General features: G+C 42.1%; 3 protein-coding genes across 3 annotated transcripts in view; all 3 read right to left on the reverse strand.

Moving 5' to 3' along the window:
• Positions 1 to 15155, reverse strand: part of hgfb (hepatocyte growth factor b) — a 15806-nt gene extending 651 nt beyond the window's left edge. Inside the window, exons 1-18 of the mRNA XM_030096929.1 lie at positions 15011 to 15155; positions 13601 to 13760; positions 13199 to 13311; positions 12545 to 12659; positions 10918 to 11066; positions 9519 to 9639; positions 8476 to 8594; positions 6672 to 6837; positions 6439 to 6572; positions 5596 to 5689; positions 4285 to 4415; positions 3389 to 3418; positions 2744 to 2849; positions 2530 to 2604; positions 2162 to 2311; positions 1947 to 2053; positions 1621 to 1763; positions 1 to 1133 (exon numbers count right to left, since the gene is read on the reverse strand). The exon at positions 1 to 1133 is cut by the window's left edge and continues 651 nt beyond it. Of these exons, the coding sequence (XP_029952789.1) occupies positions 957 to 1133; positions 1621 to 1763; positions 1947 to 2053; positions 2162 to 2311; positions 2530 to 2604; positions 2744 to 2849; positions 3389 to 3418; positions 4285 to 4415; positions 5596 to 5689; positions 6439 to 6572; positions 6672 to 6837; positions 8476 to 8594; positions 9519 to 9639; positions 10918 to 11066; positions 12545 to 12659; positions 13199 to 13311; positions 13601 to 13760; positions 15011 to 15059 (2139 nt within the window). The 5' untranslated portion in view covers positions 15060 to 15155 and the 3' untranslated portion in view covers positions 1 to 956. The remainder of the gene's footprint in view (positions 1134 to 1620; positions 1764 to 1946; positions 2054 to 2161; positions 2312 to 2529; positions 2605 to 2743; positions 2850 to 3388; positions 3419 to 4284; positions 4416 to 5595; positions 5690 to 6438; positions 6573 to 6671; positions 6838 to 8475; positions 8595 to 9518; positions 9640 to 10917; positions 11067 to 12544; positions 12660 to 13198; positions 13312 to 13600; positions 13761 to 15010) is intronic.
• Positions 15156 to 26641: 11486 nt separating this feature from the next.
• LOC115392614 (voltage-dependent calcium channel subunit alpha-2/delta-1) lies at positions 26642 to 91802 on the reverse strand. The gene is made up of 40 exons (XM_030097335.1): positions 91714 to 91802; positions 85384 to 85465; positions 85115 to 85231; positions 66154 to 66213; positions 65410 to 65445; positions 64330 to 64459; positions 57574 to 57705; positions 56695 to 56764; positions 56050 to 56100; positions 55734 to 55833; positions 51344 to 51502; positions 50792 to 50896; positions 50203 to 50281; positions 49809 to 49858; positions 49614 to 49703; positions 49442 to 49516; positions 49281 to 49361; positions 48841 to 48915; positions 42995 to 43066; positions 42638 to 42709; positions 42185 to 42246; positions 41876 to 41952; positions 41099 to 41110; positions 39666 to 39674; positions 39349 to 39409; positions 39161 to 39252; positions 38190 to 38271; positions 37590 to 37652; positions 36915 to 37018; positions 36235 to 36324; positions 36080 to 36147; positions 35936 to 35974; positions 35031 to 35102; positions 32462 to 32614; positions 32160 to 32212; positions 31742 to 31797; positions 31478 to 31607; positions 29920 to 30032; positions 28872 to 28954; positions 26642 to 26884 (listed from the first exon to the last, which is right to left on the reverse strand). The coding sequence occupies exons 1-40, from the start codon at positions 91800 to 91802 to the stop codon at positions 26774 to 26776; spliced, it is 3255 nt and encodes a 1084-aa protein (XP_029953195.1). The 3' UTR covers positions 26642 to 26773.
• Positions 91803 to 98075: 6273 nt separating this feature from the next.
• Positions 98076 to 144179, reverse strand: part of pclob (piccolo presynaptic cytomatrix protein b) — a 53315-nt gene continuing 7211 nt past the window's right edge. Inside the window, exons 6-37 of the mRNA XM_030095858.1 lie at positions 143628 to 144179; positions 142453 to 143394; positions 141388 to 142221; positions 139467 to 140726; positions 138534 to 139337; positions 138147 to 138380; positions 136026 to 137087; positions 126796 to 127647; positions 119341 to 123037; positions 116632 to 118199; positions 116176 to 116441; positions 115004 to 115832; positions 113020 to 114058; positions 110666 to 110692; positions 109256 to 109344; positions 109080 to 109155; positions 108874 to 108999; positions 107704 to 107812; positions 107428 to 107495; positions 107083 to 107321; positions 106105 to 106149; positions 105872 to 106002; positions 104940 to 104966; positions 104384 to 104477; positions 103661 to 103732; positions 103172 to 103472; positions 102602 to 102796; positions 100736 to 100874; positions 100558 to 100619; positions 98707 to 98844; positions 98466 to 98611; positions 98076 to 98297 (exon numbers count right to left, since the gene is read on the reverse strand). The exon at positions 143628 to 144179 is cut by the window's right edge and continues 408 nt beyond it. Coding sequence (XP_029951718.1) covers positions 98154 to 98297; positions 98466 to 98611; positions 98707 to 98844; positions 100558 to 100619; positions 100736 to 100874; positions 102602 to 102796; positions 103172 to 103472; positions 103661 to 103732; positions 104384 to 104477; positions 104940 to 104966; positions 105872 to 106002; positions 106105 to 106149; positions 107083 to 107321; positions 107428 to 107495; positions 107704 to 107812; positions 108874 to 108999; positions 109080 to 109155; positions 109256 to 109344; positions 110666 to 110692; positions 113020 to 114058; positions 115004 to 115832; positions 116176 to 116441; positions 116632 to 118199; positions 119341 to 123037; positions 126796 to 127647; positions 136026 to 137087; positions 138147 to 138380; positions 138534 to 139337; positions 139467 to 140726; positions 141388 to 142221; positions 142453 to 143394; positions 143628 to 144179 — 16167 coding nt within the window. The 3' untranslated portion in view covers positions 98076 to 98153. The remainder of the gene's footprint in view (positions 98298 to 98465; positions 98612 to 98706; positions 98845 to 100557; positions 100620 to 100735; positions 100875 to 102601; positions 102797 to 103171; positions 103473 to 103660; positions 103733 to 104383; positions 104478 to 104939; positions 104967 to 105871; positions 106003 to 106104; positions 106150 to 107082; positions 107322 to 107427; positions 107496 to 107703; positions 107813 to 108873; positions 109000 to 109079; positions 109156 to 109255; positions 109345 to 110665; positions 110693 to 113019; positions 114059 to 115003; positions 115833 to 116175; positions 116442 to 116631; positions 118200 to 119340; positions 123038 to 126795; positions 127648 to 136025; positions 137088 to 138146; positions 138381 to 138533; positions 139338 to 139466; positions 140727 to 141387; positions 142222 to 142452; positions 143395 to 143627) is intronic.

A 144179-nucleotide genomic window follows, 5' to 3' on the forward strand; every position in this document is an offset into this window, starting at 1 on the left:
TGAACACAAGAATATTACATCTACATTTTAAAATGCTTCCGAGGCGGGGTAACAGTACATTCATCTCATCAGCCCAGAAAACAGAGAGCATCTTTACACATACAGTCAGTGGTATTATCATAGCTTGGCGATACTGAATAAGGTGAATAATCCGGTCTTTTCATACGTCTGACATTGATCTGAGACAGACACTTCGTTGAAATCAAAAACACACTGATAGCACATTTGAAATCAATTATTCATCCTTCCAAAACACTTATGTTCTCTTGTCATAGATCTATAAGACCTAAATTACATTAAGAGTGTGATAAATACACTCATTAAAATACTATGTACAGTAAGGACCACTTTACCTCCGCCCCTGGAGATGCATGGAGCGCGGTGAGAGTGCCCTCAGCTTTGCCCTACCGCTGGATAGTTCTGTAAGTGGCCCATTGATGTACTCTACGAAAGGAGCTGCAGAACCACTGCATTGGTGTTCAAAACATTCAAGTAATGCCAGGAATTAAGAGTATTCACATAGACACATATGACTGTTGATTTGCTACCAAAAAAACAAAAAAGAATTACAATGGATAAAAACCAAATGCTTGTTTGCCTGGTCTGCTCTCATGTGGGCGTCTTTGTGTTACATTCAGCTTGCATTTTGTTGCCCTTTTTCCACATGTTACAGATGCAAGCAGGTGATTTCCTATTGAATTTCTAAATTATAAACTGCTTCTACGTCTTCTACTTTAGTCTTCTTAATCACCATCGATTCTAAAAAACGATCTGAAACCTGTTCATGATACGATTAAGTCTTTGATTCTCGAGATCCTCTTCATCTTCATCGCATTGATTTGACAGCCATGCAGAACAGAGAAGCCAGGCGTCCTGAGTGTACTGCTGGAGTTACAGAAGTGGGTATGGTGGGTTTCGCATCGTCCCCTGATTGTCATTTGTGTACTGCTGAGTCTCTAGATGTCGGGGTTGGGGTAGTGTTTGAAGACCTTGTACATCCACTGCGTGTAGAAGGGCACGTTGATGAAGATGCTGGGCTGGTTGGCCCGAGCGCAGCCCCTGCCGTGGACGCTCACTCCAACAATGACTCTAATATCCCCGTCCTGGCACACCAGAGGGCCGCCATAATCCCTCTGCCAGAGAAGAAGCAGTTAGCACATATTTTGTCCTCCGCGTTTCAGAAACGGCTATAATCAGTATTTACAGTTCTGGCATATTTAAGCCTCTCAAAGACAGACAGAACCACCAGTGTGAGTGAGCACGGGCAGCTATCATCCTGGCCTCAAAACCGCGAAACCAAGTCTTTAATAGCTGATGAAATTTAGCGAAACAGTCTCCAGCTGCACAGTTTGCAGCAGACTGAATACTAAGCCGAAGGATTCAAGTAACATTTGTTTGAGATTTAGATCAAACTGGGCTTTGAATGCAATGTGTTGAACCAATGTGCGAATGTCCTCAATGGGCACATTTGCTCGGTCTATAGGTCTGAAAGCCTGTTCTTGCTTATAAATGGGACAAAAGTGGCATCTAAATTCTGGTGTGCTGGTTATTTTACCTTGTGGTACGATGGCAAACTTCCTCTCTTACACAAATGAAAACAAATTAATATGATCGAGTTACCTCGCACACTCCCTCATTCCGCTTTCCTCCCGCACAGATCTTAGTGTTGGTGATGTGGATGTTTCCTCTGTGCATCTCTCTACATCTGGTGTTGCTAACAAGGGGCATGTCCACTGCTTTCAGTACGTCATCGTGGCCAGTACCTGCAGAAGTTAAAAAATTAAAAATTCTGTCGGATCATATACATAAATTCCTTCACCAGTCTGCTGAACATGCTTCAGGATGCTTCATATAAAAAACTGCTGCAGGAGAAAAGCAATGCAATGCAAACCAAGGAATTCTAGGTTGAATGTATGCATTAAATAAACAGCATAGGGTAGTAGTACCTTTTGTTTCTCCCCATCCGTACATTTTACAGATTGTTCCTTCCCGGATGGAGCAGCCATCCACGGGCAGCTGAATGGTGTGGACGTTGTCTGCAGGGAGCGCAGGCCTGCACACGTTTAAAGAACACACAACATGCAAACTGTGGTCAGAATCACGCACTGAGAGTCATGTAGTTTATAAATAAATCATCAGGAATATTCTTCCAGGTACTCACTTAGACAGCTTCAGAAGGGCTAAACTGGAGCCCTCGGGGCCGCATATGACATGAGCGATGCTAACTTCCTGTCTCTTGGACCAATCCGCAGTTCCCTCTCGGATATCAGAGACTCCCAGCCACACCCGATACTCACTGAGGTCTGGAACACTTAAAAAAAAAAGTAGAGGACAGAGTTAATACTCTTAAAAACAACATTTAGCCTTTATTGCTTTCTATCAAGTTTCTGGCTGAATCTGATGTGAAGCATCGGTAGCGACTGGAGTCGGTCAGCTGGGGCATCAATCAAAGGAATATCTGTGAATTTCTTTATTGCTCAAACTATAAATGAAAAATAACTGGCCATAAGGGGAGAGCATTAAAGTTACCATGAGGAGAAGCACTCTCTGTCAGTAAGAACCCATTCCTCTCGTATTAGCGAGCCACCGCACCAATGTACTGATCTGGAAGGAGCGCAGAACAGAAACAGTACATGAAGGACTAAAAATATGTAGGCAGCTGAGATGTAATACTTCACTGAAAACCGAGAATTCCGAGTTTTAAGTGTGACAGAACAAATGTTCACAATATTGAATGCTGTACCCTTTTTGTATGCTGACCATCCAGCTGCCTTCTGATATGTCCACCGGGCCTCCTCCGACAATCCTGGTCCTCTTATGGACGAAACACCCAACAGAGGACAGCTCACCTAGACAAACAGCCACACATGCACTCTGAATTAAGTTATGGACGTCACATCATAAAGAAAACATTCCATTTAAGCCTTAATGAACATGCAAGCTGCAGTTAATGTTGAGTTATTATTTACAGAGTCACAATACAAGAGGCAATGGAGTTTCCTAATGACCTGCCATCATCATCATTATATATAAAGCACAGCCAGTTATGCTGCTGAGACCATTAATTGAGGTTATTATTGAATGTGTTCAGAGAACACATGGTGGTAATTTCAAGTGTACATGCAACAACAGTGGGAGGGTTCAATATGCTTTCATGAGTAATGGGAAAAACAGGAGACAGAGACCACACCGACAGGCACGGGTGAAAACAGATGCTGCCACGAAACCATTATGCCCCGCATCATGTACCATAATAGCTGGACATAAAAAAAAAGACTCCATCGTGTACTGAAAAAAACAGTATGAGCCTTGGAAGCTATCAAATACAGATCAGCAGCTTAGCCACTCACAAAAGCAAGAGGACAGAGGAGCTGATGGAGACACTCACCCAGTGGAATAGTGTTCTGTGAAGCATCACCTGCACAGACACCAGAATGCAAACGAGTGATTAGGAAGAATTAAGCGACACAAGGTGAGACGCGACCTCACACAGGTGTGCAAATTTCACAGTGGCTGTACAGCAGGAGGAGCCCAGGGACCGCGTGTTTGTCGGCTGCGGCGGAATCACCCCTCTTTAGAACGAACATGCTGCACTGAATGTCACAGGCCTCAGAGGAGAGAGCCGCGCTGCTGTGCGACCGAGATGAAGCAGGCGACAGGTTTCCTGCAGTACTTCCACAAAATTGATGAGCTTTGACCAGATACCAGATGGTGGATGTATTAAAATATTTTCTGTGGTGGCTGATAAACACCACAGTTATTTAGTTATTTAAAAAATAACTAAAAGATTTAAGATTTTTTTTAGTTCATTTAAACTTGAATACCAGAGTTTGACTGCATGATCAATCAGGGATGAGTACAAAAATTACATGTTTTGATTCATGAAAATACTGTTGTCTTGTATTTCATGCAGGTATGGAGCTCTAATCTGAAGTTAAATCATTGTTCTTGTAGCATTCATCTGCAAATAAGCGCCAAGTATTGAGGTAGATTGGAAAAGTATCTCAGGCTCTTTTCAGAATATGTTTGTTTTCTGTCTTCTGTGGTTTTGTAACACACTTTTTATTAGGTCGAACTTGTGTGTGTGTGTGAGGCTGACAACCAGACAGTGAAAACAAATCTGCACTTTCTCTGACTTTGATCGCTAACAATGATTAATATTGAACTTTACAGGCTCTCAAATGTTGTTTTCAGAGTTGTTTTTCTCAAAATGTGTCTCGGTGTGACTGTGTGCATCTCTGAGAGCATCACACGTACAACAATCCATTCACTTCATGCACTCACAAGGCTTCACGCTGCAGTAGTCCCAGGGTATGGCGGAATTGTTGGTGTAGCACCAGGGCCCGTGCTTGTCTTTATCTGGGTTCCTGCAGTAGTTCCCCTCCAGGCCAGTCATCAGCATGCCCCTCTCGCCACTGGACACACACAGAAACACAAAAGATCCCGTAACTAATCTTCCATCGACGTTCAGTCAGCTCTAAAGGCAATCTCCAACAAATCAAAGGTTGTTTTTTTCACTTTAGGCACATATTCTGGCTCTGGTTAGAAAAAAGGTCTTCCCAGTGATTTACGTATAACTATTACTATAAGCTGAATGAATTTAGCCAGATAGGATCTGGATAATCAAACCACACAGCTGTGTAGGCTCTCCCTCGAGACAAGATAAGGAGATGATCTGTATGAGGAATTACTCACTGAGACAGTGTGCCCCCACCTACATTCACATATCTAATACATACCCCACTCATGATTCTCTTAGGGTGTTTAAAAACACAAACAAAAATCCTTTCTCACACCATTTTTCTCAGCTAATAAGGTTGGGAATTGTGTTAGACGGCAGAGCCATGAGGAAGGGAAATCTCGGTACTAAATTGCACCAATTCAGAGTGCAAAATCTGTTTATGTATGTTTGCAAAGCCAACTCCCAGTGTGGCTCCCTAACCCTGACTTTTGACCCGTGAGCAGAAGCTGAACAGCAGAACTGTGCAGCTTTGAAGTGTTCCTACAAAAGAGGGGTTTGGGGTCAGAGGTGAGGAGTGAAGTGTATATCCCCCAGCCGAGTTATCACTGGGAGTCATTCCTGCTGAGTTAGGTCATCTTCAGGGAAACACTTCTTTAGTCATTACGAGACGCTGCGGAGGCTATTCATGGTACCCGTAGGAACCATTTTCTCCTCTGCAAACCGAAAGATTTAACTTGATCTGCTCACGACAATAAGACGAAACCAGAGGTCAATAACGCGCTGCCTCTCGGTATTACCATCGGATATCAGGTTTGCACACATGGTTGGCAGAAGCAGACATTTTCCTGCAGTGTTGAGCTGTCATTCAAAACTCTTACCTATTAGAGAAGGAATTTGTCCAAGATTAGTTTTTTTCTTGTTGAACTCTATAGAAAAGTGATGTTTTCTGGTCATTATTACCATTTTTGAAACGTATATGTTACATGTTGCTGGATTACACTGTGATAGATTTTCATCTCTATTTAAGGCAGAGTTGTCTCCAACTTCTAAATGGTGCGAGTCTGTTTTTGACATCAAGGTGGGCTTTGGGAAAGTTATTAGGTTAGGAAGCAACCTGGAGACAAGGGGCTGACCTGTTGCTGTGTTCTCTCCAGGGAGAACAGGGCAGGTTTGATCTGGTCCTTGACTGCTGTCCTTGGTAATTCTCTCCGAAGCTTTCATAGCAGTCTGGATTCAAACAAAAAAAAAAAACAAAGAAAGTGAGACTGACATTCTTAATATACAAACCGACAAGAACAAGTCAATTGAAAGTATTGCATTTGTGTGTCGTGATGAAGAAAAAACTCTGAGAAATGACAACTAATATAATAATGCCGGGAAAAGCTATTCCTAGTTGAGCTATTATAGACGTTGCTGGACCTACAGCTTGCAAAGCTGAGACAGGGGTCATAAATAAGTTTTTGAAACTGCCACCCTGCATCTCATTTTTACATGGGAATGTATTCAACCCTCAGGGGTAAGCCACAGCACAACCTCAGAGTGGCTTTGTAAGGCCACACAATCTCGGAAGAAATACCCCTACAGTCCCGCGGGAGAACGGAATTTGTGTACTCAGCCATAGATCTACATCTTTTACATCCAAATCTCTTTGCAAGCCCCAGAAATAAACCTTAACTAGCACAAACCCGTTCACTCCGTCTCATGCTGTCCAGGGAGGCCTGACCATCCTGAGCAACTGTCAGGTTTCATTTATGTTAGCCGTGGTAGTCAGTCCTTCCCACAGCCCAGTAGGGATATAGTTTTCCAAGGGGACGGGGAAAAACGTGATTATAAACCAGAATGTGTGGTTACAGGATCTGATAAAAATGCTCCAACACAAAGACAATAGAAGAAAATACTTTTTTGCTTCAAGCAAAGAGAAAACCAGCTTTCGCCTTGTTGCTTTTAGCTTTGAATGAAGCCGTGAAGTTTCTCACCGCTGGCAGGCTTGTTTTGGGCGCCGCACTGAGGGATGTTGGTGCAGAACATCGTGCGGACTCTTGGGTCTGTAGTGAAGCACCATGGGAATTCTTGGCCATCTGGGTTCCGACAGTAGTTCTCTCTTAGGTCCCTGGAAAACACGGAGAGACGTTTGCTAATCTGCCGGGATTTCAGCGCTCGCTGGCGGGTGAGCGAGCAGCTGGACGCCTCAGATGGCTTTCTGACTCACTTGCAGGGGTAGGCTTGAGGCAGGAATGTGTGGTTGTGGGGATACTGAGAGTCCCAGCGTTGGCAGGTATGTCCAGTGGGCGTCACGTCGAGTGAGCCCCTGTAACCCTCTCCTCGGCCCTGATAACACTCGGTGGTTTCCACCAAATGACTTTTATGGGGAGTTTCTGTGTGAGAGAGAGAAGGAAAAAATGTATTCCTGTAAGTCAAGACAGCCTGTTTGACAACCGTGTTTGAGTTCACCTCCACTATCTGTTCTGTGAATAGTAAATTTAAGCATTACAGCTTGAGGCATGGGGTTTGCGAGATATCACGGTGGTCAGCGCTCTTATCTCAGAGGGGAGATATCCTTCGTTAAATTGTGGGTTTGAGGGGGTTTTCTGGAGTTTGCAGTCCGTGGGTTTCCTCTGGGTACAGTGGATTATTCTTACAGCCCAAAATCGACCCAATGGCAAATGGATTTGGCTCAAGCCCAATTAGTTTAATATTTTTTTTCTGATAGTTAGGCTTTGTGTTGACAACAGTTTTGCCAATTGATTAATGAAGGATTCTGCACTAAACAGTTTCAGTGTCTCGTCTGTTTTTATTTGAAAAAATTGTGTTCTCCATAGGATTTGAAAACAACCATTTTAACTGTGGCTGACAGTTAAATTTGAAAAACAAAGCTGGAAATCTTATCCGTGGTCTTCTTTGAGTAAAAGGCTGTTCATTAAGTTACTGAGTTCATTGGCCTGAACGTTGCACATGCCTGTACAAAAAACACAGCGCTGCAGATGTTCAACTCTCTAAAAACAGACGTTTTTTGCCTACAAAATAAATCTAAAAATAGCACCAGCTTCAGAATAAACAAAAAAACCAGGTCTCGTCTCCTTTCTTCTGTCCTTTCTGCCTTGTTTTAATGAAAGTGAACTGGGTCACAAACTTGGTCTGCTCCCAAAAAAACTGCCAGATCAGACAGAAAGCAAGGGGACGGTGGAGTGCACGGGGTGGGAGACAATTTCTGAAGGGGAGAAAACAGGGAGTCGGGGGGGAGACAGTGAATCACTGAGTCCACATGGAGGAGTGCCATCGAGTAAACACAGTGCCAGAACTGCTGATGATTTTAGCAGCTATGCAGAGCAGTCGCAGGCTCGGGAGTGAGAAGCCGAACCCAATAATAACACCATCTTTCTCTCTCTTTCTGTTTTATGTTCTCAAAAACCACATAGGCTGTCTCGGCGACTCGTCATTGATTGCAGGGTCGGCTACCAGCGCGCAGTATCTGCTGGTCCAAAGACACACCGAGTACGCAGCCAGACTCAGACGAGGAGGCTCTCGCGCATCAATCACAGCACTTGCGCTAAGCGTATGAGGTGTAATGAAAGCGATCTGCTTGTAGTGTGTGTGACCCTGGTGTTTTGTCTGCATGTGTTACACGAGGTTAATGTGGAGCAGAAACTGAGCCGTGTGCAGTTAGAATACCACACGTCGGAGCTGGCAGAGAACAATAAACAGCAGACTAGTGCCACGAGGGAAAAATAAACATGCTGGCTATTAGAGAAGACATAACAGAGGGGCAAACCTAAAAGCGCCACTCTGCATGAGTGTGTATGCGTGTGTGTGTATGCCATAGGCTCAGCCAATGAGAGGGAGAGGAGTGTTGAAAGGAAAGGTACAGGAAGTTGTAAATACTGATGCAGGCAGTCTGACTTCACGGGCTTGAACCAAACACACCCACTCATACCCATGCATAGGTTTCCTCTTAACGTGCACGACAAATCCTAATGCATTCATCCGCACACAAACAAACAAGCATAAACGCCCACCGCAGGCTTTGATGTGGCAGTATTCCCAGGGTGTGTTTGGGTCTGTGGTGAAGCACCAGGGTCTGTGGCGTCCATCTGGGTTCCTGCAGTAGTTGTCATCCAGGCCCTTGTCAGGATACCTAATGAAAACCATGCAGGACAATTACCTTGGTGAAAGGACAAAAGCTTCAAAAGGTGAACAGGAGACCAAAAAAAAAACAAGTAGAACTTTCCACAGCTCAGACAAGAACCTCCTGACTTGAACTTAACCAATATTGACATAAAAGCCGAACCGTCAAATTGTTCCTAAAGCCCAGATGGACCTCCAAAAAAACAACAAAAAAAAAGAAAATCATGTTTCCACTCTCCGCCTTAATCCCTCAGAACAAAATAGTTGAGAGACAATGCATCCTTGCATGCAACTGACACATTAATAACGGGAATGGTGCAAGGACTCCATCTGTGAAACTGTTCAGCGCTCAGGGGAGAAAGGAGGATAAGAAGTTTCGCCGTTACAGGTGTTTCTCCTGTAAGTCATCTCCAAAGTCTCTCCCTTCAGGCCCGCAGCCTCTGGGCATGCAGTATCAGACCCTCTCATTACATTAGTGCTACGAGCAGCCTGGGACCACGATTACACAAACAGCGGGATGATTAAGGATGTGTTAACGAGTCTCCGCTAATCTGGACCACCTGCCATCTCACTCGCTGGAACAGTCTCGAAATCAACACACACGGCCGACGCACACGCACACACAAACAAAGATCATGTTCAGAATAATAATAGTGATTGAAATATATGAGCATGGAATGGGTTTAAGCTTATTTAACAACTACTGCAATCAACTGAAAGCTTTAGGGAAGTCTGGCCAATTAAGTTTGGTCAAAATACAATAGTTTGACATACACATTTACACGTTGGATTCCTGTCATTTTCACTTTAGGAATGTTTTTTTTTCCATGCACTTTTTTTTTTTGCTATTATGTGTATCAGTGTGTGTGGGCGTAAGTGTTGTTTAGCATACAGAGTTTGGTGTGACGGAGACGTGTGTGTAGAAGGGTGTCACCTGTTGGGGTGGTACGGGTGTTTGTGGGGTTCTTCCAGGTCCCAGCGCTGGCATTCCTTTCCACTTTCGGTGTGGTCCATAGGTCCTCTGTAATCTTCCCCGTTGCAGTTCATACACTCAACTACGCAGCACGCAGGGAATGACACACACAAACACACAAACACACACACACACGATGAGACTGAGCAAACGGCTTAGAGAGACACAGATCAAACTCATAAATAGAAAATCAATATACAGGAAAGCAATGATATCTATAACACCCCCGTAGCAGTGAAGACATGGATTGGGGTTGACAGAGCAATACACTTGTGCACTTATTTTGTTTCTGATTTATTGTTCATAAAGTCCTCTAAATAACATTACGTATAATGTTAGGTCTATAAGAGACATTTTACTCCGCTACACGCAAATAATGAAAGCAAAGATTTGTTGCACGGTGAGTATTGTATACTGTCCAGTGCAAGCAACGGGATGCAGATGAGAAACAGATGTTTATGAGTCCACTCCTGTTATGACAATGCACGTTTAATAACTCTGGCTTCATGCTTATTTGTGATTTTTCATGCAATGCCTTTGTGTCTGTGTGTATGTTTCTTATTAGGATCCAGTTAATTCCCAGTGAAGCCCTTCCAGCCTCTCTGTTCTGAAAGAGCGCTGGCTCTCTATAAAAATAAAAAGTCATTATCTTGGTTGTACAACTCGCGATAACCCAGTGGGACACCATACGTGAGTCGGGAGAGCAAGACGTCTCCCCATTTTGTCCGATCGAACCGCAACCTAGTCGTTCATTTAGATGATGCAGTGCCATGCGGAGGAAACAGGCCCTCTGACAGCATGAATCCCAAAAGATTAGATAACGGAGGTCATTATCACCCCCAGCTTCAGAATGCCTGACAGTAACATTGTGTGACATGGAGGCGCGCACAGAGCCGAAAACCCACTGAGGAAGTACTTTTCCTTCATCGCAACCACATGTTTGCCACAGGGATTGAAAAATAGCGAACAATTTAAGTAAAAGGAGGCAATGGAGGGATTAATACGCTCCAACGAGCCAGTGTTTGCTTCTTTAGGTGTAAACCATTCACAAAATTTGAACCTGATGGAATGAGAGCGGACAACATGAGCTTAACCACACACCTGGAAACAGCTGCAGCAGGCCTCTGCAAATCAAAAAAAAAAAAAAAAAAACCTATCCATGCACAGATGTAAAGCGGTGTGCAGTTAGAGCAAGAATTTCTTCCTCTAAGTGTTTGATTGCCACATTTACTGCAGCTCATTTCCAACTATCGAGCCTCAATTGTTAAGACAATCTACAGTGTGGAATGGGTATCATTTCAAGATGCAATGTAGAATAAGATACATGCAGTTGTTGTTTGTACGCGTGTGTCTGGCCTACCCTGTGAACACTGCGGTATGCCACACTCCTGGTGCCTGTAGCGTGGCCGGGGGTCAGTGGTGAAGCACCACGGGCCGACGGTGGAGTTGTCTGGATTGCGACAGTAGTTTTCTCTGAGGTCCTTCTTCCTGAACCTCTCGGACATGAATCTGTCAGGAGGCAGAGCTTCGGTTACACGCACAAACACATGTACCAGAGCAGCTGCCAGATACTTCAGCTCGCATGCAGAGCAACCTTTTGAAAAACACCCAAGGCCACGGGGCTGTTGTCTTTTTTTGAAATCGCCGACTGAATGACGACTCCTTTCGCTTTTATGAGAAAGCTGCTGCTTGACTAAAAATCTGCTTGTAATCACGAACAGTCAAAATAAAAAAAAGTGTAAAAGTAAATAACGGCAGCGCCGAAGGATTGAATCAACAGTGACATGACATGGTTAATTAGAGATGTATGCATCAATACGTAAAAGCGGGATGAATTTTTCTATGACGTCAGTTCTGAATATAGCATAAACAGATTGACACATGACGCATATCTCTTACATCAGGCATGGCTGCGGTCACCAGTGATGACGATGATGGACATTATGAGTCAAACTGTGTTTTTCCATACGATGATCAAATGATAAAGTTATTAAAGGTTAGTCCTTCGGTGGAGTGAGTAATGACAGACGCGGACATGAGAGGGCCTTCGCTGGGCAATCAAAGGAAGGGAAACCTTCCACTGATAAAAATGTGATTCGTTCATGTGTCTGTGTCTGTGCCTGTGCCTGTGTGTGTGTGTGTACCAGAGTTTCCCATACCTTCAAGCCAACTGATAAAACATACAAAGTGCCTGGGTTTAATTACCTGCTTTACAGAGATGTTATTAGCAGTCAGATAAAACAGGTTCACTTGAGGTACAAACGTACACGGCTGACTTTGAGTCCGTTAAATGCTTTTGATGGGGGGGAGAGTGGTCTTTTTCCCCCACCTAATTAATTTCAGTATTTATTATTTTTGTCAGTCTTGATGGATGGGTTTTATTTACAGGAGAAATTAATGGAAAACTTAAAGAAAGTAAAGAAACGGCCATTTAGAAATGGAAAAAGAAGTGAAAGATGAGACATCTTTTATACTAAGATCTTTTGGGAAGAAAAACTTTTAGCTGTAATTTTATGTTTTACATTCTTCTCTTTTGGTTTTTACCACAGTGACTTACTTTGACACATTTGGTTCCATAAACATTGATGGCTAACAAGCTTACCAAATCAAAGAGCATTGAAAAATGTGGTCTTTTTACTTAGGAAGGGAATGTACTGAGAGTTTAACCAGAATCATCATATTAGATCTCATCCTAATTCCAGTAAAACACACACACACACACACATACACCTAGATAAACAGTGGGACCATGGCAGGAAATGATCTGTGACTGTGTAAAGTGTTAGAATAAGGTCACTTCTGATGAATGACTTCCCCCTGGAGCCTAATCAAGCCCCAATATATCATACTCTAATGCACATACGCACAAACTAGCCTCTAGCTACTTACTAATTGCATCACTTAATAGTCAAACACTAACAGTTAAAAGCAGCTTCTAACATTGTTGTTTGACAATTTGGTGAAAAGAAAGTCTGTCACGTTCTTACTTGTGCTCGTGTGGAATAGGAGAGGCCCAGGCCTGGCACAGGATCCCACTCACTGTCACCGACCTCCGGCCCCTGTAGCTCTGGCCTGTGCCCACGATGCATTCTCTAACGTAATCTGAAAGAGAGAGGCAGACATGGAGAGGGTGCCAGTGAAAATGATTGCAGTGTTTTTGTTCACAAGGCCAGTGCAGATGATGATGAAGAAAACAGAAAGTGTTCATTTATGACGCTCAGCTTAACAAGGACACAACAATGCCAAAAGTCAAATCTGTTTTCCTAATCTTCCCGAAAATTTGGATTCAGTAAAATGAGATCGACGGCCTGCATGCTCACTGCCGCGGTCTGTCAGACTGAAATTGGTCGGGGATTTCCATTGTTTACACAAACACCGCTTAATGACAGAAAATGAAACATAATGCGCTGTGGCACAATAAACACGACAATGGTCCTTGCCCTTCCTCGTCTTTCCCCCGAGGATTGCCGGCGTTACGAAGTTAAATCTGAAAGTTCCCATCTCCATGGGCAGCCATGTTCCCCTGCATGCTGTGAAGCAGCAAAGCCCCACTGGAGGTGAAACAGGAATTTCACTTTCTGCAAGTGGACACGCAGGTCTGATCAGCTGGAAGACAGAAGAGATGGGGCTGGATACGGTACCTTTCTTCTGGTAGAGTTGGTAGTTGAAGTTCTGGTGGCTCTGGACTCCCGGGGAGTTCTTGTCAAAAGACAGCCACTGGCATTTCCTGTTTTTATGATCATAAAGGAACGCTCTGGAGAAGATGGACGTGTGAAGAAAAGAAGGCAGAGAGATGAGTGAGGATCATGGCGGTCATTTCAGTTCTTCTCAAAGCCAAACACGACCCAGAGCCAATAGCACAGCTGAGCATGAGAAGAATGAGGCTTGTGAAAAACAGATGCACTTCAATCATTTCTGCTGTAAACCCACCAACACCTTTACACTCGGTGAATTTACTGTCCTTCTGGGAGTTCATGATACCATTTTCCAGCAAGAAACAATAAAAGCTGGAGCTGAAGGAGTAATAATTATTGCAGACAAACCTGCAGGTGAAAGGGAGTCTTTTGTTTCGGCTGCAGGCTTTGGCACATTTGGCCACGCTCAGCTTCCTGCTTTTGGTCAGGTGGGAGGCATCAGGAGACGTGACCACGAGTTGGATGGAATCGGTTTTCTGGTAATCCTGTAGCGCATTTCTCCTGCCCTCTGATGAAGGTACAAAACAGATTTTGGTTTTTCAGCAACATACAATTAATTTTATTTTTGCTTTTCAGAACTTTTACAAATAGAGCTGTGAAATATATTTCAAAACATCACAGACACAGAAAGAGCTCTGTTCATTGGAAGTATAAGATCATATATTTTTTTAAGTCATACCAAGACCCCGTCAGTCATTATCTCATACTGCATATCTAACTGGTATTGTACAGACTGCAACTGGAAACACTCACTGTTGATTTTACCACCAATAAATATTCTCTAAAACACATTGGCACACTCTTCTGGTCTGCAGGGTGGATGAACTCTGGACACCAGCATGACAATGTGTAAGTTCATCGCATTTCATTATGCATCCAATCATTAATCACTAGCTACAGATTAAACTAAGTCTGACACACACGCACGAGGTGAGATGCCTGCTGTGTCCATACACCCTTTATTCTCTGGCAGGTTCTGTGCTCTGTTCTGTAAGATGAGTCTTTCACACATTAACATTTAGAGAGAAGCCTCGTGTTGCCTCCTCCTTTCTCCTCCACCTACCTATTTCAGCTGACTGCCTGCTGCCTATATGCACTTCAGATGATTTAAGTGCTGTGGCGCGCGCGCGCGCACACACACACACACACACACACACACACACACACACACACACACACACACACACACACACACACACACACATACGCGCGCTCGCACGCTCACACAGGCACGGGCACTTGGTGTTTCTCCGTTGGAAAGCTGCCTGAGAATGGACCGTTCTTCCATTTAACACGCAAACAGCAGAAGGACGCTGTGCGTTCCCGTGCTGAGTTTGGATGCGGAGCGCGCGCGGAGGGAGGGTCTCATCCCCGGCTCGGGTCCACTGAGCGCTGTCCGCAAGTGAAGCAAGAAAGTGGCACGAGCGCGAACTGCTAAACAAGTGACTTCTGGTGGGACAGTGGACACTTGATTGGGTCCCGTTATCCGGGCAGGTAACGCGCCCTGACGCACCGCAGCGCGCGCGCGCGCGGCTCAGGGGAGACGTGACACAACAGCAAGAGTTGAGACTGAAATCCCCTCGCGATCAATATTTCTCAGAAGAAGCGATGCCAACATGTGTTAGAATAGGCTGTCGGACCGTCACGCGCGCAGTAAAGTAGGATGGATAGAAGTCATCTTGTTGCGCACAGCGGTGCGCGTGCGGACACTCACAGCTGCGGGGAGTTGAAAATAGTTTTTTTTTGCGTCTAACTTACCGGAGCAAGAAACGACGAAGAGTCCGAAAATGAGCCCGTAAATCCACATCGCGCCGTCACACGCACGCCGACAGTTCTCTGCTCTGCTGTCAAGAAGACCGCGACCAGGAGATGTTGCTTCTTTCACCACTGCACGGATGATGAGTCTCTCCTCTCTAAGTACTTACTCCCTCGCCTCCCTCCTTCCCCTCCTCTCCTCCCTCTCTCTCTCTCTCTCTCTCTCTCTCTCTCTCTCTCTCTCTCTCTCTCTCTCTCTCTCTCTCTCTCTCTCTCTCTGTCACACACACGCAACAATCTCTGGATTTATTGGCCTGGCAGTGCTGCACAAACAGTTTTGCCAATAGTTGAATGACATCACAGAATCACTGAAGGACAAAATGATACCAATATCAATCTCACTCTGTGTTCCAAGTCCTCTCTGTGTGGACAGACCCCAGTCCAAACAATTCATTAAGCAAAGTGGCTCCTACAGCCTATTTAATTTGGGTTTTTAGATATCATTTAACCTCTCCACCTTTTGTGGTTCACAAAGGCTAAAACATGCAACCTCAAGGAAAGCTGCTTCTAAAATTGTAGTTTTGATATAAGAGATATATTATTTTAGACATAATAGAGCACGTTTAAATTACATTGAATTGATGTAATTTTGTATAAATTAACTTATTCAGCTGTGTTTTGGAACTTACTGTTTACCTCATTCACCAATGCTTTATTTGGGAGCTGATTTTCTCCAGATACCAAACAGTCTAGATAACCCAGCATGGTTGCATTGAAAGCAAATAAGTCTGGCCATGTTGGATGAAACTCTATTTTACTCCTTAACCGGGTTTTATTTAGACTTGTGATGGTAATGAAATGCTGGAGGAAGCCAGCAGACATGACCTGTAGCTAAAGGCAGTGGTGCAATGAAATAAAGGGATGCAACAGATGTTTTAGTTGACAAACTATGAAATTGTTATTTTAAATTGTTATTTTGCTTAATTAGGCTGAGGGTTAGTCAGGTTGAATCACTTTGAACTGAAAAAAAAAAGAGTTCATTTTAAAATTGACAATGCCACAACAGCAAAAAAAAATCATTAAAAATATAAAAAAATGGGGGACTTATTGAAGACCTCTGCATCAGGGTATCATTCATCCTCTTAACCTGCTTTCTGTCTGGAATATGTAGTGGAGCCGATCCAAGCCAACACTGGATGAGAGGAAAAGTTTACTGTGACAGGTTGCCAGTCCATCGCAGTGCCTACACAGAGAAAATCCCACACAAACACAAACTAGACCGTGAAAGAACGCAGAAGTCCTCCACACGAACCTATCCCGCACAGAACAGCAGTTGAATTGAAACACTATATATATGATTTTGTGCACTATTTAAAAAGACTCACTTTAAATCCTTGAGAAAATGTGAAAAGTGGACATTCATCATGTATTCAGCAGAATGCGCCTGTCTCTATCTGTCACACAGCAGCTTTCCACCCAAACCAAGCAGCACTGAGCAGAGTGAAGCAGATATTGGCAGGCGCTTGTCAGCAGGGGTAAAGTGAGTAGGGACGTAAAGGAGGGGGGGGGTGCTGTTTATGTTACTTTACGTCTGTCAGGTAAGGAGAGAGGTTGCTGGTAAGTGGGGGACAGGACGGCCTAATCCATCTCTGGAGTGTCATCTCTATTTCCAGCGATGACAGACTGAGATAGCCGCCACGGCGCTGAGCCGGACTCGGTGTTTTTCCTCTCAGCGTCTCTGATTATGAAGCCTCAGAGTCTCGCTCCTGTCCTCCGACGGTAAATAGGAATCATATTTGGTGTCAGACTGGAGGCTGAGATTTTACCGCCTTGGGAATTTCCTATATTTTGAAATCATGCCGTGTATGCAAAACAAAGCAGAGGGCAAGATGGATAAATATGTGGTGAAGTATAGTCCATCTTTACCTCCTCTCTGATTCAGTGAGTAATGCTCCTGCGGCTTCCTCAGAGGACTATAGAGCCATTTGCCATAAAAAACAATCAGCGATGAGTCACATACTTTCACCCGAGCAAAACATAAGTCTGCCTCTTACTTCTCTGTTCTGCCTTTGCTTTCTCTTACCTTACTTCTGGAACATTCACTTGTTGAGAGCTGATTCATCTTTTCATTTAAATTTGCATTCAGAGAGACTGTTTTCCTTTTGACTTTAACTTAAACACACACACACACACACACACACACACACACACACACACACACACACACACACACACACACACACACATACACACACTTTCTCCAACTTGCATGTTCCTACATAACAAGCAGCAGATGACTGGATAACCTTCACCAGTTTGAGCTCTCAACAAAAAGCCCTCATCACCACAATCTCATTTCTGACTCTCCGAGCAGGAATCCAGTGGGTGTTTTTTTTTTTTTTCTTTTCTTTTTTTTTCACTTGGTCCAGGAGCCTTTCTGCTGGAGGATGGAAATTAGAGCCTCGGTAGCCCACACTGCCTCGCTCGTATGGGCGCCGTCACCGTCGAGGGCTCCTCACATCTGTGGCTGGTTATTCCCAGAAACTTCATATCTTCTTGCAGCTGGTAATAAAGAGAGGAAGTTAAAACGGGAGATGGAGACGATACAGAGAGAGGAGAAGCTGATACATATAGGGTGTGGATGAAGATGTGAGGCGCAATATTAATAGATTTCCTGCAGGTTTGATTGGACGATCTGTTATGTGCTGGAGTTCTGATTTCTCTGCAGCATCTGTCTGTGTGTATTTTCATATATATAAAATTAGTTAGGCCTCAGTGTGACCTCTGGTAGTTAGAGATTTCAACCATATGACCTGTTGTATAAGACGGAATGGAAAAGTTACAAAAAAAAAAAAAGATATTTTGAGAGAGTTTGACGAAGATAAGCTGGAAAAGAAATCTGATTGGGGAAATTTGAGAAAATAGAGAACAAATTGCTCATTCTTTCCTTTTCAGTTAAAAAGGAACAATGCTTCAAGACAGAGAGGAAAAGAGAGAGAGTGTGTGTGTGTGTGTGCGTGTGTGTGTGTGCGTGTGCACGTGCGTGTGTCGGGATTAGTGATGACAGTGGTGGGCCTACGCACTGTAAACACAGATACTATGTCAAGAGATCCTCCTTTAAACAAACACACGCTTCCTGTTGTCAGTTTATGCGATTGTAGTCACTGCTCGTAATTGAGATCCGCTGACAGTTTCAAGCAGCACAAATAAACTACGCACAAACACAATCTATCTATACAAACAGTCCCAAAACACGCTTCCTTGGAAGTAAATGGGTGTAATATCTGAGTTTTGTTTTTTTTTTTTACAGGCCTGTGTTCTGTTTTCTGAACCAGTCTTCCTCCCCTCTGTGCTGCTCGGTTATAGATCGGAATAAGAAACTCCACATTGGGTCATTATTATGCACATTAGCAGACTGAGTCACCACCACACACACACACTCGGCTCGAAATAGCATTAAAGATGATCAGATGGGATTCACGGATTAAAAAAAAATCATTTCTTATACCATCGATTTGTCTCTCAAATAATTTGCTCTTGATGAACTGCGTTTTGTCTTAATGAGAGTTTATTGATCACTCAAAGCAGGAATTAGATTTTTAGTGTCGAGTCATTGTTTATGTGCTGTATGTTCTTCTCTGTTTGTCTCAGAAAGTTAAGAAGACTTTTTAAACTCATCCAAGCACATCTTTAGAATATACTGAGAATGTTCTTTTGTTACTAATCTCACTGCTTATAAACTCAGATTCTTCAAGCACTTTTTTTTTTATCATTTTGAAAGTCTGGTTGCAATAAACTGTAAAAAATATGATAATTTATGATATTTCTTAGTTTTTTTTTATTAGTCTCAAACATGCATGTAAAATCGAGGTTAGTATGATTTGTATAACCTGCATGTTTGATCCAAATGACTCTTCTCTCTTTTTGATTGAACTCACTCACATGCTGTGTAGTGGTGAACTCTCTCACTTCGTGGCAAGAGTTTGCATGTTCTTCATGTGTGTGTGTTTCCTCCCGCATGCTGGAAGTTTATGTGGTAACTGGATACTCCCCAGGTGTGTGTGTGTGTGTGTGTGTGTGTGTGTGTGTGTGTGTGTGTGTGTGTGTGTGTGTGTGTGTGTGTGTGTGAGTGTGCCTGTTCTTGCGTTTTATTCCCTGTGATGGACTGGACAGGGTGAGCCCGGCCTCCGCCTGCAGTCAGCTGAGTTTGGCTCAATTGAATCAAGCTGTTTGGAAGACGGATTGGGGGGGTTATGTGGACGTATAGGTTGAAAATGTGAGGAATTTCTCACAAAAGATACGGAATATAAAAACTTTTCATATTTTGAACTAAGTTATTGTTAAACTGTATAACTTTGGGTTTCATACCAACCTGAAAATTTTCAAACTTGGAAAAAAAAGAGAGAAAATTCCTGCACTTTATATACATTAAAAACATTTTACGTCCACAGAACATGTTCGGAGAGCACAGTCCTTTTGTCTGTCCCCGCTCCTGTGTTTATGGGTGTTGATGTGAATATTTGAGACCGACCCTCGGAACAATTCCTGAAAAAAATGGCCCGACGGGTTTGTATATCCACGCAAACCATAACTGTTTAAAGGACACATCCTTTTGCATGGTGGAAAAAAAAAAGTGTCACACAAACACATCAACATCCCACACACACTCCATTGTGCCAACCCCTTTGACAGACTATGTCAGCCACTATAAATTGCAACAAACTTGGGAAAAACACACAAATAGGTCATATTTACATACACAAGCTCTCTTGAAAAGAATGACTATTTTGTCTTGGGTTACAAATGTTTATGTGAAACGAGCTTCCTGTACCTGCATTCCTGCTTGGAACTTGTTAATTAGAGAGCAAACTTTTAGAAATGGAAAATAAATACACTGAAATATATTATCAACCAGGCAAACCCTTATCTTAATGCTGGAAAGTGTAGTTTCTGAATAAAGTTATTCATAGGACGTTTAGCTGAAGTCTCAAATTTGGAGTGAAAGGCCAGAAAAGTGAAAGAGTCTGTCACCTCCCCAAAAAAAAGGAAAAAAACAAAAAACAAAAAAAAAAACAAGCACAACATGTTCATATCTACAGCCAAGATAGGAAACCAATCGCTGTCTGAGGACAAGAGGAAATGGGAGAGCAGGTCTTAAAATAGTGCTTAAATCTGTGTTTCCTCATTTCTTTCACATCTGCTAACAGTCAGCTTGTCTTGTCCGCTGTTATTGCTAATTTGCCCCCCCCCCCCCGCCCCCTCACCCCTCCGCCCCCACCCGCCACCCACCCCTGTGTGACTTGTGAAGAAATGGAAACACTCATGGGAGGAGGGGCGCCCAGTCAGCTGAAGAGCAGAGATGAAAAGCGAAGCGCCGCTCCGCTGCAGCAGGTACACTTCATGCGGCCTGCGCCCGCGTCAGACCTCATACGTGTAATTAACATGTTGATGGTGAACACGGCATGAAGCAGGCGGGGCCGCAAACAGCTCCGGTGTTTAGAGCCCAGCTGAGTGATTTGGCAGACACACACACACACACACACACTCACTACCTCTCTGTGAGGTTTCCTAAGCTGCCTAAAGTGATGCAGCTCCTTCATTCTTACCTGGTCTGGGAACTCTTTTCATTTAATTACACACTTTTTAACAAAAAAATCTGGACTTTCAATCAAGTTTTTGTTGTTCCTTTGAGTGGAAATCTCACTTTCTGCTTTTGGCAGTAGAATGGAGCCTATTGGCATGGTGTAAGGTAGGATCATCCAGACGCCTGTGTGGTGAATGAAAAACTGAATATTGAGGGTCTGCACATGTTTGCACATCATTAAACGTGTGAGTGCAGATACAAAACATTTGATTTTTTTCAAAGAATAACAACAGCAACAGAAAACTTACTTTTATAAAGCTAAGATGACTTCATTAATATGAATGATTAATAATTCATAAGTCACTAATAATATAAACAGCCCAATATCCCCTTTGGTTTGTGTCGTTCCTTTTTCCAGTACGCTGATTGATCAAACCTGGAGGCGTTGTGTGGAATCTGCTCACTTGGCTGCACAGATGTGTTGCGACACTGAAGGATAAACTTAATATCTTTACATTGAAATGTCCAACTCAGCATTGTATACGCTATCTGTGTCGTCTGGTGAAGGATTTTCAAATCTGCATCTTGCATTTAGTCATATTCCAACATCATCACAAGTCGATTAGCCTCATGTCATTTGTCGTGATCTGATCAGATTTGATGCATCATGGATCACACAGAAGATGGAGAAATTTGTGATGAAATACAGAACAAGATGTAGATTATGCCTCATTTTCTACAAAAACTGTAATTTGTTCATTAAAATTCATTTTCATATTGATTTTTTTTTTTTTTTTTTTACTCATCTGGTTTACGTACGTTAGTTGGAAGTTTAAAGATTTAAAGTGCAGAAATGCAGCCTTAGTCAGTAAGACTACTGAACATGCCTCTTACAGACCTAACACCTCATGTTACTAGTAGATGTCAGAACACACACACACACACACACACACACACACACACACAGACACACACACACACACACACACACACACACAGCAAAACTGAAAGAAGAGGAGAAAAACAAAGGTAGTGCGAACAGACAAGTGTGTGGTCGTGTTTATGGGTTTGGAAAAAAAAAAACAAAAAAAACTACGGCATTTCCTGATAACCTGTGCCAAGTGTGTGTTTGGTGTTAGTTCAGAACTCCAGTTTGTTTAACGCCATCATTTTCTCTCTCTCTCTCTCTCTCTCAACATTTGGCTGGTGTATTTTAATGCTCTTTCTGGCTTATGTTGTTGCCAGATTGGGTAGATATTTGTTAGAAAAGGTGCCAAAAACTTCACACAATGAGAGGAAAATGCTTAAAGCTTATTTAAATTTTTTTCTGTGATCACAATTTTTTTTTTTTTTGACACTATCTGTATGTTCAATTTTCTGCATCTGAAACCTATTTGGACTTCCATAAAGACTCTGATAGTATGTGATCGTGTGTGTGTGTGTGATGGTTTGTCCTGTAACGTCATGAACTTCCTGCGCAGTTCTGAGGTTTTAATCTGTCGGGGGTTTAGTGTGTATGAATAATATTGTTTTGTGTAATTTTATGTCTGATTCCCCAAAATGATTCCAGGTCTTCTTTTCATTTGATTTTCACTTTTATCTCCTCCCAGCCGAACATCTGTGAGAATCTGGAGTAAAAATAGGATAAACCATGATGAATTTGAACCGTTTTTATGAGATCTTTCCGTTCTCTCCCTGAACCTTTGCGACCCCGACGCTGCTGCGCTGCTACGTTCGATGGTGACCCCTCTGTCACTGCTTGCAGGAAGTGTTATTTTTACATCCAGTTGAAAACAACGGTGCCCATTAAAAATTGAGCCGCTCATGTAAACCGGCGTTATAATGGCCAGATTCAGGAAAGTTTATTCGGACATGGGTTGATTGCCCCGGGAGCGCCGTGACCCAGCAGCTGCTCAGAGTGTTGAAGCCAGCGAGTGTCACTGAGTTGCAATGCTGCTCCAAAAATAGCCTTCCACCGTAAAAAGTCTGCGTAAATGGACTCTATATTGCCGTCACAATAATGTTAATGAACTTTAGTGGGGGGTTCACTAATGACACGCTGATCCAGGCAGAGCCAGTCACGGGTCATGGTGTTGATGCAGCATCAATCCCGTGTGTCACTTCCTGCAATTAGTGGAACAAACCCAAAAAGCCACTCTCAGACTTTAACTTCGCCACAGATGAGTCACGCAGTTCCAGCTTTAACGGCTTCGGACTGGGTGAAACGCTCCCTCTCAGGAAGCCCAGCGCTAATGGTGCTCTTCAGAAACACGTATATTGAATCAGCAAAAAAAGAGAAAAACAAAACAAAAGATATAAAAAAACCAGTGTTTCTATCAGTCAGTAAAGGCCCAACACTCACATTGGAGTTTTCGAGATTTTCGCTTTTAACGTTCAACTTTTTCTTTGACATTTCTGAAAACTTCCCTTGTTGTGAACACTACTTCCCTTTGAGCTGTAAAGTGTGTCATATGAACAGTTTTGCTGAGTTGGTCTGTTAAAACAAATGAGGAATGTTAAACTGACAAGTCAGACTATAATAAATAAACTTTTAAACTTAATTTTCTGTTTTCTAAATTAAAGGCTTTTGGGAACTTGCCTAAAATATGGACTTATTTTAGGTCTTTAGCAAAACCACTCAAGGTTTTGTCTCATGAGAAACCCGAAATTACAAATTGAAAAGAGATGTAAAACTCGCCCCTGTTTTTTCCTGCGTCTGTAACTTCTTAAGCCAGGCATGTTAAAGGGTACGACCTCGTACCTTTTTACAAGAGTATCTCATTACAGCCTCCCTTCCAGATCTACTGCTATGCAGCGCACATACGAAGACCTCCCAGTTTGACACGTCTCCAAGAAAAACAAACATTTTTATACTCGCCACTTCAAGCTGCGGCCGCACTGATTCTTAGATTACCATCAGATAAACACAAATACCAGCGAGGTAAGTGTAGATCGGGCCCGACAGCAGATTTAACTGTGGGGTTGGTTTTCCACAGGAGATACCAGAACTGTCCTTGTCAATAATGTTAGAAACACACAGAGTTACTGGGGCTTTTTGCTCTGCTGTTTATCATTGCTTTCATTCCAAAGCAGCTTCTGTCGTGCTCACTTACTGAGCCATGTGAAAATGCATTTGTGTGTGTGTGTGTGCGCGCGTGTGTGTTTGTGTGTTTATGGCTGCTTATAAATCAGCATAGGAGGGGAGGAAAATAACTAATGCAGTGTTCTTGAACGAAGCCATCATGTGGGTGGCCGGTGCTACTGTGCACAGTAAGTCCTTCAGTTTCAACCTTTCTTTGGTTCAAGTTATAGGTTTAAAATTATTGTGTGTGATTTCAACAAAATGCTACTTGCGTGAAGTCCGCCTGGTGCGAAGTGCAGTGAAATGCCTACGAGACCGAAGCATCTGTCACTTCTCAAGACACATCATTTCTGCAGCCTTCAACATGAACTTTCTCACAATGTCGATCTTCACAGTGTGGCCGCGATGCTGATCAATAGCAACACAGTTGCGATTATTCATTTCAACATCTGTGCAGCAACTTGCATCCAATATATTAACAAAATCAGTGTGATGGCCAGTGAATAATTACAAACAACTGAAAAATGTTTTCTCTGGAATAGTTACACGCTGCACCTTCCAGTTCCTCATCTGATACCCTTGATATGACTGATCTCCAATAAATAGGCATGAATTTAATTGCAACATTTTTTTTTTTTTTTCTGAGCTCTTTCAACTTTCTACACGTTAACATTTTTGCAGGAAGCAGATTATGATCTCCAGATAGTAAATCAACAACCCTTGTAAATATAGCGTTAGCATTCCTGCATTCCTGAAATAATAGGCACGCGCTGTTCAGTTTCCACACAAATCCCACTCATCACGGAGGCCAAACACGGTCATAAATACAGCGAGGAACAAGTGCTCAAGTGGTAAAACCGGGATTTCAGATCAGTGAAAATAAATGTACAATCGGACGAAAACAACAGTCCTCCTCACACCTTTTTCTTCGCACACCAACAGAGACCCAGCGAGGCGCAGATGCTTTTTCCTTTTTCCAGCAGCTGCATCTTTCATCAGGAAGGATGACATTTTCTGGTTCCCGGTGGGGCGAACGCAGCTGGCCGCGCGTCGGTGAATGAAACGACTCCAGGTCATAACAATACAACACTTTTATTGTGAATATATTATATTTTGCACAATAATCAACACCATATTATAAACATTTTTTTCCCCGTTTCTCCTGTTTTCTCTTTTATACAGTAAATAGTATTAGTGTACAAATGTATACAAAAAATTTATTCAGGCTAGTGAAGTTCCACAAAAGAGTATTCCATGTATGGTATTAAAGCACAATCAGATATCGGAGGGACACTCACATGCCTGCAGATGGACACGGGACCCCTCGGAGGATAACACAAGTCAACACACACAACTCTGATAGACGGCATAACCTGATCACTCAACATCAGTATGTCACCATGAAGGCCAGATGGAGAGAACTCAACTTTTAGACTTTAAACTAGAGATAAAACAAAAAAACAAAACAAAAAAAAAAAACTTTACAATATGTGTGATCTTTATGAGATATGATGAAATAAGGCAATGTAAAGTTACCGGTGGCGGCGATGGTGCTGTCGGAGTTCTCTCCAGCAGGCCCTGATGCTGATCATTGGCATAGACAGTGTTCAAACACAGAACAAGCTCATCCCATGACATTGCAGCATTTGGACGCCGAAGCCTTCGGCGTCTGCTTCACAGCACTTATTGAGCAACACAAAGAGGAAACGAGCATAAAGGAAGGAGGAGAACAGCACAGAGAGGGAAACAAAGAAACAGTCATTTTGATATGCTGATCTCATTCACAAGTCATTTTGGCTCCTGAGTCTGGTGAACCAGAAAGGGAACAGAAGCAAGATCAACGGAGAGGGAGGTGCTGGAACGCAAAGCTCCTGTCTGGTTTGGGATTGTTTCGACCAGAAAGTAAAATAATATTCCTCTCCCATGATTAACTCACAGGTTGTTCCTGCTGTTGTCGGAGCCACACAGATCAGGAAAACCGCAGCAGGTTTGGCCCGCGTCTTAACGTAAAACTGCACGAGCTCCACTCTCTGCCAGACTGCAGCAAGCAATAACATAGAAGCACAACACCACTCTGATGCTTTTCGCCTCATTCAGATACCAGACTGTTTGAGCTACTATGTAGGCACTGGGAATTAGGTGCATCAAACCGAAGACAACCACAGCTGTCAAGTCCGAGTACAAACATCGCCGTGATATTTAAATAGATTCGCCACATCGGGTGCGCCCTGACCTCACTCGTTTATCGGCGAGATATTTCGGTTATCTATTTGTCTAGCTAACGTCATCGCTTGAATACAGATGCACACCCACGTCGAAGAGATGTCTGAAAATAAACTCGCCTGAAGAATCTCTGCAGTGGGTCTGTGTGTAACTCCGGCCCTCGGTACTGTGTGAAGCTTTGGTGTCAAAATACCGGTGTTGTCTTTAACTCTGTACTGAGCACATGCTGCTACAATACAACACCTAGTCAGTCACGAAATGCTAGTTGATTCTGAGTACAAAAGATGAAATAGATAGATAGGTAAGGTACATTTAAAAACACTAAAACCAAGGGGATATTCCTAATAGTTGCACTGGTTTCCAAAATAAACAATCATTATAGCATAATGATTCATACCCAATATAATAAGCAACAAACAATATTGACAACTACACAAATCAGTGCGGTCAGTCAACACACACATCCGTCTGATTGGTGTGTCGTTGACATAGTGGGATAACTCATCGGCCTCCACCGGATACGTCAGAAAAAACAGATGAGGCAGAATTAAAGGGTTTGGTTAGCTCTTACTCTTGCACCATAGGAGAGTATTGAGGAGTACATTATAGGAGTGAGTGCAGCTGAGCACAACAAACGTGTCTCCATGTTGGAAAATTGGTGAGGAGGGAATGAATGAGCACCCTTTGGCTTTGGAGGATGGACATGTCGGGACTGGCTGTCACAAAAAAAAAAAAAACCTCTTTTTTATTTTTTTTTTTTTTTGCAGATACACTGCACACATCCTGTACGGCATCACGTTACTCTCTTCTGTGAAATCAAATGAGCATGATGGTTTGTGTGTGAGTGTGTGTGTGTGTGCGCGCGCGTTTGTAGGGGTCATGAGTGTTGCAGAGCTGTGATGAGCCACATCAGCAGCAGTTGGAGACTGAACACTGGCCAAAGACTCGGCCTCAGGAAAGTCCCTGCTCCGCAGTCAGAATCATCCTCCTGTCAAGACAAACAAGCAAAACAAAATAGATAATTAGATACAGTTTTATTTGACATCCAATCGAGCTTTTCAGCAAATACACTGGTGGTACAAACAATGCTCATATCACTGTAATATTTTTTCTATATGCATATGTTCCAAATAATTCACATATTTAAGTTGTGATTTCCGCATTTCTGTGTCTGCATGTGCGCTTGCCTCCTTTCTTTTTTCTTTTTTTTTTTTTTTTTATTTGATGGGAGTATTCAGGATATCCGTGCATGCCACAGGCCTTGAAGAAAGAGGTGGGACTCCTCTGTATTCAAAGGACAGGAAAGCCATGTGAAGCTTCCTCTGTTTACTCTTGTGACAAAATGAACTGGCCAGGACGCACACTGTCCCGCTCCTCGCAGCGGCCCGGCCAAATGTAATGGGACGGCTGGAAAGAGGAAAAGGGATACAACCCATTTTTACTCTGTCCATTGACTTCCTCGGATACTCCTGCTTCCCAGCTTGGCCTCCTCGTTATATAAACATGCAGGCGCATGAATCGGCGGCCTGTTGTGTGTATGATCTACGGCTCCACAACACAATGAAAGGCCGACTTCACCCAGATATGGGAAATATTTCTTCTTTCCAAATATTTAGATGGCTTTTTAATTGTTCAAAGCTGGGTGGTGATGCAGCGTTCTCGCCTGTGATTTAGTCACATTCTTCCTTTGTTTTAGTAATACACCTCAAGGTACAATACAGTGAGTGATCAGTTCAGCTGATCTCTATGATCTGTGCATGCCATTCCGTCAAAATTCAATAAAATTACTTTTATTGTACAAGTAATTAGATATTCAAATAACGCAGGACTATACTAGTGACACAAATGTGTTAATAAAAAAATCGAGACTAGTATTTAAATAGAATTTGTTAATTTTTTTATGTCATGCTTGACTCAAACTTCCTATACTGTATATAAAAAAACTAAAGTGTGAACAGACATTGCTTGAAGATAATTTTGCATGAATCTGTGTAAACAGCAATAAAATCAAGTTTTAAGCTGAGTTTATCTAACTGGGAGAATTTCAAAGGAAATGTAAATAAAAATGATGACATCCAAAAAGCTGTAAAAAATGAGAAACCACTCTACCACTTCTTCTTTGTTTACTCATTTTAACAGGAAATTCAGTCAAGACACGCTGCTTTCGAGTTGCCGCCAGTGCCTGAACTTCCTAACTTAGATTAGCGTCTTTTCATTAGAAAAACTGAGTCGTAGCGTTCCAGGAATCATAACATTGCTCATCGGTATTGACACGTTTATTAAACCTGTTCCTGCGCTCGCTTTTTCTAAAGGCATAAAAATGTTCAAACATGCTTCATCCACAAAAAACTGGAGCTCACTGTAGCAGAGCTGACGGTCGTTGAAATGGATGTAAAACTTCTATGTTCTGTAAAAAGACCAACAGCTAACATATCACACTGCATGCAAGGAAAAATGGGAAAAAAAATCTAAATTCTGACACCCGAATGCAATATGCTTTGCATTTCTGAGGCCCGAGGCAACTGGAAAGCAGCGCAGCATGTCAGCGATCGATCTGCATGAGTCTGTGTGACGACACTGACCCTGACGTCAGAGCCAGAAACAACAAGAGAGGAGTGGAGCTCAGCCCAGAGCCTCTGCTGATTGGGCACAACGGCTCATCCTACCAGACAAGAGCGGCAGCAGCGGGATGCAGGGAAATGAGACAGAACAGAAAGGAAAGAAGTGATGAGGAAAAAAAAAAAAATCAAATGACTGAGCACTTCAAATTCATGGAAATGAAAACACAAAGTATTAAGTGAAGAAAAGTGAACATAAACAGACTGGTGAGGCAGGTGGCTGATGGTGCTTTGAGTAAACGCAGAAAGCAAAAGGCTGATGAGAACCAGACAGAACGGACAGTGGCCAACTGTGAGGACCAGCGAACAGAAATGCTTCCCGCTCTGCACAAAAGCACATGTGTGGCTGCGTCTTACGTTTTCATTGTTGTCAAAACACACGTCGGGCCCTTTGCGGTATCTGGGGTTCTGAGCCAACTCGCATGGATTTGGACCTTCAGCTGAACAGATGCTCAGAAAAACAGCGTGCATTTGAACATTTAACACAACGCTGACATGATTAGATGCCTCTGAATTAGTTTTCTCTGCGGCTCATTTTTGTCTAACCCCTTGACATCCTTTGACCCAGATCGTCATTTGGTTTATGTTAACTTCTAACCTTGTAAAAATTGTTTGACAAAGGGCTTTAACAGTGAAGAAGAAAAAAAATCACATTCAGATTATTAGGAAGAGGAAAACAGGTACTTAAAGGTGGCACGGTTGAAAAACAAAGCAGTAAAATTGAGTTTTGAAGAAGCTTTTTGAAAGAAGGTTCAGACAGATTCATCCCCACAGACGGGTTTTCGTCACATTCATGAGCCTGTTGTTTTGTCTGTTTCCACAGTATTTGTGCTTTACGTGGAAGAGCAGTGTTAAAGCTAGTGATTATGAAAGTTTGATGCTAATAACGTAAAGTCCTCTGAGCAACCATGCGTGGCAGTGTGTGACTGAGTGTGTGTGAATGGGTGAAAAAGACTGACATGTCTATCTTGTAGCTGAATGAGTTTTGGAGTGGCGGTGTGATTATTGGCACCTGGAGACCCCTGTCCTGACCCCCACGGCGACCTCAGATGATGACATCTTTACTGTTACCTCCATTTAAGACACATCTGTCAAGCACGTCCGTACACACACGTGCTAATGTGCCACTGCTCTTAACTTTAATTCGACCTGATGGCGGCCTGCAGCCCAGATGAAGTCAAACAGAGAGACGTCGTCTGGCAGTAACGTGAACCGGGGTTCATATGCTGAGCACCTGGTTTACTGTTCACCCCTGAACATTCAGGATGGGACCTACTGCAGAGCCCTGATGTGTGTGTCCTTGTATTGACAGTTTAAAGATCCTCTGTCGTTCCAGTGATGGATGGAAGAGTCGCAGGGAGTGTAGCTCAGGTTTTTTTTTTCCAGGCGGTGATTGAAAGGATACAGGGTTGTTCAGCCTGTCGCAGCGGCCTGGGGTCACACGACAAACATGTCGCCTTGGCATCAGTGATCAGGAACACCAGGTTGGTGTTTGGCAGCTTCTCAGCACGGTACATCCTGGAAAACACACAGAGCCACACACACACACACACACACAGAGTGTATTCATGCAGGCCGTGAGATACCTGTGGTGTCGGGTTATCACGCAGTAATAAATCCAACACCACAGCCATCTGCATTAACATATAAATAATTCAGTAAATTCTGCATCGGCTTGCAGGTATATGTGGAAATGTGCACATAAATAAGCACTGACAATAGTTCCCTCCTCTTGGGATTGGGTTTTCTGTGGAAGTCATTTGAGCTTGTGTATCAGCAGTTGTTAAATTTGGGAAGTAAAGCTCCAGACACCAGGGACTCATAACGGCCAGTAATTACAGCCATATTTAACCTTTTCAGACGGCCCAAAAACTCAAAATAATAATAAAAAAAAAGCAGGTTCAGGCAAAGTAAATACGCAGTGGCCCGTGAATGTGCGTATTACTGAGTTTGAAGTGCAGCCAATGAGGGAAGGAAGAAAAACACATAAAAGAGCTTTTGTACTTCCCCCTGCAATTCCGGGCACTGACAGATCAAGGTAATCGGTGTCAGATCTAAACTCATCAGAAAGCAGCTGCCTGAAATGAGGCTGTAGGAGGGAGGGAGGCCTGGAAACTAATGCTTTTCTGGACCGATCCCCTCAGAGAGATGACCGGTAAGACGATACGATAACAAGATGCCAAATCTTTAACAAGGTGACAAGTCATACGCCTGGTCAGGGCCGGTGCTCTGAAAACATGCGGTATATTCAGACAAACAGGACTGAGATGTGGTGGGTTCATAAGTTTTTTTTTAATGTTTATTGCATCCCTCATTTATCACAGATGTTTTTATTTGTAAGTATGCAGCATCCACTGCTTTGTCGGTTGTTATTGTGTGTGTTCGTGTGCGGATCATTTTGAATGTGAACAAAGGTCACAATCCAAACATGCAACAAATGAGAAAAAAGTACAAAAACATGGTTATTTTTGAACAGAACAATCAGGAAAGTTAGTTTCTATTCTCTAGTCCTACTTATCACCCTCATGCTTTGACACCATGGGATCAGTTTTAGTGTTACCTGTGCCTGAAACTAACTCAGCTTCTGTTGTGTTTCTAGTTGAGGGTTCTTCTTTTTTATTCTTTCTGTTCCAGTCGCTCCTGTGCTCTCTGCGGTCACCATAGTTTTTGTTGCTCCTTGTTTCGAGTGTGGACTTTTGTTTTTTGGACTTTTAGCCTCGACAGTAAAGTCTCTGCTGGCTGATGCTCCGCCTCCACTTACACGTTGCTTTAAATAAAGCAGTAATATCAACTATAGTGTCGGGCTTTCGGGTATTGTTCTGCGCATATATTGATCCATGATATGTTTCATTTTAGAATTATATTTTGCTGTTATCTATACTCAACATATACTCAGTGTTGTTTATCAACATTTATTGAAGGACAGGTATGGAGCCGGATGTGTTTTCCTGATGTAGGCATACCTGGAACAGTTTCCACAGTCCAGCACACCTGAGTAGGATCTTTCACTGTTGTCGAAGAAATACTGAGTCTGCTCTGTGATACAGCTCTCCTTAAACATGGCATCTGGAATGTCTTCATCGGCCGACTCCGCTGGAAAAAGGGAAAAACAGATTTCACTCTAGAAAATGACTGAAAACTGTATTTGTCTTCGCTTTTAAACTTATTGGTGTGTAAGTCACAAAGTGCTTCATAATCAAAATGCTTTTAGAGAGTTTTGTCCTTACCTGCCTCAAGAAGGTCGGGGAACATGAAACTGAAGAATAGCTGCTGGAGTATCGACCTAGACCAGAAGAAGAAAAAACAAAACAAGATGAGTCACATGTATGAGTCAACGAATCTTCTGAAAATTTTTGCTTCAGTGGGAGCAACACACATCTGTCTGAGGTTACAGACACTGATGCTGTAAATATCAGGGGGAGCATCAGCGATTTTATCGTTTGAAAAGCTGATTGTATTGCAGATGGGCCGGCATAAAGCGCCGCAGAATAATGTTGTGTAACTGCCCTTGTCCTACATCGACCCAGTCGCCTATTCTCATTACTCTACAATATGCCGACTAAACTCCCAATACAAACTCCTACCCTAAAGTATGGGTACACACTCCCACTCTGAATCACACACACACACAGCACCAACGCTCACCAGGCAGCGCTGGAGGCCCACCAGCCAATACTGAGAAAATCTGCAATGGTAGGCTGCGGTAGAGAAGAAATCCATGTAAGAAAACAATCTGAATATAAAACCTGTGAGGCTCAGACAATTTATTTATGAAGAAATAATATTTTTCTGTCTCTATCTTGTTTGGCTATTTTTTCTGTTGCATATTTTAACTCCTAAAACAGAAATCAATCGTAATACACAGTCATGGTATTACTAACAGAGCAAAAAATGGAAATGTGCAAACAGTGAAAAAGCTCAGAGAGAGAGTGAGAGAATAACCTAACCACAAAGACTGAGCGGGGTCCTGCTGCAGCCTTGCTGTCTTTCTCTGGGTCGCAGACTGACTGGTAGTCATAGGTCTTGTTGAAGGAGTACAGGGAGGTGTTGACCAGGTTGATCATCAGCACGGGGTCCACTTCTCCAAAGAACTGGCCTATCTAGATGGGTTTAAAGACACACGAGGCAGGGGCAAAACAGAGAATGAGAATTTCGGCAGATTGCTCCACAGTGTTTGTCACAATAATTTTTGGTTGAAAGCCAGATTTCCCAAAAACGATCTGCTCTCACGAGAAATCACAGCCCATATGTAGACAGCTGCTTACAAACACACCTGTGTGTAGCACGAGACTTCAGGTAATCAAAGCATGTGCACTTTTTGTTGCTGTTATTGCAGCCTGTAAGCTCACTTTAATTGCCAAAATCACTTTTACGATCTTTACTGAAACCCCCCCCCTCATCTCTTGTATATTAAGTAAATTAATCAGAATTTTAATACATCCAAATATAAGCGAGATGAATGACTTCTGTTAACAAACGCAATCGTCGAGGCACTAAGTGCAGAGGGGCGGCTGCTGCCTTCAATTCACTGATGCTCACAGTTTTTCAAGGCACTCGGCAGGTAGGTTGCTCAAAAATCACTGGACATTTTTTTTCACAGAACAGATTTGCTGTGGATTTAGCCAGCCTCAATGTCATCTGTCTCTTCATGTTATCCCAGATAGACTCAGTGATGTTGAGATCAGATCTCTGTAGGAGGCATGCCATCTGTTGGAGGATTCATTATTGTTTGTTTGTTTTTTTCTTTTTCCATTTTCTTGCAGATAAATCCTTTTCTTTATGACTTTGACTGTATGTTAAAGATTGTTATGCAGCCAAATTAACGTGGAAGCAATCAAAGGTTTACCTGATGGTGGAGCACCTATAGATCACAAAACAATACCGGTCTCGAGATGAACTGCCAGCTGCTCATATGAATGAAAAGTTGAATCTTTTTCATCAATGAAAAGCTGCTATCTAAGACTGAATTTGAATATTTTGGAAACATCTTTAAAAGACGATAAAGAAGCCTCCAAATGTAATTATTTACAGAAAATATAGAAAACTCGATGTTTTTCCTATTTCAACATTTAACCGATGATATTTTGTATATTATTTTACAGCTTTATAACTGTTTCATATATTATAAGTCTTTCAGATGGCTGAAAACCTGTAACCAACGAAATGGGTCATTGTTTTGTAAAATGCATAAAGGTAAAGGAATAGGACTTCACATTACGTTTTATCCAGTTCACATTTTTTAAGCTGGCGCACAACAATTTTCAACTTTTTAGGGGTTTTTTTTGCACAAAACAGCATTTCCTCTTTATTCTTTTTTCAGTTACACATAAAATAGCAATATGAAGATTACTATTCTCTAGAGTGAAAGCTTTGCAAATGTTGCATACAAGGGTATATTGGACTATAAATGCAGCCTCAAAGCTCAGTGGATTAGGATAAAGTCACAAAAGAGTTGTGTTTCACTCCTTTATATACCTTCAGGATGAGGCCACTATCACTGCAGGTTTTCTCAAGAAGAGCTGAGAAAATTCAATCAAATTTGAATCAAGCATTCATTGTATTAACAATTTCTAGCGTACCAGCAGGGAACTGAAATATTAGATGTGCGTCTTTTCTACAATAGAACAGAAAAACTTGTGGATATGGCTGCCTGCAACCTTCTGATTCAAAGACAACCAGAGTTTAACCGGAAGCATCCGAACACTAAGTAAAGAGAAGCATCATGATCCCGATGAAGGGCTCCGATTATTATATCAGGGGTCATAATATATCATTTAACAGCACGAGGAGAATAGGATAGCAGGACATCATCTTCCCAGACACCGGCTGTGTCACAGTGCAAAAAAAGAGAGATAGGATTTATTGAAATGCCTGAAGATAAACGGCGTGTCAGACATCATGTCGGTAGAATGGATCAAAGACGGCAGACGTCTCGTCTCGTCTCGTCTGACATGAAATGTTTCCAAACCCAGTGTATATATCCTACCAGTGACAGACGGGGGCCGAAGGCAGCCTGAAATAAGTGGAGTAATTCAGCCGAGCAGACGTCTCACGTACACTGGGGACAAACTTCAGTGCGACTGCCATGACGGGCTAAAGCTCATCGGAGCCCTTCTCTTTGATCCTGCTCCAGTGGCTCGTGCTTCAGTCCAGCAGACACACGGCTGAGCTGCCGTCGGACAGGAGCGCAGCTCACAGCAAACACACCGTCCTCATAACTTAGCTGAGTCATAAGTCCTTTATTTGACCTCTGGACGAAACTGATGAATTACTGTGACAAAGTTAAAAGGAGGACAGAGATGTAAAGAAGTGGGGGGAAAAAAAATGAAAATCTAAAATACGACTGCTGGCAGAGTCTTTGATTTCACCTTTTCTAGTTATAGAGCTGCAGACGTTCATTGAGTAATGATTTATATTTTACTAAAAACTTTGGGAAAGAAAGAAACGGTCAGCCCGAATAGTGATTGACATGAGAACACAATAATGTAATGATTTGATAATTTGCTGTTAACTCACCAGGGCAATATACTCGTCTTGATTGGACATGAGAAGGAATCCTCCATCGTCCAGGATTACACAGTCGACATGCTGCAGGATGAAAAGGCAGAAAATACAACAGTGCAATAATTCCAAACAGTTTAAAAACAAAACCAAACTTCATAAGAAGAGATTCTTAAGATAAGAAAATGCTAAAAGGATTAAAAACATAATGACTTCTACTAATCATCATCTGCATAAATGGCAAATGGCCTTCACTACTTCGGTGCATTTTCACTGAAGTGGTCGTGGGTTCAGTACGGACAGCAAAGAAAACTGAACCCCATAACTTTCATCAGCTCCTCTGGGGGAACCAGGAGCCACTTTTAGACCAACCAGGAGATCAAATGTTTCCTGCAGGTCCTGGGCTGACCTCAGGACTCTCCCCGGTTGGCCGTGCCTCGGACACCTCCAGTGAGATCTTAATCAGACACCCGCACACCTCAGCTGACTCCTCTCATTGTGGAGGACCAGCAGCCCTATGCTGAATCTGTCCCGGACGGTTAGGCTCGTCACTTTATCATGAACAGTGAGGCCCTCCACCCTGTGGAGAAAGCTCATTTCAGCGGCTTGTATCCGCAGCCTCATTCTTTCAGTCTAGACCCAAAGTTCATGACCACAGGTGAGGATGAGGCTGAAGGGGGGGGCGTCTGGAGCAGGGGTCACATTCCTGTGGCGGCTCGCCTGAATCTGTTACCGATGTCACAATCCCTCCCCGATAAGTCATCAATGGGACTACAAGATACTTGTAATACAACTATTAGTAATCATAATTAAGTGATTAACGGACACACATGTCACACACATTCCTGAAACGTTAAATGAAATTAAAGTAGATAAAACAAGATTACATAAACTATGATGTTAGTTTTATATTACAGTACCTTATCGTTCTTTAAACAGCCACATATCTCATCCTTGCACTAAAAAAAAGCAAAAGAAAAAGAGACAAGTTTTACTGTACACAAAATGGTAAGAAGCATTCAAAACTGTAAACATGACACATTAACTTCAACAACACAACTTACGTTCAGTTTTAGTGTCGCGTTTATGAAACTGTTCATCCAGAATGAGACATTGAGTTTCACTCCCACCACTACAAAACAAACCGCAACACAGGGAGAGGTGTTTTCATTTATGTCGCATCACAAAAAGCAACCGGCGCGCTGTCGGAGAGACGGACCTGCTGGTTTGAGTGTGACTTCATTCACGATGACGTCCACCGCTTTGCTCACCAGAATGCCCGACTCAGACACCGGCTCCCTGCCCTCCGCTGCAACTAGGAACAAAAGATGGCTTCAGTTTTAGCGAAGTTTTTCTTTAATTGTCCTCTGGAAAATCTCATATCTGCATTTAATCCATCCCATCCAGAGTCGACGTTATTTACAGAACGCAACAACCTGGCTTTTCAGATAAAACGATGCCATTCCAACTGACAGCGTTACCCTATGTTCAAAAGACGATTGGTTATTTTTCAAAATGTTTTTTAGCTGCTGCGAGGGTGAAAGCAGATTCTGAGAAGTTGTGTTTATCCACTCAAGTGTGCTGCAGCCGTGCGTTTGTCAACATTACAGTGATGTTCGCCACGTCTGTTAAAGAGATCAGTGGAGACGATGGGGGACAGGAGGGACGGATGGTGGGAGGGAAGCAGGATGGGGATGAGCCTTGAAAGACGCAGCGGGAAAAAGAGAGGCATGAGGAGAGGGATATCAGAGGCCTGAGAGTCAGATTTTTTTTTTTTGCCAGCAGGGTTGGGACGGCTTCCAAAAGCAGAGAAGAGAATAGGCGTGGTGCCAGACCACACTGAAGATCGTCACGCACAGAGAAGAGCAGATACAGTCAGATGTCTCCGGAAAAACTTACTGCTGAAAGTCGGAGCTGTGAAAATATAAATTTCATTGTCCAGGGTCCTCTTGTAGAAGCTGGACTCGTACGTTTCAGAGTTCTCACTCCACTCTTCCCCAGCACTGAAAACATAAATACAGTCAGATAATCTGATGTATGAGCCACTGCAGGCTTCTCTAACCAAATAAAAGGGTTTGATCTATTTGAACAATTCATAACACTTATTTGACTCAAATATAAATCTGAAAAACAGATGATCTACAAGGATTGAGTAAAATAATTGCATGTAATGTGTCACTGTGGGGGAAAAAAAGTGAGAAATTTTAGGGGTTTTTTTTTTCAAAGAGGAACCCCTGAATGTATTTTAGGAAACTGAAAGAGAGAAGAGACTGAGGAAATTCTTCTTGGCTGCAGGATTTGTGGATTTGACCCGTGTCCTGTTCTGGCCTGGCACACTCTGGGGGTTCAGCTAAAAGCGTCTAATCCTACATGTTCTGGAAAATAACCCAATGGAGCAGGTGAGGAAGGCAGCCAAAAGTGCTCAACCTAAGAGTATTACAGTCTGTATCCATTTTCATCTCACACGATTATAACAGAAAAAATATTCAGGAAAAAAAAAAAAAAACCTGGCACGGTGTTTCACAAAAGCGGCGTTAACACGAGCAGTGAAACAAGAGAAAGAGGGAAGAGTACCTTCTTGGATAGACTCTTGTAATTCCTCCATCTGTGGCTACAAACCTGGCCACTATCCCGTCCCTGAGAAGATGAAAAACAAAGGCCAATCAGCCATGAAAAGCCAGTCATACCTACGACGGGGGGGAAAAAAACAGCGTTTCTGAATTGTGAAACCAAGCTGCAGATGGGACACAAATTGTTTTGTGCCCAGTCGCTTCTCTCCAAATGGCCTAATGTTAAACAGACACCCTTCAATGTGTGCAAATGTGAGTTGGGATTATTTCAGACAAGTGGGCATACCATAAAAAGAAGCACACACTGATGTAATTATTTTATTTTCCTCTCGAAGCATCACATCTTGGCAGGACTGAGTATGGTTGGGTGTGATGTGCATTTTGCGCTTCACTTTCATCGTGTTTCATAAGTGAGATGTGATCAAATCGTCCATAATAAAAAGACATAAAACTCTGGCTCAGTCAATAAAGCTGAGGTTGACGCAGTCATGGCATTTCAGAGAAAATCATTTAGTTTTTATTGGAACTAAATGTGTTTACGTTAAGACAAAGATGATCAAAGTTTTGATTAAAACCAAGAGGAGCTCAAAGCTTTGGAACTCACACAGTCTGTTCACTCCAGACTTTAACCAGTTCAGCTGTCAGGCCTGCGTCCAAGATCAGCCGACTCACGAGAGACACATTACCTGTGGATCAAAGATGAGAAACATTTTGCTGATGGCAAATTTTAAACCGAACAACAAAAAAATTAGAGGAATTATAATGATTCAAACAATGGCTATTTATCGTTTACAAATCTGGATAGGAAGGCTTCTGGCTTGTAAAAGAATTAATGCAACAGTTCCCAAAGCAGTGAACCCAGCACCCTGGTAGAAAAGTCAATTTCTGAAATGAAGCTGATGTGTTAATCAATTCTTTTACGTGACAAAATGACAAAAACAAAGTTGTCGTTCGCACTGGTCAGAGAAACATACAAGTGGGAATCATGAGTGTCCGTTATCTCCCCAGCCGGACAAAGCGTTTTGGACTGACTGTGAGATTCTGCTGGAGTATTCAGTTTAAACCTGATTGTCTGGAAAAGTAGTTTCAAACTATCCTCATAGTTTGACCACATCATCTTGTGAGTGTTGTTTTTAAATTCTGTCTCGAAACAAACACTCAACAAAGTGCGTAAACAGCACTAATGGCGGGCCATATGACTTGACCTTGGGCTTAAATGAATCAAGGCTATCTTGATCCATTAGCTGGAGGATGGTGGTAAGCCATACGAGAGGTGAGATCCATTAGATGATGACAAATCACACATAATGAGTCAGTGTATAGCGTGACAGCATCGGCATTCTGGGAAACTCCATCCGTCTGATGCCATCTCTGTACTGAGCCGATGACCAAAGTCACGCTGTAACCTTCATACGGTGGTCATCACGATGACTTTACAGTAAAAACACATCATGAAAAACAAGTACTGAATACCGATAGCTTTATACGACCCGTATGAACGCAGACAGAGCAGGAAACTCACACAACGCACAGATGTGTCAAGTGAAATAACGGTGAAGAAGATGCATGACTCACATGCATCTTGGGTGTTGCTATCAATGTACTGGTTGAAGTCAAGGAGAAACTGGGTGTTGTTGAGTGACAACTTCAGCTCTTTGCAGTACTCCCTGAAGAAACAGTTGCAGTCAGTATCGGCGCCTCTGTCTCTTATTTGCTCCTCTGTTTCACACAAGCGGCGTAACGGTAACGTGAAGCCCACTCACCTGGGAGCGACGTACGTGTAACCGAACTCATCAAACCTCTCCTGCTGTATGGTGTCCAGCGCTTTCAGAAACACAAAACACCAAGTTCATGTTTCAGGAATGATCAGGCTATCAGTATTGATGCACCCTCAGATGACATGACGGCCGAATCGATGCGTCAGACAGATAGAAGCTGTGAGTTAACACAACTGCGCAAACCGAACAATCACAGACACGCCACATGTACGGGACAGATATGAGTCGGTGTAATAAAGGCAGAGTGTGGATGGAGCTGTAGTAGAAACACATGGGAGAGGAACTGACTGAGAAGTACTTGCCTTCTTGCCCTGTTGTGGCCCAGGAGAGAAATCGTAAGGGGAGAGGCAAGTGTGGAGAAGACAAAGGGAGATAAAAATGCATTAATCATCTGAAAGAAAAAAAAAAAAAAATGATGTCATACCCTGGAAAATATGCTGAAAATTGTGAATAATTCCCACAGTAGGTAATAAAATACTGTGCTGTCGTAAATCATGTGAGCTCCAACAGCAAGCCTTAAACATATATTAAAAAAAAAAATGATTGAGCGCCCCTGTAGAAGGTAGAACATGAAACGATAAAAAAGGTGCAAGATCATAGAAACGCAAGAACGCAAGACAAAAGATGTAAACACAAGCCGCATTAGAGAACAATTCCTTCAAGTCCTTCACTTGTTCTGATGTTGGATTTTATTTGAAACACTGAATGGTAATTCTTATCTCATAAATGCCATGAAAGACATCAATGGCCATCATTTACTGGTCTCCTAAAACACGGACATTTTGGAAATGGCCTTTAAAATATATTGACTCGTGTGCTGCAGTCTGCAAAAACAATTACCGAGCGCTGAGTTTCCTCGAGGTCAAAGAAATCTGGTGCAGGATGAAACGACGTCCCTCGTATAAATCCTAACAAGCATATTCATTGTGGCTGCGTCTCTACAGGCCGGGCATGGCGTCTCTCTCTTCACAATGGCTTTCTTCCTTTTCCCGCCTTGCTCTTTGCTTATCTGTCACTGTATCCTCAACAGCAGCTTCAGTTCATTTATTCAACACAGCATTCCTGCTACATGAATGAAAAAAAGAAAAATCCATGTTCATCTATCACACCCTTGGCTTGGGATGCTCCCAAATGTATTAGGAGGACAAGTGGCTGCTTAAACCTCCTACTGCTGGATAGCTGATAAGATGGATTGGGGTTTCGGTGGTCTGGCTCCAGCACGAAACTTTATACGGCTGTACGGAGAACTCAGGAGTCCCAAACTCCCTATCGGAGCAGTCTGTGGCGCTAAGGCATGGTGCGCTACTTTTTTTTTCTTTTTTTTTTTTAACGGTCCTGTAAACGTTCTGACAGCCTTTACGGCACAGTCACAGACTCGGAGAAAGGAGTTACACAGAGGCCGAAGCGCTCGGTCCAAACCCTCGTCTGTTGAAATAACGGCACCATTAGCTGTTTATGCTTTGTGGCGTCACATCAAAGTTATAAAAAATTCACAAAAGCCAGATGGTTATGTGCTGAATCCAGTGTTTTCCTGCTAATTATATCCTCTGATCAAAGAGGCCGTCTACCCGCGCTTTTATCAAGTCACCATTAGCATTCAGACTGTGAGGCACGCGCTCTTTAACAACAGCGTGATGTGAAATGTAGCCACGCAATCACGTATGGAGTGAAATAATAAAAGAAACATGCTCATGAGGCAGAGCATCATATGGTATAAAGAATATTGAGTACTTGCCCCAAGAAGAAGCTGTAAAGTTCCAGTGTGAAGCAGGATGAAAGAGAAACATTTGCATTAGAACTAAAACTGCAAAGCACTGCAAAGAAAACACATCACTATACATGTAAGTGTCTATATTTTGTAATTTAGAAGTAACTATTACAGCCGCTATGTTCTACGACAAAGCGGCGAGACAATCTTGAGATATCAACCAAACTGCTGGAAATAAAGTGGTCCAGAATGAATGAGCATGAAATGAGATATTTGTAGGAAGATGGAGAAAAAACAATTGAAAGAGAAAACAGTTCAGGCTGAAATGCTGAAAGCTTGAGAAACTGTATTCCCAAGCTGAATAAAAATCAGTCGAGAATATGGAATTAGCCACAGATGTTATATATTTAAATGGATAAAATGTGCAATAAAGAGAGCCAGTTTGGTAGAAACAGTGATAATGAGGAGATGAAGGAGGTTTCATCTTCTTTTAAGCCAAAAGAAGAGTCAGATAAAGAGCAAATTAAAAAAAAAAAAAAAAAGGAGGAGATAAATTCAGACCAGATCAAAAGGCCCAGTGGTCGGCTGGGGAGGAGAGGAAAGCATGTGGTAGAAGACTTTGTGTGGGAGTGACCAGTGGGTTAGACTACAAAAGAAAAGCACTGTGGGGATTCACTGGTGTGAGCAGCGAGTACAAAGGAGTGGCGGCGGTTCCCGTAACACAACAAGTACTCGAGAGCTCAACTCGAGGGGGGCGTTCCTGCGAGGTGGATGTGAACCTATGGTTGTTCATGTTGTACTCACACACGGCTTGTGTCATGTCGTCCCCCAGTTTAGCCTGAATGAAATGTTCACTGTATTTAGGCAGAACGAGGGCCAGGCTGCAGAGAAAAGACAACTGGAGTTATTGTAGGAGTTGGAGGTTAAAGGTCATTTGAGTTTTTAGTTCAAATATACATCAAGTTACAAAGTTGTGAGGGAAGGATGCTGCTGTGCAATGCTGCCCCTGTTGGGTGAAGCAGCGTCCTGACCTACCTAGCTGGATTGATGTGACACACACACACACACAGATCTTGCAAATTCCGTCTTTTTTGGTGAGAAACGAAGTCTCACCTGTAGTCTGTTCCATTGACCGGTGCCCACGTGTACGTCCTGACTCCTCGATCGATGTACCTCTGTCAAAGATGACACAGAACACTGGAACAATTCCAAACTGCTGCATGTTGCATTCAGCTCAGTTTGCTGAATTATATTTGTCTTTTCTGCCCTTCAATGTCTTCAAATGAATACGGTAACCGTTTGGCATTCCAGTCCAGGAAGCCTCTCTTCTCCAGCAGGAAATAAGACTCACTTGTAGAAAAATTGCTACAATTTGAAAAAGTTTGTGTTCCATTTTTAGTTAATCACATCTAAAACGCTACAGTAAGGCTGTCAAAAAACAAACTTCTATAAACCGATATTTGATTTACAGTGTGACACAGGCAGCAAGGCAGATGTTGAAAGTGAGACATGTCATAAAAAGACTCTCAGATAATAACTGAGGTCGGTTTCAGTGTTTTTTCTCACCTCATCTTGAGTTTTCACCAGAGTTTGAATAGTGCGCTCTCCCGTCTCTCCATCAATCATCATTCTCCTGATCTGTGGTGAGAGATGGGGGGGAAAAAAAAGACGGTGAATGTGATTCACAGGGTTTCGGTTCATTTGAAAGCAGTCCGTCTCATAACCTCACGCTAACAAGTTAGGGTCACCAGATAAATCACTGTGATGGAGTGGTGATGGTGGTTTTATGAGGAGACATGGGATGTCTGGAACCAGGATAGCTGATGTGAATTCAGCTTCTCGCTCAGCTTCATGCGAGTGTGTGTGTGTTTGTGTGTGTGCATGGGCGGTTGGGCCGAATGAGGGTGTATCTGCACTCTCTACCTCCACTTTGATATCATTCTCCAGCTCTGCATCCAGAAAGTCGAGGGTAACCGGTTCCTGGAATTTAGGGTTCTGTAGAAGAAGAAGAAAAAATAAAACTTTTCGGTGCGAGAGAAGAAGTAAGGAAAACTGCAAACAGACCGATTTAAAGATACATTACAGGATCGATGAGAAGTTTTTATTCTCCTCTGGAATCCTGCTGAGCTGATACAGAAACATGTTGTATAATGCAGCGGCCCATTTTACAATAGCTTCTCAGAGATGGGTTCCTGCCACCAGTTTACGACAGAGAGCAGTAATCCTCTGCTCACAAGCACTGCCAATGCAGTTAAAGCCAAAGAGCAAGATCAATTTTTGAAATGAACATTTATTCATCTGGGATTGCTCACAACCTGTGTGTTAATAAAACACACAAAAGACATACTAAAACCAACAGTAGTATTAAAAGTAACCAGAATTTGCCCTGTTATACAATCAGGAAGACTTCTGATAAGAAAAAAACAAAACAAAACAAATCCTACTTCTTGGGGTAAAATAGTTTTTACTTTTGTTCAATCACTCTGCATTTTGCGATCGGATAAAGAAGACAACTGTTAACTACAATCGCACCACATATGAAGTATTTAGCGTTGTCGGCATCAAAGGACTGAACTGTCCATGCACAATGCCTGCATGCTCTGCAAGCTTAAAGTGACAGGATTAAATATGGAAGAAAAGCACAGCGAATCATCACTAATTTACAAAAAATGAATGAGAAAGTAAAAAAAAAAAAAAAAAAAAAAAAAATTAAAACAACTATTGAGCCTACATGACAAAAAAAAACAAAACAAAACAGCATAGTCTGCAAACTGTTTCTATCCTGAACTGCAGCTGCACATGTGGTGAGAGAGAAAAAAAAAAAACACCCAATAACAGCTGCTGTCAATTAGGGGCAAAAGAAAGAGCATGGTTATTTGGAAGAACAAATCTCAAGGAAATTACAAGGCGCAAGGAAATTAGCATCATCCATTTAAATGATTGTATTTATTGCAAATTATATCGTTAATGCAATTCTTGACAGCCCTATCGCGCATCGCATGTTCACCTGATATCGTGCAGCCCTTCTATTAACCATAAACACCTCTGATTTGGAAAGCTGTCCTACTTTGCAGGATTGCTCTCACAACTGCTTAAACGCTTCGCGAGCGTCGTGTGTTTACTTGATGAGTTGATGTTTAATACGTTTGGACTTCACTGCAATCGTCAGGTTTGAAATCTGCAGAGTTTTGTGCACCGAGTAAAGAGACTGAATCTGGACAGTCGAAAGACTTAAACTGTACTTCGACTTTTAGAGAAAGTTTTATTCCTGCTGTGATCAGAGCAAATGAATACCAGTGTTCATGTTTTTTGGAACTTTTTTGCTCGGAACCTGGCTCAGAATTAACTACTTGTATATTAATAGGAGCAGAGAGATTTTGTGAGATCATCTGATAACTTTTATGTCAGACGTTTCATTGTTGTGACTTTAAAATGCAAGGTTGTTTCCATGCTTTGCTCCCAATTATTAGTAATCAGACTCATGAATGCTATTTGAAGTTCTTTTTCTTGATCAAGATTGAGATAAATCTTTCCATTTTCATCATGAATGCACTGTGGTTAAAACAAAAAGAAAAAAAATAAAGATTTATAAGCTTCAACTTAAGCATGCTACCCAGTCATGCTACAGCCACAAACACACATTTTATTACAGTCCCAAGTGCATAACCACACTGGTTGTGCAGGTAAGTGCTAACAGCGCGGAGCATGCTGCTTTGCTTTCTAGATAATTCAGGTACAATGACTTCTATTTTCCACCGCATCTGAATCTCATCAGCGATGGTCAGGGTGCCATGTGGCAGCGTTTTGACAACAGGTCGGACACCAAACGCAGCAGAATCACATTTGATAGAAAGTGACACTGAACTCTATTAATGTCCTCTCTTAAAAACTCTATACGTCTGACTGGCTTTACGGCGGTATAAAATAGTAGCAGTAATCTGGCGCTTCTCTATAAAGCAGCAGTACATGGAATCGGACACCGGTCTGTCCTCCAAAGCCTTCAGCCACAGACGAGCGCTGATATAATGTTTTCTTACATGTTGGCATACGATATTCCAGCAGTAATTTGAGGAATATTGTATTCTGACATTAAAGGATATGTGAGACAAAGAGCTTTCATTGCTCTTGTCATAGCGAAGCTTATGCTTCTTTTTTTTTTTTTAAAAAAAAGAGAAGTGCTAATAGAAATGAGTGTGATCCACACAAGAAAGCACTCATGAAAGACATAAATGGAAGAGTCATTTCCAGTAAAAGTCAAGAGTTGAGCTCCTTACATGTGACGGTTAGTGAAATGGAACGAGGCAGCAAAGGAAGATGATGAAGATGAAGCGTCTCGACATGAAAATGAGAAAAGAAAGAATAAAAGATCAAGACGTACAAGACGGGTACAGAATAAAACATCAAACATACACGGAGACAGGAGAGAATATAAAGGGAGCGGAAATCGGAACGTCGCGTGACGTGAACAGCAAAGACGGGAAAATGAACGGATCAAATGAGGAAACGAGGAATCGGGAAATAAGAGCAACAAGACCAAAAAGCAAGAGCGAGACAGCGAAGGAGTAATGTGTGTCAACAACAGATTTGTTGAGGTGAGCTGGGAAATAAAATTCTACTGTAACAGGGGAGGGAGAGAGAGAGCGAGAGAGAGAGAGAGAGAGACGGAATATGATGTGCGGACCCAAGGTTACCATCAGTATTCACACAGTCTCATTCACTGATTCAATGAACCTTGAAGACATGCTCTGTGAAGAGGATTGATGGAAAATGTCTTCCTTGAATGCTACTTTAAAATGATGAAGTTATGACGATGCCTACAGCGCCTCTGACCAGGGTGCAATTTACAGCGGGATGGAGGATCCACCCCCACACCCCTCTCCTGCTGAATTATTATTCAGAGGCAGATTAAATCCATCTCCCTCTGCAGCGATTAAAGCTTCCACACCAGCAGACCAGACAAAACACGGCTAATAATTGTATTTTAAAATCTAAATCCAAGTGAGGCATGTTTAGAATCACGCTGAGGAGCAAATTTCGGTTGATGTTGAACTCCGAAAAGTAATTTCGCATTGAAAGATGCGGGAATGGCTGTAGGGATTAAATTCATTATTTCATACTCTGAAAGTGTCGGTAAGACTGGTGGATCTTAAATATGTAGATAAGCCTTCAACTGTTGTACCTGTTACACAGATGGGTGTTTACTATAGCTAACTCTTTTATCTACACATTTTAGTTCAGCTCAAGTGAAACAGTGACAAAATAACCTTTAAATTTAAACTTCAAAGTTTTTCTTTGTTGTGGTGCAAAGTATACGTTATAAAAATGTATTTTTTTTCACAAAACCACACAGAAAATGACTACAGGCTCAACATAAAGCCAATTTTATTGACAACTTTTGTGTTTTTTGTGACATTTACAGAGAAATGCCACAAACAATGTCTCCTATAACTGTTGCATTATGCATATTTTGGCATAGTTTACATAGTTTGACAGCAGTGAGGTGTCTGTCTTTCATCGCAAAGTATTGTGCTGTTTCCACTACTTGGAAGAAATTTGTTAAAAAAATAATCGATATTTTCTTTGAAATTTTTGCCATTTGCTTGTTGAAATCACACAAAGGGATGTTTTATAACTATTTCTCTAACCTCACATTTCTTTGCTGATTTGACAACATTTGACAACAAAATATGAAATAAGAAGCTCGTGACTCAAACAGTGGAGACACATTAATAAACTAAAATATCCACCACTTATCACACCAGGAGGCTAAATGCAATTTTTTTTTACTGAATTTTACTGTCCGTTTACAGTCTTCAAAATGAGTTATAATACTTTGTTAGAAATGACAGGGTGTGATGTATTTTTAACTAGTTTTTCAGCATGTTTTTTTTTTCTTTTTTGATCTTTTTCTGGTGTTTTTACCGTGTCTATTTTGGGTTTTATTCCTTTTCTTGTTTACTTCTATATTTCTTTTGCTTTATTTATTCCTTTTAAAAGAAGTTTTGTTTTGTTTTTTATTAGGTGTAGACAATTAATTCATTGAATTTGGGAAGTTCTGTGTTAGGTTTTTTTCCACATTCATTCAAGGCAACACAATTATCAGACACAATATATCATTGAAAATCCCGCCAAAGGTTTCCCAAACAAATGAAGACAAACAAATCCTCTGTGGGGGGAAAAAAAACATTATTAAAGCCACTTCATCTATGAATCTTATTTCTATAGAATTGCAAATTCACTAAATTCTACAAGACTCGACAGTCTTGGAAACTACATCTGCTATCTATTGTACATCTACTTCATCTCACCTCGTGGAAAGTGACAGCATACTTATTACTGAGTCTGAGTTTCCTGTTTCGAATCCTTGTCTAGGAAAGTTATGAAAAAAAAAAATCCACTGTGAATTAATTAGTAATGCACACATTGCTGGAGCTCAGAGAACTTCCAGAAAAAAAAAAAAAAAGTGTTTCTCCAGATGCACAGCTGCACAAACCATTGGTCAGAATAACATCTTCCAGGAATGATGGATGTTTGTAAAGAGACTGAAAGCCAGGAAAAAAATCACACTCACACAAACAAATCAGAAACAAACTGATGTGTAGTAATTCTGACAAACTTTTCAATGCACCAACAAGAAAACACATTTTAGGCATTTATAAAAATCTTATCTTGTCACTACAATCCTTCTTCCTCAGTGACGCTTTTTAGCATCACAGTTCTATGCTAATACTTGATCTCTTCTGAGGGGTGAATTACCTCGCTAATAAAACATTTAACCAAGAATTAGGATAATTGGATCTGTAAGTGCTTGTCTGAATGGATTTGATTGCCGGGAGTGGATTAATAGACAGAAAGTAAGTGCACGTCTCTGAGGATCCACCGTCCAGACTCACTGAGCTGTTCTGAAGTTTCGCGGCGGCACATGGCCCTCATGCTGCCTGTCAGGGAGCGTTTGCCTCAGGCTGAAGCCAGTAAGCTGCGCTGGGATTTGCTGAAAAGAGGGCTGGAGCCTCTTGTGGGGTCAGAGCTAATTTACAAGGGGGCATTTCTTAATACCTGCCAGTGGAGAGAAGTCCTGTTGCATTTATTTGAGGGATAGTGAGACTACACAGGGCGTTTGGCAGGTCAAGGCAGGCAATGCCAGAGTCAGTATTTTAAGTGCTGTTTTACTTGCTTGTATTGGAAGCGTTAGATTCACACATAGTTTATCATAAAGCCTTGCAAAAATATTGAGAATATGAACAAAGATGCAGGTTCAGTGAAAGTAACTAGATTGATCTATTTGATTTGGACTAACCTAGGTTATATAGAGGAGAAAATAAAATAAAAAGAGCTGATGATAAAGGCTAAAGGAAGTTAAATTATAGCCGGGGCTGAAGCTATTTTCACATTAAAACACATCATTGCTACAATATGCCACCCGGTGACTTTTTACCCTTCATTCCTAAACATATATGCCAGTTCACCGCCAAGTCCACATCTCAGTTTAATCCCATAAGGTGTCGGTGACCTTCTAGCCGATATCCGAGGACTGATGATATCAAGCTATACTCTAACAGGGGGACGGGCTCTCTTTTATGAAGATTGATGAGGCGACGACTCGTGGAAAAGTTTGAAAAAGAGCGTGCACCATCTGCTAACCTGCATATCATTCACCGAGTGCAAGCAGTGACTGTAAAACCAGGTGGAATGGCCGGGATTTTCTATAATGCTTGTAGACACGGGCCTGCTGAGTTACACGGAGTGATGCATTGGGCCAGATGCGTTACCTTTGGCTGGAGGTTGGGGTGCAGCAGGACGTATCCATTGGGATCAATGGCAAAGTAATATCCATTAGGACCAATCTGAAGCCAGAGATGAACAAGAAGGGGAATTAATAACTGTCCAGAAAACCCAATATGTGTGGAGTGGCTCATTGTATTTGCTGTTAAAAAAAAAAATTACAATTTAATAAATGTTGATTCCTAGACGGAGGAATAACAAAGAACTGGAAGCAGAAATGAAAAACAGGTTTTTTCTTTTTCTTTCAAAGAATTATTGCTTGTGAGGGATTTTCCGCTGATACTGGGAAGGACCTTCTTCGACACAACTCTCATATTGCTCTCTAATTGCGTCCACATCCATCAGCTTCAGCAGCGACTCCGCAAGGTCACGACTCGGCCACGGACGCATTGTTCTGCATGTAAATACACCCAGACGTTCGACTCACAGTGAAGCGCGGCGTGAGCTTTTTGATGTCATCCAGAGACACGTCAATCCCCATAACGCCCAGAATCAGCTGATTCTGGTACTGGAATGTGAAAGAATGAAGTTAGCGGATTGATCAGCCTGAGTCTGTTCATCATACGCAGAATCAGTCTCTTGCTGTACCTCTCCTTTCCTCTCATCGTACATCTTAGTTCTGTTGAAGACGGGTAATGTTCCAGTGATGACCAGACCCAGTTCCTGAGGGAGAGCCGAGCAAAAGAACTCTGTAATCTACATTTTTTCATTGTATGTTTTTATTTCTGACTTGAAAACATTATAAGTGAGTGATCTCTACCAGGGCATCAAGGTATACGTTCGTCCATTGAACTTGTTTGGCCTGCTTATCTGCCAGAACCATCGGTCTTCCCAACACATCCAGGTACTCCTGTATGGGAGGGATGTTACAATCTGGTCGCTCCGATTCTTCATGTGCAAATCAAATCTGATATGTGTTGCGTGTGGAAGAAGGTGAAAGCCTGGCTATAATCACCTGTGTGTTTATTCTGATGGCTCCGATGGAGGGGATCTCATAGAAGTAACCTGAAAAATGAGGCATAACCAAGCAAAAATTAAAGAGTAGAGTACAAAGTTTCATACATGTTTCAGGGTGTCAACTGAGCTATTCACAGTAAAAACATGAATGGAAGGAGTTTTTTTTTTTTTTTATTATTACTTTTTGCCTCAGAAAATTTTCCTCTCAAGGAGGAATTTTCCTCCACAAGGAAATCTGAGTCCCAGTTTGAGCTGCTAAGATTTTCCAGCATCTGGTCAAGCCAGTGTAAGAATGCAGATGAGTAACTAGCCTGGAGCATGGCTCCTAATTTGGTCCAACCGCTGCAGCGAACTGTAAACAGTGTTCAGGAGTGACATGATGTGTGACGTACCTTTGTTGGAGCAGGCCATCCACTGGATGGGTCCTTTGTCATAATTGTGTTGTCCTACAGAGAAGGTGAAAATCCTCACCTGAAGAATATAAAATGATTGTATTTAACAAAACTTCACCTCTTATCAGAACTCATAAAACAATGTGTGAATTTAGATTAACCAGTGCTAATTTAGATTGATTATTAATTATTTCATTTACCTATTATCTTGTCCAAAATCATGCTGAACAGACTGCATTAGTTTAATTACAAGAATGTGTTTTTGTTGTAATTTTTTTCTCACCTCACATTCATCCTCTTTTGAATACAAATAAAAGTGAGTCTGCAAGTGTGCAACTGTATTATTCATGTTCTGGGTTTGTACTGTATCTCTGTTTGCACAGTCACACTGTGGGAAAGGCTTTCCCTTCTGAGGAACACAACTCATTAAGTCATAAGTGAGCCTCAGATGATTATTGTGACATTTACATTTGGATTATGAGGATGGTCTCGATAGTGCTGGAGTCTGTCTCCAGAATATTTAAATGAAAGTGTGAAAGAGTTGTGCTTCTTGTGGCGTTATGGAACATCGTATTGTGTGTTTTCTTACCTTTTTGTCAGCATTGTACTTCTCCAATATGGCCTGGGCTCTCTCCTCTCCTCCATCAGTAAACAACATGATGATCTTGTTACAGTTTGCTCTGCTCACGTTAGTCTAGTGAAACAAATACGAAAAGCAGAATATGGTTACTGTGCGTCCAGCTGACACCTGCTTCAGTCTACTGCTATTTACAGTCACCTAAAACTTTTGCCTCAGTGCCGAGTACATCACAGTTTTAAAAACCAACAGTTGAAAGAATTCAGGCAGCACAGAAACAGCTGATTGACTATTCAAGGCCTTCTTTTCTGCTCACAACTTACTTTCAATCACACCCTTTTTTTCCTACTATGCCGCACGCCTGCTGCATCACTAATATTCATTACAAATCACCCCTTTACTTTTCTACTTTTAAGTTGTGGCGCTCATTCAACCACCAGATGGCAGTGAAGGACAACTTTCTGAAACTCTGGAAGCAGCACATCCATTCAAAAACTTGTTTTTTGGCCTTGTGCTTTCAGTCACGCTTACAGTAAGTAAGGCAAAGTATCACGTTTTCCTCACCACAGAAAGCTGCTCAAAAGCAAACTCGAAGCCTTTTGTGTAGTTTGTGATTCCCTTGGCCGTGATGTTCTGCACCGCGTCCTTCAGCAGCTTCTTGTTCCTCACGTTGGCTTGAACCAGATGTTCGAAGCACGCCGTCCTCTTCACCCTGGTGTTGAACTGGGAAGCAGAGGCGGGGAATTATGACCCGCGAGTCATTCATTGCAATTACAACATTTGTGCATTTGTAACAAATTATACCAACGCAGCGCTCGCACACATGCACACAAACACTCCCACCTGGCCTTGGCTGTTATCAGGCAGTGGTAAACAGACACATTCATCAAGTCTCACTAATTGCTTCACATCCTTGGAGCTCAATGATTTGGTACCCATGGAAACAAGATCCTGCTATATAAAAAGGAGGTTAGGCAGCAACACCATCTTTTTTTAAAGGTGAGACCTCCTCATTTCCACCCCACAGCACACATATGCACAAATACCCCGCCCAGCAGTGAAGCCCTCTGTTCTACATTCATATTTGATTCAGGCTGAATTGATGGCTCATGTTTTCACTACTGAAACCTGAATGAACCTTTCAGATGGAACTGGAGTGAGGAGAAAGGGCCTTTTCAAAAAAGAAGAAAAAAAAGCTCTCAATGATCTATGGTACAAATGACAGATAATTAATCATAAATAGAAAAGAATGAGTTACAACAAAACGTGAAGGGCACAGGACAGGAGAGCTGCAAACCAGCTCAAGTATTGTCTTGCAGAAACTCTCCTGAAACAATACAGCGTCTCATTGATCTCGGCTAATCAATTTGTCTCTGCGAGATGGCCGATAGTGAGGCAGAAAACACTGATCTACACAGACAAGCGGAGAGCCGACGAGAGCCCTCACCGTGTGCGTGTGCGTGGGTATGCAAGTGCATCCGAGGAGCCTGCAGCCTTGAAGTTTCTCTCAAAATGACAATAACAAGACATGCAGGGAGATGCTGGACTGAGAGGCAACATCACACTGGATGTGGTTTGAAGAAACGAAAATAAAATAAAATAAAAAGGATAAATGCGAGAGGAGCACTGAAACATATGTGGGATGCACGTGCACAGCAACACAAACGTAACCGCACACAAAGAGCAGGCGGGGATCTTTTATCGCCTAATCTATTAAAAGTAGAAGTGAGGAGGGTGAGAACGGAGTGTGGGAGGGTGAGGAGCACACGGCGAGAGGAAGAGGTATGGGGGAGGGTGTGAAGACGGGGTTTAAAAAGCTGGATCATGAAAAGGTGGATCTCATTCTGAAAAAATAATGAGCTCACATACTGTATGAGACGCATCAATCACACTGATTATAAAGGTTTTTTTTTCTTTTTTAAAGGTACATCCATTATGTCAGAAAAAAAGATTAAAACAATGCGTAATTACTGGGGGGGAAAAAGTTCTGTAAAACAAGTTTAGTGGACATGCACACAAAATATAAATGTAAGTCGACTTTAAATTCCACTGTTCTCTAGTGATCCCATTACCAGCTCCTGTGTGTATGTCTGTGTGTGTGTGTGTGTGTGTGTGTGTGTGTGTGTGTGTGTGTGAGGCGGTCCAGGCCTTGGGAATGGATTAGTGATGACACAAGAGAGAAGACTAATCTTCTGGCTCTAATCCCACCGGACTCTGCTATTCTGGTGGAGCGCTCGGGCTTGCCCACTGGACTGACACCGGCTAACATTGGCTGGATAAAAGTGACAGAGGCTCCGTGCGCCGTGAGCTCCGGTGAAAGCGAGAGCATAAGTGTGGGGCGAAAAAAAAAAGTCAGGAGAGGGACAGACAAAAAAAAAAAAAAAAAAAAAAATAGAGGCATTGAGGCAGCCATCAGCAATCATCTGACCTGCTGCAGCTGTTAAGTGAGTGTGAGCATCCTCCATGACCAAATGCCAAGCCAGTCCCTGGGCTGCTGTTAATGAGGAGGGATTTATGGGTAATATCAGAGAGTAATGATTTAGTGACAGGTACCTACACCCTGTGGGCCAGACACAGGGCGCTGTGTGCATGAGCGATTGAGTCTGTGACAGAAAGAAACGGAAGGAGAGGAAGACGGCGACAGGCAGGAAGAATAAACCAGGGACAAACTGACCACTGCTTTACTGTTAGAAACAAGACGTCCTCAACATCCTGCGAGTTTTTATTACTGTTTATCGTTAGAAAAAACCTAATTATGATAATTTGTTCTTAATTATGCTTTTTTTTTCATTGATGAAAGACGAGGTACAAATTATGCAGTAGTGTGTTGAGCTTCTCGAACAATATTAGATCAGGCGGAACTGTAGCCGCCATTGTTATCTTGTTTCCTGTGTAAAGAGGGATCTTTTTAACTAACATCTTGGATGCCTCTCCAGCTTTGAGCTGCTTCACCACACGGAGTTGTTTAGATAATGTGGCTGAAATGTTGACTTGTTGAAAACTTGTCTGTTCGTCCTCCTGCTCATTTTTCCGCACCTCAGTGTGGAAACGCCACAGCATTCCTCGACCTTAGATCTTTACAATAATGAAAGCTAAATTGTAATGAGGATTGGCAGCACTGCAGAGCAGTAGTTAGCACTATTACCTCACAGCAAGAAGACCCAAAATTGCATCCAGGCTGCAGGAGTTTGCTTGCTCTCACTGTGTCACGTGAATTTTTTTCTCTGGATCGTCCCAGCCTTCTGCCCCGGCTTACTTTCAACAATCGCTTCATTGGAGACATTTGTACAATCCAATGTGACCTAGAACAGCGGCTCGTCCATTAACATACAAGAAGTAGAACAGCGCAAACAGCTCTCAACATAATGCAGCCCGGCTCAATACCCCTGAAAACTACACCCTGAAAAATGAAGGTCACGTTTAATTAAAAGCTCCCCTATCAGCCTTGAATAACACTGAACGTTGCTGCCTTTGGAAAAGCAGCATTTAGAGCTGAGCTGCTGTAATGGATCACGGCGTGCCTGAAAGAAAACGTCCTCGCGCAGCCATTATCATGTGTGTGTTCAACAACCCATTTGGTTCTAATGTGAATTATTGATGTACAATACAATAATATTAAAATGCAGTTCCTAACATTGAAGGCAAATAGTCTCACAAATAAATCCCCATTATCGACTGCAAACACATAACATTGGGGATCGGGGAAGCTGAAAGGAACCTCTTTGCACCTGGATTAGCCTTAACTTGTTCTGCTTGTGGATACATATGTTACAGCCTGTTGTTTGATGGGAAAACGCTCCTTTCCCCATGACTCTATCCTGGATGAAGTAATATTCCAAAAATATGCAACAAGATTGACTAAAATGCCTTTTCAACACTTTAACCCAGCCGCTGGGTGCCTGGCTCTACATCCACATCACTGTAGCTTTAAAAGGCTGCAAAAGAAGTTCAAAAATGGCAAGAACTCAATTGAAGTGTACCCATTAAGGAAATCCCTCTAAGTCCAGCTTGCTTTCTCTGACACACATGCACACACACACACACACACACGCACAATTTCAACCTGGTTCAGATAATTGCACATCGTTGAGGAATCACAAGTCCTCCCTGAAACAGAATGCATTGTGTCCAAGACAAAGAGTCCCTGGGGAGAGGAAACAGAGCCTGAACGGCTATCTTTGTGCAAAGAGAATGAGGACCGTTCCAATCTCGATAAAGAGCTATCTCAATAAACACCTCCACAGGCGCCCATCTACGCATCACGCAATCTCCTGATTGGCTCTTCCTGAGTGTAATCAAAAGCAAGGAAGGCCTGGAATAGATGAAGAGAGAGCGGACCGGTGTGGAGGGAGGGCGATCAAAGTGATGGGTGGAGGAGAAAAGTAGAACTGAAGGGAAAAGAAAGTTGAAAAACTATGAAGAAAAGAACATTACAGTATTGTGTATTGAAGTGAACGTGCGCGGTGTACAAAGAGATCGTTCATTGACGCAACAAGATGAATGGAGGTGCACGGCGAAACGCAGAGAAGTACACGGCTCAGTGATGAAAGGTACGAGTGATGGAAAGGTGGAAGAAAGGAGGAGGTGATGAATGGGTGTTTCCGTGGGTCCGCAATAGTCAGGGGGTGCACATTTAATTTTCGTGGGGAGGAGTGGGGATGGTTTCATACACGCACGACTCCACATCTGTGGATATGAAGTTGGGGTGGGAGGGGTGTAACATGGTGTTTTAATCCCGCGTACCAAATAGAGCAGTGGTTATTTCATTAAAGGCGTGTTTCAGGGTGGCCAGACCAGCGAGAAATCCATATTTCATTACCTGTCATCCATCTCCCAGCCTCTATTGTCAGTGCATGTGTGTGTATGGGCATTTGTTGTCTATGTGGAAGCATCTCTGCGTGATTCACACACATGTTTTAAAGCCAAAGTCTTATAAAAACATCAAAAAACTCACATAGACGACATTGACGTAGTCGTCGTCCGACAGAGTTTCAAGCATCTCACTGACTGAAGTCCGGATCAGTTTGAGAGTCAAACCAGAGACGCTCCCGCTCCTAAAAGAAGGACAAACAAAAGGAAATATCTAGGAGCTCCTCACTGCCGTCATCTGCTCCCTTCTCGTCCTGGGAGACTTCACTCAGTGTAATTAGAGCCGCTTCTCAACAGGGAAATACATGACGTTATGTGGCGAACGTGGAAAGGCAAGCATTATAATCAGGGGAAATCATGACTGATGTGAGAAGGTTCAGTGACATTATCAAACAACTCACGCGTCCACGAGGATCAGCATATCTTTAGGTGAGGCGGCTCCTTGGATGTACCTGGATGGGTGAATGGATTAATGAATGAAAGCACATTTCGGGACAGAGACTCAGACTCTGTCAGCACCAGTTAATAACGTGTCGAAATCAAGTAATTTGCATAATAATTAAATCGGGAATAACACTTTTTTTTTTTACATTTGTTCGAAGGATTATATTATTGCTAAGTCAATAAAAACTTTTCAACATAACAGAATAGAAAAAAATACATTTAATATTGTCAGCTGCTTGGAGACTTTTCAGACTTTGCTTTTTTCGACAGCATTAATCTAAATGACACATTTTCTCAAAGAGATATCCATCCATCCATCCATCCATCCATCTTCTTCACTGCTTCGTCCATAAGGGATCAACTATACTACGATTACGTTGAGCACTTGAAGACGTCACTGGATAAAATATTTTTACTCCACTATCAGTTTTACCTGAAAGTCATTATGCTCTCCCATCTTTTTGGATGTAAATAAATAACCTGCTCAACAAACCAAATAGCAGCAACTTACAGAAGTTGGATTTACACATGAAATATAAAGTGCTATTAAGCTTGCTTTTTCATCACATCACTATTGATGCCAGTTTTCACACTTTCCTTACCACGGCCTCCTGCGGACGTCATACAGATCGATTTTACTTGGAGTCTTTCGAGCGTCCATCCAGGGAGAGGCTGGGAAATGAGATTACAAACTGTATGAATAGATAATAATTTTGATCACAGTCCAAGCGAATAACCACATTTCTATTTTGTTGTCATTTCTGAGTCATCAGACTGACAGACTGGGCGTCGACGTGCAAGAATCTGGAGATATGCAGCGTCACATTCGACTCAGCGGTGCAGAGTCGCCGTCAGTCATTGTGAAGACAAGAAAAGACACAATTTATGTCATAATGACAGTCGGCTCGTTGGAACAGGACTCTAAATAAATCCTGTCATTTGCATGATAACATGTTTTATGCATACTAAAGCTGTAATTGAACAGCCAAACACAAGGGCGGTAGCATTGTTTAGCCGCTAATCACATTAGCCTCACTATTAGTGAGCGGGATCGTGAAAACAAGCTCCTACGAGAGGCTGAGATTGCCTGGGATGCTCGCAGGAATAAATTCAGGGATGTAAGTCTATGAATATTAGACACAAACTTTCCCATAAAGCTACATAAAGTCAATGATCACAAGGAATCTCATGAATAGAAATGACTTGGCAGAGAAAACGGTTAAGAGGAGCGTCTGACTGCTGCAGTCACAGAGAGTCTGCTATCTCACTGAAGACATCTGCAAGGTTGACCTTATTTGCTAATTGAATTGCATATTAATTTATCATTTATTTTCTTAACATGCAGCGCCGGGCAACTCAACAGTAATTATCTGACTTCAACCAGCAGAGTTGAGAAGGACGGAAACCGACATAGCTTCAGGTGCTAAAGGATCACATTGATTAACAGAGAGCGCAGTTTGATTTATTTATTTCTTTTCTACCTGGGTAGTAGCGAGCCAAGCCTGTAGCACTACCAAACACCTGCCAGAGAAGTGTTGGGTCGTCTTCTCGATTCTTCTTGAACACGTCCTCCAAAGCCTCCGTCCAGGTCAATTCATTAAGCACAATGTTGGCTGAAAATCCACACAAACAAGCAAAAATATGTCAAAAAAAAAAAAAAAGAAAAAAAAAAGAAAAACAACCAACTTGGAAGACAGACACATTGGCAAAATGGTAAACACTTTTTGTCAGCAGATTTCACATCTGCATGTCTTTGTGTGTGTGTGTGTGTGTGTGTGTGTGTGTGTGTGTGTGTGTGTGTGTGTGTGTGTGTGTGTGTGTGTGTACTCAGACTTGTGGACATCCAAATGAGCACATTCATTGAGATTCACACACAGGCCCACATGGTGTCAGTCCACTTTCACAGCAGGCAACGTGAGCAAATATGAAGTCCGCAAAGCAGACAGTGCCTGCTTCATACAAGTAATTCATAGAATTATCCTTCACACTAGCGACAGATTTGTATACCCATGATTAAACCACGCTAAATGTTGCCAAAAAAACCCGCAATAACCTGCTTGTCCGCGTGTGTGTGTGTATGCGCGCATGCATTTGATTGATAGAGTGTGTTGTGAGAGGCAACAGGCATTATGGATGTAATGACACAGCACCCAGACAGCTCAGAGCCACATAACACTCACTATGATGGATGGAGACACAGTACATGCCGCTCCAACTCTATCTTTTCTCTGTCTGTCTCTCCACTGCTCCTCTTATTTTGTCATCCTTGATTTCTTTTCCCCTCTTTCTTCATATAAAATGCAGCACCATATATATTTTCATATGGAGTTTTTTTTTTTTCTTTTTTTATATATACATGCGTAAGCAGAGGCATATATGTGGGACACACTGGTATCCTGTATTGAGTGTGATGTGACTCATTGATGTGCAAAGCAAACACTGTTCATTTACATGCATGCCTCTAGAGGGGCGAGTTAATGAAGCCGCGGTTGCCAGGAGTGCATGGTTTTTATTATAGAGAGAGAGAGAGAGAGAGAGAGAGAGAGAGAGAGAGAGAGAGAGAGAGAGAGAGAGAGAGAGAGAGAGAGAGAGAGAGAGAGAGAGAGAGAGAGAGAGAGAGAGAGAGAGAGCGAGAGAGAGAGAGAGAGAGAGAGAGAGTGACAGCATGCAGCGCGTGCGTGCACAGTAATGTATTTCTCTCATTAACGGGCAGAATTTTAAAGGAATATGGATTGGAAGTATATTCACACCGCTTGATAGATAATGAGAAAAGTGCATGTGATGCTTTTGAGTGAAGCAGATGAATAGATAAGTACATTTCTACACTCATGATTGCTCATTTACTTATTTAGCCAAATAATGTGAAAAATAGGCACATAAATACATATTTATCCTCTGGGCTGACGAAACATGTCAAAATACATTTATGCACAACTTCTCTGGAGAAAGGAGAATCAATAAAAGCTACTAATGTGTTGTCTTTTAATATTTTTTATGGGTTTTGGCGAGTCCTGAGTCAGTCGTGTTATGTGATAAGCTAAACTGCTCCGTTGCCTCATAAGGGATACACGACCCTCTCATTGCCCATATTGCCACTGACACTAATGAATTCCCCAGCGGCATTCGGAGTGGCTTTGATGGCACACTGAATCTACACCTCGTGACGAGTTTATCTCAGCAGGATAACACGAGAGCCGTAACGTCCGCAAAGAAATGCAACACGAAGTATTAAAGGCTTCTGAAACACAAAAGAGCTTTTGCGCAAAGAAGAGCACAAAGAACCTTTTTTTTTTTTTTTTTTTTTAATGATAATGAATTCTTTTCTCATGGCCTCAATCAATCATACGGTGTTTTTATAACAGAAATAAATGAAAATACAATTGACAGTAATAAAAAAAGACTAATAAAATAATACTGGAAGTGAGCTGTTATGTATCAATAATTCAACAAGCTAAGACATTCAAACTACATTGTTGTTTAACCACTTTTATTCACATTTTTTTAGAGTTATAAGTATGTTGTAACTTGTACAGTTTTTGTGAAAATGGGCTAAAATCCTGTTTCGTCTGAATGGTATTGATCACCTCAACATTTTTCTGTGTGCTTTCTTTTAGTATAACACACCAGTATTTTATTCTCGAGTTTTTATTGAGCTTCATCCATCGTGGCTGATTAGGTTTTTATTCGGTGTGGTCTGTTTTATTGGGTTTGAAGTGATGCTGCTGTGACGCTGCATTTTCTTTTCATCGGTCAATAAACTATCTCAACTTCTGTGCCTGAGACACTGTGTCTAAAAACGAAACAAAGCAAAGCGGCCTGCATTTTCAAAATATCTCTGAAGCGCATGATGAATGCTCCGTCACGTTTCTTTAATTTGTGCAACAACAAGCATGTGAGCTGCCTGTGATGGGAAAGTTGTGATGAGCATTGGCCGATGTGTAAAAATAAATCTTATGTGGCCGATCAGGTTACATTTACAGTTACTGTCAACTGGGTCCTGAATGAAAATTCCTAGAGACATTTTTGCAGTGTTTCTCACTGACCAACAGGCACCGGAGAAGTGACACATAAACAGAATCAATAACTTTCTTAGTTATCTATATAAATTAAAAAATAAATCATTATTTGGTCATAAAATGTTAATAAAATCCAAGTCTTTGAACTTCTCTTGACCCAAGCTTACATTGATTGATTGATTGAATACGTCACGTGTAGCAGTGCTACACATATAGTCTTGTAAAGGAACTTTTTTTTTGTTGCCACAGCAGTAAAAGCAGCATATGAATGTTAATTCTGCATATAAACTAAACGCATCAATAGACTGATCCAGAGCCAGAGGTTAGAGTGGGACTAATGGTGACATATTAAATGTGTTACGGTTGATGTCTTACTTAATAATTAGAGACTATTTGGGGAATATCACCCCTTGCTTCAAAGCTGCCATCCATCTCTTCAGCTCTTTTTATTTCTTTTCTTTTGAAGCAACAAAGCTGCTAGCTAGCTGCTATCCTCAAAATGAGAAACATCACTCTCCTCAGAATACCTTTTTAACTGTGCCTTGCCCCGAGGCATCACATATATTGAATACATAAATTTTCAGCATTTCGATTCGGCTTCTCTTCTTACCGAACGTGGCTGTTTTCTCTTTTGTCTGTCAAACATCGTATATATCTTCGCGCTTTCCTTTGTGCCCTCTTCAACTATAGTCAAATTATTTTGTTTTCATCATTTCATTTGTTGTCGATTTCTGTTGGTGTTTGTTTTGTGTTCAATACTCATCTCACACGCATGAAGCTGATTTCATAAAGTTACCGTCCACTTTACCCGGAAAATCCAATTTTCTCCAGCTGAGCAAAGGGCTATTCCTGGAACATTTATAGGGTGGAGATCAAATTGGAGAGTTGAAACCTCAATAACGTATGAATCTCCTGTCTTTTTTTTTTTTTTTTTTTCTTTTCTGGCATACAAAATAGCCCTGCATGGTGGTCCTCTCGAGCACAATACATGACCATGTAGTCACCCTCAAAAAAGCTGCTCTTTATGTGATATATTCTTTTTTTTTTTTTTTTCATCTTCATCAACACTACGCCCACTTCAACTTTGCTTCTCGCCTAAATCCTGACATCTTGAAATAAGGCTCTTCATTCCTGTAACATAGATTGCTCATTACAATGGACTACTAGCACTTGATTCTCTCTGTCTCTCTCTCTCACACACACACAGACACACACACACACACCTTGAGTTTCTTTCATCTCATTCAGATCAGACATCAGCCTCGGATAGGTCTCAGAAGCCCGGCGTATCTATGCATACTCATTACGGACCACCTATAAACAGCATCACTGAGAGAAAGGGCACATGGAAAGCCGTGGCGCACAGCCAGGATTGTGAGGCGGTCGCGATGTCTGCAAACACACAGAACTAAAACCAGACTCAACGCGGCTCCGGATAGCAGACCCTAAATAACCATCGATTCCCATCGGCGTTCCTCTGTCCGGGGGTCGGCGGAAAGGTGAAGCACGTGACCTTGGCGCCAGACGGTTCCCCAGCAGGTCGAAGTCCACGCTGAGGAAGCGGCTCCGTCCCGCTGCCCCTTCAAGTCGGTGCTGACGCACAACATCCCGCCGCATGCTAATTACTGAAAATCCCAGCGTAAATACGCGCGCGTCTGCTCTGACAGAAACACGGCTGAAGGAACACAAGCTGTCAGGTCAGCTGGCATCCGTGCAGTTGTTAGCTGGAAACATCGTCATGTAGAGAGACCCGTGTAACTGCTTGTGGAGAACCTGTGCTTATCGAGCTTTACTGCTCTCACTGTCGTGCTGTAATCACCCGAAGAGTTTAAAATGTAAAAACAGAAGAAAAGCTACTCAAATATAATACATAATTCAGAACACAGTTAAGATATTCCACCGACCATCCTTAAGTCATTGACATTCAAGTTGAGCTGTGCTAATGTCACAGGGACTCCAGAGAAGCAAATTATTCTAAAACACTAAAGGTAAATGTCACCACGTGACGGTGAAATGATCAGAGCTGTAGGTTTATAACAAACACGGCCAAAAACATCCTCCAACTCCACCGTGCGTGATCAGATCTGAACTTTCCCAGAAGGCCTGTGTTCTCACTGGACCTCTGACCATATCATCTGGCTCCATAAAATTGGTCTTGTAAGACTTTACAGGTTTTTACAGCAGATTTTTTTTTCCTTTTTCTACCTTTAACAATTGAACTGAAAGTACCTAATACAACACAGAGGTTGACATTAGATATTCTTCGACACGAACATTACTGGCTTCAACTTTTAAAGGTCATTATGTTTTGCTCACTTGTTGTCTGGTTCAGTCAGATCTAAATTACTCTGGTATGAATTTGAGTCCCAATAATTTCGAATAATCCTCAGTCTTGTTATAGGTCCAGTGTGTGCTTTATTTACTTCACTGCTGTGTATGGTGTTTTCAGGTTTTCCATCATGGTTTGCTGTCTGTTCATGTCGTGGTTATTTGTTATGTTGTGTCTTTCGCTGTTCACGATCACACCTCCTGCCTCATCCCTACACCCTCAGGAGTCCATTACCTGCAACACTGTGTCACATGGTTATATTAATACCAACAACGTGCCATGGACATCTACATATTCTGCCAATGCCTACAAGGAAAAACAACAAAAACAAAGAAAAAGCAAGAAATGAAGAGTATAATTCTCATGTTCTGTGATGGGGGTCTGCAGTCATTTGGATCATAATGATATTTTCTGCTGCATTTCTATTGGATTTTAGTAGGGTGCTTCAATACAGTGTGCACTCATTTTCTGAAAGTAATTTCAAGTCTTAATTACACTATGGAATTAAACCTGGTAACATCCGGCTAACCAGAGGTCAACAGCACAAAAATCAAGTCAACAAACGGCTCTGCTTCTGAGAGGCTTCTGCTGGGAATCGTGGATGTGATCAATATAACAAAGATAACCAACGACAATGCAGTTGCTTCAGGTCAAAACTGAAGCAAAAAGGTGAAAGAGCACTGTTATTTTGAAGGACAAATCTCATCGTTAAAAAAAATCCCTCAAAATCACATATTTACACCGCAACTACAACACTAACAACATGGAGTAGTCCCAGCTGTCAGCGGCTGTAACTCCTAACAGCAATCACACTGTGCACGATAGTGAGTCGTCGACCTTGGAATTTGTGACACTGTCAGAAAATGCTGTCCTGCTACTGGTCCTTACAACCGTGACAATAACTGTCCAGGAAGCTGCCTGGCTTTCTGAGGCAGAACCACGGATAATAAGCTGTGATCAGAGATATCACTGCAATTACCAATCGTGTTTGAATTGGCCAAAATCACCAAGTCTATGGTGTATAGCTGTCTTTACCCTTGCATCTCATTAAGTCCTCACTCCCTGTGTGTTTATAAAACCCCAGTCATTTTTTGTGGTTAGAAAGCCTTTTTTTAAGGAGATCATTGTCAGTTTCACTGACGCTGTTAAGTCACGTCTCATCAGCTGCTGTCTAGTCCTGTTTAGTTTTTGTTTAACTCCTGCCTTTCGTTTTGCCTGTCCTACTCTATTTCTGGCCCTTTTGCATATCAAAATTTTTTTTGGGGGGGGATTCATCATCTTTAGAGCTCGCTTTTTTGCCAGTCTGCATCTGCGCCTGTGTCCTTTCTTTGAACCCTGACATACCAGGATAATGACACCGGTTCTGTGTTATGCGGCTCACGAACATTGGCTTACGTCACCATCATTATTGCTTCATGAACTTAAATAAGGACATAGTGCAGAGAAAATTTTACACAGCCACCATGTATGCATGAAGCATAGATATTCCTTTAAGTATAATTTGTATATTTACTATACATTAAAAAAGGATCCATTTCTGACATGTGCACTCTGAAAATACAGAAAACCAAATCAAAATTGCACATATCGATAGAAAAACTCAGTAATACTAAGAGGTTTCCAGTGGATAAATGAAGAAAATGAGTTCATTTCAGTGAGAAGACTGTCTGCACTCACATCTCAAGGACATATGGCTTTGTATGGGGCAGCGAGACACAGCAGTAGATCTTATAGTCTCGCGTCACTATTTTTAAGCCGCCATTTAGCTGAGAGCATGTTTGCTACAGGAACAATCCGTAAACAGATGTCAGTCGTATCCATGGTTACCACTTGGGCTGGCGAGCGTACGGATGCATGCAAGTGTCCATATGTGTGCGTGTGCATGTACTCACAGCCATCATAGATGTCAGTGGGGATGTGGACAGCTGTGTGGTTGTGATCGGTCAAGCGCTTAAATAATGGGTCCTCTTTAAAGTCTGGTCGAATCCTGTATTTCCTGCCTTCTGTTTCATTTGCGTCCAGCTGAGGAGGGGGGAATAGAAACAACATGGCATCAGTAATTCTGACCTTATGTTGAGAATTTCACAGAAAGCCCCTTCGAATTATTTTCCAGAAGCTTCCCGGCATATATGGAACAGTTTGTCTGTTTATTTAAAAGCAAGAGGGCCTCAAGGACAGTCTGACTGCACATCCTCATCAACAAATCCCATCTGACGCGACGTCGCTGCTGCACTTTTCACACCCTCCCAGCTTGTTAAAAAAATATAGCATTATCGACTGTTTGCCCGATGATGTCTTGCTTTCTTTTCCTCTCATATCCTCTTCACTTGAAGGGAGAGCGGAGCAGCCAGACTGTCTCACCCCACTGGCTGAGATTTATAACTCCTGCAGCGCAATCACCAATTTACATCAATGAGAACAGCCGAGACAGGGCGACGTATGAAGAAAAGCGTGATGAGATATGGATGAAGGAATGCGGCGTGGAAAGGTAGTGAGGTGGGGAGAGCGAGAGGGGGGAAAAGCAAGGAAGGGATAGTGTGAACACTTGCTTCCTAATAAAGCAACAGCGTAGCCAGCTCATACATCTCATCTGTCAATTAGAGGAGAAACATGGCAGAGACCTCTTCACCTGAGCGAGCGAGCGGGAGGAGGAGGGATGACAGAGAGGAAGCTACATGGGAAGAAAGACCCGAAGAAGAGGCAAAGGAAGGAGGGACTGCAGTGTAAAAAAAGAAAAAAAAAGAAAGCTGAGGCAATGATAGCAAGTGAGCGTGAAAAAAAAAAGCATGAATGCGGTGAATAGGAGACTGAAAATGAGAAGGAAAATAAGAGGCAGTGAAAAGGAGGAGGACGGAGCGCGGTGCTGAGTAGAAAAAACTATATTACTGGATCATGTCTGAGTCTGACCTGTGTGTTTGCAGGGGCTTACAGAGAGGCAGAACAAATAGACAGAAGGAAGAACGCACACTCACATTGTCCTTTGCATTGTAGTAGGCAATTTCATCACCCTGTGAACAACAAAGAGGCGCAAATATCACAAAAATAAAAACCAAACACATTTATGCAATCATGAAATGCTTCATTCACTACCACACATTTCTTTATTTTAATGTTTTAGTGTTGACAGCACCAATTACTTAATGCTCCAATTTTATGTAAATGAAGACCATGGTCTGTGCTTCCAGTTAAATGAAAACTGTGTGAGTTGGGATGAATGTGCAGTGTTCTTTTCTCCAGACATTTGTGCCTGTGTTGTATTCCAATCGCTCTTGGAAAGCATTTTTCTGCCACTGAAAGAGCAGTATGCTAATTCACTGCTCAGACAAATATATAAGAGTTTTCCATGACATGTATTCTTCCCGACCATTGCTTTACTCGCTGCTTTAATTGTCCACCACTGTGATTCTCTGGGGGAAGAAAGTATCTGTCAACTAAAATTAAGTTTATATTATAATGTGTATGAAATGCAATAAACTCCATTGCTAATGGATACATAATCACTTCTAATGACATGCAGACACGAACAGATTGAGGCTGTTCAGACGCTGGAGTAACGTGTGGTCAGGAGAGTCTCATCGTTCTCAGCACTGTTTGTTTTTCTGTGGATGCATGATTCCAGCATCCACAACATTTACAACACAAGCACACACTTTTAATTATCCTGTAAGTCTGTGTGTGTGTGCGCGTGCGTGTGTGTGTTTCTCTTCCTCTGTTACCTCAAACTCATTCTGCCATGCATGATTCGTCTGGAAGTACTCAGCAGCTGTGGCCAGTTTCTGGGGAATGAAATATGACAGGAATTTAGATAGAAATCTACATTAGGTAGACTTACTTCACAACGTCTCCTTAATTACTGCATAACTGAGCCAAAGACTGTTATGGTAAAAAGCACAGTAGAGACTGGGGACATCTTTATGATAACATGAGCAGGACTCAAACTGCAGGGCGAGCTTGGTGTTGGAGGATTCACTGATTACTAAATACGAGAATATCAGAATATCAGAATGAAAACAGAAAACCTTTCATGGTTATTAGACTGCAAGTGTGAAGGGTTACGTGAAATAAAGGAAAACAATTGTCGTCAGTTTATGGTAAATCATGATCAAATATATTAGTGCATGTGGAGGGCTGCATGTCTCTGTCTCAATTTGTATATGCATCGTGATATCTGCATGTACGCAGTAGTTTGTTTGCCTGTAATGAGGTTTGTTGCATAGCTCTTTGTTTTTTTGTGTTTTAAAGGTGCATTAAGGAGTTTTACAACCTTAAAAATACTTATTTTCCACCATAAATATGTCACACATTTTTAATGATGTGTACAATGTGCCCTGACATATTCATTACAAGTACCTCTAACAGCGCTAAATTGTCACTTGAAAGTTGCAGTGCCGGTCTGGCACCAGCATTTTTTTGGGGAGAATTTGAAAGGAATGACATAATGCACGCTCCGGCTGGTTAGGTTTCGCTTTGTCCGCCATTACTCCGCCAGATGCTTAGTGAGCAACAACTGAGCTGGAGCTTCCAGAAAATAAGAAAAGACTGGCTTCTAGCACTGCCACAGCTCCAGCACAGACTCCACCAGGTAAAAGAAACTTACATTTTACTTGAGCGCTACTAAACAAGTGAGAAAGGAGTTCCCCTCTTCCGTGCACGCGAGCCACAGGGACGAGTTTTTCACTAAGCTGCATTACGCCCAAGGCCTGCAGGGGTCGCTGTTTCGCATAAAACGTGCAAACTCCTTAATGCGCCTTTAAATATATGACTAATATTTTTCTGTAATTGCTTTAACTTACTTTGGCCAAGCCTTCCTTGAAAAATACACTTTTCTTGTTAACTTAAGAGTATGGTTCAGTACAAATAATGTGTGCATGCCCGATTTTGTGTCAGCATATGCAAATAAAATGTGTTCAGCCTACGACCATGTTCCAAATTACAGAAACTCGTTGGTTTCAGAAAGGCTTTGTGTTTACACGACAATGGCAGAAACACAGAGAAACAATGTAGTTAGCATGACAGGCCACCAGGTGGCACTGTTGTTCATTTTACTTGCAGAGAACATTACACTATAAACATTAAAACAATGGACAGTAGCCAGCATTCATATGTACAGATACAAATGAGATGCTGGTGAATCCAGGGGTAAATGTAGACTATAAAACTCCTGCTGTCTCCCAAGGGGGCGCTGTGACCATCAGAGGAAAGTACCACCTTGGAACAAGCCACAGTCCTCAAATGCAAAGAAAACCTTTCTGCTTCACTGGTTTTTGCTGTTGTGTAAACGAGGCCTCGGTGTGTGATTAGACTGACTGATTTACTGAGATCTCGTATCAAGCTGCAAAACTACATTGCTGATATTGCACTTTCTATTTGGATGCATTTTGCCAAAAATGACACCATGATTGAAGTTATATATAAACTACAGTTAGCAGTTTCACTGTATACATTATAATCTTTTCACATGAGACTACATCCTGAGGCCTGTACTAAAAAGTGTGATTGAAATACCCGGGACATCTCCCTATTATCTCCGATCGACAACCCAGACATTCACAATCTGTTAATGCGTGACTTAATATTGACATTAGTAAATATAATTTAGAAATGGACAGCACTATGATGTTTTGGGCAGAGTGCTTCGTCAGTGCCCTTCTTTTTCATTTCTATTTTCCATTGAGTTCTTTAGACGCTGTTTCTTCACACTGTCTCTGCTGTATGGATGGAATCATCAGGTTTGCATCTATCCCTAAAAACTCTTCCAAAAATCTCCTGACATAACTTGTTTGAGAGTGGATTAGCCAGTCAGCATCAGTAACCATGGTGATTTACCCCAGTAGGAAGCGAACCAGAATGATAGGGCAGAAAACTCAGGGTTAATCCCTAAAGTCACCTCAATAAGAGAAAACCCAGCTTCGCAGCACAGGCCTCTGGGAAGGAGTCGTTTCCCCGTTAATTTGCTTGCACCAAGGAGCTGATTGGATTAAGCTCCCACGACCACAAAATGAAATGAGATGCCGTCAAATTGGATGTGTCGGTGGCAGCATTTACCAAACATATCAGCATTGCAGCGAATATTCCTGAATTTGGGTACACAAAAGATAAAAGAAAACAAAATAGAAGATGGTCTGTTAAAAAGTCAAAGCTCTGGGAAAACAGAGCAACAGAAGATATGCATAAAAGATTGGCAAAAATATGAAGATTTATGACACAGGAATTTTTAGACTTCATGAAAAAGTTCAAAAATTCAAAAGGTTGGTGATCCTGCTGAGGAACTGTCTCTCATCACAATAACACAACAATAACAGCATCTATTTGCACAACCTTTTCAACCTTTTTGAACCAGACCAGCTCATAAAACACAAACGTTTGAGATGTTGTAAATCATATTGCACATTAGAAATGAATATATTCGCACATAGCCCGCTTAGTATTATGCTAAATTCAATAGACACGTCTGATATTCTCTATTAATGCCATCAAACTCACTAAATCAATAGTGTCTGTTATTTTGCATATTGCGCGTCCCAGTAGATCAGCTTTAACACGCGTGTTCCCAATATCAAGCTTGCACCTGTTTTTATAGACATCTCGACTAGATCTGTCCTTCAGCCAGCTGGATCTTTAAAAGTGGATGTTTGTTACTCTGCTGTGACAGAGATTGGCCCAAAACTCCCAGTTTTCTTTGCTGTCCATGTTGACAGGCAGCTCTGATTTTCATGTGTTTTTCTCTGCCTGGTTTCCACTTCTCTATACAGCTTTCATAATAATAAGCAGCACTGCGCCGGCGGTCTGTGATTTCAAACATAATATCTCAGGAACTGGATGAGACCTGGCTTGACATAAGGTGACCCTGCGATTCTCGACTGTGGGCAAGAAAAGCTCGAAGTTATGTACAAATCCAGCCAAATCCAAGCAACTGAGAGGCGTGCTGGAGGTAAACGTGAGGACAGAAACCTCAGTAAGCACACACTAAACATATGACACATGCACAAACGGTATTTCCAAAGCAAAAGTCGAACCGCTCACCACACAAGCCCAAATCTAATCACACAAACACAGTTTGACTAGAACATTCAAATGTGTGTATGCACAAATCTGAAGATACACAAACACAGAACCCAGGACTCATTCCACACATACAAATGTCAACATGCATACACAGATTGTGATACATACACAGAACTCTCTGAAAAGTCATTTCACTGCTCCAGTGGCTTCATAAACATACTTTGCTTCGAATCCAACAATCAAAGTGGCCACTGCTGAATAAAACAGGAGCAATAACAAACTGCTCGATGCTGCGTCCTGATACACTCACACTGAGCGACGATAGATGCAACGCTGCTTTGAAATAAACGCCGAGCAATAAAGAAAGAAGAGCGTAAACTAAACAAGTCTTACTTCAAACCCTGGAAATGAAACATGTTGTGGAGTTCTTGGTTGAGATGCAAGCAGCCATACAGTTACAGTTAAAAAAAAAATCTTGAGTTTGGAATTTTGCCTGCACGTTCAGACGTTGAAGTCATCACTTTCCAGCTACACAGTAGTTTGCTATATTTTGCAGTTTGCAACAGTTAAATTATTACCTTATCATGTTCAGAGACAGAAAAAGAATTGTGAGCAAGAGTACAATGACCCTGAAACAACAAATACCTGATGTTTACATCTTAACATCCACGCTGCCTCAACTAATTAGATCAGTCGTGCAGACTTTTACAAAGATCTTATTTCACAAACGCATCGAGTGGAAATTGTCAGGAACAAGGATGACAGTGCAATCAGAAAGTAGACTTAACATTCAAAACAAACAAAGACAGGCACTGATGCATACGACCATGGGTGTATCTACCCGAGCAAAACCTTACGTCTTTAAACCTAAACCATGCCTCCCCTGCTAGGCCTCCATTTAAAAAGAGGACCTATTGGAAGAAGGAACTGCTCATTTATCTGTCACTTACAAAATCAAGTTCACAACAGCCTCGGAGAATCTGAGCTTTTGGGTAAATTGCACCAATTATACATTATTGCAATAAACTATTTATAGCTGCTTTGCTCTATGACACCCATCTGCTGGACGACGGAGGGAGGAACACGTCACTCTGTGTTTTTACACAGTTTCAGTGTAAGCGTGGTGTGTGTGTGTGTGTGTGTATTTATGGCCATGTGTCTGCTGTCAGCTATGGTTTTATTCTTGATCAACAGTCCCGTCCCCTTGGCCTCCAGTCCTGGGCTCCATTCCAGACCAGTCTCCACCTCCTCTGCTATGAATGTAAACAGCTAAATACGCAGCCAGCCATAAACAGACACGTTTCGCAGAAAATAGTGATCGTGAAATGATTGCGCACGGTGTACATCATGTACACAGTGCACAAAAATAGCATTTTCTCTCCCTGCATCACGCTCAAATGCTGTTTTTTTTTTCACCTTTTGTATTGCGTCAGTCAACAGTAACACTTGCTGTCACCAGACGCTATTTCAGTGATTTCCATCTGCACATTTACAGCTGAATCCGGAGCTCCCCTTAAAGTTGAGCTAGTTTGATTATACTCTGAAAACAGGCCTGGTTATTTACTTCAATAAGTGACGTTTGGTAAAACTTTTCAACTTCATGTTGAGCTTCTGTGTGGTAATCCTGAACCAAAACAAAAAAGAAACTCTGTTTATCTTAATAAAAACTGTTTATCTTTATAGTTTTATGCCATTGAAACAAAAAAAAGGGGATATAGTCATATCATCAGTTATGCTTTGTGAAATATCAGCTGAAAATACATCCAGTCTTGGGGAACTTTTTTAGCAAACAGGTCCCTCTTTATTTTTTTCTTGTCCCAGAGTGCATCATGGAAAATGGATCAAATTCAAGGCTTAATAATGTGTTCCCTGAGGAGAGCTGGGACCGTGGCTCATTTGTGTGCTGATAAAGCCATATATGGGAAGTGCTGTCATTGGGGAAAAAAAGGAACTGTCAGGACTATTTGTGGGGCTGAATGAGGCCTCTGTGTTACGGGGGTCAACCACAGCACATTGAACTGAAGCCAGAGGGTGTTTCCTGGTCTGACTTTACTAATCACATAACAAATGCCAATGCTGTAATGTAAATACAATTAGTTAAATCTTCTTATTCAGTCACTGGCAAGTGACTGAATAAGTGCCTGGATGCATTCCAGGCACAAGTCAGTGCTCGTCACTTTTATAAGAAATCATAATAAAAAAGCACAGGGTATCCACAGGTGCTGTTTTCTTAGTATTTAGATAGTTTTCACTATTTTTGCTATGAGCACTATGAGGTTTGCAGCTCAGTTCTGGGTCTCGGGTTGTGTTATGACCTCTCTTACTCAAACAGCACAAGCACCAGCGGACCAATAAGCAATAGCAGTATTTTTATTTTGTTTTATTTAGTTTTTCGAGGGGTCTAGGATTTCGGTTATCTTATTTTGGATGTTTACACAAGGAAAGGTCATCATACAGGCCAGACTGAATCCTCTGGAGACTCACGTTCAAAACCAGTAAACGAAAGAATGGTCCATTTAAAAAATTAAGCTGTTATAATTAGAACTATTACTATTACTATTACTATTACTATTACTATTAGACAACCATTTAATGAAGGACGGAAACATACTTTGATCCAACGTTTATACAGTGCCATTCAACTCAGGGCAGCTAAAAAGCTTTTCACCCGCATTAAATCTTTTAATCTATTTGACTGTTTCATTATATTCGGCTACATTTCTATTTGTTGATGAGAGCTGCAGGTGGTCGTCGTACAGTGCAGTGAGTCAGCACTTTTGGAATTTCTGACTATTGCGGGCTGTCTGCAGTCACACAGTGTTGACATGAAACCTGCCTCACTGTACTACAGGAGACCACAGATATGAAGCCACATGCCGATCGTCATCCGCTGTCAGAAATTGCTGAAATAGCATTGTGTAGCCGTCCTAAAGTGCACACTATTGCAGAAAGAATGGTGCATGCCATCACATCTGTCTGGATTTACTAATTACCCAATGCATGAATGTGTAAGGGAACCCAGAAGGAACATGCTTACTCCAGTAAGGAAGGTTCACAAGTTTAACCAGGGAATTCTCATTATGATGCACGAATGCGAACCGCTACACCACCGAGGGGCCGAGGAATGAGTCAGTTCAGTGCTGCTTTTTGAAAATACTATCATCAATTAAATGGGAAAAATAAGAAAAAAAAAATCCTGGGTGAATTTGTTGACCTATGACCAATACGTGCTTCTGTAACGGGTTTTATAACAACTGATAACACAAGCCCAATTAAGCAACAGCACATCAAAAAGCCCAGTGCTTTGCATTATGAAATTAGCATTTTATTTTTTTTTTCTTTTCAAGGGAGACTGACAACTTTGAACACACTTGTAAATTAATTAGAGAAGAGTTTGCCACAGCAGGGTAAATACAAACATTTTGTCATAATATCTTGTGTTTCATATCCCCGATTTCTGCCAGTTGAAAGACGTTTCTCTGTGAACACATCACAGCAGAATATTGCTTTGCTTCAGTGCCTGAACAGTTGTCTGCTTCTCCAAGCTGCTCATCTACTGCAGGGTGTTCACTGACTATTGATAAGTACCTCAGATAACCCCTCTCCAATGCAGTCCAAAGTGTTTTTTTTTTTTTTTTATTGTAGTCTCACATCATGTTAATGATGCACTAATAAATTAAATTAGCATAAATACAGAATGGCTTGTAAAGTTATGTTTAGTTTGCCAAATGCATAGATAAATAAGAGACGTGCGCCAGGGCACTGCACAAACACATGGCTATTGATTACAGCTGGAGGAATTCTCTCTTGGCACTTTGTTGCCTGTGATATGATGTATGAGTGGAAGCTGAAGCTGCTCGATACTGGACACATCGTATGTTATACTTAAGCTACTTGTGTGACATTGATTAATAATATAGCACTACAACACCTTGTCTGCCTTTTACCACACGCTTACTGTCTATGAACATGCTAATATGCACACACACACAGACACACACACATCTCCTAAGAGGAGACCGACAGGGTTGTTAAAAATTCATGACAGGGCTTTGACGAGGCTGCCTTCCCCTCTGGGAGACATGTGGGGGGGGGATGCTGGGTGTGCAAGGAAAGATACCTAATTACCCTTCTTTTCTTCCTCTGTATCTTTCTGTATCTCTCTTTTTGTCAAACACATCCACACACAGAGGTTATCTGGATGAAAGCATTGGAACAATGAAATCGCCTCTAAACTACAGAGTCCACATTTGAGTGACGGCTAACCTTCCTGAACTGGCATAAGAGTTCATTACGGAGCGGCTGCAACTCGCCGTCTCGGCCAATTGATTAGAAGCCAGCGGTGCACTGTTTGAACGCGCAAATTTAGCACCACAGTGGTTTACTTAATGGGAGTGCCTAACACACTGTCTGTAGCATGCCTGATCTAACTGTTCATTAGTCTCCCTTTCGCTTATTGTGAAAGTGCCACACAATAATGAGTCCGCTCCGGACGGCCACTGGAGAACCGGGAGGAGCCACCACTTCCCTCATTACGGGGGAAAAGACCAGCATGGATACAAGGAAACTGGGAATTGTGCACATGATGTTGAGGAATTGGAGTGTTTTATGGAATTAGGTGGTTCAGTGAGAAATGGGGAGCAGGGAAGGGAAGAATAATTGAATCGAAGGCTCAAACGTCCAATAATATCCACAGGCAATATTGCCTAAGCATATTGGTTAGCTCTATCTTAATCCCAGCTGAACACACAAACGACCCGATGATGACTTCAACAACTGTTGTGCCTATCAATATTCCGACGGCCAAATGGGGCACGTACGACGTTCAATGCACCCTTCACTGTTCCTGCACGCTGATGTATGAGATCATTATGGCGCTGCCATCGAGTGCACAGCCTGCAGCGGGCCTGAGCTCCGGATGGCATCGCAGCACCGCTGGCCTCACAGAGAGGTATTTCTGCCCCGCGCTCACCACTCTTCGTTGTCATTCAGGGCAGCCCGGCAGCCCACCATGCATTTAGTGAGAAAGCAGAGCACAGCTTAAAGGATAGACAGGGAAGATGAGACAGGCTCTGCTAAACCTCACAGAGAATCCCAGACTCCCTTTTGTGCGTGCGAGTGTGTATGCGCGCGTGCGCTCGTGAGCCCATGTGTGTGTGCGTGTCTAAAAAGCCCCACACGCCTAAAATCAATGGGCCATTCAGAGCACACTGCCCGACTCCCACATAAACAAAGCAATACTCGCAAGAGTAGTAGCAGCCCGAAAGATCATTAACGCCCACATACAGTCTTGTTTTTCCCTCCATCATGTCTGACATGTCTACGTTCATGAATATCAGCGGTGAATCTGACATAATGAGTCCCAGTTCAAAGGGAGGGAAAGAAAGTTAAAAGTGAGAGGCGCTGTGAGGGGTCAGCGTGACAAAAACATGGAGGAGTCTGTAAATGGGAGCCGTGCAGCGGTAATTAAATAAATTATGAGCAGATGTATTAATAGAAAGCAACGTCCGAAGAGGGGGATTACAATACTCTGACTCAGCTCAATCACAGTCTTTAAAGTTGGCTCATTAAATTCTAGTTTAAAAGAGAGAAGATTGGGACGACTGAAAGTGATTTACAGCGGTGGGGAGGGGAGGAGTCGAGGTTTTTTGGGAGAAAAATCTTTATCTAGTAAGCATGAGCTTGTGCCATGGAAAGAAAAAAAAACCTAACAACAACCATTTCCATGTATAATAAATAAAAATCCTGTCTTTTTTAAGCACAAAAAAAAGAAGAAAGGGAGATTAAAAAGACAACACACGAGAAACAAGAGGATTAACGGGAAGGGGAAGACAAGAAAATGAGCGAAGGAGAATCGGTAGACACAATCAAAGAGAAGAAAAGGAGGGACGTCGGATAGTAATAGCCGGTAAAAGAGCAGAGAAGGGCAAAGATGTGGGTTGCATGAAGAGAGTGTGAAACTGCAGGAGGAGCAAGCAGGGAGCATGGTAAGACAGAGAGGTCAGAAGAGATAAAAGAAAGGTTGATTTCAAATTTCAGTTTGACAGAGAGCTGTGACAAAAGGCCAGGAGCCGGACACGCAACAGACTCAGTGGACTGGAGAAGAAGGGTGACAGAGAGGCTGAGACGAAGGCATTCAAAGAAAAAGAGGTGAAACGAATAAAAGGAGAGAAAGAGAAAACATGGAGCAGAGAGATAGAGCCAAGGTATATGCAGCTGTGAGAACCCATGGGGGAACCTTGCAGCTTCACATGACTTCCCTCGCAGGCCAAACTCTCTGATGGGAACAGTAAATCTACAGCTGCTCCTGCTCTGGTTTCCCCTCTTCGGCCCCTTCTTATTCACGCATTACCACGTTCACCGAGTATTCAGTATCCCTATTCTATTGTACTTTTAGTTTTACAGAAAAATGTTCAATTTGAAATCAAATAACACTTTGATCACACATTCACAGTCAATTACAGACACCACTTCACCAAATGTGCATGTGTTTGGACTGTGGAAGGAAATTGAAGGGCAAACTCCCAACAAAACATTCAAACTTGACACAGAAAGGCTCCAAAGTGAGGATCAACTGGGTGTGCAGAGGTCAACAGTACACACAGAACAGTGCACAGAAAGTTGCATTTTGCCCAATACAAACTGTAGGCTGCAAGGCTGTTGGAGGTTCACAGCAACGCATAGCTCTTCACAGTGTATAGGCTTTGCATATTGTTTGTGTATGGTGTATGAATTACTTGTATCGGTATTCAGTATCAGCAAGTAGCGACAGGTTAGTACCCGGCCTTGCACTCGTCTTTCATGAAGTATTATCAGTGCATCCCTTCTCTTCACCGCTGCACATACAATACTAGCAATCATAAATTCAACAAGTCATTTATATTCACAAGTAATCTCTGTCAGATACGAAGAAACTACATTATTTGGGGTGAACCGTTCAAACTCGGTCACATTTTGAAATCTACAAACACCCTTTAAATTACTTTACAATAAATGCATTCGGCGCTTGTCCCTGACTTGCCATAAGTCTCGTTAGAATTCCCCATCTGCACTGCTTCCTCCCACTCCTACTCCCATAGACACCAGTGCGTGCACACAGACGGCGACACACTCAGACACCTCTTGTCTGCTTAATATGATCAGCACAGAGCGGAGATGGGAGGTTGAGTAACATCTGCTCTGGAGACCGGGATATCTCTGATCGTATCATAGCCTCATGCTCATTACTGCGTCACATTGGCATATACACACACGTGCACGCATACACACACACACACCGAATCACTGTGGTGTCACATCTTGTGCTCATTATTATAACATTGTGACAGAAGGTAACAGATTAATACAAATATGGGCCAACACCTGGAGCACAGACATATGCACCGATAGCATTTGAAACGCCTGTTTATAAAGTGTTCTTTATGACAAATATGTTTAAAATCAGGTGGTATAAGACACTAATATTTTGTTTAAAATATAATAATTAAAAAAAACCCCTGTTGATTGGTCACTAATAACTCAATCTACAAAAACACGAGTATAGATGCTGACAGTGTAGTATAGGGGAGAAAGTCTAGATTTTGTTGTTAATTTAACACACTGAAAACTGAAAACTGACTGACACGGTGATGCTCATCTCTCCTCACTTCTGCCATTCGGTCAATAGCAGCAAACATTTTAACTCACACATGGTCTACACAACAATATTTCCAAGTGAAAATGTAAAAGTTTCATTGCTTTTTCGGGGTCTGTTTACAGGACAAAGGTGCTCCAAGCTACGGACAACACAACTGTTTGTAAACAACTACCAAGGTGGAACTTTTTGAAAACGCCCTGACTCCGTTTTCGTGTAGACGGAGGAAAAGGCAACTTTTCTGAAACACTTCAAGTGCACATGCTCACCACAGCCGTAGGAAATTGTTTTTTCATGATAAAACAACCAACAGTGCCAACTTGTGGCCTAACATGAAATTAAAATAGTTTTCAGTGTTTTTACTGTTTCTGTGTGAACAAACTTTCTTTTCAAAACATTGCTATGTAAACAAAAAACTTTTCGGAAACTAAAATAGAAAAATGATGCCTTTTCACATGAAACGTCATGCAGATTTATTGTTAAGACTCAGAAGAAGAATATATTTCAGTGCGAGTTTCACGTGTCGGCCATATTTAGCTATGTTTTGGGGCTTTGCTACAGGACAATGTTCAACAGGGAACATGGCAGAAACTCATAACAGCTGGATCCAAGATGACATGGGTAATACGGTGACTCACTCCTGCCACCCGTCAAGCTCGCTCCACAGGTGGGGAGCATAATAACTGAATGCTGTCTTGTTTGGTTCTGTGTCCAGGAAACACAGAGTAAACTAGTCTGAGGTCTGGACGCCTTAAAACGAAGACGAAGCTCTGACATCTTTTTAGGCCCGAGGCCACTGCTTTGTAAATGCTCAGTAACATTTTAGACATAAATAATCCTTGATATGCGAAATCTGCTCAAATAAAGTGTTGTATGTGGACCTGTAATACACCCGGACTCCATGTAAGGATTGCACAATTTCTAGCAGCTGGTTCCCCAACATTATGTTCTTCTTTAATGTAGACTTCAAGGTTAGCTCATGGGTATTTATGCTGTTTACTGAAACTTTCTTTTTGGTGTTCAAACACTTCACTGTCCGAGACGCTGAGGCTGTGATGGTGCCTGAATCAATAAAGGATTCTGAAGGGATGAAAGTGCCTAGAGTTTGGAATGAGATGATAATAAGGCCTTTTTTTGTGAATTGGATGTTCAGCTTTCTTTTTTCTTTTAAATATAAATCGTGGGACTGTTAAACTGTTGCAAAAACAATACTGTGCTCAGAAACAGTCTTTTAAGTATTGCATGCTCTCCCCTGGAGGGTGAGAAAGAGCTCATAAAAATGTTGGGAGTTATTTCAGATTTGATATATAATATAGAAAGAATGAGGGGGAAAAAAAGCATCAACAAGAGTCTGCGGTGTTATCCGTTTTTTGTCTCTTGCAGTTGTTACATGTAATATGTATATATATAGAAAAAAAATCCAACAATGGCAGAAGTCATCTCGAGCTTGTAATATTGCAACACTCCTCATATGCAGCTTCAAAGATTTAGAATCTGCAGTACAGATCTATATATCTGATGTGTTTAGAAATCGCATATTTCATTTAGAAGAAATCTGCAAATTCTGCAGAATGCTTGATGGGAACATTTAGATAAACATTTCATTGGCCAAAATTATTACTGAAGTCAGTAGCGATTCATGCAAAACCTTTGTATAAATGTAAAAGGCATCGCATCAGAGTTGATCTAAATTTCTCCCACTGATATGCAAGCGCCCTACACAGCAGCCGTCCCCATCAGTGTGTCAGTGTGTGAATATCTGTGTGAAAGAATAAATGACGCTGATCAATCACGTAAAGCATTTTAAAGTCCCGGAGCAGTTCAATTGTAATAACTAGTCCACTTTTCTTTTAAAGTGACTCCAGTTTGTTTCACACACACACACAAAAAAAAATCCTAGTAACAAATCATTCTTGTGATTACTAGTGACCAAAAAAATCTGACCAGTGAACACAGTCACAAACAACAGCTCACACATACAGAAGTGGGTCACCTGTTTCCTGTTTAGCTCTAAGGCTGGAACTGGTTAGAGTACTGCGGACTGGCTCATTAGTCACCGGATAGAGCCCATCACATCAGGGGAAAACACACACACACACACACACACACACACACACACACACACACACACACACACACACACACACACACACACACACACACACTATGCATTCTAACCTGTACCTCATACCGGTTTAGTGTTCATGAAAAGATCTGACAAAGTTCTAGACCAGGGGTGTCCAAAGTCGGTCCTCGAGGCCCTGCATGTTTTCCATGTCTCCCTGCTTCAACACACCTGAATCTCATGACGATTCATGGCCAAGTCCAGCAGAAAGCCAGATTAACGAGCCTCATTGCAATCAGCTGTGTTGAAGCAGGGACACATGGAAAACATGCAGGGCCTCGAGGACCGACTTTGGACACCCCTGATCTAGACTAAAGTGATTTACAGCTACAGTGATTCCATGAAGTACTTCACTGTTTAGCTGCGTGCCGCTGTTAGCGTCAACAACGGTAAATACAGTTTGTGCATTTGGCAGCATGCAGCTGCATTAGCCATGATCTACTTACTAGGATTTATATTCTTCACATGCGCACTGAATGAAATGAAAATGCACAAAGGAGGGCTTGGTGTCTTTGTTGTTACTGTCATGCTGGAGCCAGTGAAGTGGTTTTTAAATGGAGAATTCTCCAAACAGTTTCATTCTTTTGCTACAGAAGCATCAAGGTCAGATGTTAAAAAGCCTTGCTTGTTCTTACTTTTCATTATGGCATGGTTTGGAGATTTCATTCGAATGCCATCTTTTTTAACACACAATGTAATTGCAGTGGTGTCCTAGAAGTTGAGAGAAATGAACCTTGGACTGCAGGTTCAAATCCTACAGCTGTCAGCAGTGATTAAACTAATTCCTCCATCACGATGAGAGAAATACTAAAGTTTGTGAAAGGCTTCTAAACCTTTCACGAAATGATTAAATAAAAGCAGTTATTCAGTGATGCATGGAATTGGCAGTAATGAGAAAGTATATTATTACTGTTATGACATTTTTAATGAGGTTACAGTGACATTGGTTGCTTTAAGATCATTTCCAGTGAATTCTGTTATTGTTGAAAATGATTGGAGAGCTTCTGTCTCTCAAACCTGCGCTCTGAGGCAGCTGTAAGTTTTAGCATTTGCCAACATTATTCTGCCCCCACAGTGCCAGAAATGCAATGTCAGGCCTGAAATAAACATTAGCATACCTTTTTAAGAGCTGTCTGCTGCTGTTTGTCTGTTTATTTCGGTGTTTTTGCAGCTAATTCTTCTCTTTGTCACCACTTGATGAATCTGCTTCATTCAGGAAACCGGTACTGAGTTATGCATGACTACTGCTAGCAGTGGAGGGTTTCTATCAAAAATACTGGATTCATAACTGATTAATTCAAGCAGACCAAAATAAAGAGCATGTCACGTTGTTTGAGCGAGATTTGGTTATTTTTTTGAAAGTGTAATAAGCGTTTTGTTATCATATTTCTTTGCACAGTAAGTGAGATTGGGGAAGGCAGATTTTCAGATGCATGGTAGCTGTGTCTTTCCTCTGGGTTTTATTAGTTCACATTTTGTATAAACAGTTCCTCGGCATCAATAATTAAGTTTTTAATTACGGCGTACTCAGACAGAGAGACAACGAGAGAAGGGAATAAAGATGGGGGAGGGATGGATGTGCTGAAGTAATTGGTGAGCCTCGAGCACATCATACGAGTCGAGTCGTCAACATTTGACAAATATTACGGAGTCGTGGCTCTTTCACTCTCGCCATCATTTGAAGTGTTGACTGTAATGACCATGGTGATGGCCCATGCTCTTTACAGATAAGTAAACACATCTGCGCAAGTCTGTGAAGACGCAGTTGTCAACCATTCATTTTATATAAGAGATAAGAAGAGTATTATGAGTTTTTTTTTTTTTTTGGTTACATCTTATACATCTTTATAACCCAAAAGAGACTGCAGGAAAATATGCCTTCTACCAGTTATGCGGTAAACAGTGAAGCTCAGAAGGCATGGTTAACATCTCACAACATCCCCAAACAGAAGTGGATGCTGCCATAAAAAGGGAAAATTGGACTCCTGCGCTTCAACGCAAACGCTGTGCAAAGTGATCGTTATTTCAGGGAAATAAACACTGTGTCTGACTTAGCGTTTGCTTTGCATTAGCATAAGCTGAAGATTTTTATTAACAGTATCATTAGTATTCTAGTGATCATTTAGTCCTCGGCAAGATAATGCAAGGCAAACACGAAGTTAGTTACAGTGTTTACTCGCCCGAAATACAAGCTCGCTGCACAGTCTGTAGGAGTCAAGTGGTCCCTTTATGACAGCAACCCCTTCTGTTTGCCTGAGGGTTTTTTTTGGTTTGTTTTGTTTTTGAGTTGGTGTTATTAAAAGTTAAGCATCTCTTTTCTGCTTTATATTTGTTGCCCTAACCCTTCACACGGTAGAGTCTGGGATTATTCATCCATGTTGAAGTGAAATAGGCTCCAGTGCTCATGAATGTCTTGAGAGAATTTCCAGTGTAACCACATGCATTGAGCCTGGGGTTGATGTAAAAGCATGCAAAAGGAAAATCTTGCAAATATCTAACTAAACTCTGTGGATTTAACAGCTCATCTGAGAGCATATAAGGGTTAAAAATAGTGTCTGTTTTGTTTAAATAATTTAAAATATAAACCTGTGGCAAAAACGTGCACTCTCAGAATAAATTAAAAGATAAAGATTAGGGTAATAGGACATCATTGCATGTCAATTAGTAAAATATATATAAATATATATGTGTTGATAAATTCCTGGGTTGAAAATTCTCCGTTTGAAACCACCAGCTTACTGCAAGCAACATTGCGAGATATTTATTTGGTCAAGAAGGCCACTTAAAAGTGAGAAAAGGAAAGGAAAATAGCTCAAGCAGCCACCGCAGTCACAACATGTGTTTTCCCCAGTAGGGGTGTATGTTTTCTGTGTGAGTGCTCCCTGTTGAGCTGGAGCCTCAGTATGTATTGTAAAACCTTTGATAAAGCAATCCCTCTTAACAGTGTGCAGCTGGGTACTCATTAAGAATGCATGCTACATTCTGCCACACACTTATTAATGGAAGCGCGGATGCACACACACACACACACACACACACACATGCACATAGACACACACTGGTTTCAAACACCTGTGGCTCGGTAAACTGTGGCCTTTGGAAGGTCATCCATCATGCAGAGTAAGAGATCAGAGAAAGTGAGATTAAGAGGACAAGAGAGCGTGGCAGACAAAAGGCAAAAGAAAAGATGAAAGTTTAAATGACAGAAAAGTCAAAATTATTTGAGCGCCTTGGGCAGTCTCTACTTAATTGATATTGCCACAGCCTCCCAATCTTAAATAAAAGACTTTCAGCAAGCACCGTAATTATTCAGTTCACTTCATTTCATCTGATAAACTTCACAGCCAGAGGTTCTGCATCGAACTGGAGTGAACTCAGCTCCTAAACACACTGAGACAATTCACTTCTGTCATATTCTGACTGACTGTGAGTGCAGGTGGTTGTCTGTCTCTTTCTCTGTGTTGCACTGTGATGGACTGGAAGCTTGTCCAGGCTGTGCAGCCCGGATGGATGGATGGTTATTCTAATTTGGGTTTTAATTCTGTAAGGCTTGAGGAGCTTCCTCTCAAACAATCAACCTAATGTAAGAACTCAACACCTTCTTTTATTACACAGCTGCTTTTACTCTGAATACCATGCAGCTGTCTTCTTTAGAATTGGCCATCAATCCGCGTATCCATCATGCTCGTGCTCATTTGTGAATTTTTTTTTTTTTTTTTTCCCAGTGCACGTTCATCCATCTGTCTTCCCCTCCATACATCTCAGGACGGAGAATCCAATATCAGCGTGCCTTGAGGTTACACGTAAGAGAGGATTTGACAAAGACCCAATAAGGAGAGAAGAAATGATCGATGTCTCCAGGTTAGATCAACCGTCGGGCATCAGGCCAGCTGATGCTCCGCCCACCATCTACCCTTATAAACCCCGCACGCATATACTGACACGCGAATGCACCCCAACCTCACGACGGTGGCTGTCTTGTGTCGTGTGGTTCATGAGAGCTCATTTTCACTCCGCTGCTTACGCTTTTTATGGCACCGGCGCTCGGAAAGATGATAAGAACACCAGGGTCGTCACTTAGCGTACACAAGACAGACACTTGGCAGGATATGTGTTTATGGACAGTCATAAACACTCCTTTTTCCATTACTAATAAGACAACAATGACGAGACCTTATAAAGGCAAAGAAAGGAGGGCAACTGTGAACTGTGCAAATGTACAAAATACAGTTTTAACTCTTTCCCTCTCTAATATCTATACATATATAATATTGCTGACCCACTTCTGTGAAGAAACGGTTCTCATTATCACATTCATTCCTGCAGAAGGTTTCAGTCCCTGCTTTGTACTCTTTTGCCTCCATGTTCCACCCTCTCTTCTTTATTAACAATCACAACTGAGCTACATTAATTGTGTGAATCTAGATCTATTTCTGTAGATATCGTCCCACAATTAGGGCATTCTTTTTCCAGCATATAGTGATCGCAATGGAAATATTTTATACAGTGTTCAGATGGATGCTTGTGGTATGCTAAAGGCTTCCAAAAGCCTTATGTGAGTGACTTAAATTCATTTTAAAGATTTGTTTCCATCTGTAGAAACATTTTGGTAAAGAGAAACAATTCAGATTCTTGAATGTTTTAAATAAAAAACTTGAACTTCAGCCAAAGCCACAGCAAGCACACTTGGAAGACTCAACCGGACAAAAAAAGTAAATAAAAACATTACAACCAGATGGCGGTGTGACTGTAACACTGTGCTTAGTGTTTCTTGCAGAATGTTGTGAATGAGTCAGTTCGGTCATTCAGAATTTACTAAACTTGTACATTCTTTTTGCATTTTAGTGCATTTGTAGCTTTAATGATTTGTAAGTAATCAACTGTGGATACATTTGTCTTTTGTTATATTAAAAATGAATAAATAAAACATTATAATGGTTCAATAGATCTAGTCACAGGGACTGGGTCTGTCCCAGCTATAAGTAAAGGATTACAACAAGTCATAAGTACATTACTGGGCAAAAACAAATTACAAATCTCTTAATATTTGCAAATTTAGAATTGTCCCAGCTCACCTTACAAGCATTTCTTTTCTACTGCACCCGAACCATAAGTCAGTGAAATGGAAAAAAAAATGAGTTTACCTTACTAATTTGATTAGAGCTAAGAGTTACTGCAATTTTCTTATTATATTCTGCTGCCACATTATTATTAAAGGTGCAGCAGCTTCTTGTGAGATCACTTCAGTAATTCAAGAAAAAAACAGTGATATTTTACGGGGCACTGTTTAACTCTACCGAGTTGCAGAACTGCAGCTTTGTCAACCCCACAGTGCAATCCTTTTAGTGAAAAACCCACAAATCTAGTTTGCCCGCTTCTAATTCCCATGTAGACTGAGTGCTTTAAACTTGTTTACAATGAACACACTGAAGCAAACCATTTCATTAGCATTGTAACTAACACACACAGACACAGAGACGTACACACACACTCCAGAGCATCCTCTCCATACAAGACTTGATGCAATAACCCCTCAATCCATTAAATTGGATTCACTCTGTTTATTCTAATATGTTGTAGTTTTTATTCATTTTTCACTTCCAGCACGAACTGCTAAAAGCTTCCCCATCCCTGAAACATTTATTCCGTTTTATTCTATTCTGTTCTATTCTTTTATATTCTATTTTTAGCCACTCGTCGTGGGTGCGAGTACCACAGAACAAAAGTGTGTCGTCATTGTTCTAACATCGCCATTTGGTGAGTGAATAACAGAGCTCATGTTTACGGGAGAAAACAGATGGAAAGCATCTTTCCATTATAGTCCTAGTTAATAAAGACGCTGTCCTGCACAGCATCAAAAGCGGCATAAAATCGCGCACTGACAGTTGGTGCCTCTGAGCGGAGCGAGTCTTACCTTCAAGGCAGCAGACCTCTTCCGCAGCAGCTGTTCTATGTTCCTGGCTGCTCTGGCCACCAGCTCTTCTGCGTCATTTTGTTCCACAGTGTAGAGGTGCCTGTTTCTCATGAAAATCTCAAAAGATAAAAGACAAATCGTGCAGACAGTCATGTAACCGACGGCTTGATTCTGTTTTACTTTGCAGACGAACTCAAGGACTCTGTGTGTATTTTGAACAAAGTGTTAAATATGGAGCATGCTTTTTTTCTGCGTTTCCGTGTTTATACCTCTGTGAGGCTCTTCCCAGCTGTGGCCGAGTCTGCCAGGGTGACGAGCTCTTTCTGCATCTGATCGACCCATTCTTTAATCCTGCGGGACAAAGAAACACACACATAACCAATCTTGTATCTGAGGTGTTGCCTCTTCAGAAGGGACATCACAGACATTTCACAGAGCAATTAAACTGTCAGTCACGCTACCTTACATCTATCATCTAACGAGACCATCCAGTCGCGCGGCGTCAAAACAAACAAGGCCGAAGAGAAGCGCTCATAGGTCAGGCGAAATGTCAACCAATCCAATTCGAATCACCAGGAACAAATACAATGTCTTCCAATAAAACACAGGGTGTCAACCAATACGATTACTTTCCCAGAGTTCAACCATAAAGTCAACCAATCAGATAAGTGTCAGCCGGTGTCAAGACCGGTGTTGCTGATGTGAGTAGACAGGCGCTAGGCTAGCCAGGACCAACATGCTTTGCTGTACATGAAAGAGCGAAGTGTCGCTTCCAGCCTGCTGGGAGCAGAGATGCAGATCAAACATAAAAACTCACAGAAGCTCCTAAGATCGAGCCTTCCGTACCACACCTGTTCTACAGTCCAGCTTAAAATATAGCATCCTGCATTTTCATTTGTCTTTTCAAAAGACAGTAATCACATCCATGCATCGTACTTACAAGGAACGACACTCATAGTGGCGCCAGAAATAGAGGTTTGTGCAAACTGCAGACATTATGCATGAAGTGATGGAATAATCAGGGTTATTTACAGGTGTGCACCATGTTAGACACTTGCGGAAACAAAATACTCAGGTGCATGTGGCTGCATTAATGTCGAATATAGTATGCAGTTTTCTGCCATGTGTGCACTCTTTAGGTGATTGCGTGCATATAAGGAGAAGGCGCCATTAATATTGCATGAGAATGACAACAGGTTGGTGCAGAATACAGATGTTCTCTTTGCAATGCATTCACAACAACGCAGACAAAGCTTTGACCCGTCCCCAAATGGAAAACAGAAATTAATGCGCCCACGCATAGGCACAATGGATAAAACACAGAGCAAAGTTTTATTCACGTCGAATATTCTCAAAAAGTTACAGTGCAGCAGTGTAATAAAAGTGATGCAGATTACAGCGTGTGGAAAACATCGACTGTGACAGTCGAGGCAGCTACGGCAGGTGGCAGGAGAGAAAAGAGCACAAGATCAAAAAAAGGTAGAAAATGAAATAGGGAAGATGCATCAGGGCCACAAAATCCACAGCGGATGCATAAAATTCAGAGCAGTACATTTGTGGAGAGACACTGGAGGAGAGAAGAAGTGCAGTGTTGAAGTAGTTCAGAGGTGGGGGGGGCACAACTGGCAGAAAGTTTGGATACGCAGCTCTCTCGCCATTTGTAGAAGCCCTTTTCACTTTCCAGGCATTATCATTCACCTGCTGCACTGCTTACAGACTGCAGTACTGTTTGGACAAACACAGACCAGCGCTGGGATCGGCGCCATTGGCAAAACTGGAAGCAAGTCTTTTGATCGTCAGTGTGAACGCAGAAGAGGAAAGTTCTGTTGTGGATTATGGTTGCAGTTTGTGTAGATACAAGTGAAATGACTGATAACATAAAGTATCAACATCACCACACTGAAAGCATGGGTCAAATGCAAACTGTTTTGATAGTTTGAAGTCTGCGGAGAAGTGTATTTCTAGTGTGTAGGTCTAGTTTTCACATCTTGTCATATGTGCAGCATTTCTGTAACGCTAACGCTGCACAATAGTGTTGAAATCAGCACCCATCTCACACTAATTACAGCCCTTGGTCTATTAGAGACTTATAGGGCCTTTTCTTTGTGGACTTTGCATGTTCCTCCTGTACGTGCATGCTTCCCCTGGGTTTAATGACTCTAAACATCAGCTTGGATCAGCTACGGTCCCTCAGTTCAGACCGTCTCTCAGCTGACCCTCAAATATACTCGCGCTACCTGGATTTATTTTGATTTTATGAATGCAGACCCGTCATAAAGGATGCGTTGATTGATTCCTGACAGTTACTTATTATTACTATGTGTTTTTGACAGTATTGAGAAGCTCATGCTATTGGTATGTGACATGCTGGTGATTGTGACTGGATGGATGTGGAAGCCCTGGAGGGCTTCTGTTGTGATTATGAGTGCAAACCTATTTCTCTGAAAAAAAATACATGCTTACTATGTACAAATGTAATTTTCAGTTACCTTTGGTCAATTATTAAATAATTATTTTAATATGAAGCAGGAATGAATTTGCCACCCTTTGTGATTGTTGGGTATCTTGCTTGTCTTTGATTGCTCCTCTGCTCTGGAAGCTTGTCTTCTGCAGGTGTTTTAGTGAACGCTGGACACAAAAACCATTAAAGCATAAAGCCCTGACAAGCCATCACTGACTTAGAGGGACTGTGTGTGTGGTGTGTGTGTGGTGTGTGTGTGTGTGTGTGTGTGTGTGTGTGTGTGTGTGTGTGTGTGTGTGTGTGTGTGTGTACATACTTCCAGCAGCTTGGAAATCAGAGAAGTGGAGGGCCTGAGTTTAGCTTCAGTAAAATCTACGGCTCCCTCCGTAAATCTCTCTAACGACGACTCTCAGGTGCTGACAAATGGATGCGATAACACAGCTTGAGCAGTAGTGTGTGTGTGTGTGTGTGTGTGTGTGTGTGTGTGTGTGTGTGTTTGTGTGTGTGTGTGTGTGTGTGTGTTTCTGTGTGTGTGTGTGTTCAACTACACACTCACGAGGGATGATACTCACTTTTTGCAGGGTGCTTTTGTTTTTGTTTTGAACTCTATTTAAAACATTTTGTCCCAAGCCCCATTAAATAGCTCAGCACAGCCCTCAAATGATGGGAATCCTATTCTGCGACTATCTTTTCTAAGGGTTGTGTGTATTTATGCTGGAATACCAAACACTGCGTTATGCATTCGGCTGACTATGTGGAGGAAAGGTGTAGTAAAAAAAATAATGCCACTTCCTACAATATTGCAATATAGATTTTTGCAGTTACACCTTCTTGCTAAATTAATGTTAGACAGTCAGTTCATTGAAAGACATCAATTCACAAAGATTTTGTGCTCCAAAAAACTGAGTTGTAGTTTCTTTATTAGTGTTGCTGCATTACGATGTCGTGGTCCATACTGACTGATGAAATCAGCTCACTTCCAATGTGTCTCATTCTACGTTTTACGCTGCAAATAGCAGATAATGACGGTTAATACTTGCATCATATTTCATGCTGATGGCACAAGTCATGCATTTGACTTCTAATTATGGCTAAAATTACAGAGATTCCTGTGAAAATAAAGTAACTAATAAAGTCAGTGTTGTTGAGCTGAGGTGGCCTTTTTTTCTGCTGTGGATTGGTGGGCTTTGATTACTGCAGCCTGTGGTATACAGCTGGATAATTAGACACACACACACACATGCACACACACACATATGCACACAGACATACAAATAGCAAGTGGGTCAGATATCGCCCGACATTGTTTTACAGACAAGAGAAGAGCAAATGAGAGTTAAAAACAGAAAGAGAGGCAGCAAGAAAATAAAGAATTAACAAAAAAAAAAAAAAAAAACAGAGACAGATGTTGTGGTACAATCACTTTGGAGCTAGAGAGTAATGAGCTGGCTCATCGTGTGTTCCTCAGTGGGCGTCTGTGTTAAACTACAGTCTAATTACACATCATTACAGAGGCAAAGACAGAATCTGTCCGGTCCAGACGAAATGCAGAAAGAGGCACGGCAACACCGGCTGTAATGCACCAAAACAACCCGCGGTGCTCTGCTCGCTCTCTCCAGCTTCTGTTTCAACACCCATGTGGCCAATTCAGTTCCTGTTCAGTTTGACCCAGAAACTAAACGTTGCCTTGATATGACGTTGGGCATTTTTGTGTTAAACCTTGACCAAATCCTTCATCTGAGTTTATGTCCCAACCGATAAAATCTTACATTTGTGATTCAGCTTGTTTTGGAAGAACATTTCTAAAATGTTTAACGTTAGATGAACTTTTCAGAGTGTACAGTTCATGTAGTCTTCCTTTTGTAATGTTGCTATCTATAGCTGTCTTAATGCAGGTGGGAGTTGAGCTAGTCAGTAGACAGGAATGCCCCGTTTCGTAGTTTACAGTAATCATGTGACAATAACCTCAAGCAACATGGCTGCTTCCTGCAGCGCCGCTTCGTTGCTGCTGTCAGAGAACAGAACTGACACAAATTCGCCATCATGTACAGCAAACACATGGGGGATGGAACAAAGCACAGTTTTTTTTATTTATTTTCGATTTATGCACGATTGTTGTGCAGCTGTCACTTGGTGTTCTAAAGAATTCAGCAATTGTTATAAACAGCAAATCTGTTTCAATGCAGTGAGCAAAAGGAGTAATGTAATTTAAGCATTTCTCATTACCAGCAAAAATAAGATGAAAGTCAGTTATTGTTGTGCAGAGCGAGAACATTTCACTTCGGTTAAAACTATTGCCTTGCTGAATGACGTCAGAACCAATTCTGGGAGTTCTCCGAGTTCGTTCACTCTCCCGATGGGAAGCTCACACTTTGACCCCTTTCAGATGTACATCTGCCACTGGGGAATTAGATATTTTCTACCTGACAGGCGTATCGAACGTATGCATTTTGTGCTTCACACACAATACAAATGCAACCTTCTTTTATTTTCTGTTTCTGTCCTTCATTAGGTACATCTACTGTGTGTAACAAATATATATACATATATATTAATTAAATAATTAAATCCTGCCTGATTTTCTCAGATAAGAATGCACATTACTTCTGTCAAGGCTGAATGTATGTCAGGGTTGTCATATCAACATCCTGTGAGTTTTTACTCCACTTGAAACAGAAATCCATGCAGGACACGGCCATATATCTGCTGTGTATTTGCTATGTTGTTTTTTGAGAAAATATTGCTTGACAAAGAAGAAAAACCTTGTGGTACTTGAGCAAGGCTCCACTTGATTCTGAAAAGCTTTTTAAAAAAGGGCCCTCATAGCCTTTCCTTTTTCTAATAGAAAATGAATTCCGCAAACATCCAGTTGGGGTGGAAAGGACGGACATGTACAGAGAATCATACCAAATTAATATATGGTCACTAAATCAAGAATATGGAAAATATTAATATTCTGAAATATGCAATCTGACATTTTTTTAAATTATGTTTATTAGATAAATTATGATTGTTTCAACCCAATAAAGCAACTCTGAGGCAGACGTCACATCAGAGCTGCATAAATACAGGCTTTGGTTGTTCATACTACATATCAAATCCCATCTAAACTGTGTGTCCGTGCGTGTGTGAGGAGGTCCAGAGCTTCAGACTCACCTCCAGCCCAGTCTTATGTGCATGCTGTAACTCCACACTGACATTAGTGTTTTCTACAACCAACACTCTGTTCCTCCAGTTCAGTCCTGGAGTATAGTGTGGTATTTGGGTCCAGTGAAATTCAAATGTTGTCCAGATGCTAAAATACTGCTCTTAACATGGTGAAATAAAGTGATTATAGGCAATACAGTAAAATTACCTCAATTTGTGTGTTTTATTGTGGATGTATCAATTATTACCACTTTGCATACCCAACTTGCTTCTCAAATAGGATTTACAATCTTTCTGAGGATTATTTTCTTTTTTTTTATGTCTTGCTTGTATTTACAAGAGCTGATTCTCCATCTGCAGGCAGACTCTTGGATGAACTGTGAGCTTTGATTTACATTCTGCTTGTTTCTGAATTACATACAAACAATGCACGCAGTGTATTTCAAATGCATTTCATTATCACGAGTAGAAATTGCCTATAAATATGCCAAAATACCCTCATCTTGCAATGATTGGAACACTCTTGCCACGCTTGTTTAGTTTACTACAGGGTTCTGGGGGTTAGGTAAACTGGTGCCAAACTCTGGGGGCCACAGAGAAAGGCCAGCTTTTGACATTTTGCACAAAGCTGTGGGAAGAGCAGCTCGCTGTAACTCCTCCACAACTTCCTCACGGCTCCGCGCGACAAACTGCAGCCGGTTACAGTAAGAGACATTAATGAACGCCCGGAACACGAACTGTTTTCCTCAAGTGGCTCTTTCTCCGGATGACCGCCGGTGCATGAATGAAACGACCTGCCCACCCACTCACACACCCACGCGCCGCGCAGCGCGTGCACACTGGGTCATAATGAGAGAGAGAGAGAGAGGGAAAAGAAAAAAAGCAAAAACAAAACAAAACACCAGTGTCTGAACGGCGAGCACTCCAAACAAAGGAGTCTGCAAACTCGGACATTCAGCCTATTGCTGGAAAATAGGATTACGATACTTACATGAGCGCTGTCGGGAACTGTGATGCCAAACAACTGCCCTGCCATGTCAGCACGAGGAACACCCAGGCGCGCGCCCTGCAGGTATCCATTGGAAGAATTAAAAAAAAAAAAAAAAATGAAAGAAAAAAAAAAGAGGAGGAGGAGGAGGAGGAAAAGGGGGGAAATTCCCCGACGCGCGTCAATATCCAATCTGCTCCTCTCCCCTCCGCCGCCGATGTGCGCGAGCGAGCGGCGTGTGTGGCGGACTGTCGCTCGCTCTCAGATTAAGCAGCCCTGACACCTCTAATCTGATCAGCCGGCCATGCAGAGCTCTAACAGGTACACTGGATGATCTGGATGTTTCAGACACTCCCTCGCTCCTGCTTTCCCTCCCCTCTCACTCCCTTCCTCTCTCCCCGCCGTCCCCCCGCTCTTTCCCAGCCTCAAGAAGAAACACCACTCAGCAATCCACATTTCTTATAGATATATATGGTTTCATCTAGAGGGAAAAAGAAGTTGCTTATGTCTTTTGCACTTGTTTTTTCGTTTTGGACTCCTTCCACATTACTGAGTAACAAATTGTTTTTTTCAGCTCCCTACAATGAAACACCTGGTAAAAAAGGAGGGTCTGACACTACAGGTACCTCCCACCGGCCACACGCACCCTGAATACAAATGTCTTGCAGTCTTTCAGTGCCTACAAACTAAAGATATAGGGGGGATTTACTGGCTTTGATGCACAGTCTTTGCCAGTCCTGATCAGTTATCCTGGTGTAGCATGAAAAGACCGCCAGTGAGAAAATGTCCCACATAAGAATGGCTGCAAGAGAGTGACAGATGTATTGATTTCACAGGTAAGCCTGCAATATAAATTCTTATGAGAAAAGTACAGTGGAAGACCAATAAATCACACTGCCATCCATCATGGCTGGTTTATATGGTTGAGCTGTGTGTAGTGAATCCCAATACAATGTTTTAAATGCAATATAAAGTCCTGGCAGTATACAAAACTATACGTTCATCATAAAAGGATCAAACCTTTAAATGTGTGAATTGAAAGTCTGTGTAACTGTTTGAGGTGCTTTGTGGTGTTTCTAAACCCAAAAGCCCATTAGTTTTATGAGGTCCAGCCATAACAGGGACCCAAAAGCTGCATCCAGCATCAATTAACACAGTTTGGAGGGTTTAAATGTGTTGTGTCACGGTCAGGATTAGGCACTTAGCTGCAATCATTAAGGTTTGGGTAAATGACAGGGGGAATGTGTTAAGTCGAGTAAGGCTCTCCCTCTGTGTGTGTGTGTGTGTGTGTGTGTGTGTGTGTGTGTGTGTGTGTGTGTGAGTGTAATTCAGGCCTGGAGGGAGGGCAGGGCAGCTCGCAGGCAGGATGCTTGGGGATTTGGTTATCAATCGTTGCCGGGCAACCACACACCACCTCTCTTGTCCTCTCACCCTCACCTCCTCCTTCCGTTTCTCCCCTCTCCTCCCTTTGTCTCTCCCTCCCCACCTATGCGTTGCCCCCACTGTTGCTCTTCCCCATCAGTTCCTCCACGGTTCTAATCCCTCCACATCCCCGTCACACCTCCTTCTACACGTTTCCTCCCTCTGCACCTTTCTCACACTCATTTTCTCAAGCAGTGGAACAGATGCACCTGCTGATGGGATGGGGGGGGATGGGGGGGGGCAGTGGGGGGGGGGGGTAGGAAGACGGTAAGAACTGGAGAGGTGGTGAGGAGTGGAGGAGCATAATAGCAGAGTAATGTGTAGAGAATGGAGAGGTGGATGCCTTTCTGCCAGACAGCCTCATTCAGGAGGCTTCCCCCTTAATTATCATTATTCAGGAACCATCTCTCTTCTCCTTGTGTTTCACTGCTGCACCGCTTCTCCCGGTGTAAGGTCTGATGATGTTTAGTTAAATGAAAAGATTAAATAAGGCTTTAGTAACTGAGATTGTTGCATTAAAACAAAAAACTGCAATACATATAAGAAACTGTGGTTACACTGCAAATCTTCATCTTATTGAACCCAATACACCACAACAGAAACATGTGGCTTGTCCCACTTCTGTCCATTTCCTCTTTCACTAAATATACATTTACAAGCATTATTTATGGTTAATTTTGAAGTATTGGATGAAAAAGATCACCTCAGTGTAAAGACACAGAGTCCTCTCCTTGTTGCTAAAATACTCCCTGATTTAAAATGTGCTGTCTAGGGAATGTGAGTTTCATTTGGCAGTGGGTGCTGCCACCTGGAGGTCAATTATGAGAACAGCAACCAAAACTGGTCTTGGGTCTGTTTCCGCTCTTGATAATTGTCTGTATGGATTAGACAGTGTCTCATTGTGAACTTTAGATGATTGCCAAATATAATAGAAATGTGTCACGAATATGAACTCCCACATCATAATCATATATAAAGAATATAATCCATAGTTTCTGCAGGGACCATACAGTGGTGCAGTGGTGAGCACTCCAGCCCCACACTGGCCTTATATGTCGGTGAGTCTGCATGTTCTCCTTGTATGTGCTTGTCCAGGGTGTATCCTGCCCTTGCCCAGGCTCCTGCACCCAGAGACCCTTCAGGATTAAGCAGCATAGTAGACAGATGGATCGAGTATCTGTGAATGTGTTATGTTATGCTTTATCTAACTGTTATCTTTAATTGTGTTAATTAGATCAAGTCAAATTAAGTAATCCAGAAACTATTGAAGATTACGTCACACTTTTTGTCTAGTCTTTTCTAACAATTCAAAAAATTCTTCTTATTATATAATCATCACAAAAAAAGACTCATTACTTTAAAACTTTAAAATCAATGTGGCCTAAAGATGGAAGATCCTCCTCTCTTTTATTGTTATTTTCAAATGTGTGTATTGATTTTGTTCAGTTTTTAACATATATGGGAAAAAGTTGACCTGTAGGTGATAACTTTATTCACCAGTGTAAGAATCGTAGAGTTTGATTGTGGAAAATGGTGTTATGGATAGTGTTCTAAAGTTTTTATAAATACTCTGATACTGTACTCTTCAATGAAATGATACGCACAGCTATACTCAGCCTCATTTAAAGACATGTGCCATCTGTGCCACTGAGTGGTTATGTCCTGAAATTATTATTATTTTTTTTAAATTGTTCTTTTAAGTGAACTGACCCAGACCTCAAGCCAAAGACAGTTTGGATGTTTTGTGTGAAGAATGGAAACATAACCAAGCTGGACTCTGCATGTGCAATATAGCTCTTCTTAATATTTATTCTTTAGACTCGGGGAAACGCTGATGTTTTTTTTTTGTTGTTGTCGTTTTTTTTTTACAGCACAATTTGCATATCTCAACACATCCTGTGTACAACCACAAAACCATAACATTATATGCTTTGTTTTTACACTGAGTGAAAAACAAGACAACTTTACAAGCATTTTTTTTTTTTTACACTCAGCATACAGATAAATCTATACATATTCTCTTTCTTTTTAAACATGATCTTTTAGGCAAAATATACAGACGAACCATCAACAAAACATGCAACATCCAAAACATAAAGTTCCAGACAACTATTGAAGTTGAATCGATTTTTTTTCCCTTTGTGTTGTTTCTGCAGTTTTTACTGGACGTAGTTGCACAGATAGTCATTGGTTGACAGCACAGGTTTCGATTACACAGTCAACGCCCCTTATACAACTACAGACACGCATTGCTGTACAGTTATGAGTTATGAGTCTTTTATGATTTTTTTTTCTTATTATTTTTTGTTTTGTTTTGTTTTTTTTCTCCCAACACTCACATGCTCAGACTTCGGACAATATAAACATTCAATCTTTGTAGAAAATTAAACACTTTATGTACACACGTCAAACGACTGGAGTCACATTCACACCCCTCAGAACGACGACGACTGAATGGTTTCACGACTACAGGCAACGGCTGACCCAAACAAACTGGTAGTTCGCTGGAAGGGAAGTCTACTGAAACACGAGGGATCCGACAGTCATGTCTGAATGTGTCTAATTTAGTGGAGCATAACTGTTAAAGACACGACGAGCATGATGTAGTGAAGCGTTACTTCCCCTCCGATTGTGCATCATGGTCAACCCCCCCTCCCCCCCAACCAAATGTGTCTGCATGTTTTTTTGTTTGCCACATAAATACAAAATACACATTTTCTGTATTCACCACATGCCACTCTACGCCTTAGTTCGCCTCGGTGCGGGAAAAAACACAATAAAATTGAATGTCGTGACGCTAAAGATGAGACGACAAAAACGATAATAAAGTGCACAAGCTCAATGGAGATGTCAACAGTCGTCGACATCACTAGATATACTAAAATCTGTAAAAAATTAATATATATATTTTTTAATATTATCTTTCAGGGATGTACAAATCAAAGGTATTCTTTATAAGACATATTTTAAAACGATATGTTCCACAGGTAAAACATTTATTTCAAAAACACAAATGCAATCAAACACATATGTTGCATAGAATTACTTCAAAAGAACACATGGGACAGGACTAATAAGTTTAAAAAAAAATAGAGAAGTTAATTCAAATAGATCAAGGTTGGCACTTTAAAATAATTGTCTATATTGAGAAAAAAAAAAAAGAAACAACCACCATTCTTTTCTGATTATACTGCCTTTTTTTAGTCTTTGCAGATTATTTTTTGTGATTGTTGACATCTTGTTCTAAACGTGTTTGTTTCTTCAGTGTTACTCAAAAGTTGCATCAGCCCTGTGGTTCTCCCAAACTCCAGATCTGAGGGTCACTTTTTTTTTCTTCTTCTTCTTTCAATCATAATTATGTAGACATGGAAAACAGACGAATTCTCGATTCATCTCCCCACACATTAGTTACCAGGAATTGGCCCCACATGTTGAGTAATCGTGACTGAACCCGGCGGGCCTGAGTGATTTTTGGTCACCGGCAGTGAAAGAGGCTGGCTCGCTGTTGTGTGATGAGACTCACTGACACCAAAAACTGTACAGTGTTTTTAACAGCACAGCCAGACACACAGAGGAACCTTGACATTTGAATCGTTTGAGATTTTTTTTTTTTTTTTTTTTTGTGGTAAAACACAGAATGCAGGGCTTCGCTAAACCCAAACACGGCAGCTGTCGTACCGAAGTAGACTACGTCGCTACGGACGCACACACATATGGTTTTTGACACGACTTGTGTGAATTACATGTCCATAGCAACAATATGTTAACATGAGGGGCTACACAGGAAACAAAAAAGGGATCAAACTCTGAGCCACGTCAACAAACTTTAAGAAACATATTCTACATATGACACAGATGTGATAATCTCTTGTAGTCCCCTACAGTTTTCTTGAAACATTCAACACAGCAATGCTGTTCGTTTTCATTTTAAGCCTCTCAACATGCTAACGAAATATTAATCTGTCACCGGATATTGACCTTGATTTGATTTTAGTTATTATTGTTTTTTTATCACAGCTCTGTTCAGTATGGTAGTGCATCCGTGTGATCACAGGACCAGAGGAGCCATCGAACATGAACATGAACATCCTTGAAGCTCACATAGGTCCACATTCACATATGAGTTATTAAGACTGCCTACACCGTAGATTACTGGATTGTCAGTGCGCCTCCCACAGCCTCAGTCTAGCAAAGAGCATCTGTTTATATCTCCTAATAGATAATCTAGTGGCAAAGAGAACAACTCTTATACTGTATATATTTAGATATATTCTGTATCTGATATTTCTGTATATTATATAAACATCTCACTGTACAATGTGATATGCTCCGTAGTCTGCATATGGGATATATAGAGTCAGAGGTGCTGTACATTTAACCGTCATCCCACTGCAGAGGTCTGCTGTCTGTCTCAGTTCTACACAGGCTTTGTTATTGTTTTCTTATCTTTTTTTTTTTTACATTAAAAGAAAAAAAAACTATCATACAATTAACATTATGCATTCCTTCATCTTTTAACATTTCGAAACCACTTATGTCCACACACATCACAATCATCATGGGCATCACAACATAATTCTCCCAATAAAAAGACAACTCAGTGAAATATTCTGGATTTTTCTCTCTTTTTGTCCCCACTTTCTTCCACCTTTAGATATGTTAGTTCAGTTGCACAGCATCAAAACAATAGTGTCTCATGCGGATTGTGGAAAGAAAACAGAAGCACATCGTTGCCCTCAAAGCCATATTGCTGTTGAGTAAGTATCAGTTCCTGCCTTCGCTTCCCACAAGCGATGCCCATAATCCGCAGAGACCCGGCCTGTGAAGAGGTGGACATGTGTGCTGGCAGTGTTGCACTGATACAATTGCAATAGTATTGGGACAAGTTATTCTCCTCCTTATTACTTTTATACACCACGAAGACGTAAATAGTGACTCTTTCCGTTTCCTCGCTGAACCCGGCTCTCTTCGGTTACCTCTCGGTGATCTATTGCACGTGCACGTCGTCTTTGGAGTGGCGCTCAGGGGTTGGTCTGAGTGGAGCTGACGAACAGCTTGTGCCAGCTGACCACCCTCTTCCTCATGTCCACCTTGTCCAGCCAGATGTAGGCTTCTCCTATCAGGGTTTTCTTCACAAACTTCCCTCCGTTCGATACCAGGAAAAGCTGTGAAAGTATCAAAGAGAAATGGAAATTCTTTGAGTTTTAGGGTCATTCAGAGGATACATGCTCGCAGTTTTCATTATTCTTTTATAAGGAGTTCTTTAGGGGGATAGAATTTAAATGAATTAGAAACATGAGGTATTAGAAGGCGCTGTTGCATAAAGAATCTACCTGTATGGAGTGTCCAGTTGGGTTGAGGGGGAATCTGAAGGTCTCGTTGAACGACGGCTCCCTGTCATGTCGACAAACTCTGGTCTTTTTCTTAATGATCCTCTTCTGAGTAGCAACGTTCACCACGTACAACTTCACGTAAAGGTCTGGAGGCAGATGAGATAAATGACGTGTGTAAATGTGGGAAGATGATTCCTGCATGTGCATACACTCACAACACACACACACATGACTTTCAGACCTGGCAGGTGGTCGGGGCTTTTGAATTTGTATGTGATGTTTCGGCATTGGAGGATCTCCAGGACCAGTTGGTCTCCTTCGGTCTTCACTTCCTTCTTGAGAGCCACCTTGATTTCACCCATTACTTGTGTTTTTCCACCTAAAATGAATGAAAAAAAGTGAGAATGGTGTAAGTTTTTTTGATTTGGAGCTGCTGAAGTGTATTTTAATGTTTTATCATATTTGCATCACTCGAGCTCATGGGAGATTAAACCAAGACGGGGAATCTCTCTGCAGTTTAAGAGTTTCACAAGACAAGCAGAGTTATCTGTGATTGATGAGCCGGGCACCATGGAGATGACCTCCTGACCCCGGTCTTCACAGCAGCTGCCGAGCTACACCCTAAAGTGAGTGTAGCCGCTTTGTTACAAACTGAAACTGGAGCTGAGGGGAGACGATCATGACACCCGAGATACATGCCACGAGGATATAGTTATGACAGCGTGTAGGATATTGTGACATCCTCGTCCACTGCTGTCGCTCATGCAATAAGTCTGAGTTAATATTCCTAATTCATTTTATCCACTGTAAACGCCCAACTGATGCACTGATCCCCAACCCAGACTCTGGAGCCGCATGCAGCTCCTCCACCCAGGACGTATCAGCTCAACAAGGTTCTCACAAAATTACATGTAAATAAACATTTAGGTTTTAAATGTTGTTGCACACTATAGTTGTAGGTAAATAAAATAAAATAAAAAAAAATGGTTCAATAGTATGGGTAAACTAAAATACATATTATCCTCTGTTGTGTTACCTAAATATTTCCTGTTATTGCAAGTAAATAAATGCTACATGATGGGCTTCCAGCCATACCTCTTGGTTAGCTAACCATAATTACATAAATGCAGTTGAAGAAATATCCTGGAGTCATTCATATATCATGGAGTTTTACTTTGTGTGGACTGATGTATTTGCTTTCACTAGAAATAATGCTGTTTCGTGTGTTTGAAATGATGTTAAATGAGCTTAATGTCTAAAACCACTGAGACCATTGAAAGTAGCTAGAATGGGTTTGACAAATAGGAAGGCTAAATTGGCTTAAATAGCAGAAATGGCTTATAGAAAGAGTTTATATTGCTTGAATAGAGCTACAACTCCAATAATTATATAAAAACATCTTATTGCATTTTATTTTGTGGAAAGTGCACAAAATTAAACAAATAAAGAAACAACATTTAATGTTGAATGAGGTGAAACAGCTTCGTCATCTTAACAGACTAAAACAACAGTTGTGTTTCAGATAAATGTGTATGAACTAAAACACAAAAAAATAAACAGCTCAAATTTCAAAGTTGGCCAAAACCTTTTAAAACCTTAGTATTAATTGCTAATTTTAGCACTTCGGTTTCACACATGACACATGAATATTAAAGGTTGTTTCATCTTCACATTGAGAGCACCTGAAGGATTTTCTCTGCTGACAAAAACCTTCAAAAGCTGCTTATTTCTGAGCATCGACAAGCAAAGCAGGCACGTTTGACAGGTGGTGACATTAAACCAAAATGTTACATTGAAGTAACTAAATGAATGGAACGGCTCAAACAGACTGACTGAAACTGCTGAAACACCTAAAATGGATTTTTTTTATTACTTAGTCTCTAAATTACTCACTAAATATTTATGTTGGCTTAATTTTGGATTGCTAATGAACTGGTTTGTATTTTCAGATGAAGCTTACTTGTTATTGAAGAGGATTGAGGACATAAAAGGTGCCATATATAAAATGACCACTAGGTGGAGATCTACAACCACCAAAAGATAAACAAAAAAACCCCAAAACATTAAAAACCAACATATGTCTGTGACTTGCCTTCATTGTCTGAACCTCCTCCGAGCTGGTTTTTGTCCGTGCCGTTAGGAATAGCTTTGCCGCTGTAGGAGATTAAAGATAAATACTTCAAGATCATCCGATAATAAAAATGAACAGTCATCCGTGAGCATTTCTGGAGTCATACTGTGCTTTAAAAATGTATTACAAATGGACCTACATGCGTGGCACTTGAAAAATGGCACTGTCCACTCCGGTGCCCGCCCCTTCATCCCCTTCATCACCGTAGGCGTCTCCAACGAGACTCGGGGCGGACAGCACCACCGACCCTGAGACGTCCCCCAGCCTGTGTCCGGGCCCTGTGGGTGGCGAGACTAGGTGTCACGCTGAGAAAGCATCAACACACGGCTGTCTTGTCTGTCTTGCCTTCACAGGAAACGACTTGCACACAGCAACAGACACAGAGCAATTTTCAAACCGCACAGCTTTTTTTCACACATGCATGCAAGTCCAAGAGATGTGCTGAAGCCGTCGCCCGCTGACTGTCACTTACAACTTTGACTCAGCAGCTTCGAACGGCACCACAGATGACTGTGTGTGTGTGTCCTTGCATTTATTGTACCATTAGTGTGTTTAGCCACAAGTTAATATACAAATGCATGTAATTCATACAGTCTAAAGAAGGATTATGTGGATGTTCACTTATGGAATGAATTGATTTGCTCTGGGCTTCAGCTTAGCGTCTTGCATTCGACTCTTATAATCTGTCATACGTCTTGAAAACAGAAAATACTCACAACTAAGGCAAAAGAAGCAAACACAAACCCACATTCTCAGACATCCACAGAGTTTTGCTTAATTCTACATATAGTTAGTTACATCGTACACTGTTTTTTTAGGAGCAAAGTTGCAGTTTTAGTATTTATGTATTGAAAATGAGGAAGGAGCAGATTTAGTTATATATGTTTATGTTTTTCCTATGTTGCCTCACCTTCCCCTTGACACTTCTTCTCCCCTCACGGTTAGGTGACCGCTTTACTCTCAGTGGCCGGTGAGTGCAGAGTGAACCTCCTGTTGACTTTTCTCTCTGTTTCCTGGTTTGACTGGGTCACTCTCACATTTGTATCCCCTTTGTTTTGGGCGGCAGGGATGGGGGGAAGGACTGGGTGGGGTGGGGAGACTGTGTGCCATACCTGTGTGTGTCTGTGCCTGCATTTCGTGTTTTTTTTTTCTTTTTTTTAAGGGTTTATGACACACACACACATGCACATACACAGCGATAAAGCAGTACCCAGGGAGCTGCATGCTGAAGTAACTCTGACACTGGACGAAGTATCTCAGGAGTGAATTAAATCTTCACCCTTCGTTTGAAAGACATTGCACTGGGATTATACAGAGATGTTAATGGACGATGTTAAAGTCGGGTTGATGTCGTCAGACAGAAGACATGTAGGAGACTGCCATCCCAGCTTGGTTTCTATACCGGGGTTAAAGTTTTCCACACTTGGGTGCTGTAGAAACCACACGCTTGGGACTGGCACATGCACAGTCCATGTAGAAACAGAGGGGTTTGCATCTTGTTATTTTACAACTAATTAAATACACATATTTATTAGTTTTGTTGTTAATGCTTCATTTCTTTCATTGTGTTAATAATCAACTCTACAGATGCAAAAATCTAAAATTACAGCCTACTTGGTGCACTAACTGTGCCAGAATATTAAATGTTTGTTTACAGTTACACACTAAAATTAAAGTATTTGCTGCAGGTTTAAGCTTTAAAATGTCTCAGTTATTTAAATTTTCTTTATTTTTCTTCGTTACTCACATACACTGTGTTTTGTGGTTATATTAGTCAGGTTAATCAAAGGTGGAGGGTACTGAGATTTGGTATTGATCAATACAAATCACTGTGCTCAGAGGGAAATAAAGAAGAGGCGAGCAGTAGGCAAAGGTCAGACGTTAAGAAGGTGAATGCACAGCAAATCAGGTTTTCAGCAAACAGTTTGGACGAAGCTTGCATGCGTGGGGGAAAAAAGAGGAGGCATGTCACAGGAAGTGTGTCACGGGTAGGGGCAGGATTTACTTGGTTGCAGGCGGGACTGTTGCACGGCAGCCTCGGCAGCAGCAATGGCTATCCCAGCATCCTCAAGGTGGGCCTGAGTGACGCTACTCTTGCTTTGGCTTCGGGAGGGGCCATGCGAGCGCAGCTGGCCGTCAGAGGAAGACTTGGAGCTGCCTGGGCTGCTGTGTGACTTTTCCAAAGGTAACATTTGCATGTCTGGAGGATGAGGAAATTAAAGGTTAAAACTGCAGTACAGAAAATTGTGGGTGGGGGGAAAAAGAAAAAGAAAAAAAAAAAGTGTATGGAATAATTTTGCTCTATATTAGTCCTCATTGTGTCAAACGTATCCCCGATTCTACTGGAAGCTTAAGCAAGTACAGCTTCCTTTGTTATGGGGATGACTGGGCGTCCCTGCAGATATAACTCAGAAGGTGTTATGTGCATTCAGTGTTATGAAAACTGGCAAGATCGGATCATGGGAACCTGCCAAGAAAATATCAATGTCATGCCTCAGGTCAGAAGCCATAAAAACAAACGAATACATAGTTATTATTGAATTTGTGGACGTGACAGATGAAATCCTTTGTTTACCTTTGGCGGGATCGGGGAAGATCCCGTGGCTTCGGCTCTTGATTACTGAGTTTTTCGGCGAATCTTGACTCCCGTCTCCCAGCCCCGGCGCTTGACCCTGTCCGTATCCGTGCCCCTGTCCTGGTACTGACATGTGACCCTGGCCCAGGCTGTGTGTCTGACCGTGACCCTGACCCGACCCGGGGGGGCCTTGGGTACCATGGTGTGCTCTGCTGTGCTCAATGCTCTCACTCTGCTCCTTTAAAGGCAGCCAGCGGGGAGTGTTGTCCAGCTGGGCCGTGTTTGACAAGTCAATTAGCACCTGGAAGGAAATAAAAACACCAAAACCAAAGTTGACTGATTCAGAGGACAGAAGAAGCAGAGGAACTGCAGTGTCTGCAAACACTGTATTCGAAAAAATACTGTAATGCGTTGTGCGTTTAGTAAGTACTATAAAGCAGTTTCAGATCACAGTCATTGTGTGTGAGCTTAATGTGAAAAGTCACCCACCTCTCCGAGGAAGTCATTGGCGGAGGATCTGTCATAGTCCCACACCGTCACCTCCAGTGTCTTCTTCTTTAACTGGGAGGGACGGAAGGAGAAGATTCACAGGTCATGAAGCTGTGTTCTGAATTTCTGTGTGTATGTATGTGTGTGTGTGTGTTTAATACTGTTTTGAGTGTTTGTGCCCGTACGTTACATCAGCTTGAAATGAAGCTAACTCAAATGGACTAAATGTGTAGCAGCAAGGTTACTATAACTGGGAGGATAATTGAAACAGAAAGAAGAAACCTGGGTTATGTTTAATAACTTTCACTAGATGCAATGTGAATCTACCCGCATGTGGAAGGAAACAGGCAGAACTGTGTGGGAGAAGATGGAAAGATATACCCACGGCGGGATTCCGATGGCTGCGCTAACATGTTGCTGGTGTCATTTCACACAAACAACACATGGTCATTGCAAGAGAGACACTCAAACATAAACAGACGCAGTCACACACTTACACACATGACGTGGTTACCGAGCACTCTTTTTTTGTGTGAAAGTAACACACAGTTTCTCTTGTCTGTTCTGAAACTATGAAATCAAGGAGGAATTGTTCACCTCCCTCCTCGAAGGGAGATACTCAACCCCAAACCATGAGTTTCAGGTAAGTCTTCAGAAAACAAAAGTTAATTCAATATCCCCAAAAGGCTTTGATGCATGTGCGTATGTTTGTGGACACTGTACCTGTTCTAAATGAATGTTCTTGTAGATGACAGTCTGGTTCCACTCCGGGTTCAAGGTCCTCTGTGCATACTTGGTTCTTCTCTTGTTGTCGGCGCTGATAAGTGATGAGAGTCAGAAGGTTTGTTTGTTCAGTAATAAATCCACAAAAAACATTTGTTTCCCCCTTGCCAGAGTAAACATCCATCAAACTGTGATATTCTGTGTCAAATGGACGCTTGAAAAATGTCCAGTCTCCTTTAGTGAAGCCACCGGAAGCAAGATGGAAACATCACTTATTAACTGTACGCGTTGATCAAGATGCTTTCACCAGAAAACAACAAAAAACATCTTTACTTTAGAGATAGAAGCTGAGGAGAGTTAAACGTCAGAGCCATGGAGAGATAAAATGTGATGGCATAAGTGCTCTTAAACACTGTGAAATAGAGCAAGTAATTGGACAAACAACAAAGGCCACGACAAAAGGATGGTAAACCACTTTGGAGACATAGTTTACAGAAAAAAGAAAAAACGAAAAAACAAAAACACCAACTAAAAGCAAAGATCAGCACCACACTACCTTGCATTCTGGACAACCATGACTTGGCTGAGGGAGTCCAGAAGAGGAGGAGGAGGGCAGAAATCACAAACAAGAAAAGCAAAAACACAAAAAAACAGTCAGAGAAGCCCAGAGAGCTTAAAGAAAAGGCAGTAAAGGATAGAGAGCTGAGGCAATCGATATCTTCCGCAGGGTGTATTACTGTTTCTCTGCCGAAACAATAGATATGAAGCAACACCAGGAACGTCTGACAGAAACTATTGGCTCATAGGCAAATGCATATCTCGCTATTCTGTCCTGAGGTAAGGTGGGTGTGCTCCCTGCTGCTGATGTCAGACAGATGTTTTTTAAAATACTCTCCGAATGAGATGGGAGGAGGCTAAAAGCGCTGCAGCTTTAATTTGTAGCCGATGCACCATGGGCGGCCAGACTGTTGAGAGGGTGTATAATCTCATAAACAGCTCTGATGGAGTCATTATCTAAGAGCAGATATTGTTACGGAGCAGATAAAGGTTACATCGATCCTTTCCCCCTGCCATTCACGGCCTCGGAGGGAAGACCGTGATAAGAGGAGGAGGTCTGAAATGTCCGGGACAATACTGAAATATTCCGTCTGAAGAGGGCACAGAAGGACAGTGTGTACATGTGTTTCGACGGTCTGCCGTTGGCTAATTCAATAAAGGTGTAGTACGGCAGAGCGTCTCTGTAAGGTCAAAGCCTCCATCCGTCGATACACGGAGTCACTCGAGTGAATTGAGTTATCGTACAAATGACTGCCTCATATCATCAAGTCCCGTGTTATTCTCTCATACAAACTCCACTTGTTAGTTAATTCAGTACAACACAGTCGATACAAAGTCAGAAACAAACAGGGGGAGAAGAAAACAAGACAGACGCAAAAGCAGACAGACTGACAGACAATAAGAGACTGCCGAGCCACGGTAAGAGCTCACCCTCTCCCGGGTAACAGGTAGACCTTCACAAAGGGGTCTGAGTAGCCGTCATTGTCCCTTGGAGCGAGATTTCTGGCCTGCAGCACGTGGACGATGAGGTTCCCCAGGTTCCTGTCATAGTTGATCTGGAGCTGTGGGAAAACGAAAAGTACAGAGGGGCTTGTGTGAAAGACACTCCACTGCCGGCAGGGTGAAAAAATGTGCTACAATAGCTTTTGACTGAATGTTTATACCTGAATTTCCCCGCTGATTGGAGGAGGCATCCTCATTATTTCCGGCTAAGGAGAGAGAGAGAGAGAGAGAGAGAGAGAGGTTGATGGTGACTCTAAAAACACAAGTCATATTGACAGATCTGTCCCAGCCACAGATCTATCTCAGTTCACCCTTCAGTCTTTGGGGATTATGGTGTGTTTAAAGTGCTAGGAATTTGGGAAACTCCCACTGGGAGTTTACAACATTCAAATCACAACAACAAACGAGCAATATGTTTCCCTCCATCTTCACTGAAACAGTTTCTGCTGTTGGGAGGAATCAGACCTGCTTCTGAAATCACTTTTACCAGTGGGAAGAGTATTTATGTATATTTTGGCCTTTTCCACTTCCCAGTTACTCATGAGCGCACCACCAGATGGTAGATTTTATGGGCTGTCCTTGCAGAGTTATTCCATCTGACTATGTGTGAGTAAACTCGCCGGAAACATCCTTTTCATTTGAGAAGGCTGATCTGTCGTTCAGAATACTTTAAAAATAAATCAGAAATGTCTATTGTACTTCAGAGCTTCACGAGTTTCAAAGAAATGGATTCTGTATTATTGCATTATTAATGGTACACATAGCAGTTATAATACATGAATCACCTTTTACCAGTTCCCCGGGTCAGGCAGGGTACCACACTATCTCTTAAAGCCATAATAATGGCCCCTTCAGTACTCGATGAATACAGCCGAACCATTTAACCTTCATTTCACCTATTGTATGATTAAAGACTCATTGAAGCACAGCAGCCATTGCAATTGATGGATCACATTAAGTTCTGCAGGCTGGACTTGTTTAATGATAGAGAATATAGTGCAATCATGCTAAATTTAATGGATTTTTTTTTTCTTGCAATCAATTAACCTCTGACATATGAAGACCTTTTATATCTCTTCTTATGGGCAGTTTGGATCATCGCTGTTGAAGGCCGTGCCAGTTGAGCATGCTAAACTAACCTTGTGTCGCTGTTTCTTGCTGATGGCAGGAGATGCAGGCTGGCCAGGGCTCGGCACCCCGCTGGAGGCCGCTGATCCGGTGCCCGAGTGGAGGAGGGCGGAGCGTTCCAACGCAGAAAGCATCCCCAGGCCGCCCGGTCCAACTCCTGCCCCCGCCATGCCGGGACCCTGCTGCTGCGACACCTTTTGCAGCTCTGCAGCGAGCTGTTTAGGATCCACGCCGGGAGAACGCTGCCCACCTGCTGAGACAAACCAGTAGGGTAAGGAAAGCTGTGTTTTTTTTTTATGAGATGGGTACATAAAGGCATGCATGCATGCAAGACATCAATAAATCCTTGTACATACCAGCCTTAAGCTGGATATGGTGCTCCAGGGCTTGTGGGTGCTCGGGGTCAGACAGCATATTAAGGTCGCTGTTTGGATCCATACAGGAAATTTATAATGGAATCACAGCCAGTGTATTTTAGCAGTAATCCGATGAAGGAGTGTGGGATGAATACGAGGGAAGGGAAGGAGGAGAAGATGTGTTGTGGGTGTAAAGTCACCATATTGCGACTAAACATTTAGGAGTTTCGGTGGGACGGGGGGGGGGGGAATAAACGGTGGCAGATGTTTACTCACAGTCTCACGCAGATCTCCGCCTCGGCACATGGTTGGCCCATGATGCACTGCACCTCTTCATAGGTCTTCCCCGTCAGAGGAACTCCATTCCACTCCAACACCTGCATCCCTGTGGTTTGACAGATTTGCAGAGTTAAAGACAAAAGGAGAAGCTTTAGATCTCTAAACCATGTTAGAAAACACCAATAACTCAACCTCTTCATATTCAACATAACTGCAAATGTGACAGTGAACCAATAAAAAGTGATATAATCATATATTTCACTATATGATTTGATTTTTTAAAAAAATGACATTTTGAGCCATTTCACAGCTATGAACATGAAATACAGAAGAAAAAAAAGCACCTTTGTATTTTAATAATGCATCACAGTTCATCAAACTGGAATTTCACACTGAAGGATATATGAGAAGCCACACAAGGGAATGTGGTCTTCACATTGTACATTTTGTTATGAATGCACACATGAAGCTGCTGTGACAACAAAGAACCTGAATTAATACGTTGATATCCTTCTTCCTGAGCCGGCGCATATCGAGCTCATTCCCTCTGCTCTGCATGATCCATATCCTCCTACACTTTGTTTTATATTGCACCTGCGGGCATGTACCGCCGCCATTCTCTTTCTGAGAAACATAATCATATTTCAAAGTTGAAACCCCGCACTTGCTCTAAATTAAACAAGCTAGTCTAATCTTTCATTGATTAATTATTTAAAGTGAAAATGTGATGAGAGGAGGACTTCATAGTGGTGTAGTGGTCAGCACCCTGGCCTCATAACAAGAAGATCCAACATGGAGTGTTTGTTTTTTAAGATTCATGAGGCTAATTGTTGTAGTTATGCTTGTATTTTTGTGTCTATAACAATGCTAAATATAGACCAGTGACTAACACTGCCCACTGCTATCAAGGGTGAGGTTTTTGTGCGTGTGTGTGTGTGTGTGTGTGTGTGTGTGTGTGTGTGTGTGTGTGTTGTATGTGATGTGTCACAGTATGAGACATGACAGACGAGTACACAGAAGGCTCCAGCCGCCTCTCACATCTCCTTCTGGATTTCTGTGATTCAGACTGGAAATCTTTCACCAAAGGCACACTCTGCCAAACATTTACATTCTAAAGGTCTGTGTCCACACCAGTAACCTTGAATTCTCTTTGAATTCTTCTCTTACCCTCCACAACTTTTCCCGTCTGCTCTGCCACACCGCCGGGGATGACCTTGGCGATGTAAGCTCCGATCTCTCCGCGGCTCCCTGGAATCTCTTTCCCACCCACCACACGGATCCCAAGTCCATTTCCTGTGGGAGAAAATCAACACACACATCCTAATTAGACAAACAAAGACAAGATGTGTGCTTAATCTTAGTGTGTTTTCTACCTGACACACTGCTGTCCTTCACGTCTCTCTTAAGCTTGATGCGAGTGTGAGGGAAGGCATAAGGGACCAGTTTCATCTGAGAAGGATTCCAAGAATGAACAGTATTAAAAGATGGTTTCGTTTCTTATCGCATTTGGAAAGCATGAGGTGACTGTTGATCTCGGGTCGGGTCACACCTGTCTCCTGTCCAACACGTTTCCGCTTTGTGGATGTCCTTCTCTCGGTTTATCAAACCAGTCTGTGTCTTCTCTCCTCAGGTGGTAGGCTGGGCGAGGACAGAACGTCATTAACAGCCACAAACACACACACACAGACAACGATCAGCTTAAAATCAGGATAACGACGACTCAGACAGAGATCGATAGAACAGCCTAGTTTTGGAAATATTTTCAGTGTGCATCAAAAAGATTAATAGCACATCCATCCCCATTTACTAAAAGGCAGGAAGATCTGGGATCTGTCCCGACTGGATAGGCGAAACGCAGCCGCGGGAACTCCGTCCCATCCCATCCGCAACGTCTGTGAGATCAAACGATCACAGCAAACTGGAAATGATGGATGAATACAGTTTCTAAACTATGTTTACTTGTAAAAGTTGTCATGCGTTTGACTCCATGCAATGCTCCCCTTCTGAATGCGAGAGCTTTTTCTGTTGTCCACATTTTCGTCGCTGCTGAATGTGAAACACTGCTGTTGAAAGAAGCCTCGGGAAATTCTGGACTCTGATAATAAATACTTTAATGCAAAACATCTGTTTTGCCGCAATACGACACAGTGCATTACCAAGCAGCAAGCCCATATATCATATCTGGAATGGAAAGGTAAAAAAACGACTTTTATGCAACATGCAGATCCATAACTCTCCCTTTTTTATTTGTTTTTAGAGAAAACAAATATCTGAGAATTAGCAAAGAACATATTGTAGATGTTTTCTGTCATTTTCTGTAATTAGTATAACAAAATCTGAAGATTAGTCATGCTAGTGGAGCCTTTCTTCTAAAAATCACTTTTATTATTTTATCTCATTGCCATTATCGTCTAGTTTGAAGATAATAAGGAATGAAAGATGACCGTTTCGCTGACTGGCTCAACAATTATTATGACTTATCAGCACCATTTTCTGATCACTAAACAATGCTGATATTGAATTTCAATATTTCATCAGTAAAACAAATGCAAAAACAATAAAAATCCTGTAGAAATACATTTCGGAATTATGGACAGTGTGCATGATTTTTTTTTTTTTTTCTGACGCATGAACATGAAAACTGGAAATGGGTCTGATATGCTTACAGAACCACAGTGCAAACATTGCTGAATGATGTGTAACTGAAGCCACTACGGTTTATGACACAGAAACGATTATCTAGTGCAAATAAGATGAGGTTCATTCCAGAATGGAACTGATATGTCGACAACTACAGATTGGCTAAATGACATGTGTTGTTTACTACTGAGAGGTGGGTCATTCCAGACTCTGGCATGTTTACAAAATCAATCGGAGAAGTGGAAAGTTCAGAACCATGATGTGCGGCATGGAGGCATACAGTCTCTACAGCTACATGGAAGTCGAGAAGCTGTCTCACCTTCTATATTCCAGTTTGGGCCTCCAGCTGGGGTACAAAGTTATATGCTTTTTTTAGAAAGGCGTTCAACAAATGGTCAAAGCTCTAACAAATTACAGGAACTATTCTACCACTACATTTGTATTTAAGCGCATGCACTGAAAGCAGTTGCCAACAAAAAAAATAAATAAACGCATGCTTGAAACTACTCTGTGAGACATTATCAGTTTAGCAATTTACAAATTTAAGCAGAAGCATTGTAAAAAGAAAATTAACAGCATAAAATGCACTTTATGGGGAAAAACAAAGCCTCGTCATATATCATATGACTGAGCCACAGTAATATGTGAGGAAACTTGACAGTAGGCTTAACTAGTACTGTAAGATACTCTACCGTGTCTGATACTTTCATGAAAGATTCTGGCATCATCTCTGTTCAAAACCAGCATGGACTCACTTAAAGCTGTAATCAAGGCAGATGGACACTTTTACGGAGGGGTCGGACAAAATATTTCCTTATAAACAAGAATTTTAATCTACTGATGCTTTGAAATTGTGGAGCTGTGAAGCTCATATTGCTCAACATATGTCGCTGTCAGGATACTTGGATGACATTCATTTAATCAAACCCTCCATTCATAACTAAATCTTAAACAGATGTTAAGGGTTAAAACTGGAATTTTTGTTACCTGATTCTACATAAAACATAATATATTTGTATAATGTACCCAAAACTAAAATATCATAAAATATAAAGCAATTTTTCATGAACATTATCCACAAAGGTGGATAAAGCTTATCTCACAGAACATACTAATCCCACACTAATGGAGATGGAGATAGTACATGTCAATATTTGCAATCAGTCACTCGAGGACACAGACATCTCAAATGAGACATCCACAGCGACGACCAATAAACAAAAGACAATCATTTTATTACGACAGGAATGGAAGAAAAAGGATGTATTACACAGCATGCAACAAAGCAAAAACACAAAAAGTTTAAAACACAAAATTAAATAGTACAGAAACAGCTAACACAAAACAAACGACACAACAAAAGCATGGTGTTAAAAGTTATTAAGTGTTCAACTACAGGTAGTAATTAATTTACATTGTAAATAATCTGTACAACTGTATATCTTAAAAGGGAATAACTACAGATTTCAAAAGCTCTGATTGTACCTACAAACCCAGCAAAGTGTTCAGTGTTTATAATTCACTTTTGCTAGTTGCTCTCCAAAACAGTTGAAAAGAGTCAAAGAATAACAAATACATATATTTCTGAAAGCTAATATCTTCTTCTTACTCAAAAACTATATTTTATATTACATATTTTGTGTGTGGATGTATGCAGTCATGTTTCAGCATTATTTTAATTTGAGAGGATCTAAATGTGTTTACAAAGTCACATGATGGGAACTTGCTTCTGTTTTGATGGTGAACTAACCAAATGTTATGTTCGGCATACACCCTTAATCATAGCTACGGCTTATCTTGAAGCTTACACAACTGTAGATTGCCTTTACAGCATCTTAAATCTCTATCACTCAACCATTAACCAAGAACACACAAGTATTTTCTATATATGTGTGTCATATATAGGTTTTCATGACTTATGTTTATGAGACAAAGAACATATGAGACAATGAATAAACAATACATTGTTCTATTTTAACATTTTCTGACACTGGACAATACACACCTATGATTAAAACACAACATTAATTCTATGTGTGTCTTAAAATACACTGTTAAAAATTATGCTCTCTTTTTCTAAATATTGCACATACATTTTTTTTTCGGAAGTGAAATCTCATCTGTCGTATTGCACCTAGCATGCATTTAATAAATGTGCTTGGTGGTAAATGTCAGATATACAGCGATATCATGTTCAACAAAGATTGGACTTTCAGAAAAAGAAAAGTCATAAGGCAGCTGTAATGTGGAAAAAACATATTTGCTCATGAAATGTGTAACCACTAAGGTTTAGAGAAGAAAGGATCGGCATGAGACCATAAAGAGAAAATAAAAGCAAAAGGAAAACAGCATGCAAATGAAACCAAAAAACAAACAGAAACAAAACTTCAGAAATCAGAAGTAACATACATAAACTCAGACCAAGAGGATTATGTATCAGTGGGTAAAGTTAAAACAAAAAAAGTGAAGGAGAAAGCATGCAAACATTTAATGTGATGTTTACTGTAACAGAGGAAACCATAGTATAGAACAACCAACAGTTATTATTTTGAGCAGTGATAACTGAGAAGGAAGTCATTAATGTACACAGTCAGATAGACCACTCAGTGTTAGCATGCACGACAAGCAAGTCCACACAGTCAAATTGCTGCAGCAGTCTGAGGTTCCATTTACCTTCACTGTCTGACATGGCGCCTTGCAAGTCATCCATGATGAATGCAATGTCTCGATCATAGCCACGTGTCCGAGATTCCTCCCTCATATGCTGCTGCACCTCAGGCAGGGAGTGGCTGGATCCAAACTGATCCCTGGAGTCAGCGGAAATGGGAGGAAGAGGACCAGCTGAGGCTCTAGCCATACCCATGGGCTGCCCCACCGGACTCAGGGGGCTTTCTTCCTCCGAGTTCTGAGCGACAATGGGGATACGACCCCGGCTTTGGCTAATGGGTAAACTAGTGGGTTTCGTTCTCGCCACTCCAGGGGCGAATGCCGCATCCAGGACGTCTCCCTCTGTTTTGAGTCTGAGTGAGGAACTGGATAGATCCCGTTTGATGGATAGATCCAAACCATAGACGGATGAGGGCCGAGAGGAGGGACGGGATCGACTGCCACTTGGGTAGGTGCCGTCATCCTGAGCAGAAGCTCTGATAGCGGATCCAAGTCCAAGAGACTGACCAAGATTAAGGGATCCAGAAAGGTTGGCCCCCAGAGAGGAGCCCAGATATTTCTGCTGCTCAGACAGATTCTTTCTTAGTCCGAATGTAATCTCATCCTGAAGCAACCTAGCCCTTGCAGCCAGACTTGATACAGAGGATGCCCCAGATCCCATGTAACTACCAAATTCGGGCTCAAGGTCCCTACTCTCTTGAATTGGTGAAAATTTGGTGATAGCTTTAGGGTCTATTAGGGCTTTTTTGTTCTTCATTTGTTTCTGGTAGAGCATAGCTGCTGGAAGTTGCTTGGCAGCCTGTTTTTCAAGGGTGAGTCTGCCAATACTATATTTCTCTCCTTTAGGAAAGTGGCGTAAACTGCTATCACTGTGGATATATTGGGGCAAGCCAAGTCCTGTTAATTGTTCTAGTCCTTCAGTTCCTCGCCTGAACTCTTGCTTGATTTGTTGTTTCAATAGCTTCAGTTCATAAGGCTCTTCCATAGTGTCATCTTCTCCTTTGCCATATCCCTGAAGCCGAGATGATCCTAAAAACTCAGCCACCTTCAAAAGACAAAAACAAAACCAACAGACAAACACATTTTAGGTTCATTTTTGTCAAAGCAACAAAGAGAAAAAAACAAGAACAACAAAAAATTAAAATGTTTCATGTCTATTTTACCTGAATATTTAATGAATGACTTAAAGCTAGGGTTGGCGATCTTGGAAAACTAGCATGTATTCGAATGTAGCATCTCCCCAAGGCTCCGCCAACTCCGCCCAGCTCCCACCCCATTGGAGGAGCTCCCACTGTTATGGGGGGAATGCACTGGACGCGAAAGCGCCGCGGACGGAATTTCTGATCGCCTCCCATCTTAGCCACCCGTACTGCCCCCACACAACGCGCAGGGGAGAGCCGCACGCGCCACGGCTTGAGCTCTGCAGTGTGCCCGCTCCGCTTCGTTCTATTTTTCACGCGAGCCGCGAGCACCGAGGGCACGCTTGGCAACGCGCGCACTGAACCAGGGTCAGTGCACACCATTGACATGTACGCACAGGGGGCTTGTAGAACGGCGAAGGGATTTGATTGATTTAAAAAAAGGTGTCCCGGCAAGACTATTGGTTGCTGTTTTTCCCGTTTTACTCCTGCTGTAGATAGCAGATATTTTCCGCTCTACTTTAAAAACACGCTATGAATTGCTTCCCATCGGGTCATAAAGATAATTTTAAACAGTATTTAAAAAAATGTATCTCATTCAGATCGCCAACTCTAGCTGTAAATGTTCTTTAATTTCTTACAGGGTCATTAGTATATCTCTTCCAAGCTTATTTCTCAATAGTAGTTTTTATAATCAGTGAAACCTTTTATGCTTAGTAAGTCAGTTATTACATCAGTGCTCTACAGCTAAAGCCTTTCAACATTCTGAGTACTCAAAATTGCTAATATTTTGTGTTCAAAGTACAAACTTGAAAAGAATCTGAAATATGATGTAACTGTACAATAATTACCTCCGCTGTGCGTCTGACTTCTGCTGCCCTGAGTAGTCTGTCGGCCTTGGACAACTCCTTATCCGGCAGGTTGAATCCCGATCCCAAGCCAGTGTTGCTCAACCCTGTCGATGCCTTGGTGAGTTCTCCTATATCCTCGATCAGCACGTAGTTCCTGGCATTATGGTGGTCAATGTCAGCATAGAATGAGTCAGCAGAAATGCTCGACATAGGACTTGATGCCATACTTCTCTCCTCCAGCCCGAGTCTCAAATCCAAGCTGCCATACTTGCCCCCCAGGTGAGCTACCCCATAGCCACTTTCTGTGGAGGTTGGCACAATCAGCAGAGGCTGGTTGCGGATAACCTCATAGTTGGTTGTGATTTTGGGCTCTAAATCTGAGAGATTGGTTTGTCGCTGCTTTCCTTGTTGCAAGAGCAGAGCATGTTGGTAGCTGCTGGGTTGAGCCTGTCCATGGGTGAGAGATAATGTTGGATAAGGAGACACCTGTTGGTGGTAAAGGGACTGCTGCTGATACAGGTTCTGCTGGGTATAGTGGCTGGTTGTTTGGGTCTGAGGAACATACTGAGCATAGTGAGAGTAGGGACTAGTTAAAGTGTTATACTGAGAATCAGCTTCTGTTTGCGGGGGGATGAACTGGTCAAATTCAGACTGCGGAGCCGTCCGTGGTCTCTCAAGGCCATCACCTCTGGCTTCTCTGATGTTGCTAACCTCACTGTCAGACATGTAGTCTCTTTCCTCTGCAACGCCCTGGAGATAGGCTCTCTCTCTCTTCTCTCGCTCTTTCAGCAAAGCCTCCTTACGACGGTTGATACCCATTTCCAGATACCTGGAATCAAACAAAAGTATACACTGCTTCACACATCTTGCACTAACAATCCGATTAACACTGCAATCAAAGAGCCAAACAAAAATCTTGCTTCTCACACAGTAGTACCTGTTACCATGTGTGAGTGTGGAGAGGTCTCATTGAGTGTTGTCAAGGCAGCCTTTTATCCCATAAGCTATCAGGGTAACAGGTTGCGTAAAGATGGGGGAATGCAATGACATTGGATTTCATAAATAAATGACATGAAATAATGAGTAAAATTACATGAATATCATTTTTTATAACAGGGGAACAAAACCCATTTTTCATATATTGTGTGAATGCTGGTTGTATTGCATCTTACCGTAGCTTAGCGTCAATTTCTTTTTCCTCCTCATCGAGCTCAGCCTGTTTCTTGCGAAGTTTAGAAGATTCTCTCTCCACAAGATCAAGTTCCTTATCAATGTCTTGCAGAATCTTTGCCCGGGCCATTGTTGTACTGCGGGCAAGACGGCGACGAGCGGAGCCAGTACTGTAGCCCGCCCGTCCCGTCAGAGAGTCGTCCTCGGGAGGTGGGTCTGGAAGCGTCCGCTTTACCTTCTTGCCTGTGCCAGATGGAGATCCTCGACTCTAAAACATACAAAAATATCAAATATTTTCTCAGCAATTCAATAACAAGTAAAACATCTGAACAAAGTTCACAAAATACTTAAGTATTATGGTATGTGAGCATGGCCATCCAAAGTGACTTGAACGTTTTCAATTATCAATATAAAGAATAAAGTGCAGAATTTTTCCATGTTTATCGGCTTAGACTTACAGAATAGCTGTCTGCGTAGTATCCACCCATCCTGTCATCTGTCGAAGGACTTAGGGATTTTGGATCAGACAGAGATTTTTGGCCAGACTTTAATATCCGCGGGCCTGAAGAGAACCTGTTTGGGTCAGCTGTCAACATTCTCTGGCCTCCATGTGACTTCTCAGGAGACAGTGGTGAAACAGCTGTGTAGAAAACCTTCGACTTAGAAGGAACTTCTGCCGTCAGGTGTGTGCTGTAGCCAACTTCAATGGGTGTATGTCTTCTGTCTGAATCTGTTTGACAGCTCAGACTGCCACCTCTTTGAGAGTTTTCTGGAGCTGAAATATGCTTGACGATTTCTACCTTTGTATCCATCTGTACATTGGGCCGTTTGATTGTCCCAGAGTGGTCAGTCTGGACAGATATCTCTGCCACTGTCTGAATAGCAATACTGGAGACTTTAGAGCCATGCTTTCCCTCACTGCTGTGCTTTCGAGACCGCCTTCGAGCTTTTGTGGGAGCATCCCATTCGTCTTGGTCTTCGTCATCAGTCTGAGCTGAGCTATCAGTGTTTCTCCTACTTTTCTTTCTCCTTCCCACATTTTGCTTCTCTGCTGAGTCTTCGTCATCTGTTTGCACGCCACTGTCAATTATTTTCTTCCCCAAGTCATGATCTGCTTGCAGCTTATTTACAAGATTAAGGTGGTCCTGCCCTTCCTCTGCATGTGTCCCAAAAGTTGGAGTTGCTGACTCATCTTTAACAGGCCAGTACTGGCCACTGTCCCCTACTCCTGCATATTTTGCATCTAATAAGTTCCCCGTTGAACCAGAAGTATTGTAGTGCTCATCTAGCTGCCTCTGGAGTTGCAGCTGGAGTTGTTGGATTTGCTGAAGTTGTTCTTTTTGCTGGGCATAGGTCTCTTGCTGGGCCACCATGTGGGCGTGATGCTCTTCTTCTTGCTGAAGGAGAAGTTGCTGTTTCAGAGCTTGAAGTTCTTCAAGCTCCCTTTGAACCATAATCTGCTCCTGTTCTCGATATCGTTGGATTTCCTGCCTTTCCCACTCCAGCTCCTCTGCGAGACAAAGCTGCTTAAGCTTCTCTAGCTCTAGAAACTCTCTCTCCATTTGATACTGAGCCATTTTGGCATTGTCTAAGCCAGGGAAAATTGGGGAAGATGCTAAGGCATCAAGTGAGGCTGCAATTGCTTCCAAGGTGGTGTCTGAATACATGTCTGGATAGCCAGTTATGATATCAGCCAAGGCTGATGGTAGAAGCTCTTTAGGTAGCCCAGTGTCAAAAGGAATAATCTGTCCTGGGTCTGTAGTTGGAATGAACCCATATGGATGTGCCAGTGACTGGTTCTGGACCGTTGATGTTGGCGTTATGGTAGTGCTAAAGATGGAGCCTGGCTGAGTTGTAATTGCATATGTGGAGGGAACCGGGGCAGACACAGAGGAATAAACTATTCCATCTGAGGTTCTTAGTGCACTATTTACACCAAACCCTACAGCAGAAACTTGGGAGTATGGAGTGGAAGTCATCACAGGGTAGAGGCCAGCAGCTTTGCTAGTGTAGTCTAGTGCTTTACCTGTGACAACAAGCCAAAAAATATAATTTCACTTTCCTGAAAATATTACAATTTTAAATTACAATGCATTGTATAAAAGCTGAAGGCCATGCATATTAAATCTGAAAAAAATTCCTACTGCACATGCATATTTGCAGTCATTCTGACTAGCAAGATGCAAAGCCAAAATACTGGGGAAGCACACGCAGGCATACACATGCATCTGTATGAAGAAAAAAAGAAGAGACAAACAAGTTGATGTTAATTTTTAAAGAAATCATGCACCTGACAAATGAACTCTTAAGTTTGTGTGGAGCAATGTCAAAACTGTGCATCAATGGCAATACATAAGAAGTAAAACAACTGGTTATAGTAATCTAAGATCCATGTAGAAATGAATTGATATCTCCCACTGTTGACAAATTCTTCATCATTTCAATAAATTAATAAAATGCTGCCTTCCTTAAACTAAAGGCTGTAATGAAGGCTGTGGTCTTAGCTGCATCATATGACAAAACTGCTTGACTAATTGTTTAAATTCCCATTAAAAAGAAAGAAAGAAAGAAATTGAACACTACTGAAGGCCCACCCATAATGGGAGTCTGGGATTTATCAGACTGGGTTCAAATTTACAATCTACTATTGAAACAAGTAACAGTACATGATACAGTTTACACTGTGAATGCATTGTTCTTATCGTATTGTTTAATTATATAGTTTAATAATCCGTCAAAAGAAGGTAATTGTTGAATTTTGAGAAGGACATTTTTCTTTCAGCTACCATACATTCATTCTTCCCTACATGCCTCCAGCATGTGAGAGCCAAGGACAGTGTGAATAATCTGAAGAATTTAGGAAATCATCTTATATACTTGCTTTCTTTTAAAAATTATTGACATCTTAATAGATGGCTTAAAACAGTTTCTGTAGAGTGACAAATTAAGAACACAAATTTTTTTACTGATCCACACAAACTTTGAAAAAAAAAAGAATGTTTTCAGTAAGCATTGAGCATATGCTCCAAAACATATGCTTCAAGAACTGTTACACTGGAATCATGCAAATAAAATTTTAAGATTTGAGTCACTTCAATGCAAGCTCAAAATTAAAGCATGAAACATATAAAAATATTCAGTACATGTGTACAAAGACCCATACTCACCAGCAGAAAGTTTGGCAGCTGTGAGGTCTATCGCAGCATCTGAAGACCCACTGAGGTAGTCATAGTCATTCTTTGGAGAGAACATGCCTGCTTCAGTCATGTTGGTGTCAGACAATGACGCTTTCAAACCATCAGTCCCTTTGGTTCCATATATTCCACCATCATCATATTGATTATAGCCTTCTCTGTAGCCAAAACTGTTGTCAGGCTGCGTTGTAACTGGAGGCTGTGTCCTGCAGCTTCCTGTAAACGGTAGCTTGTAAATCACATCGCAGCACACACTCCTCCGACCAGCTGTAAGATCCACTGGAGTCCCATCATCTTCAACAACAGTGGTCACCACTCCTGGACTTGATCCAGACAAAGCCACCATAGCTCTTACTGGTCTATAATTTGATAAATCCATGGCCCCTGTGGCCTCCAGGGAAGCAACATGCCCTCCTGTGCCCATGATGATTGGTGCTGAAGATGCAGGATGCTTCCTTTCAGCAGAGACCAGTGCTTCAAAGGAGAGGTTAATGGGTATGTCTTGAGCTGTAGATGCCATAGCACTGACTTTTGGTTGGGTGTTCACAGGTCTGTACACAATTTGTGCTAATGGCTCAAAGGGTTTGTATGTGGTGAGAGGTAGAGGTGATGATGTGACAGGGCCTTGTAAGTCAAGTGGCTTCTCTGCAGGAGTATTTTGATATGAAGCAATGGTGGCAGTACAAGTTACTATTGTGATACTGTCAGTAACGACAGATAATGTGGTTGCAGGGGTGATTTCTGCACTGAGATTTACTATCTCAGGTTGCACTGCTGTAATTTGACGTCCACTGGAGTCACTTGAAAATGAGTGTCGACATGATTCTGGAGGAGTCAGGTCCATGCCTTGCTCAGTCATCTTTACACCAACTTTCATAGTGCGCAAATCAATAACATCCCCAGGATAAATACCATTCTGTTTGGTCACAGGTTGGACCTTTGCTATGTCTGGTTGTATAGTGACTCCTACACTAGGAGGCACTTGTGGAACTCTTTCATGGACAACAGAAACAGTGGTTCTCTGGACTTCAGTCGTAACCACCTGAGTGACCCTGCTAGGGAGGCTTTCCGGAGGCTGGCCTGACGTGGAAATTGATGAAGAATACATGTGACTCATACTAGAGACTACCTTTTCAGGACCCCTTATTTCTTGGCTCTCAATAGACTCTTGCTGAATTTTTGTGATAGTCACCGGGGCCACAGATACTCCTTGTTGAATGTCCTGCACACTGGGTATTGAGGTTCTCCTGGTGTATGCTTCAGTGGTTATTATCTCCAGGGGGTGATCATATTCAGATGAATAAGTCAATACTTGTGGTTGTTGTTCAGTGAAAGGAATGGATCCTCTTCTGTAGGGAGCCTGAACACCATAACCATCAATAGAAACATCCCTTTCAGCAGGCATGTTTACTACTTGCCCTGATGGTAATGAGTGTGGCATAGTTATGGATTCTCTCCTAGTGGTAGCAAATTGTTCTGTTGTAACCACTTGTGTGGGAATTTCAAAACCAGAGGAATAGGCAGATATCTCACTTGTATATGGTGGCTGAATAACTGATGATATGGATGTTCTCCTTCTACTGGTTGTTGCTTCCGTTGTAACACCTGGCATCCCTGCCAGTGGCTGTTGAATTTCAGAAGTTGACATTGGAGATTTTCCATCATTATCTGTTGTTGCAATCTGGGACGGCGTCTCATATCCAGTTCGGAATGCTGTGGCTTCCAGAGGGGGCACTGAATATGACATTGCTGGGGATGGAATTGGTCTCTGGACTTGTTGAATATAAGGAGTGGAGGGTACATTTGGATATGTTGCAATTTGTTGAACATCCAGTGACGCTTCAGCTGTAGAGGGAGTCATAGTCTTAGCTATTTCAGGTATTGGGGCAACTACAGCTGTTGCAGGCAGGGCTTGAGACACTGATACTTCTTCTGGTAGGATATCCCTGTCAATTGCAATAATATCTGTGGCTAAGTCATTCGAAGGAAGGGTCACAACTTCACTTAAAAGAATTGGTTGATGCAACGATTGCTGCTCCCTTGCTAAAGGCAGGATTTCTAAGGATGGAACATATTGTGTAAATGATGAAAATTCAGAAATTGCTTGAGTATTGTTATAACCTGTCGATGCTTCAAGCTCTTTGTACTGTGTTGCTGGTTCAAACACAGGAATTGGCTGTTGAACAGCAACATCGGGAGTTACTTCTGGCAAAGGTGATCTTAACTGAACAGCCTCTTTGACAGTGTCACCAGTAGCTATGTCATGATCTTTCTGTATTATTTCTACTTGTGTTTCTACTTGGGGAAAAGTAACAGTTGAGTGAACTGCTGGTTGTTTATCTTGGAGTTGTACATTTAAAGATCCTTCTGATTGTAGTGGCACAGTAACAACTTCTGTCAGAGCCCCAGACTCCACAGATGGAATTTGCATCGGAGCCTGAGGAACTTGTGCTTCAGCGGGGCCCCCTGGATGAACAGGTGATACATGCTGTACATTTGCTAGAGCTTGTGTGGTTTGTGGTTGGATAACAACCTCTGGTTCTGCTGGTACTGTAATGGTCTCAGGTTTAGGAGGAGGTATTGACTGAGTGATGGATTGTTGCTGTTCTACATATGGTTTCTTAATTGGAGGAGGTACAGTATGTAACTGAATAGAAGTATTCTGATTTGTTGATAATTCAGTGATATCCACCACAGGCAGAATAGGTTGCACAGTTTCTTTCCTTACTTGTCCTTCATTCAGAGCAAAGTCAGAGGTTGTCACTTGCTCTACTGCCGCAGTTGGAGCTATTGCTGTTGGAGGTGGCTGTCTTACTGTGGGAACAGATGCTCTTCGAACTGTAGCCTGTGCTGAAAACGCCTCGGTTGGTGTTTTTTGCTCCGATGGTGTGGTCCGCACTCCTGACACCTTGGTAGCAGGGATAGATCCTCGTCTTAAAGGTGCCTGAACTGTTATGGCCTCTGTGGGTGAGCCAGGCTCTGATGGAAGTGTTATCACCACATAGGTTTGTAAACATTTGGCATGTCTCGGAGACAAAGGTGACTTTGGAGAAGTTGTACCCAACTTAGACTCCACAGGTCTTGTCAGACTAAGAGACAGAGCGTTTGGAGGTTCTTTAGTCCGAGGAAGTGTTGCAGCTTTAGGAGCAACTGGAGGTGGTGGTGGCTTGACACTCTCACCTGGTTTGTGGCTGAAAACTAGTCCAGCAGGTATTGATATAGGTTTAGGTGGTATCGGAGGGGGAGGCTTGGTCATCTGACTTGCAACAGTTGTAGTGACAGCAATTGGTGTTATTATCTCTGTGGAAGTTGTTATTGCACTGGGAATTGATGGTTTTGGACACACCGTTGGTTTGGGTGATGTAGAAGGAGGGAATTGAGTTGGATCCATAACAGGTACTTCAACTGTGTGTGCAGGCTTTGCCCCTACTGTAGGTTTAGATGGCATTGGTGGAGCTGAAACTACCTGGACTGATGAGACTGCTGTCAGTGGTGATGATACAACTGCACTAGGTATAGCTGCAGTTGGATGTGTGGTTATTTGAGTACCTTGTAGAGGCGAAGCAGTACTCCTCAGCACTTTGTCTTGAGTGGTTTGACCAGACTGAGATAGCTTGTCTACACTTGGTACTATTATGACTACATGGCCCTGTCTGGTTTGAGCCACTACCTGAGGAACAGATGCACTATCTGGTTGCATGGCTTCCATTTTTGGTTGTATATCCACAACAACAGACTGCATTGTTCGACCAGCCACTGCATCTTTAATTAGGGCAATAGGCTGGCTCATCTTTTCAGGTGGAAGTTCTGGGGTTGGCTCGGGTAATGACACTGAAGTGGATCGAGGGGGAGGAGGAGGGGGAACCTTCTTTTTGACTATAGTAGTTGATGATGGGGCTGGTGGAAGCACTTGGGTAGTTTGTACTGGTGCTTGGACAGGACTCACTGATGGAACAGCTGATTGTACAGGAACTGAGGATACAACTTTTCCTTGGGTTTCAGTTGCAGTAGTTACAAGTGCTGAAACTTGAACAGGGGTTTGTGCAGAGATTGGAGCTGCAGTTGAAACCAGATCAGGCATCTGGACAATGACTGGCCCAGGGCATGGTGGCAAAGCAACAGAAGCAGAAATAACATTGACTGAAGCAGAAGTGGTCACTGAAACAGGTGAAGTTGCCACGGGGGCTACAGGTTGAGCTGAGACAACACTGGGTAGGGGGCTTGGTGATGAGACCTGGACAACTGCTGAAGGAATGTTAGGTACCTGAGATGGAGATGAAACTAAGTCTGGCATTTGGACCAAAACAGGTACAGTCGAAGATGGCTCCTTCTGAGGCTGAGTTTTGGCTTCAGCAGTAGAAACGTTAACTGACACTGTTGAAGGCTTTTCAGCTTTGGATGGATCAGACACCACATCTGGTATTGTAACTATGACTGCCGCTGGAATGGTTTGAGAGACAGGTGCTGCCGAACTAATGGCAGGTGATGATACTTCTGGAATCGATTGACCTTTATATGAAGTTGGAGGTGTTGGTGTTGACATTGGCGTTGAATCTGAAGAAGGAGACGTTTGTGCCTGAAATGATGAGGAAGATGTTGCATTAGAAGCCAAACTGGAATCTGGAGTTGCTGGTGAAGTTGGAGGTGACACTGGTGATACAGGGGAAGGAGTAGTAGTAAGTTCTGGAGCTGAAATTGGTGTTGGAATAGGTTTTGGCTCTGGAATCTCACACACTACACATATAGGTTCCATTTCGGTGGTTTCAGACAAAGGTGGGCTAATGGATGGGTCTTCCTTAGGCTCAGAGTCGTCACTGGGGGTAATATCAGAGGACATTCCCATGCCATACTCATCTGCAAGACTGTCATCTTCTTCCTCTCCAGAGGAACACTGTGTGATTTTAAGATCTGGTATAGGGAATAATGCCTTTCGAAGTGCAGGATCTTGAGGAACCATAGGCCTAACAAAACCTATTGACCCGCTAGGAGTAAAAGGAGGACCCATGCCCTCAGTGCGCTTGGGGGGTTCAGAAGGACGTGGAGGTGCCGGCCGTTTCTTTTTCTTCACTGCGACATCACCAGAAGCTTCAGTGGTTGTCACAGGTATATCAGTTTGTCCTGTAAGGCCAGTCTCTTCTGAGGATATGGTCACCACGCAGGTTTCAGGAACAGATAAAGGACCAGTGACTGCAGTTGCTGAAGATGACGAATCCATTGCTGTCTGGGCCTGCTGAAATTCATGTTCGATCATCATCAGTTCTCTCTTTTTCTGCATCATCTCCTCATAAACCTCCTCTGGAGATCTGAGTTTTTTAACAGATTCAGAGCCAGAATCTCTTCTGGGTTGGTCCAGTTGAGTTTCACTGAGCTTGATTTCAGGTTCCTCAACCAAGGACTCATAAAGGTAGTCTTCTATTGCCATTCCTCCGTAGAGTGGTTCAACATCAGGAGGACTTTCTCCTGGAATGGCTTTTGTTTTCTGAATAATCTCTTCATATGCTTCTTCTGCACTCTTTAATGATTTTGTGAACGTATCCACTTTTGATAGATCAGAAGGGGTGTATGGTATAACCGTTGGTGAAGGTTTCCGTCCTCTCTGTACAGCTCGTTTAGCTTCTGCTTCAGACTCTATACTGGCAGAATAGTCAGAGCCTGATGTCCTATGTGTTTCATCTATTACTGTGACCTGTCTCAGACCCTCTGGGGAAGAATCACCATCAGTAGGAGACAGTGGGTGGCTATGAGCCCTCATATTTTCTTCATCAGAGGAGTCTTCAATGGTAGGAAGATGCTGAGCTGGCTGTTTGTGCTTGCCTTTGCGATGTGATTTGTCCCGACTAACTTTCCTGTGACTTGGACTACTATCACTGTCCTCCTCAAGAGACGAAGCTGATGTATGAGAAGATTCTGGAGTAAAGCTAGATGCTTGAACACTAGATGAACCCTTTGACAGGGATTCAGTGATGCTTTCTACATCATCTTCAGTACTCTGCCTTTGTTTTAGGACTGGAATAGCTTTCTTGAAAGTAGTCTTGGGCATTGTTTCAGGAATATTTCCAGTCAATGCAGCATCTGTTTTTGTGAGGGCCACATTTCTAGCAGGACTGCCTTCATTATCTGTACTGCCTTTCTTCGTCAGTGATTTAGCTGTTACTGATGCATTATCAAGGGTAACGTCCTTGACAGATTCTACATTTGCCAACTTCTTGTCTTTCTCATCATCTGATACAGACATTTCCTCTTCATCTCCCATACCCAATATCTGTTTACGAATGAAGTCTTCATCTTCTATGGAAGAGTCAGCACTTTCAGTTTTCAGGTCCTCACTGCTAGATGAAACATTAGTGACTTGCAGCCTTCGCCTTTGTACTTTAGGTGATGGCGAGGGTGTGATTTCACTTTCACTGCTCTCATCCATTGGTTGGAAACTTAAGCGTCTTCTGTCAGTTTTAACTTCTGTCTTTAGTGGCATAGATGGCTCAACACTTAAATCATCTTTGGGTGCATCACTTGGTTTCTCAACATTCACTTCCTGTGATATTGGTAAAATCTGGGGTTGATCTTCAATAAGTTCTTCTGGCTTAAGTGGAAGCTGAGTCAACGGGACAGCTATGTTTTCCAGTTGAGCCTGCCCAGCAGGTAATGAGACTTCACTTTTCGTCTCAGAGTCTTCTCTTTTTTCCTCTTGATCCTAAAAAACAACAACATAATCAGTAGAAACATGAACATTTGCTGAGAAACAGTGGTTACATGATTGCAAAAACAAGCGACATCACAGAGATTCAGCAACAGCATTGTACAGTAGCCAGTTACCATCCCTATTCATTTGTGTGTGTGTGTGTGTGTGTGTGTGTGTGTGTGTGTGTGTGTGTGTGTGTGTGTGTGTGTGTGTGTGTGTGTGTGTGTGTGTGTGTGTGTGTTTTAACAACCACCTGTTTGACACAGGAACAACCCATACTTTTGCCCATCTCAGCATTTAGTCCTGTTCTGTCAATGCACCTAATTACGCAAATATCATCTAACTTTTTTTGTATTTTGAAGCAAGCCAGAGGTATAATCTATATCCACTGGCAGTAGGGCACACTGAAAGGGCAACAGCCTTTAAATAAAATGTCTGCATAACAGAGGCAATGATTAAGCTACACAAAGCTTAAAAGTTTGAGTTCCATCCCTTAGTTGGACTGTTTTTCACAACAGGATTCCTGATAATTAGATGAAAAAAGTGCTGCTTTGGTAACCAAACATTATCTGAAGCACAATGACAAATGTATTGTTAATGTGATAAAAAGAGAACTTTCCATTTTCTTTAAAGCCAAAATGGCAGCAATTCAAGGGATATGTTTTGTGACAGACTTCACAACTATTTACAGATTTGATGAAACTGAAAATGTTATTACAATAATTATTTAAACATAGAACCATCCTTACTTGTATTGTAACAAGCTCCTTAGACAGAGGTTGAGAGACTGGAGTAGAGGCGATGGTGGGTATCTCTTTGACTGACTTTGCTGCCAGTTCCTTAGAATCGAAGGCCACGGCAGGTTCTCCTTCCTTCACAGCCTGCTGTTCTTGAGACTTGGGTTGCACTTGATTTTGCTGCAAAGTTTGTGTTGGCTTTGTCTCTATGTCATCCTTGACAATCTTCTCTGGAACAGGCTGCTCTTGTTTTGTTTCAGTTGCAGCCTTTTCAAGCTCAACGGCAACAGAAGATGTGGGCACGACTTCTGCCTCCGCCAAGGGCAAGGAGGGAGTTGCATTTTCAACCACTTCACCTTGTTGAATGTCTGGTTTGGAATCTGGAGCTGTGGGAAATTCTTTCACAGCAACAACTTTCTTCACTTCTGTCTTTTCCATGGGTTGAACAGGGATTTCTGGTGCTTCAGCCTTTGGCAATGTTTCTGGCTGTACTATTTGCGCCGTCAGGTTGGGAGGGGGTTCTGTTGTCGATGCTGTTGAAGGTTTTCCTGCTGTCACGGGTACAACCTTTGCCGTGGTGGGTATGGGCTCAATCTGAACGGGTACTGCTGTAGCGACTGCTTCCATCTTGACAGACGCTGACTCAACTTTTGCTTTTGAAGTAGGAACTGTTGGTACCGCCTCGACAGTCGCGGCCACAGGCTGTGATCTCGTAGCTCCAGCTGTGGGCTCGGCTTTCGCTGGAGCAGGTTTGGGCTCTGTCTTTTCTGGTTTGGTGGATACAGGTTGAGGCATTTTTTCTGCGTCTACAAGCTGTCCTGACAAAGCTCTTTGAGTCTGGCAGTTCAAACACAGCCATTCCTTCTGTAAACAAACACACATAAAAAAAACATTAGAGAATACCCAGAATGCCTACCAGGAACACCTTGCACACACAATTTTTTATCTACCTATGTTATGATAGAAAAAAACATGTTGATATTATACTCAATATGTTGCAGATCTGTCTTTATAATCAGATGTGAAAAAATATTGTTCCCATGAGCTGCATGGTTTAAATAACTGAACTTAACCAGTACTATTTCTTAATTTAGCTAGATTGAAATGCATTCAAGCTGAACACGCATTTGTTTCAAGTGATTTAGTTCATCAGACTGAAGGCAGAATTTTGAAATCACAATTGCCTAACACATCCTCTAAACCCATCATCACTGAATACTGTGATACACACACCACCACCACATTCACTACCAGAGGTACAACACAAAATCAACACCTAGGCAGACAAAAGTAATTAAAAATGAGGTATTTTCTGTTTATCATCTAATTATCAACTGACTTCCAATCAGCCTTTCCCATTTTTTCCTCATAATAAAAGCAGTAAACATTAAAATGGTAAAGGAAAAACAGTGCAGTGAAGGAATGACAAAATGAGAGTCATTAGTCTAAACAAGCGAAACAAACTACTCTGTCAGAAATGTTTCATTAAGTGCTGGAGTAGAAACACATTGATCAACTCTATTTTGGCGTTTAGAAAAAATGTGCATTTTCCCAGGGGCTGCGTGGTGGTACAGTGGTCAGTTCTCTCACCTCACAGTGAGACTGTTGTGGGCTTGAATCTATCTGGGCCTTTTTTAGACCGGGACTTTGCATGTTCTCCCAGTGCACGCATGACTTTTCTTTCCACAGTTTTAAAACATGACCTGAACTTTCCAGTGGTTGTGAATGTGAGTGTGTGTGTGGTTGTCAGTTTCTCTGCGTTTGCCCTGTAAAGGACTGGCGAACTCTCCAGTTTGTAGCCTGAACTCGTCTACTCGTCTGAACTCGCCCTGGGATTGGCTCCCACACCCTTTTACCCTACAGGATAAAGCTGTATGGAAGATGGATGATGCAAGTCAGTCAGTCATGGGAGATACAAAAAAAGAACATCCAGTGAAATTTTAGTCAATTTTGAAATATTTAATAACTTAATTCACCATGTTTTTTTTTTTATTAGGAATTATGAATCAGTGCAAGGAATGAATAGAACCTGATTAAATCAAAATAAGTCCCTTTAAAAGTTGTGACATAATTACATGTGCTTTGCATGGGAATATCTATAGTCATTAAATGAAAACACCTGTCTGGTTTAGTTACACTAAAAAAATCCATATGCTGATTAAAACACACTTTTTTAAATCTCATGCATATAGATTTAAAAATAATGAAAACCTGAGACTACATGTTGTTATGGGAGCACATTAAAAAGTTGAAAAAACACAGACATGAAATTCCAGATGGGAGAACAGAAAATGCATCATGTAATACTGGGTTTACCAGCAAGGTAATAAAGTTTTGCAATGATTTGTGGTGGATGAAACTTAACTTAAAAATTCAAACTGTGAGGTACATCTTTCACTTCTTCCAGATCTCAACGATCTGACTAATAATGGGTGCTGACTAATGTCATGCCAAAGTAATAAAAATGCATCAGTTTGCAGAGTCTGTCTCACACTTAAACCAATGCATTGAATCATGTACTTTATATTCCATAGAATTTTTTTAATAAAGCTCATGATATCAGTTCTTAACATGCTCTCATGCGCTCTATTACAATAGACCTTACATCACTTATAAGACAGCAATAAAAATGCTTACCTTGCAAAAGAGCTAATCACATTTTATAAAGGATAGCATTATGATAAGATTGAATCCACAGATGACATGGTGTATAACATCAAAGCTCCATTAATGGCCAGAGGAGAGAAAGGTACTGACTGTGTGTAGATGAAGCAGAGTGTCTGTGCTAGCAGACCAAATCGCAGCAATGCGACTGCCTCTGCAGAGCCAGGGAGAGACGCTCCGATACAGGACAGAGGGGGATATGACAATGAACGTATACCCCGAGAAACACCACAAACCTTTTTTTTTTTTTCTTTATCTTTAAGATCTGTATCTTGAAAGCTATAAAAATTAAGAACACTAATTGTTTTAGTGGAGTGATAATACAAATGTGCAACAGTGCAGCACTTTAGAGGAGATTTATCTAAATGCTTAAACTCAGGGTTTTTCAAAATTATTAACAATAATGTTGGATACAATGACAGAAATTAATAGAATTCAGAGCATTATGTGTGCTGGTGGGTGGCTGTTAATAAAATAATGTCTGCCTACTTCTTTTGCATAACTGACAGTATAACTTCTCATATGCAGTGACAACATCTGGGCAGCAGCAACATAAAAACACTGTCAAGCTTTACTAACTGAAACTGCTCATGATGCATCCGGTGAGCCTGATCCCTTTTTCAGTCCCCAGAGGTTCTGCCATGAGCCTAATAATCTTTTTTGTTCCCGACAGGAGTCAACAAAGCCTCATCAGCACAGCGCACGATGCACATCATTGTGTCAGCGTTTTAAACCTTACTATTTTAACTTCAAATGCAAGCAATAACTGTCACTGCTCCACGAGAAAGGCGGATTTCGCTGACAATAATATAAAACTTTGAAGCTATAACAAACATAGAAAATCAACTAAACACCTAGAAAAAAAAAAGCTCTTTCTCCAGTTCTTTATCATGTTTTCAGGATGTAATTACTGCTAACAAGGGACAAGCTCTTGTTGCCTGTGTAGGCTAATCAGCAAAATCATGTCACTTTGTAAAGCAATTCAGTTGATAAATTAATAATAACCCACTCCAGCTCTTCCTGCTTATCTGATCATTTTATGAACCCAACATAACACGATTATCAGCAGCAGCTTACATGCACTAATGCTGTCTTTACAACTATTTAAACACACATGTATCACATCCAAAATAATATATTTTTTCTAGTTTTTATTGTTGTTTAATTCCAAACTGTCCTAACGATAATATGAGTAAACTCAGGTCAAGGAGTGTGAAAGCACAAAAGACATTCTGATTTCTCAATTTTGAGAATTTTGTTGGTAAAAACACGGTGTTTCTTCAGCAGCATGACCATTCCAGTCTTAAGTGCGCCCGCTTTCACAAACCTCATGGCGTAGATTTGATGTTAATGCTGTTTTGTTATCATTAAGGGAGCTTGCTTTTAGTGCCGCATCATTTAGTGCTGTTCTCTCCGCCAGCGTTTCCACCTGATACTCATGTGTGAGTCTCAGGGGTTGAATTATGTCCTGTGCTTTTAACTCAACAGTGAAACCCTTAAAAAAAAAAAAAAAAAGCATGTATTTTGTTTAAAAATTGCAAAGTATTGAACCCACTTGTGCACCACTTCTGACATGCAGGGTGGATGTTTGACACCTCAGGTTCACAGAGACAGATGTGTTAAAAAAACAAGATTACAGCGTATATTTATAGGAGATAACACAAAGCATCGGCAGCTACGTGATTGGCTGCAGTATTCCTTTTACTGAAATCTAATTATACCTCAACTTTCTCAAATTATAGTATTGCAAATACGTGGCAAAATAAGTGACCCTTATCAACCAAAGTGACAAGCAGATGCGCATAAAAAAAAATGCATGAAACTGCAAATTAATTGCTCCATTTCTGCACTGTGAATCACATGCCAGACAAATCAGCAAAGCTAAAACATGTACAGACCACCGATGCACCAACCCTGCATGTGAAAACTCATTTAACCTGTGATTTCTTCATCAGTCGGTAATTAAAAAAAAAAAAAAAGGAAAACCGCATCAGTCAACAAAAAGTGCTAATCCTCCCACATCCCCCCTCCGGTGTCAGTCACTGCCTCTCAGCCACACTGTTTCAGAGCCACGCAGAGCCGCAGGGTTTAGGAAAGCTGCCATCATCCTTTTGTCTAATTAAATCTGTTTTATGAGTAAAGACCAGGAGCTCCGAGCAGAGAGCAGTAGGAGAGGCGGCTCCACACGATTAGCCTGTGAGCTGGATTACCAGACCTTCACAACGGCAGCAGTCAGGAAATTAGGCTCTCGACACAGGTGTGCTGCACTAAGTGGATCTGCTCAGATGCAGGAAGAAACGCAGAGTTCACCTCATTCAGAGAAAAAGGTGTTTCTGCTGGAGTACAGCACATCGAATTACATCAATATTTTTGTTGGAACATACGCGTCATCTCTTCCTCTCCACGATTCTACACTGGAAAACCCAACTACAAGGTGTGTAAGGTGAAATTTAAATTTCCAAACTCGTTTCCAGCCGCAGAAAAACTGGTCGCCAGTTATCCAAGTAGTTTTGGGATCCATATTTCATGATGACCTGGTTGCGGGAGTGAGTGACTTTTTGGGCTGGGGACTCTAATATTTCATGGCCTCTCTACAGTTCTCTCCTGCTGTTTCTACTGGAACTGGCGAGGTTGTTATTGATTTGCTGGCAGATTCCTCTGGCACAAACTGGAGCTTGCTAATATACTTGGCTTTCAACGGCGCTCGGTGCAGGGTTCCTCATAAATCAGGACCAACTCAACCCACTAATTTCTAATAAGCAGAGTGGTTGATTCTAAACACAAGAAAATATAATCCAAGGTTGCTTTTTTTTTTCTTTCTTTCCTCAAGTTAGACACCGAGTACATCAGCACACTCTCCTTTGAAGGAATGATGCAGTGGTGCTGAGGAACAGCCAGCAGGAGGGTGTGGCACAAGCAGAAGGGCACACACTCTATAACGATGGGAACGAAAAGAGGAACACAGCCAAACGTCTAAAGGGAGGCTCTGTTTGTTCCTGTCTGACAGAAAGCCATGACATATATTAAAATAACAACCTGGTTCCTTCTCAGGGAAATCACTGAAGCTCGAGCAAAAAAGTGTTTCCCTCAGAGTGGAAAACATTTTCAAGGTGTCGAGTTTTCCCTCAACTGCATAGACGATTTTCAGTTATGCAGTTGTTAGCTATTTTGCAGTTTTTCTGTGCATATGAGTATTTTCAAAAATCTGCCCATCTGTTGTCTCATTCAAAAAAAAACCTTGCCTGGGATACAGACCAAAATGATCTGAACACACAAAATCTAACCATGGAGTACACCACATCAAAGATGGACATTTAAAACTATGTGAAAGCAAATCAGCTCTCATATCAGCACTCATCATAAATCACAGTCCCCCCTTGAAATGTGCTCATGTACGGCTCTCCACACAGCTGTTTCCATGGATGGTTAATAAATGCTTAATAAAGTTGAGTGCATTAGTGTGAGGAGACATGGCAACAGCCGAGAGAAGGACTGTGCTTTTAACTAACATTGAGGCAGACGTTAAAATGCACAGAAGCACAAATGAAACAAAATTCCATTAGCAATAAGTGATTTTTGAGTCATTTTATTTTGTGTGTGGCTTATTTATGTTCTCCTTATGTCTGGGTGAATTTTCTCTGGTTTCCACAGTCCAATAACATGTATTTGAGACTAATTGGTGACTATATTTTGCTCATATTTAGGAATGTGAGTCTGTTCTTAGATATACTTAGTCTACAACTGTCCGTTTATCTTTAAACTGTTGCCATCAGAAATCTAATATGTTGTTTATGAAATTAGCATTATACTTCACAAGCATTGCTTGCTAGATGAATGTATTCAGTTAAACGTCTCATCAAAAATACATGAGAGAAAAACAATTTGTAAAATAACATATGGACTTTGCACTCGGAAAAAAATCCAAGCCAAAACATATGGCCTTCGATACAGATATGAAAAATGACGGAATAATATGATGAATTGTCCTTCGCGCCATCTTGCCGTCACACAGGAAGCTTTCGCTGGCAATGGGTGACACACGTGTGCCCTACTTATGAGACAACAGTCACTCCGCGGCTTTTGATGGTATCAGCTGAAGCAGAACAGGCAGGAGGAAAATGGACAGATTTGCTGCCAGCACTCACTTCTACCAAAGCGGCCTCCTTTTTTGTCAACCTTTATAGACCTTTTCATATTTTAAAAGGAGTCAATTCTGTGCTCCTCCCTAAAAGAGCCGCACAGATCCAAGATAGAGGACAAAAAAAAAAAAAAATCACAGCCACACTGGTTAAAGCAGGTCATTGGGCAGCTTATTCTGTTCAGATGTGTTTAGGCCAAGCTATTTCTGGTTTCCTGAGCTATTAAGAGGAATGAATTTATGTCGTACACACAGCCGCAATCATTTATGCTTATCCCTTCCCCCATCCAACCTCGACCCTCGGGCTCTTCCCCTCGATGGTGTCAACAAAAATAAACTGTCAATTACGTAAGAGCCAAAACTATTTCAGTTATTCCTCTATAATGGTGTGCCATTTGGACTGCACATGTGGCTGTCCATCTCCGAGAACCCGGTAAATGCGGAAAAATATAATGCATGAGTATAATACAGAGATAAGGTCTGCATTTAAGATTATTCTCATTCTTTAAAAAATAACTGTCAGCACAGAATGCTTTGTCTTTTACAGCATGTCGGAATGGAAAATAGTTGTATCATATCATTTTGGGAAAAAAATGATCTCCTGCATGAACAGTAAATAATATGACCACAAAAAGCAGTCCTATGGAGGGATAAATTCAATGCAGGAAGGAACAGCGTTGCATTAAACTACATGACCTCCATGTGAGGGAAAGCAGAAACATGTTTTATTGCAGCCTACATACAATTATTCCGATATTGTTGAATTACAGGGAGCCACTGCTCTGTGAACCAGCAGATGGCCTGAAAAGTAATGTCTCCTGTTCTAATGTACTGCAGTGTGTCGTGTTGGTCATAATCCGTTTCACCTCTGCTTATTGGCATATCGCAGGGCTTTGCCATCTCAAATCTCTCACGGGGGCTGGAGATTCCCTGCTCTCCCATGGCATCAGATCCCATCACACTAATGCTGTTGCACAACCCTCAATCACTTTAATACGTTTTCAGGGGGCTGCCGGTCTGCTAAAGCGCTCGTCTCATGAGTAGTTATGTAATAATTCTGGCCTCTCCAGAGCAGAGATGGCCACAATCGCCCGTCAACATGTAAACTGCATTTGGTAGGTTATTAAAAGTTAATCATTTAAAACTGAAGCCTCTAAAAAAGCTTCACAGTGTGCTGTCGCACCTTTGTCTAATAGTCCACTAGATTTCAAGAGAAACAAACAACAATGGAAATGACCAGCATGGTGTTTCACTCTCCAGCTTTCTGACTTTTCATGTCAAAGAAGAATAAACCACATGGATGTCGCGGCATTTTGCTGGCTTTAACCTAAGATATGTTGTGCTTGGATATACGGTACATGAACTTAAAGAAGGGCTGGCGGTGTTATTGACATGCTTCAGTATGTGCTAACACAAACTGCTCTCAACAGTACAACGATCCCTTCATCGTCTATGCAGCTTTGTCCAGCTTATCGACGCAGGGCCCTGGAGCCGATCCAAGCTGACAATTAGCAAAGGCAAGGCACGCCCCGGACAGGTCGCCACTCCGTCATGGAGCAAAGAGAGACAGTCATGCATATTCACAGCAGTTCAGAAGTTAGAAACACCAATTCACCGGATATACATTTCTATGGACTGTAAGAGGAGATCAGAGTATCTGGAGAAAGCACAAGTACAAGGACGAGCAAATTCCACACAGATCAGCCAGCAAGCCTGGGATTAGTCAAGAGCACTAACTGCAGGATTCGAAATATTACTTTGAGATGAGAGATGGGAATGTGCAAGCAAAGTGAACAAGCTATGTTCAGAATTCACTCGGTGGAGATAGCATGAACCCTTTTTATTCTGTTCACATTGCTAATTCATTAGGGCAAACACAGAGAAACAAGCAGTCACACATTCACATTCACACCTACAGGCAATATGGGAGATAGCACCAGCGCATCCACACAAACAGGCCACCAAGTCCAAACAAGGAGTGATAATGTTCTCACAATGGGGTGAAAGAGATAAGCAGTACTTCATTGTTCACTCTCCAGTAGAGGAGAAGAAACAGCATTAACCTCAAGATATAATGATGAGCTTCAGTCGACAACAGGTGCCTTAAAAATGGATGTATTTCATTGTGAGCTGATTCTGTTACGTTCCACTGATAATATGGAGATGTGCATTTCAGAATGCTCAGGTTGTGAGTGATTTTGTAACCTGTGCACATGGAGAAAGTGCCCGATCTTTTTGTCATTCTGAAGCCACGACTCACATCTGACTGCCCAGCAGCTGAACTGAATACTAACAACTGTTGCTCCTGTCCTTGTAATATCAATGACACCATGTAATGATTATCGTTTAGCTGAACCCATGACAGCTTAACTGACAGGTACAGAGACTCAGGGAACCCAAGGGAAAAATATGCATGAACAACAATATTTATGACACTTACCGCTGCTGTATGGGGCATTGGATTAAATCCACAGAGATTGCAGACAGTGTTCTTGCATTCAGTGCAGGTGTTGTAGTTGGGGGGATCCTTAGAGCCCACGTTCAGCTCAACTTTACACAGCGGACAGGTGGAGAGACCTGCTTTAGAAGCACTCTGAATTGCTTCTGTGGGCTTTGGAGGCTGTGGCGGAGCTTTCTCTACTTTTCCTGGTGCCGGGGTCGAAGGCTTAGCCTGAGGTGGCTCTGATTTCTGTGCCACAGGTGGTTTAGTGTCCTTTGCAGGTGCCATCTTAGGAGACACTGGGGGCGTAATCTTAGGAGAGACACTGCCCGTGGTGGACATCTTCCGTGGAGTCGGTGGTGTAGTTTTAGGTTCATCCTGAACAGCAGAAGTTATCAAAGTGGACGCCGAGGTCAGGAAGGATGACCCAAAGCCAAACATCTTTCCTTTCACCGATTCGGCAGATTTTACAGCAGTAGGCGGAGTTTTAGGGGCACCAAAGCCAAAGAAGCCCCCTGACTCCTGCTTTGCAGGCTGAACGGGTGGTGTTACAGATTTAGCTGGAGTGGTTCCTGCTTTCGGAGGCTGTTGTGTGGATGGCTTTTCATTCTGCTTAACCGGCTGAGACGGTGCCGGTGCAGGTTTGGAAGGTTGGCTCACTGGTTTTGTGTCCTGTTGCGCTTGCGGTTTCACCTCTGTCTTGGTGGTCTGAGAATCCTGCACTTGAGCAGGCTTTGCCGCTGGCTGCTTCGGGCCAGCCACATCCTGAGGTTTTCCTTTTCCAGCAGCCGAAACTGTCTCTGTCTTTGGTGCTTCCACCACCTTCTGGGCTGCAGTTGGCATGGGACCCTTCGCTTCAGTGGCCTGCTCTTTCGGTGGGGTTGCTTTAGTGAGCTCTTTCTGCACTTCTGGACTCTCTTTCGGTTTCTCTTGCACAGAGCTTGGCGGTGTAGAAACCTTGCTTGGCGAGGGCTGTCGTTTCGCTACAGCAGGTCCAGCAGGCTCTTTAGCAGCTCCTAGGGCTCTCTGCACCTGGCAGTTCAGACAGAGCCATTCTTTCACCTAAACAAGGAGAGGAAAATACAATCAGCATGTTCTTTTAGGACACAAACAAACAAAAAGATTTATACAGCAATTTAGCCTTTTTATGCTCCTGGCTTTGCATAGTGCAAAGCATTTCAAGCTCTATACTCCATTAGACATAGATTTATTCACAGATGATTACTGAGCAAAACAAATAATCATGAAATTTGTTGGGAAAAAAATGTATTCCTGTGTTGTTTTTTATTTGTTGTCACGCTGTTGCCAAACTACGACAGAGGGCTGACTCTGGGTGACAGGCAAAGTACACCCAGACCATGGCACCAGAGCATTAGCACAAAAAATACACACACATACTCATATTTATTCACACCTACTGCCCATTTAGATTCACTAATTTGTCTTTTGAATGTGGGAGGATGTTGGAAAACTGAGGAAATCACACACAGGCAGAGGAGGAATATGTAAAAAAGGCCCCAGTACAGATTTCAACACAGGTTTTTTTGTTCTGAATCTACAATTTTAACCCCTCTATTAAATTAAATTGAACTAAATTCAATGCCAGGTGTTATGCAGTTTATTCTGCCAAGCTAAAATGTTATCCTAGACTTCAAGGTAAATGGTCGACAATATCTGAGAAAAAGTTTAAGAATAAAACTTAATTGAACTGAATTGAACAGAATGTTCTCTGTGAGTCTGTGGAAGATTTTTCTTGGAACTCCAGTTTCCTCTCACAGTCCAAAGATGTGCTTGTTATGATTAGCTGCTCACTGTAAAGAGACTGTCGCTCTGAATATGTCTGTGGGAATTTTGAGTGTTTTTGTCTTAGCTCTTTATTGGACTGGCATCCCATCCAGGGTTGACCTTGGATGAACCCTTCACCTGATATCACGAGGCAGCAGAGTCAAACTCCTGCCACATACTGTAACTGTCGTATCCAAAATATATTTATAGCTAGTAAATGGTCACTACTGAGCTCTAGAGAAATGAATCAATGTTCACAATTCTAATTCAAACCCATCACCAAAAGAATGCAAACATTCAAAAACAGTAAATGTTACTTGTGATTATAGAATTTACCTCAGACACGTTTGGCATCGGGTTAAATCCACACTGGTTGCAGACAGTCGCCTTGCATTCTGTGCAGGTGTTGTAGTTCGGAGGCTCTGCAGAGCCCATATTGAGCTTGATCTTACAGAGTGGACAGATGGATTGATCTGCCTTCAGAGCAGCTTGGGCCTCTGCTGGTTTCTTATCGAGTTCAGGAGTTTTGTCCACTTGAGGTGTTGATGGTGTCTTTTCTTGTTGTGCCATCTCCGCCTTATTTCCCTCAGTTTTCTGGACAGCGGGCAGCTTGGTGTCTTTAGAAGGTTGTGTTTTAGGAGATGGTGGCTGTTGAAGAGGCTTTGATGGAGCTTTTTCTGCTTTGGCCTGTGCTGGTGGAGCAGGCTGAGGTTGTTGCAGCGCCTCTGGCTTCTGTGTAACAGGTGGCTTGGAGTCCTTTGCAGGCGTGATCTTAGGCGATACGGGTGGCGTAGCTTTCGGGGAGACGCTGCCTGCTGCAGACATCTTCCGTGGAGTCGGTGGTGTCGTCTTAGGTTCATCCTGGACAGCAGAAGTTATCAAAGTGGATGCTGAGCTCAAGAAAGATGAACCAAAGCCAAACATCTTCCCTGTTACAGACTCTGCAGGTTTTGCCGCAGTGGGCGGAGCTTTAGGAGCACCAAAGCCAAAGAAGCCTCCTGACTCCTGCTTCGCCGGCTGAACGGGTGGTGTTACAGACTTAGCTGGAGTGACCTCTGCTTTTGGAGGCTGTTGTGGAGGTGACTTTTCCTTCTTTGTATCTGGCAAAGCAGCCGGCTTAGAAGAAGTCTGAACTGGTGGAGCTTGTTGCTGAGGTACACTGGGCTGTCCTTTCGCGATCTCTGTTGAAGACTTTGATAAAGCTGGTGAAACGTCAGTCTTTGTGACAGTGGAAGAAATGGTTTTGTCAGGCAAAGGAGCATCTTTTGGAGCATCCTCCTTTGTTTGTGTGCTCAGGACTAACGAGTCGTCCTTCTTTGTTGCAGCAACAGCCGCAGGCTCAGTTTTGGCCGCATCTTGCTTGAAGGTGTCTTGTTGCGGAGTAGACACTGAGGTTTCTGCCTTCTGTGTGGCGACAGGAACCTCTCTGCTTGGCGAGGGTTGTAGTTTCATCATAGGAAGGCCTGGAGGCTCAGAAGCACCAAGGGCTCTCTGCATCTGGCAGTTGAGACACAGCCACTCCTTCACCTGAAAAGGCACAAAAACACAAAACATGCACATGTTATGAGTTATGGATACTGAAATTTCATTTGTTCATTCATTCGTTACACATTTTTACAACAAAAATATGGCATGTTTTGTTTCTAATGTAATTACCTCTGTTAAGTTTGGCATGGGACTAAATCCACACTTGCTGCAGACAACAGTTTTGCATTCAGTGCAAGTGCTCCAGTTGGTAAGACTTTTGGAGTCCATGTTAAGTTCCACCTTACAAAGCGGACACGTAGATTCACCCACTTTCGTGGCAGCCTCGGCTTTTTCAGGTTGTAATGGACATTTATCTCCTGCGGTCTCTTCTGATGCAGGAGTTTTGACCTGCTCAGGCTGAGCTGTGATCTTTTCCACCTGTGGTTTTTGATCAGCATCTGGTTTTAAATCCTTTTCTTTCTCCTTCTTTGGAGAAACGGGAGGGCTGAACTTTGGAGATATCTTTAATTCTGACATTTTGCCAGAGACTTGTGGGGCCGACATTTTCCGGGTCCCTGGTACAGGTTTCTTTGGAGAAACTGGAGGGCTGGACTTTGGTGAAGTCTGTAATTCTGACGTTCTTCCAGAGACCTGCGGGGCAGACATTTTACGGGTGCTCGGTACCGACTGCTCCTGAACTGCAGATGTTATCAAAGTGGATGCTGAGCTGAAGAGAGAAGATCCAAATCCCAACACCTTCCCAGTCACAGCTTCAGTTGCTTTTGAGGCGGCACGCTGAGACTTAGGACTGCCAAATCCAAAGAAGCCTTCTGATTCTTGATTGGTTTTCTCTGCTGCTGGTGAAGCATTTTTGGGAGCTGACGGTTCATCTGGTTCTGAGATCTTCATAGGGGCTTGTTGGGGCTGTCCGTCCGAGGATTTTCTTACTTTATCAACTGGCTTCTCAACCTTTCCATCTTTCTGCTCTTTTATTTCTGAAACTAGTTTGGCTGAGCCTTCGAGTTTTGTGGAGTCTGGGGCAGCAGGAGCAGACTGAGGTGGCTTTATGTCTGCAGTCACTATTTCTTTGCTTGGAGGTGCAGTGGCGGCTGCAACCCCTTTGGGTCCTGGGGCGGGAACTTTCTCCTCTTTTTTTGGAGCTGAAATAGCAGCTTGGTTGTCTTTTACAAGTTTTGGAGTAGGAGTCGTGTCTTCTCTGACATCCAATTTCTTTTGCGTTGCTTCCGGCGTCGGCTTATCCTCATTCTTGCGTGAAGCTTCAACTTTTTCTGTGTCTTTCTTTTGGCTGGCAGCAGCATCTTTTTCAGTGGAAGCAGTTGTGGACACTTTGCTGGGTGATGCCTGAGGTTTCATCAGAGGAGGCTGTATTGATTCAGTTGCTTTGATGGCTCTTTGCATCTGACAAGTCAAACACAGCCACTCTTTCATCTGCAAAGAAACCACATTATATTAGAGTTTATTCGTGTCATGCATCGGTAAAGCACCAGGAAGAAAAAGTGAGCTTTGCAGAAGCAATGGAAATATTACAGAATGGTAAAGAAATAAATTCTAAAACGTGGACAAAGGTTAGCATGCTTCTATTTTTTTTTTATGGGCTTGTGGTGAGGTGTCTGCAATAGCCACAGACCACATATTCAACAGTAACTATGTCAACAATTAACCCAGTCATGACTTTTGAAGCTTTAAAAAAGGTAATTGATGGAGAAAAAAAAATGCTACAGGTGTTAGTGGGAACTTACTGAGATCACATTAAAAAAAAAAGAAAAATCTAAATTACCAATTTTTAGCTCTATCAATCACATGATTGATTCCACTTTGGTGAAAAATATTTCATTAAATAAATAAAAGCTTAAATTAAGTTGAAAAATTAAATCCTTAAAATTGCTTTTTAGTAAACAGCTTTTTACACCTGAGGACTGTATTTAGACTGCAAAGTTACATGGTTTTCTTCTCATAAAATTATGTTGCAGAACGAAACATGTAAGAAATACAAACTCTCCACTCAAACACATAAGTACAGAGGCAAATGGAAAAAAGAAAAAAAGCACTGTGTAAAAGCCAACGTGGTGTTTATGTGATTCTCACTCACCTCAGACTCATTTGGCATGGGGGTAAATCCACACTGGTTGCAGACAGTGTTTTTACACTCAGTACAGGTGTTGTAATTGGGAGGATCCTTGGAACCCACGTTCATTTCAACCTTACAGAGTGGACAGGTTGATTGACCAGGTCGTGCCGGGGCATGGGAGGTTTCTCCAGCCTTCTGAGGCTTTGATGGGGCTTTATCCTTGTCCGTTTGCCCCAAAGGAGGTGCCTTTTCCTCTTGGGGTTGTTCTGGCTTGCTCTTCACTTGTGCAGCAGGGGATTTCACCTCTTTAGCAGGGGTCATCTTCGGAGAAACTGGTGGAGTAGTCTTTGGCTGGTCCTGGACAGTGGAAGTAATTAATGTAGATGCAGAACTGAAGATGGAGGAACCAAAGCCAAACATTTTCCCAGTCACTGACTCTGCAGGTTTTTCTGTTTCAGGCTGAGTTTTACCACTGCCAAAACCAAAGAAGCCTCCGGAGTCTTTCTGTGTCACCGTTGCAGCATTACTCTGCTTTCGTTCCGCTTGCTTCGTCTGAACTGGTGATTTGTCGGGTGGTGCGGATTTCTGGGGTTCCTGTGGCATTTTCTTCGGAGAAACCGGGCTGGCTTGTTTCTTAACCGCTGGCTTATCAGCAGCCTCAGAAGTGACTGGTTGTGGTGTTGCAGATAATTTCCTCTGGGGTGACTGAGGAGCTGATGGTTGTTTCTTTGCAGCTTCAGCTGGACTGGGTTCTCTCGATTGAGGTTTTGCAGGGGTAACAGAAGTGACTCCTTTAGGCTGGGTTTCTCCAAGAGCACGTTGCATTTGGCAGGTAAGACACAACCACTCCTTTACCTACAATAAATAAATAAACAAATACTTAATTACAGATATCTTTTGTCTTCTAAACTTCCCTTCTTCTAGTGACAGTGACTGAAAGTGATGCTCCTCATCTAATATTTGTACAAGTATCACACAAAAACATGCAAAACTTCCATTTCATTTCATCAAAGGAAGTAAGACACACTTTCAGGAGACTGAGCATTTTCAAGTTTACACAGAATGTAAAATTTCAGTTGTTCTTACCTTTGTTTCATTTGGCATGGGATTGAATCCACACTGGTTGCAGACAGTGTTCTTGCATTCAGTGCATGTATTGTAGTTGGGTTGATCTTTGGACCCTATGTTGAGCTGGACCTTACAGAGTGGGCAGGCAGACTGATCTGGTCTGTTTGCTACTTCAGGGGCCTTCAGAGGCTCCGACAGGGCTTTGTCCACTTTTTCCTGTCCTGTCTTGGGCAGCTGTGGTGACTCAGTCTTCTTTTCCTGCTCCACTTTCCCAGAAGCTGAGGTCTTCATCTCTGTTGCTGATTGTTTCGCTGGCGGTGGATCTTTTGCTTGTGGTTGTTCTGGTTTCTTTTCTTGTTCTGCTTTCTTAACAGGTGTTTTAGAGTCCTTTGCAGGAGACAGCTTGGGGGAGACAGGGGGAGTTGTCTTGGGTTGGTCCTGAACAGCTGAGGTAATCAAAGTTGATGCAGAACTGAAAAGGGAAGATCCAAATCCAAACATTTTTCCAGTTACTTTCTCTGTTGGTTTTTCAGCATCAGGTTGAGTTTTACTGCTTCCAAAGCCAAAGAAGCCTCCTGACTCTTGCTGTGCTGCTGCGGTGGCATTACTCAGCTTGCGTCCGGGCTGATTTGCATTATCCGGCGGTTTCTCAGGAGCTGCTTTCTGTTTTTCTTGAACAGGTTTCGTACTGGCTTGATTCTGTAGAGGAGCGGAAGCTTCAGATTTGTTAGATTTCACTGAGGCCGTGGATTGCTTCCTCTGTGTAAGGACCGGTTCTGATGGCTTCTTCTCTACAGCAGGACTTTCCTTTACTTGAGCAGCAGCTGGTTTGGAGTCTGTCAACTGAACTGCAGCAGGTGTTGGGACTTTTTTAGGTGATATTTGTGATTTCAACGTAGGAGGTTCCGGAGCTGCAACTGCTCTTTTCATCTGACAAGTCAGGCAAAGCCACTCTTTTACCTACAAAGGACAACAATCAGAGGACTCATGTTAGCATTGTGACGTCAATACATTTTTAAAAAGCAAGAAAAAAAATCTGAATGATGAATATTGGCGATTTTTATGAAGAAATATGAATCTTGAATTTTTTCTTTTATGTGCAAAAAATATCAAATGTATGGAACATCTCAGTGTGAAATTGAACTGTTTTTTAAAAAAAGAACGTTTCTGCTGTGATATATTTATGTACTTACCTCTCCAACAGGCATGGGGTTAAATCCACACTGGTTGCAGACGGTGGTTTTGCACTCTGTGCAGGTGTTGTAGTTGGGAGGAAGCTTGGAGCCAATATTAAGCTCAACTTTACACAGTGGACAGCTGGTCTTGCCTGCATCTGGAGCCACTTTTGACGCTGTTGTTGTCTTTGGCACCTCTGGCTGAGCTTTATTATCTTTGCTCTGATTGGATTCATCTTTCTTCTTCTCCTCCTCTGGCATTTGTGTTTTGAGCTGTCTTGCAGGCGACATTTTTGGGGATGCAGTCGGTGTGCTTTTTGGGGAAATCTTGGGTGAAGCAGACAACTTGGGTGAGACCTGAGGTGGTGCAGACATCTTTCGAGATCCCGGTGGTGTAGCGCGCGATTCGTCTTGAACGGCAGATGATATCAAAGTGGATGCTGAGCTGAAAATAGAGGAACCAAAGCCGAACATTTTTCCACCTATGGACTCTGTTGTCTTCGATGCATCAGGCCCTGTTTTCGGGCCGGGCTGTTTCCCGGTCTCCGGCGCTTTTGAGGTGACCTTGCT

This window comes from Salarias fasciatus, chromosome 7, assembly GCF_902148845.1.
Source record: "Salarias fasciatus chromosome 7, fSalaFa1.1, whole genome shotgun sequence".
Classification (NCBI taxonomy): domain Eukaryota; kingdom Metazoa; phylum Chordata; class Actinopteri; order Blenniiformes; family Blenniidae; genus Salarias; species Salarias fasciatus.

Bases quoted from the DNA above. Each gene is read 5' to 3' on its own strand.
- LOC115392614 (XM_030097335.1), bottom strand. From the start codon at position 91,802: ATGGATACCTGCAGGGCGCGCGCCTGGGTGTTCCTCGTGCTGACATGG. The intron at 50,282-50,791 runs GTAAGAAAACAC...TATATTCTTCAG, and splicing joins AGTACAATGCTGACAAAAAG to GTGAGGATTTTCACCTTCTC. The intron at 39,253-39,348 runs GTGAGTGGGCTT...CTGTTTCTTCAG, and splicing joins TACACGTACGTCGCTCCCAG to GGAGTACTGCAAAGAGCTGA.